General features: G+C 40.3%; 3 protein-coding genes across 4 annotated transcripts; 2 read left to right on the forward strand and 1 right to left on the reverse strand.

The window, feature by feature from the left end:
* Positions 1 to 36,063: 36,063 nt before the first annotated feature.
* On the reverse strand, positions 36,064 to 55,578 carry LOC108698376 (ras-like protein family member 11A-like). Of its 2 annotated transcripts, XM_018229807.2 has the most exons (4): positions 55,204 to 55,575; positions 52,998 to 53,054; positions 49,490 to 49,572; positions 36,064 to 37,477 (listed from the first exon to the last, which is right to left on the reverse strand). In XM_018229807.2, exons 1-4 carry the CDS (start codon positions 55,322 to 55,324, stop codon positions 37,010 to 37,012), a joined length of 729 nt encoding a protein of 242 aa, XP_018085296.1. In that variant the 5' UTR covers positions 55,325 to 55,575; the 3' UTR covers positions 36,064 to 37,009. The 2 variants fall into 2 exon arrangements, with proteins under 2 accessions (XP_018085296.1, XP_018085297.1); XM_018229808.2 differs by lacking the exon at positions 52,998 to 53,054 and having other exon boundaries at positions 55,204 to 55,578.
* Positions 55,579 to 59,811: 4,233 nt separating this feature from the next.
* Positions 59,812 to 94,729, forward strand: usp12b.L (ubiquitin specific peptidase 12b L homeolog). The gene is made up of 9 exons (XM_041572719.1): positions 59,812 to 60,047; positions 80,274 to 80,354; positions 85,840 to 86,053; positions 87,405 to 87,631; positions 88,433 to 88,509; positions 89,052 to 89,135; positions 90,016 to 90,213; positions 91,467 to 91,545; positions 91,624 to 94,729. Exons 1-9 carry the CDS (start codon positions 60,000 to 60,002, stop codon positions 91,723 to 91,725), a joined length of 1,110 nt encoding a protein of 369 aa, XP_041428653.1. The 5' UTR covers positions 59,812 to 59,999; the 3' UTR covers positions 91,726 to 94,729.
* Positions 94,730 to 120,797: 26,068 nt separating this feature from the next.
* gpr12.L (G protein-coupled receptor 12 L homeolog) lies at positions 120,798 to 124,177 on the forward strand (the record flags this gene model as incomplete). The annotated part of the gene is given in 2 exon segments (NM_001110720.1): positions 120,798 to 121,104; positions 123,083 to 124,177. A coding segment is annotated over 1 exon segment (1,023 nt). The 3' UTR covers positions 124,115 to 124,177.
* Between the last annotated feature and the right edge of the window lie 20,002 nt (positions 124,178 to 144,179).

Below are 144,179 nucleotides of genomic sequence, written 5' to 3' on the forward strand. Positions count from 1 at the left end.
ACCATGTTCAGCATAGCTTTGCAGTTTGGTAGTTTGCAGTAGAAAGGCGTATTTACCCATTTTGAAAATATGTTTTTTTAGGGTCTCTGTACTAGTTTGGTAAATCTATTCAGTAGAACCCAGGTGCTTATATTGCCACAGCCTAGAGTGTCAGCCATGAAAATTTCTAGACGCTGTTTTCATTTGGGGGTCGGTCTCTATAATATATGCATATTGGGCAAAGTGTTCAGTGGACCCCTGGCATTCCTATTTAGGATATTTTCTCTTGGTGCCTAATGCTATGTGGGAGAAAAAATACTAGAAAGTGTAAACTCTGAGGCGATTTTCATCAATCTCATTGAAAGCGACAATTTTGGGAAGGCATTGTGACAGTAGTTTGCAGCTGAAAAACATGGTTACCTATTTTGAATTCATCTGTGTACTATCCAAAAATATATGGTTTTTGGGGGGTCAACATATTTTTTTTGAGTTTTTACGATGCAAAAAAATGCAGTAAATGTGATGATTATTTAGTAGCTGAAGTGACTTCTGGGGCAAGTTGAATGCGGTAACTTCATTTTGGGGTCTCTAAACACCAGATACTTTGGTAATCCTAAGCACAATCGGCATTAAACTGTTCAGTAGACCTTTGGGATTCATATTTAAGATGTTTTTTTTTCTTGGTACGAAGTGAAAGTTTTGAGGTGATTTTTCAGAATTTTCATACATTTTTATAGAAACCACTAAGTTCAGAAAAGCTTTGATGTTTGATAATTAGGAGTAGAATGATACGGTTACTCATTTTGAATTTGACAGAATTCAAAAATATATGGTTTCCTGGGGTAAACCTACTGTTTTATTGGCTTTGGAACACAAAGTACGCCATAGTCTACAGTAGTGTTTTGAAATTTGGTAATTTGCTGCTGGGAGTTTTTGATCTATAGAAGTCAGAAATCCTCATAAAACTATACATATCTGGCATTCGAACGTTCAAAATCTGTTGAATGTTTGTACACAACATAAAATATTTTTCTGGTATACATCCCAATATTGTGAAAAATAGCAATTTATATTTTGTTCCAGAAACACTCAGGCAGATTTAGAAAGCTCAGTCCCCCCCCCCCAAAAAAAACAATGTATTATTTTTCCTAAGTAAACTAAACCACTAAAATGAGAGAGCACAAAATGTTCAAAAAAGAGTGCAAATGAAATGCAAAATTCTGCTGACACTTAAAGGAGAACTAAAGCCTAATTAAAGTAGTAACTAGAAATATTGTACATTATGTTTTTGGCTTCTGTACCAGCCCAAGGCAACCACAGCTTTTTAGCAAAGAAGATCTGCGTCTCCAAAGATGCCCCAGTAGCTCCCCATCTTCTTTTCTGCTGATTCACTGCACATGATCTGTGCTGCTGTCACTTACTGAGCTTAGGGACCCACTCACAATATACACTACACATAGAATAGAAATGTCACAATGTAAGGCTCAACAGCTGCTCAGAGCCCACTGAGCATGTGAGTGTCACAGACACTTTCCAAGATGGTGACCCCCTGTGACAAGTTTGAAATCCTGGATCATTGTTGGTATTGACAAGCTGAAAACTTTAGGCTGGTGCAATAAGTTCAATATATAAAATATGGCATTTTTAGCCATATTCATTTGTAGGGTTCAGTACTCCTTTAAGGAAATTCAGCTATCAACATATAGAGTAGGACGGTTTTTCTTTGTTACCACCAAATAGCAATTAAATAGATACACATTGCATTCCTTTACTGTAAAGAATCCAAGTGCTTTATATGTGTTTCTTGAACTCAAGGTGTGCTCACATTTCTGTTTTGTAAATGAATATGGTCAGTGTGGTAACATCGCTGACTGGAAAAATCTTCATATTGTTTATGGAGTGCTATGTATTTATATGTTTTTCCCAACAATCCACTGAGCGCTCAATTAATTAAAAAAAAACAGACTTCACAAACATTGCTTATGGCTAAGGAAAAGCACAATGTGCTGTATATAAAACAGTCTGGAATTTTACCAAGCCATAAACAAATAATGAATTTGCAATTTACTTGTTTTTATTTATAGAGTATTTAGTGAAAGAGGAATAATAAAAGATTAATTTACAATAAAAATTCTATTTTGTAAAGTTGGTGAAAGTGGAATGATAAAAAATTGCTTAATTTAAAATAACATTTCTATTTTGTAATGTTGTAGTAGTACTGTACCAGATATATCTTGCTCATTTTCTCTCAACCCTTGCACTTGTAAAATAATTAAAATGTGGCTTCCAAGACAGAAAATATATTAAGGGGCAGATTTACTAAGGGTCGAATTTCGAAGTTAAAAAAACTTCGAAATTCAACCCTCAAATTGAAATTCTTCGACTTCGAATATCAAAGTCGAAGGATTTTTAGCGTATTCGAACGATCGAATAGAAATCGAACCATTAAATAGTTTTGAACGATTTTTAGCAATCGATCGAAGGATTTCTATTCGGTGTGCAATGTTAGTCCCCATAGGCTAACATTGCACTTCGGTAACTTTATTTTGGCGAAGTATGAAGTTGAAGTTTTTTTTAAAGAGACAGTACTTCGATTACCGAATGGTCAAATATTCTAGCGATTTTTTACTTCGAATCGAAGTCGAAGTAAATTCGAAGTCGTAGTATCCTATTCGATGGTCGAAGTATCCAAAAAATTACTTCGAAATTCGAACTTTTTTTACTTTGAAAATTCATTTGAGCTTAGAAAATCTGCCCCTAAATATAGCCAATTGTAATGTTTATGCACAGCCAAAAACTGACATGTCAATGAAAATCTTTCACAAAGACAGTAAAATAAGTTAACTACTCAACAAGTTTATGGTATTTGAAAGAAATTGAACACAACTCCATGCTAAGGGTTAGTAAGTTCTCGTTTCTGCGGTTTTCCTTAGGGCACTATGGTTTCCTCCAACACCCTAAAATCATACAAACAGGTTAAAGGGTTTTTCACCTTTTAACTGTTAGTATGATATGGAGAGTGATATTTTGAGACAATTTGCAATTGGTTTTCATTTTTTCTTATTTGTGTTTTTTGAGTTATTTCGATTTTTATTTAGCAGCTCTTCATGTTGCAAATTTGACGATCTGGTTGCTAGGGTTCAGATTATCCTAGCAGCCATGCATTCATTAAAATAAGAGACTGGAATATGAACAGTGGAGGACCTGAATAGAAAAATGAGTAGCAAAAAGTAGCTATAACAATAAATTAGTAGTTTTACAGAGAATTTGTTTTTTAGATGGGGTCAATGACACCCATTGAAAAGCTGGAAAGAGTCAGAAGAAAAAAAAAACTATACCAAATAAATAATAAAAGACCAATTGAAAAGTTGCTTATAATTAGCTATTCTATAACATACTAAACCACCCCTTTAAATGGTCTCTGATAACACTGAGGGGCACATGTATCAAGGGTCGAATTTCGAAGTTAAAAATCTTTCAAATTCGATCATCGAATTAGCCAAATTCGATAGTCGAACTTTTCTTTTTTTGGCTGTTTTCGGTCGAATTAAAATCGTTTGGTCGATCGTAGAAATTGTTCGAATCGAACGAATTTCAAAAAAAATACTTAAACTTTTTAAAACTTAGCCAAATTTTGGCTATAGGTTCTAGGAGGTCCCCAAAGGCTAACAGCAATTCGGCAGGTTGAAGGTGGCGAAGTGTCGAAGTCAAAGTTTTTTAAAGAGACAGTACTTTGATTTGCAAATGGTCGAATATTCGAAGTATTTTCAGTTCGAATAGAAGTCAGATTTTGGCCTATTCGATGCTCGAAGTAGCCAAAAATACTTCTAAATTCGAAGTGTTTTAATTCGCAAATTCACTTCAACTCTTAGTAAATGTGCCCCTGACCGTAGTGTGTGTGAATGTGATACGGACCTTAGATTGTAAGCTCCACTGGAGCAGGGGTTGATGTGAATGATGTATAATGGTCTGTAAAATGCTGCAAAGGTGGATTGGCACTATAGAAATAACAGAAAATAATCCTAATTGTGAGCATGCTGCATGCATATCAGGGGGTGGCTTTTCATATATACGCAACAACCCACACAAATTTGCTCTGAAGTATATAAAACTTGTGTTGGACTTTGTACAAAAATAGGTGGTTTTGGGCTGTTTGTGTAACTGGGTTCCCCGTAGCAACCAACCTGCCACTACACGTTATGGTTATATAAAAAAATTAAAAACTCAAATTGTATACTCATAGCAACTACACTAACAGAAATGAGGGTCCATTTAGCAAAGTAACCCTATAGGCTGCTATATCAGTGAGGAACTGCAGTTGACATTACTGCAACTGAGTGCCAATAGCTTTTATACTAGGTAAGCTAGTATACCATCCCTTAAAGATCATGTACTAACAAAGGCTGAGGCTGGAAAAGCTGCCATTTTGTGTAAAGTTTTGCTAATGCTCCAGAAGACAGTTCCAACACTTCAATAAAACGTGTGAACACCCTACGTTATTTCTTTTATTACTATCACAAATATATGTTTCCAATAACACGCTCGGCAATCTTAACCAGCCCCCCTTAAACGCATTGCTCAGCCATCGAAAAGCATTTGGGGAGCAAAAAAACATATGAGGCGAGAAAGGAGCCATAACTATACGGCAGAGACCAGTCAGGGCGGAATGAAGAGTACGCGTCAGCGTCCTTCACTTTATAAAGCAGCAACGCCCATCCGTAAAGGGGCGTCTACGTATCCAATCAGGTGCGTCGCCTGTCACGGACTTCCCGCCTACTGTAATGGCAGGAGTTTTCTTTCTTTTCGTGAGGCGCGTAGCATTGACTGTGCGGCTGCGCCGGATTAGTAAACTGTGGCGCACTTCTTATTCAGTTGTCCCGCCTAAATCAAAACCCGCCCTAATTATAGCCCGCCCTTGCATTGTTCACCAAGGGGAATGTGAAATCTAGTATGCGTATTGTGCGCAGAGAAGAACATTAGCGGGACTGAACGATAGGAATATTCAAAAAGCATTAAAAGGACTTTAGGTAGGGAGAGCGTGGTGACGAAGGGTAGACAAAATGGCAGGGGAAATTGTAGGGAGAGAGGGAGAGCAGAACTATGTAGTGAGGGAGATAATGACTTTATGACGGATCCTACTATTTCGTGGGGTTTGCTTTGCAGCAAGCAATCTATCATCTTGCAATATTTGCACCATGGATTTAAACCAGCAATCACCACTCAGTCATATTATTAATTCTCAACTCATAAAATGGCTACACAGATTATTTTGAATCCGCATCATATGTAGACCCATGACTGGGCATGGGAAAAAGGGTGAAAGACAAATCTTTACATTAATAAATTATATATAAGGGTTTGTGCTCCTTACAGGCTTCGCATGAACCTTGGGTAAAAAGTGGTTTCTCAACAGCAACCCTGTCATAAATGTCTATATTTTACACCTGTTCTTAAACGGGTGGTTCACCTTTAAGTTAACTAAGTATGTTAAAGAATAGTCAATTCTAAGCAACCTTTCAATTGGTCTCCATTATTTATCGTTTCATAATTATATGCCATCCTCTTCTAAATTTTTTCAGTGGGGGTCACTCATCCCATTTAAAAAACAGCCTCTGTAAGGCTACAAATGTATAGTTATTGCTACTTTTTATTACTCCTTTTTCTATTTGTCCCTCTGCTATTTATATTCCAGTCTTTTCTTTCAAATCAATGCATGGATTAGTCAGAATGGGTACTTTCCAAAAATATATGGTTTTTAGGGGGTCACTATAACTTTTTGTAGCTTTTATCCCACATAAAACTGGCAATGTTTATAAATTAGTGTAAATGTAAACCATTAAATAAGTATGCACAAGGTAGATTTTGGGGTCTTTACATGCCATGTACTTCCATAATCCTATGTACATTGGGCATAAAACTGTTTAGTGGACCATAGACTTTCATATTTGGGGTGTTTTATCTTGATACCTAATGTGGAAAATAAGATATTGCAAGGTGGAAATTTGAGATGATTTTTGGAAATGTCCCCAAAATCACCACATTTATGAAAGGTATGCGGCTTGGTGCTTTGGAGTAGAAAGACATGCATACCCAATTTGGATTTGAGAGAATGTGTACTTTCCAAAAATATATGGTTTTCTAGGGTGAATGTACTTTTTTCTACCTTTGCCCCCCCCCCCCCAAAACTATTTAAATGTGTTGATTTTGCAGTACATGAAATGACAGACCATATGGGGGTCTTGTCTGGGGGAATCATTAATGACCCTGAGAGCCATTTATTAAACCTCAAACTTTTCTGGTCAAGGTTTTAAAGGGGGAAAACTTGAATTTTTAGAGGGGAAAATCTAAACTTTTTAGCTTATTATACCCCAAATCTGCTAAAAATCAGAATCCGAAAATACTCCATCAAACCTGTTGGATGATGTGAAAGTCAATGGCTGATGTCCCTGAAGATGTTTCTTGACATCGTTATCCACTCTGGGCTGACAGAACACCAGGAAACAACTTGGTGGGCCTTGGCCCCAGCTGGCCCAGACCTGCTCCTCGCCCCCTGAGACTATTGGCACTGGATTCCTCTGATCACAGGCGCAAAGGAAAAATTAATAATATGTGTGTGGGGTGAGGGGGTTGCGGCGTTCTCGTGTGAAGGATCTCATAGAATGTTGGGGGCCCTGAGATAGCAGCCCCAGAGGGCCCCAGATCCCCCAGTCCAACACTGGTAATATATATCCAGTCTTAATACAGTAGACCCCCACTTTAGCTTTCTTGATTCAAGAAATAAAAATCTACATTAGATTTTAAATTCTTCAGCACTGGGACTTCTTATATTGTGTTATAACTTAATAATAATATTAATTGTTGTTTCCCTTAATGTATTATATTCATTTTTTAGGGTTTAGCTCTCTTTTAACAGCCTGCTTGATGTTCAAGTTTTTTTCTGAGGGTTTTGCCCCAAAATTCGAATGATTCAAGTTTTTCTTTTTTTGCCAAAAACTTGATCAATTCGAGTTTTCGTGTTGTGGGACTTGAACTGGCAGGTAAAAAAAAAAAAAAGCTCCAACACTCAACCTTTGATGAATAACCCCCTATGTATGTTATAGTATGGCTTATTCTAAGCAACTTTTCAATTGGTCGTCATTTTGTTTTTATCGATTTTTAATTATTTGCCATCCTCTGTCTCTTTCCATCTTCCAAATGGGGGTCACTGACCCCCTCTAAAAAACAAATGCTCTGTAAGGCTTCATATTTATTGTTATTGCTATTTTTTATTACTCATCCTTCTATACCGACCCTTTCCTATTCATATTCCAGTCTCTTATCCATATCAATGCATGGTTGCTGGGGTTATTTAGACCCTAGCAATCAGATCACTGAAATTGCAAACTGCAGAGCTGCTGAATAAAAAATCCAAATAACGCAAAAACCACAAAGCAAATACCACTATCAATATCATACTAAAAGTTAAGTCAAAGGTGAACAAACCCTTAAAAAAATCAGTTTTGTACCAATATTCTACTTTTGGCCCTAAACTATAAGCCATTTAGACTGGGCTCAGCCTGGAACATTTGAGTACATAAGGTGGTTTGGAAATGTGAATGCTTGTCCAATTGTACAGCAGTCTGTGAGCGCCCCCTCCTGGCATCTTTCTGTGAGACCAGTCAATTTGGTTATAAAACAAAACCAGGTTCTTACTGCACATGTATGTGAACATGTTATAGTGGCAGTGCCGGGCCATGCTGGGCAGGCGCCCTAGGCAGGCCCGGCACTCGCGGCGCCTGTATTGTGTGCGCGCATTTGCACTGGCATGCGAATGCGCGACAAGAGAAGGGAACCGGACAATGGAGTAGGCGACAGAGGAGGTACGTGCCTGGCGCGCTCCCAGCTTTGCGCCCTAGGCACGTGCCTACTCTGCCTACCCCTAGTTCCGGCCCTGTATAGTGGTGACGTGTCCTCAGATGTGCGAACTAGGGCATAATTAATCCTTATAGGAGGCAAAACAAACCTATTGGGTTTAATTCATGCTTAATTTTTATTAGTAAACTTAAGGTATGAAAACCCAAATCATGGAAAGACCCCTTATCCAAAAAAAAAATCTACCATGCTTTTAAAGATAATATTTCGCCATAATATTTCATCCATTTTACAGAGGATGTATATAAATAATGCATTCAAATCCAGCTGCTTACAGAATGCATTACATTAATGTAGAAAAGGTGATTAAACAGTATATGAACATATATATATATATATATATCGGTCTGGAGTGGAATTAGACCAAAGTAATTTTTCTTACCTGAGACTGACAACATCTTGGTACAGGTATGGGATCCAATATCCGGAAACCCATTATCCAGAAAGCTCCAGATTATGGAAAGGATGTGTCCAATAGACTCAATTTTACTTAAATAATCCAAATTTTTATAAATGATTTCCTTTTTTTCTGTAATAATAAAACAGTAGCTTGTACTTGATCCAAATGAAGATCTAATTAATCCTTATTGGAAGCACAACCAGCCTATTGGGTTTATTTAATGTGTATATAATTTTCCAGCAGATTAAAGGTATGAAAATCTAAATTATGGAAAGATCCGTTATTCGGAAAACCCCAGGTCATGAGCATTCTGCATAACAGGTCCCATACCTGTATATCATTATCTACTAGCAGGGTCATACTGGTCTGGCAGGATATTGAGAAAAACCCCTGTGGGTTGGACTGATCCCCCATTTATAAGTATACATATTTAATTTTTATATATAGGCTTAAAATTATGTATAGTAATTTTACTAATATGCAACCACAAAAGCTTTGCTGTCTCCCTGAATTTTCACTGTGGGAGTCAGCAAGGGATGGCTATGGCCACTGTATTAGATAATTAATGTGTAATAACTGTATTCTCGCTGAGACTTACAAGACAAATATATATTTGTATTTAGGAAGAGGTTTTACACCCCAACAGGACCACCATCAAGGGCAGACAGGGTGGATAGTTGTCCCGTGCCTGATGCATTTTAGGTCTTGAGGGGGCTTTGCTGTGCTGTACTCACTCTGGGCCCCCCCCCCACTGCATAATTAGGTAGGGAGCCTATCTAACCCCTGTGCAGCTTTAGCAGGATTTAAACTTCAAGAGAAAAGGAGCATCACGGAAAGTTGTGTAATCAAAAAAAGTACTTTGTACTTGATGGTAACTAACCTTTAGGAATCCATGTTGGTGACAAAACTCCTGTTTTCCAGATTATTTAACATTTAAATTATTTTTAGCAGACTTAGAGGGTTGTTTATCCAAATTTTAGAGTTTTTTTGCATACCTTGAATGAACTCACAACTCAAATGGTTTCTTATTTGAAGGATAACTACACCCTAAAAATGATTATGGCTAAATATGCCATATATTAAAAATAATGAACTTATTGCACCAGCCTAAAGCTTCAGCTTCTCATTAGCAGCAATGATCCAGGACTTCAAACTTGTCACAGGAGGTCACCATTTTGGAAAGTGTCTGCGATACTCACATGCTCAGTGCGCTCTGAGCAGCTGTTGAGAAGCTAAGTTTATTATTAATTATCAAGCAGAAAATTAGGTTTATATGTAATATAAGCTGATGCTACAGGGCTGTTTATTACATTTTGATGCTAATTGCACTGGTTTCTGTGCTGCCATGTAGTAATTACAGTATCTGTATTAATTACTAAACAGCCTTATATTGTGACATTTATATTCTATGTGTACCGTATATTGTGAGTAGGTCCCTAAGCTCAGTGACACAGAGCATGTGCAGTAAATCAGCAGAAAAGAAGACGGGGAGCTACTGGGGCATATTTGAAAACACAGATTTTCCCCGCTTAAAGAGATACTGACACCTGAAATTAAACTTTTTTTTACATCTATTATAATATTGGCTTTGCAAGCTACTTCTAACTTTGCCATAAAGTATTTGCATGATGCTTTTACATTACATGTCTGATCCCCCATGTTCCTGTATGAGGGGGCTGCCATATTTGTGCAGCAGGAGTCCGTTAGCATTAGAAACTGTAACTAACAGGCTGAGATGGGACAGTCAGGTTGGCAAAGTCAGAGTGTCAGAGAGTCAGGCTTAGGAACTTCAACTAACAATTATATACAAAAAAAACCTCTCAGCAAAAAATTATCAACATGACCTATAGGTAACGTTTAATGTACATTCATATGCTAAAATTAATTTTTTAGTGTCAGTATCACTTTAAGGGCTGTGGTTGCCTTGGGCTTGTACAGAAGCCCAAAACATAATGTACAACATTTCTAGCCTACTTCTTTAGTTAGGCTTTAGTTCTCCTTTAAGAAAAAACTCAAATTTTGTGGAAAACACAATTCAATCCTTAATAAATCTGGCAATAAGGTGCGGTGAACCAAATTACAGACAAAATTGTTGCACATTATCTAGTAAAAACTCAGGTTCCTAGCATTCTGGGTAATAGGCAGTATTATACAGCTAACAGGCTTTCAGCCCAGATTATTAACGACCCTAACTGTCTTTGTATTTTCTATGCACTTCATGGATTCAGTTGATTCAGCCTTGTGTTTCTGAGCCATTAGCAGTATCACACAGCACAGACAGTCCTTGCCTTACAGTGCAATATGAAGTGCTGTTAATTATTGTTGAGACATTCTTTTGTACAGTACAGTTGTTGGTTTGGCTTTGACTCATTAACATACTGCATTAGTGCATAACAATATGGATTCTCTGTGTCATTATATGCATCTCAGTACTTAATTATTTGCATAATATTTGTTCACACACCTGTTTCATTGTTGCATTATGACATCATCAAGCCAAGTGGCCCCTCCCCCTAGATACGTCTGTGATGTCACAATGCAGCAAACATGTACTACAGCAGGTATTCACAAGGAAAGAAAAACAGTGCCAGTTGGTAAAACAACAAGAGCATAACAGTCATGGATCTAAATATTTTTATTTTGATCTTATTATCTTTTATTACCAATTCATATGGATTTAGCATTTTTACAGATCAGCAAGTGGCAAGTAAGTCCTACTGAATTTAATATGAACTCAGTGCATCCGTGATGTTCAGGGTCGGACTGGGGGGCCCGGGGCCCACCGGGACTGCTGTCCAGGGGCCCCCCGCCGGCCTACTAAAACGCGTCGGCCCAGCAACAGTGGCGTTCGGCGCGCATGCGCAACATCGACACCGCTCGGCACGCATGCGCAGCAGCGCCGTTTGGCGCGCATGCGCAGGCGGCGCTGCGCATCGCGAGAAAAAAAAGGTTTTTTTTTCCGATTGGAAATTTCTACTGAAGGGTTCTGGCCCGGCGGGGGCCCACGAGGGTCGGGGCCCACCGGGTTTTTTCCCGGTATCCCGCCGGGCCAGTCCGACACTGGTGATGTTTTATTCCTATTAACATGGATTATATATATATATATATATGTGTGTGTGTGTGTGTGTGTGTGTATTGATATTATGCTATTTAATTAACTGATGTCTTTCCTTCTATCTGCAGTTATTAAGAACAGCAATTTGCTAACAGCAGCATTTTTCGGGACTTCGTTCACAATCATTTTTATCTTGGGATATGCGATTATACTTAGCCTTTACCACTGGTGAGTTCTGTTGCTTTATATATTGATGCTTGGATAACATTGGAATCCTTATCCTAATTTTAAAGGCCAATTAAAAATAAATTGCAACTTAAAGTGAATGCCTTTTTCTCCATTATCAATGGTTTTTTTTTTCTTTTTAAAAAATGTGGACAATCATAAATAAAAAAACATTTTTTTCAAGGCTTGATTTTAAAAATAATTGCTTTTTTAAAAAATTGTATTTTCTATTTGTTAAAAAGATGATTTTGAAAACTATAGCTGAGGCTAGAATTTTTTATTATGTGATTTTTTAGTCACAGCATATTGCAATTTGGAACATTAATAAATATGCCTCTACCCTTCTTTATTACTAAGATGTGAAATTTAGATATTCCATAAATTTGTTGACATTTGTTTTTTTTTCTCTTTCCCCTTTTTGGCAGCATATACTCATTTGAGTGTTACAAAGTTTTCTGCCCGTGTTGTCGAAAAAAGCCTGATGAATTAGAAGTCGTTGTTATAGGAGAAAGGAAGGTGATAGTGAAGTGCGAGTGCTACAAATACGCGAAGACAATGGCGGAAGTGATAGACGAAGTTGAGGCAAAATATGAAATTTCAGCAGCTAAATTGGCAGCGGCTCCAAAACCACTATTACGGTATTGTGTGATTCTGTCTGGATTCAGTGGACCTTTGGGTTGCTAACTTACAGTTACTTACAGTTGAGCTAAAGCAATGGCTGCCTCTTACTGCAGGCATATTGCTACTGATGTTATTGGGAAGAGATTGTGAATCGGATGCACTGAAATGCAGTATTTCTTATAGTATACACTTTATTTAGCTATCCAGGGTGTGCTTAAATTCAAGGTAAAAACATTAAAAAGGGTTCAAAGTTAGTTAGCCAAAAATGTAATGTATAAAAGCTGGAGAGAACGTATGACTAACATAATAGCCAGAACACTACTTGCTCCTATACATCTCTCTAACCTCTAATCTGTATCTCTCTTACCTGTTAGTACAATGGCACACGGAAAGATTTGTCACCTGCCATTTTTTAGATGCTGTGGGTGACAAATCACCTGAAAATGCCTCTCCATTGTGGGTAATAGAAATCGCTGGCAATATGTCCAACTCATCGACTGGGGGGGGGTCACATAGGATAATTGTTCCATTTAGTTTGCTTTTGAATGTAACTTGCGTGTAAACTAACTGAAATGCTATGTCCCGTGTGCCCCCCTTCAAGTCACCCATTAAGAGTTGCAAAGGAGGAAGTACTATTACATTCACTCCAGCATTATTTTTATTACATTTTAACTATATTAAAAAAAAATTTTCATTTTGCACAGCCTATTTACCTAGTTTTATGTTTACACTGAACTGTTCCTTTAAGCATTGGTGAGATATTCCTTTCCAGTTTACAGTAGAGTTGTTTGCTAGGAATGTTAAATTAACTGATGTCTTTCCGTCTGTCTGCAGTTATTGAAGACATGGCCGCCATCAGGGGTACAGCTGTACCGGGGCTAAAGTGGGGCCCTGCTGTGCCGGAAAGTTCATGCGGCACAGATGACTCAAAGCCGTTCCGAAGACCCGAAGCTACAAAAGGAGCAGAAGAAGCTCAAGAAGAAGGTAAGTTCCACTGAACGCCAATGTTTTTTCATTTTTTTTTACCCCTATTTTATTGAACCCCTATTGAACACAATAATTTTTTAAAATATTCTATGGGGCCCCTGACCACCAATGTTTTTGTAAAAACTTTTATGGGGGGGCCCTGGCGTAATTGTTTATTTATAGGAGGGGAGCCCTAACCACCAATGATTTTTTTAGAGTTGTATTTCTACCATCATGCTAAAGAAAAACCTCAAAACCCCAAAAACAGGGGAAGGGGTTGTCTGTATGCTGCGTCTAACATGTGAAGGACTCAATCTGTATTTGACTAGAAGCTCATCAATTAAAGGATGAGTCCTTCACATGCAGCATACAGACAACAACCCCCTCCCCAGTTTTTGGGGTTTCGAGGTTTTTCTTAGCATGATGATAGAATTACAACTCTTAGGGGCAGATACTAAAGGTCGAGTTGTTTTTTCCACAAAAAATGTAGTTTTCAATGGTATTTTTGAGCCAAAAATAGATTTTTCAGGTTAAAAAAGAAATCGAATTTTTTGAGATTTATTATACCCCAACCCTGGAAATAGCTCGAATCCAAAAATACACCATCTAAAACCTGTCGAGGTCATGTAGAATACAATGGCAGAGGTCCCTTGAACCATGTGAATATGTTATTAGCCTTCATGATGATCAAGTTTTTTATAGTGTGTTTTGCTCGAAAACTTGATCAATTCCAACGATTTGAGCTTTTTTTTCGCAGAAAACTTGATCAATTCAAGTTTTCGGGTTGTTAACCCCAAATTCACTGATCCAAGCTTTTTCTTAAATTAGAAACCATCCAAGTTATGAGTTCATTTGAGATCTAAAAAAGCTCACATAGCTCTAAAATTCAACCTTTGACAAATCACCCCTTAAGCACAAGGTTTTTTTGTTCATGGTCATTCATCTGCAATTGACATCCACTCTTTTTTTTTTTTCAGAGCACACTTACCTTGGAAATGGAACCTTCTAAATGTACAATATAAACATAAATTATACATTTTACAATGTAATAAAGTTGTAAAAAAAAAAACACGAGTAACTTGTTATATATCGGCATAAACAGTAGAAAGCCTATTGGCAGTTGAGAGCAGTAACATTAAATGCATGACAGTATTTGCTACAAAATAGTCAGGGTACTGGATTTGCTGGGGAGAGCCAAGGCCTAGCTCTACTAATACGGAAGTAGTAGATGTCCTCCTGCAAGTTTGTATGTACAGCCATCAACTGTTCAGTATAAGTATAGTTGCTTCCTCTCTGACTTCTCTGACTAAAATCTATTTTGAGATCTATTCTTTAAGGGCACAGACATACAAATATTGCTGTATCAGCCATAGTTACGGGCAATGTGTTTGCCCAAAACCTGGCTCCGACACAGCAGCTGGGCTTCCAGACATATCTAGAAGAGCCAATAGGCAAAACCTCTCACCCATACAGGTATGGAATCCCTTATACAGAAACAAAACAGGGCCCAAGCATTCTGATAATACAGCTACACACACGAGTCAGATTTTAAATGTAAGAATCGAGGTATATCTTTTTCTATATTCATACCCTGAACTGTTCCTTTAAGCATTGGTGAGATATTCCTTTCCAGTTTACAGTAGAGTTGTTTGCTAGGAATGTTAAATTAACTGATGTCTTTCCGTCTGTCTGCAGTTATTGAAGACATGGCCGCCATCAGGGGTACAGCTGTACCGGGGCTAAAGTGGGGCCCTGCTGTGCCGGAAAGTTCATGCGGCACAGATGACTCAAAGCCGTTCCGAAGACCCGAAGCTACAAAAGGAGCAGAAGAAGCTCAAGAAGAAGGTAAGTTCCACTGAACGCCAATGTTTTTTCATTTTTTTTTAACCCCTATTTTATTGAACCCCTATTGAACACAATAATTTTTTAAAATATTCTATGGGGCCCCTGACCACCAATGTTTTTGTAAAAACTTTTATGGGGGGGCCCTGGCGTAATTGTTTATTTATAGGAGGGGAGCCCTAACCACCAATGATTTTTTTAGAGTTGTATTTCTACCATCATGCTAAAGAAAAACCTCAAAACCCCAAAAACAGGGGAAGGGGTTGTCTGTATGCTGCGTCTAGCATGTGAAGGACTCAATCTGTATTTGACTAGAAGCTCATCAATTAAAGGATGAGTCCTTCACATGCAGCATACAGACAACAACCCCCTCCCCAGTTTTTGGGGTTTCGAGGTTTTTCTTAGCATGATGATAGAATTACAACTCTTAGGGGCAGATACTAAAGGTCGAGTTGTTTTTTCCACAAAAAATGTAGTTTTCAATGGTATTTTTGAGCCAAAAATAGATTTTTCAGGTTAAAAAAGAAATCGAATTTTTTGAGATTTATTATACCCCAACCCTGGAAATAGCTCGAATCCAAAAATACACCATCTAAAACCTGTCGAGGTCATGTAGAATACAATGGCAGAGGTCCCTTGAACCATGTGAATATGTTATTAGCCTTCATGATGATCAAGTTTTTTATAGTGTGTTTTGCTCGAAAACTTGATCAATTCCAACGATTTGAGCTTTTTTTTCGCAGAAAACTTGATCAATTCAAGTTTTCGGGTTGTTAACCCCAAATTCACTGATCCAAGCTTTTTCTTAAATTAGAAACCATCCAAGTTATGAGTTCATTTGAGATCTAAAAAAGCTCACATAGCTCTAAAATTCAACCTTTGACAAATCACCCCTTAAGCACAAGGTTTTTTTGTTCATGGTCATTCATCTGCAATTGATATCCACTCTTTTTTTTTTTCAGAGCACACTTACCTTGGAAATGGAACCTTCTAAATGTACAATATAAACATAAATTATACATTTTACAATGTAATAAAGTTGTAAAAAAAAAAACACGAGTAACATGTTATATATCGGCATAAACAGTAGAAAGCCTATTGGCAGTTGAGAGCAGTAACATTAAATGCATGACAGTATTTGCTACAAAATAGTCAGGGTACTGGATTTGCTGGGGAGAGCCAAGGCCTAGCTCTACTAATACGGAAGTAGTAGATGTCCTCCTGCAAGTTTGTATGTACAGCCATCAACTGTTCAGTATAAGTATAGTTGCTTCCTCTCTGACTTCTCTGACTAAAATCTATTTTGAGATCTATTCTTTTAGGGCACAGACATACAAATATTGCTGTATCAGCCATAGTTACGGGCAATGTGTTTGCCCAAAACCTGGCTCCGACACAGCAGCTGGGCTTCCAGACATATCTAGAAGAGCCAATAGGCAAAACCTCTCACCCATACAGGTATGGAATCCATATACAGAAACAAAACAGGGCCCAAGCATTCTGATAATACAGCTACACACACGATTTTAAATGTAAGAATCGAGGTATATCTTTTTCTATATTCATACCCTGATTTAAAATTTTCACTCATTTTACACCATTTTTTGTGGCCTCAGCACCAGTATACAGATGCATTTCCATGATTTTACATTGTCCTGGACTTGACACCGTTTTTTTGGTACCCTTAAAAACAAAATTGAGGTTCTACTGTATACATATAGAAATAGGTATGGCATCCCTTATCTAGAAACCCTTTATTGAAACAGCTGAGAATTACGGAAAGGCCATATGCCAGCAGCATTGCCCTTCTCATTAAATACATCCTTTACCCCCTTAAAGGAACAGTAAACCAAAAAATTAAAGAGTTTTAAGGTGCTTAACATATAATACACTGTTTACATGCATTGGTAAATACTGTGTGTTTGCTTCAGAAAGACTACTATAGTTTATATAAATAAGCTGCTGTGTAGCCATGGGGGCGGCCATTTAAGCTAGAATAAAGGAGAAAAGGCACAGGTTACATTGCACATAACATAACAACAGATAGGCCCTGTCCAAAACAAAGGTGTTTTGTTTGTTATCTGCTATGTAACTTGGGCATGGCTGCCCCCATGGCTACACAGCAGCTTGTTTATAAAAACTATAGTAGTCTTTCTGAAGCAAACATGCAACAGTACATTGTATTTTAATTGCAAAAGAATAGCAGCCTTAATACAGCAGCTCCTGAGAGGTACATTGGGTTCTTACATCTCTCTGCTCTGGAATAGGGTTTCTGGATTCCATTCCTTAGTGAGGCAGACTGAGAAAGATGGTTTTTGATGTCTTGCAAATAAAAAAAGAAGGTATTTCAATTTTGCACTAAAAATACACACACCAAATCTAAACCCTATAACTGATGGGATGTGGACTCCATTGGCCAGCTCATAAATCCATCTGGCCAATGATTCAGATGACGTGTCATAAATCAACTGCACTTTGTGATGCAGATTTTACACATTTTACAATGTGTGTGTCTTTATCTAGTTTATATTGTCTGATGAGATCTTAAGGAATCCAACAGTAGTTGAGCTTCTACTTTTGGGGGATCCAAAAGGCAGTTAAGACTTGAAAGCATCATTTAATCTTTGGCCATACCTTGCCTTGACAACAGTACACACAACAATATTTCTATGTCTCCAGTCCACCCATAGCAGTATGATGATTTATTCCTAGGCCCCATCCTCAAGAGGATAGTAAAACTTTTACTTTCTCCTAGCCATTGTAATGTTATAAAACAATATGAACATTCCATTATTCTTAAGTTGCTTTGCAGTCCCTTCTAAGTCAATATGAGTAATATCCAAAACTTACAAGGATTTTAAACTAGGGATGCACTGAACCGTTTGTTTTGCCTGAATCCTTCTCACTGGATCTGGCCAAATCCTGAACCGAATGAGAACCCTCAGGTCGAGTAAAAAATATCGATGTCTAGTAGAGAACAGTTAAAAAATGAAAAAGATAACATTTATAGAGTTTATAGGTGGGGACATTACTTAGTGATCTTTTGTGCACTATAAAGGAGAGGAGACATGCAAGTCAGACATCACTGCACTCACATGCAAAGTCTACAAGCAACCACTGTAAGAATGACATTAAAGGACTAGTAACAGCAAAAAAAAATTTGTTAGTAAGCTACGAAAAAAAGACACCAACACATATTAAACTGTAAAATTGTTTTTAAAGTTTTTATTAAGAAATAACTTACCAAAACTCCGATTGCGCTCCTCTTCAGAAAAGGCGATCGGCGAACCATTGTGCGGCGCTCAATGTCTCCTCCATGCCTTCCTTATAGGAGATAGCCAGGGAGGAGAAATTGAGCGCCGCACAATGGATCGACGTCCTGTCATAGTTTCTAAAGAGGAGCGCAATCGGTTATTTCTTAATAAAGACTTAGTTTAATAGTTCATATTAAAAGTTCATATTATTTAGCTTTTTATTCAGCAGCTCTCCAATTTGCACTTCCAGCAATTTGGTTGCTATGGTCCATATTACCATAAAAACCAAGCATTGATTTGAATAAGAGATTGGAATATGAATAGGAGAGGCCTGAATAGAAAGATGAGAAGTAAAAAGTAGCAATAACAATACATTTGTAGCCTTAAAGAGCATTTGTTTTTTTATATGCGGTCAGTGACAGTAAGCAATATTAAGTAATAAAAGCACCATTGGTAAATAAATGAATATGCACACATTAAACTTTCTGAATAATCGTCACAGAGATCAGTGCTAGAAAAAGGGGGGGTAGAGCTTCTGAATCTGGGTCTTGACATGGCTGGGACTTGCAGAATCATTGCCTCAGCGCTGCAATACTTCTAATCAGCCCCTTCCCATCAGTATTCAGCTCACGCAAAGAACAGTCTGTACCTGCGCAACTCAAGAAGAGAGAGGTGCCCCCTCAGTTCACCACCACATGTAGCCAAAAGAGTCCAGCAGCATGCTGGGAGGAGTTTTTGCAGAAACTTGCTAAAAATTACTTTTCTTAGCAATAATTTCTAGTTTTTTTGTGAGGATATCTTACTATAAGGGGCTTTTGTGAAGCACAATTATGCAGACACTTCCATATTGCAGGGCCCAAATCGTCATCCATGAAAATTGTACTGTTGAGATATTAAGAACTTTACATGACATATCGCAGGAGTAACCACAAACTTATGTGACATCCGGCTATTTTTTCTTTTTGATTGAGCAATAAATAAACGGAGGGGGGCCATTTTAGAATTTATCATATCCTTCAGCCTAATGTCCACATGTCAGGCCTCAAAAGGTGGCTTGAACCAATGCCACTGCTTCAGGGTAAGTTTTAATTTAGCCCTTAAATTAAAATATATATATATATATATATATATATATATTGTTTTTTTCAGATAAACATATCTATATATATGTTTAATTTTACTTTTGTAATAGGATATATAGCTGTTAATACATACAAAAAAAACATTTATACTAACATAGATGTCTCCTTTTTTTTATACCCTACCCATTTAGAAGCGGGCTTATGTTCTTCTACCACTTGGGGTCACTATGACATTTCTTCAAAACAGTTTAACCAAAACTGGAGAATCTTGGGCCAGGCAGGGATATGTATATTTTGCAATATTCCAGACCCCACCACATCCTCTGTAATTTCCATCTTGTTGTTATTTGCTTTTTGTATAAAATATTACTTACATTGGAATGTTTTTTTATGTACTGTGACCCCATAAAGTCTTCTGATCTAAATGCAGTAGGTTTGATTAAATTACATTTCATAGTTCACATTTTTGCATAATTGCTCAATGATGCTATCAAAATTATGCCTAATCTCTGCTGCTGATTTATAGAAATATGTCACGGACAGGAAATTATATGTTCTGTTCAATTCTGCCTTCTAGCTAATGTAAGAAAGTGGCTGTAGATGGGACTTTATGGCTGCTCTTTGTAGTGGCAAACAGAAAGCCTGATGAATTCAATTCATTTTCAATATTCTTTATACATGCAAAGCTTTGTCTTAAACTGTTAGGGATGCTGAATGTTTTGGTTCAACAAAAACCAAAGGCTTGGGCTGATCTGCGTTATAGTAGCCTTTAAGGGGTTGTTCACCTTTAAATGAACTTTTAGTTCAATGTAGAAAATGATATTCTAAGACAATTTGCAATTGGTTTTCATTTTTTATTATTTGTGGTTTTTGAGTTATTTAACTTTTTATTCAGCAGCTCTCCAGTTTGCAATTTCGGTTATCTGTTCTAAATTCCCCTAGCAACCAGGCATTTACTTGACTGGAATACAAGTGAATATGAATAGGAGAGGCTCTGAATAAAACGATTAATAATAAAAAGTAGCAATAACTATAAATGTGTAACCTTACAGAGCATTTTTTTAGATGGGGTCAGTGACCCTCATTTGAAAGCTGGAAACAGAAGAAGAAAAAAATCATTCCAAAACTATAAGAAAAAAAATGAAGGCCAATTGAAAAGTTGCTTATTAGAGTTATTCTATAACATACTAAAAGTTAACTTAAAGGTGAATCACCCCTTCAAACCTATGGTCAGACCTGTGTTTCTCGGCCTGCATTTAACCACCCAGTCACCTCTGCTCCATGATGTCATTGCATCTACAGGCACAGTCTGCACTCAAGCTGATGCCATGTTTGTAGGGGCTTTAACAACAACAAATGCGACAGTGAGCAGACTGGCTGTTACTTGGCCTGCATTTATATGTAGTCAAGCAGCCACGTCTCCTTTCTCTGCATCCATGAGGCACTACATCATCCACATGGAGTGCATTGGCATACCTAGATGTTACTAGGACCCATAGCAGATTCAATTTAGGGTCCCAAGACATTAAAACTGCTGATTAGGCCTTACTGTGCCCCATACCCACATGCAGGGTCTGCTTCCTGCTTCCTTTGTAGTTACACTCATGATGGAGAGAATTTGAGCACAGTATGAATTTTAGTATCAAAATCCACTCTGGGTATCTGCACCTAAGCCAGTACAGTGCCTTTCTGTGTATTCACATGAGCCAGCATAGGGCAGCTGACCTGCTGCCTTTACTTGCAGGCTGAGAATTAGCCTCGTGTGACTGTAGCCTAAGCTCAACCTGGTAGCTGCAGATAGGGTTGCCATCTCTTCTGGAAAAAATATTGGCTTTCCTGCATATTTTGTTTCTTTTTTCCCTATTTATAACATTGGCATCCAGAATCATTATCACTGGCCCGGGTAGCAACCCTAGCTGCAGAGCACAGGAAGACTCAGTCTTCAGTTAATTATTGTGCGGGTGTGTATGTATTAAGGAACAAGGAACAAAAACAAAGCATGATGGAAACAGATGGAAATAGCTTTGCTCTTTATAAGTAGGAAAGGAATACAGACAGTTTCTATATATACTCGCTTCCTTTGGTGCTTCTCAGAAGGTTATGGTGTGTATGAAGCAGGTCCAAATATGCTATTAAACAGATGGATGTGCATTAACGTCTGTATATATAATTTAGGAGTCCTGGCATGTTTTCAAACCAGACAAGAATCTGCAGGCAAGCAACTCTGGTAAGGTTTGCAAAATATCCTTGTTATTTATTAATCTTGGTAATGCATGAAAACTATGAACAGGCAGTGCAGTCTTTCAGCTCTCAGACTGAACATTCCAAACAATAAGAAATGTGGAAATTATGCAGCTGCAATGGAGGCAAACACATTGCATTGTATTAAATATTCAGTGTGGTTTATGGATATAATAACACTGTGCCTTCTGAACTCTGCTAGGGCTCATCTGTACACCACATAAAGTAAAGCTAAAACTATAGGCCACTGTCATTTATAGTAGCACATAGGCCTTTTGTGCTGACCAGTAGCCACTGCTGTTGGGAATGACTTGAATAGCTACAAGCTGGCTCATATACATGAATTGCTCTCTGTCTATATTGGCCATTTCAGATGACAGGTGTGGAGACATGCCATTAGTTGTCTCAATCAAATGTAGACAAGTAGAATTGGTTAGAATAATACATGACTAATATTTATAACCAGGACCAGAACTAGGGTTAGGCAGAAGAGGTATGTGTTTAAGGCACAAAGTTGGGGGGGACACTAGGACCTTAGATAATTGCCCCTTCTGCCTCTAACCTGGCATTGACCCTATCTGTAAGAGGCAAAAGCCAAGGGCCAAGTGAAAGGTTGTAATCAGGTGGGGTGAGAGTTGTAGAGCCGAGGGGCTAGAGGGGTGACACCGGGGGGGCTCCCTTGGGCACCCTAATGCATTGGCTGGGCTCTGCCTCTAACTAATATCACCTTCTTTATTCCTAGCCAGTACTGAATGATGTGGTCATATGAAAAAGTTTGGGGACCCCTCTCAGCCTGCATAATAATTTACTCCACTTTCAACAAAAAAGATAACAGTGGTATGTCTTTCATTTCCCAGGAACACCTAAATACTGGGGTGTTTTCTGAACAAAGATTTATAGTGAAGCAGTATTCAGCTGTATGAGATTAAATCAATTAAATCGATTAAACGTGAAAAACTGGCTGTGCAAAAATTTGTGTAAAAATCTGTAATTTTGCTAATTTGAATGCATGTAACTGCTCAATACTGATTACTGGCAACACCAAATTGGTTGGATTAGCATAGGCAGGTGTGTCCAATCATGAGAAAAGGTATTTAAGGTGGCCAATTGCAAGTTGTGCTTGTGTTTGACTCTCCTCTGAAGAGTGACAGCATGGGATCCTCAAAGCAACTCTCAAAAGATCTGAAAATAAAGATTGTTCAGTATCATGGTTTAGGGAAAGGCTACAAAAAGCTATCTCAGAGATTTAAACTGTCAGTTTCAATTGTGAGAATGGTTACAGACAACCCAAAGATCACCTCCAAAGACCTGCAAGAACATCTTACTGCAGATGATGTATCTGTACATCGTTCTACAATTCAGCACAATTTGCACAAAGAACATCTGTATGGCACTCACGCCACAAACAGAGTCGCTTGTTGTATGCAAAAGCTCATTTAGACAAGCCACAGTCATTTTGGAACAAGGTGCTTTGGACTGATGAGACAAAATTTTAGTTATTTGGTCATAACAAAAAGCGCTTTGCATGGTGGAAGAAGAACACTGCATTCCAAGAAAAATCCAATAGACTCAAAACAGGCAGACGGCACTTCTGGAATAGGTTTATTGGGGTTGCTGCTGTAAAACCTAATGCGTTTCGGGAGTAAATCCCTTAATCATTAACCACCAATGATTAAGGGATTTACTCCCGAAACGTTAGGTTTTACAGCAGCAACCCCAATAAACCTATTCCAGAAGTGCCGTCTGCCTGTTTTGAGTCTATTGGATGTTTGTAGTGGGGACACTGTTTGACAGAGCACCTGGTTAGGAATATGCGGTGAGCAGTAGCGGTCCCTTCCTTTTGTTCTCTATTCCAAGAAAAACACCTGCTACATACTGTCAAATTTGGTGGAGATTCCATCATTCTGTGGGGCTGTGTGACTAGTTCAGGGACTGGGGCCCTTGTTTAAGTCGAGGATCGGATTAATTCAACCCAATATCAACAAATTCTTCAGAATAATGTTCAAGCATCAGTCACACAGTTGAAGTTACGCAGGGGTTGGATATTCCAAAAAGACAATGACCCTAAACACACTTCAAAATCTACAGAGGCATTCATGCAGAGGGAGAAGTACAATATTCTGGAATGGCCGTCACAGTCCCCTGACTTGAATATCATTGAAAATCTATGGGATGATCGAAGCAGGCTGTCCATGCTCGGCAGCCATCAAATTTAACTGAACTGGAGAGATTTTGTACGGACGAATGGTCAAAAATTCACCATACAGAATCCAGACACTCATCTAAGGCTATAGGAGGCGTCTAGAGGCTCTTACATTTGCAAAAGGAGGCTCAACTAAGTATTGATGTAATATCTCTGTTGGGGTGCCCACATTTATGCACCTGTCTAATTTTGTTATGATGCATATTGCATATTTTTGCAGTCTGGAAGAATTGTCAGCAGTCACGTATAAATAAAGTCTACCAGAAATGTATAAACCACCGAATGTACCCACATTATTACACCTTGGTATAATCCTGTAACCCGTTATCCAATCATACAGCATCCATCCCCATAATTGGTGTAAAATGATCTAGAAGTACTTGTTAAAGACTTTATGGCTAATGTTCATGTTCTGACTGCTGCTGCTGTCCAGTGGAAAATATTGTTGTTCAAAACACCCCTGTCCATCGGTCACTGCTCATAATGTTATTGAATGTGACACTCGCTTGAGCACAGGGTTGGACTGGGACAGACGAACACCAGGGAGAAATCCAGTGGGCCCTGAGATTGTGTGTCACCATAAGAAGGGGCATTTTAACTGCTGTTCCTTCTAACGCATGGCAGCACAGGTCAAAATGCCCTGTTTACCATTAACCTAATAATTTTAAGCAACATCAGTCTACAGCAGTCAAAGCAGGGTGAGATTAATATTCCTCAAGTAAGGAATTCTGTCTTACTATAAAAAGCTAATAACCTCCTGTCTTATATATGCATTATGCAAATAATTATGACAATATGGAGTTAGAGAGAGTACACTGAAGGCAAATTAAATCAATGAGATGAAAGATTTTGGTTATGCAAACCAGCTGTCCGGTTTGGGCTTGTTTGTGCCTAAGGGGGTATAGGGATGGGCGATTTTTTTCGCCTTGTTTCGCTGAAAAAATGACGCCCATAGACTTTAATGGGCGTCTGCGACATTTCGCCAGCGGCGAATCTCTGGCGAAACGAAACGGGTCAAATTCGCCCATCCCTCATGTAAATCTAAAAATGACCCTTAAAAAAACTCTCATAGGATTTTAGATTTTCAAAGGGATAGCAATAAAGTTGTGGAATTCGAACGATTTGAAATTTTTATTTAATCCAGAGATTGTTTTTTATCAGGAAGACTCATTCCTTTTAGTCTGAGATATTTTGAAGCTGTTTCTAATATGTTACAATATGTCTCTTACTATTTTTTTTTTTTTTGCCTTCCTCCATAAGCTTATGAAAACCAAATGCAATGGCGCTGCAGATGCTCAGATTTCTTTGTCTCCATTTTGTATTGCTGGCCATAATGCTGAAACAGAGTGACAGGATAAACATGATGGGTAAATGTAAGCTGGATCTCTCATTGTGTTGAAGCCAGTCCCATTTTAGGGGCAGATTTACTAACCGGTGAAAATTCGCCAGTGTCCGTTTCGCACCTATCGCTACACTTCGTCAGACGAAAATTCACTCAGACAACGCTAATTTACTAAAATGCAGAGTTTTGTCCTCGGCTACGGCTGCTGGCGAATTTTCGCTAGCGTTACTTCGGCAATGCAAGCAATTCAAAGCGAGGATGCACAAACGTTCATTTCTGCCTAGCGCAAATTCACTTGAGGTCTTGTGCTCAGGTTAACTTGCATATGGCAGGAAAATTTAAAGTTGAATGGATGTTTTTATGTTATACGTTGCAGCAAATACATTACATTTCCACTGTTAATTACACATATCCTTAATAAAGAAAATAGAGTTGTTATAATGCCCTACACATGAGCTCACTGTATAGTTAATGTTCTATATGTTAGAAAATATATGGGGGAAACCGGTTACCCCAAAAAAAATTATTTAAGGAGTTTTGCAGGCTATCACTCTAAAAGAAGGAAAAGACACCAGCGTATTTGAACCTTGATGCTTTTTCCACTCACATAAAATGATGTAAGTAACAGAAGATTATGCACTCCATTACACTTCACCTGGTCTGAGTTGTCAATTGCAAGTCTGGTGAAACAGGTAACGTTCAGTAAAATCCACATTTTTGGAGTAAGGTCCATTCGCCAGAGCAAAAAGTCTGCGAATGACTGCTAAAGTCTATCTCTTTCGCTAGTGAATTGGTCGCCTGTGCCTGTTAGTAAATTAGCCATGTTCCTGCGGGCGGTACCACTAGCAAATTGACGCTATCGTTAGACACTTTAGTAAATCTGCCCCCTAGTGCGGTGAAAGGGAAGCTAAAGATGGGCATACATGGATATATCTACTTGGTTGATGAGGTAGCAACAGAAGCCAATATTTGTTTGATATAACTATCCATGCATTGGGCCAAATTGGGCTGATCTGATCATATGGCCCTGGCCCTAAAATTAGATCACACTGCATGCATTACATGCCAATGTAGTCCTGGTCTGAAGGAATTATGTAACCTGTCCAATAGATATCTAGCAGTCAGAGATTGGTCAAGCAAGCCAATGGAAAAGCCCCACATACAACACAATAAATTGGCAACTCATTCTGGAACTTTTTATTGGTTCTTGCATGGTCATCATGGTTGCATTAAATGTTACCATTTTCACTGGTATTTTGTGGCCCCCCAGGGTGCATAATTTGCTGCTGGTGACAAAGCACCCCCTGTGCCATCACCCTCAGACTTGCAACAATTACTCTCTTTGCTTGCGAGGGAAAGGAATGGACCACCCCGTGAGTAGTCTCAGAGTGACAGTTCGGTGCTGAAAGCAGCACGTTTGTTTTGTAGGTCTCTGATACACTAAAAGCACACACAAAACACTGCAGGTATTGCAAAAGAATACAGAGTAAATACACTGTTACTATACGACCATAGTATCCATCTTCTGTCAAACAACTTCCGACTTGTTATGTAAATACAATGAATTAGAAATCCCAATGAACACCTGCTATTTATTAGTCACTCTAATCAAATCCAGGGTTAGACAAGAAACCAGGGAGGTTTAGTCCAGAAGAGGGACTGGGAAGTCAGTTGGAGTGTTGCAAGAAATACAACTTGCTAGTTTCCGTTTATATTTGCATTCCACAGATAAACCCCAAGCATAATGAACTCCTCTAAACTGTAATCCTGAGACACCTTCTATAGCTGGGCAGTGGTGGATGGAGCGGCTGCTTTATAGAGATTTTCATTTAAACAAATTCTCCCAATACAGGGGAAGGGTGGGGAGCAATAGTATGGGTAACAACACAATGGGGGTTATTTACTAAACCTCTAATTTATCCAGGTGGGCTTTTTGGGGCAAAAAACTGGAATTTTTGGTGGAAAAAAAAAATCGAATTTTTCGAGATTTATTATAGCCCGATAGCCCGAATCAGAAAATCCACCATCTCAAACCTGTTGAGGTTTTGTATAAGTCAATGGGAGAGGCACCAATCTTAATTTGAAGTTATCATGGTTTGCGCTGGGTTTAGCCAGGAAATCTGAAAAAGTATGGGTTTTTGTGCAATCTTATTGGGTTATTTTCCCGATCCAATTAATTCAAGTTTTTTCATAATAAGGTCAAATCTGGCATGGGAGTTTGGTCGTGGTTTTTTAAATAACATAATGAGATAAATTTTGAGTTTAGTAAATAACTGTCAGGATCAGCCCGGGACTTGAACTCTGGTGGTGCTGTTCTGCTCATTGCAGCACTTACCTGATGAGCCACTGGGGGCTCTCAGGGCTGATTCTGAACTTTGGTGTGTATTGTTTTCTGTTATATGCCTGTTCACAGTGTTTTCCACCCACCTCGTTTACCCTCATGTGTTTCCCATTTCCTAATCACCTTCCCTTTATAAACCCCGCCCTGAGCTTTGCTCAGTGCTGAGTCATTGATTGTATCCTGTTTGTTCCTGACCTGCTATTTTGAATCTGAATCTGAATCTGAATCTGAATCTGAATCTGAATCTGAATCTGAATCTGAATCTGAACCTGAACCTGAATCTGAACCTGAACCTTGAAAACCTTGTTTGTCTTGTTCCTGAAAACCTTGTTACCTTGTTTCCTGAGTGAGTACTTTTGTTCCTGTGTTCCCCTTTTTTCCCTCACCATGTGGATTCCTCGATCAGCCATTCTGCTTGTTCCTGCCTTTTGTGTTTCTGTGTTCCGTCTGCAATAAACCTGCTATAACTTCATCACCATCATGTTTTTGCCTACTATTACCTATGGCTACACCCCTGGGCGTCCACCATATCCACTCCCCTTGGAGTGGCTATCCTCGGTCACAACAGTTCCTAGTTGTGAACGTTACAGAATGACTCAGCCCAACTACAGGAAGCCTTTGGGAAAGCCCTCCATGCCTTCTGACTCTGTTGTTAAACTGCAACTCCCTTGGGATGGAGAGGGTAAGGCAGAAGACGCCATCCATTTCACTGATGATGTCTGGCAGGATTTTGTCTCCGATGATGAGTGGGAGGATTCAGCCTTCGATGAGGACTGGGAGGATCTAGACTCGGATGAAGATGAACTACAAACCGCTATCTGGCCTGTGTCAGATCGGCCACTTCCAGTTTTTGGGCCCTTGTCTCCTCCACAACCTTCTGCTCCTGTGGCAGCTGCCAAACCCAGGTCACCCTCTTTTTCTCTCAGACCTGAACCCCAGTTTATTAGTTTTTCTACAGTTTCCCAGCACCCTCTCCAGTCTCCAGCTCGTGTGCCGGCTCTTCAGTCACCTTGCTCCTGTGCCGGCTCGCCAGCCTCCAGCTTTGGTGCCGGCTCTCCAGTCTCCAGCTTTGGTGCCGGCTCTCCAGTCTCCAGCTTTGGTGCCGGCTCTCCAGTCTCCAGCTTTGGTGCCGGCTCTTCAGTCTCCAGCTTTGGTGCCGGCTCTCCAGTCTCCAGCTTTGGTGCCGGCTCTCCAGTCTCCAGCTTTGGTGCCGGCTCTCCAGTCTCCAGCTTTGGTGCCGGCTCTCCAGTCTCCAGCTTTGGTGCCGGCTCTCCAGTCTCCAGCTTTGGTGCCGGCTCTCCAGTCTCCAGCTTTGGTGCCGGCTCTCCAGTCTCCAGCTTTGGTGCCGGCTCTCCAGTCTCCAGCTTTGGTGCCGGCTCTCCAGTCAGTCCTCTCTCCTGTGCCGGCTTCCCAGCCAGTCCTTGCTCCTGTGCCGGCTTCCCAGCCAGTCCTTGCTCCTGTGCCGGCTTCCCAGCCAGTCCTTGCTCCTGTGCCGGCTTCCCAGCCAGTCCTTGCTCCTGTGCCGGCTTCCCAGCCAGTCCTTGCTCCTGTGCCGGCTTCCCAGCCAGTCCTTGCTCCCCCTTCCAGCCAGTCCTTGCTCCTGTGCCGGCTTCCCAGCCAGTCCTTGCTCCTGTGCCGGCTTCCCAGCCAGTCCTTGCTCCTGTGCCGGCTTCCCAGCCAGTCCTTGCTCCTGTGCCGGCTTCCCAGCCAGTCCTTGCTCCTGTGCCGGCTTCCCAGCCAGTCCTTGCTCCTGTGCCGGCTTCCCAGCCAGTCCTTGCTCCTGTGCCGGCTTCCCAGCCAGTCCTTGCTCCTGTGCCGGCTTCCCCAGCCAGTCCTTGCTCCCTGTGCCGGCTTTCCCAGCCAGTCCCTTGCTCCTGTGCCGGCTTCCCAGCCCAGACCTGTTCCTGGTGGCCGGCTTCCCAGCCAGACCTGTTCCCTGTGCCGGCTTCCCCAGCAAGCCCTTGTTCCTGTGCCGGCTCCCCGAAAGCTGCCTGGGCTCCCGGGTGCCCTCGGCTCCCCCGAAAGCTGCCTGCTGCCGGCTCCCGCGAAAGGCTGCCACTGTGCCGGCTCCCCGAAAGCTGGCCTGTGCCGGCCCCGAAAGCTGCCTGTGCCGGCGTCCCCGAAAGCTGCCTGTGCCGGCTCCCGAAAGCTAGCCTGTGCCCAGCCGGTCACCTCCGGCTGCCTGCAGCCAGCCGGTTTCCAGCCTCCGTGCCTGGCAGGCCCCAGCCGGTTTCCAGCCTCCCGTGCCTGCAGCCGCAGCCGGTTCCAGCCTCCGTGCCTGCAGCCCAGCCGGTTCCAGCCTCCGTGCCTGCAGCCCAGCCGGTTCCAGCCTCCGTGCTGCAGCCCAGCCGGTTCCAGCCTCCGTGCCTGCAGCCCAGCCGGTTCCAGCCTCCGTGCCTGCAGCCCAGACGGTTCCAGCCTCCGTGCCTGCAGCCCAGACGGTTCCAGTCTCCGTGCCTGCAGCCCAGACGGTTCCAGTCTCCGTGCCTGCAGCCCAGACGGTTCCAGTCTCCGTGCCTGCAGCCCAGACGGTTCCAGTCTCCGTGCCTGCAGCCCAGACGGTTCCAGTCTCCGTGCCAGCAGCCCAGCCAGACTCCGTTCCCGTGTCAGCTCGCAGAAGACTGCTTCTTCCCGAGCCAGTTTCTGTACGGTTTGCCCTGGCCTCCGGGCCTGAGGACCTGTTTGCCCTGGCCTCCGGGCCTGAGGACCTGTTTGCCCTGGCCTCCGGGCCTGAGGACCTGTTGCCCTGGCCCCGGCCTGAGGACCTGTTTGCCCTGGCCTCCGGCCTGAGGACCTGTTTGCCCTGGCCTCCGGGCCTGAGGACCTGTTTGCCCTGGCCTCCGGGCCTGAGGACCTGTTTGCCCTGGCCTCCGGGCCTGAGGACCTGTTTGCCCTGGCCTCCGGGCCTGAGGACCTGTTTGCCCTGGCCTCCGGGCCTGAGGACCTGTTTGCCCTGGCCTCCGGGCCTGAGGACCTGTTTGCCCTGGCCTCCGGGCCTGAGGACCTGTTTGCCCTGGCCTCCGGGCCTGAGGACCTGTTTGCCCCTGGCCTCCGGGCCTGAGGACCTGTTTGCCCTGGCCTCCGGGCCTGAGGACCTGCCTGCCCTGGATAGTGCCACTTTCCCTGCTACTGGACCTGGTAGGGCGGTTAATCCTGTCTCTATCAGGTCTATTGCTGTAGGTGTTGGTATTGCTGTCCTGGCTTGCCTCTTCCTATTTCTAACGGGTGCCTGTGCTCCTGGTCCGCCACCTGTGATGGGTGCCTGTGCTCCTGGTCCGCCACCTGTGATGGGTGCCTGTGCTCCTGGTCCGCCACCTGTGATGGGTGCCTGTGCTCCTGGTCCGCCACCTGTGATGGGTGCCTGTGCTCCTGGTCCGCCACCTGTGATGGGTGCCTGTGCTCCTGGTCCGCCACCTGTGATGGGTGCCTGTGCTCTTGGTCCGCCACCCGTGATGGGTGCCCGTGCTCCTGGTCCGCCACCCGTGATGGGTGTCCAAACTCCTGATCCGCCACCCGTGATCGGTGCCTGTATTCTTGGTCTGCCACCTGTGATGGGTGCCCGTGCTCTTGGTCCGCCACCTGTGATGGGTGCCCGTGCTCTTGGTCCGCCACCTGTGATGGGTGCCCGTGCTCCTGGTCGCCACCCGTGATGGGTGTCCAAACTCCTGATCCGCCACCCGTGATCGGTGCCTGTATTCTTGGTCTGCCACCTGTGATGGGTGCCCGTGCTCTTGGTCCGCCACCTGTGATGGGTGCCCGTGCTCCTGGTCCGCCACCCGTGATGGGTGTCCAAACTCCTGGTCCGCCACCCGTGATGGGTGTCCAAACTCCTGATCCGCCACCCGTGATGGGTGTCCGAACTCCTGATCCGCCACCCGTGATGGGTGCCTGTATTCCTGATCCGCCACCCGTGATGGGTGTCCAAACTCCTGGTCTGCCACCCGTGATGGGTGTCCAAGCTCCTGGTCCGCCACCTGTAATGGGTGCCTGTATTGATTTTGTCTGTCTTCATGTCCTGGTTTCCGACTCTGGCTGTGATATCTTGGCTCCTAATTCTGCCAATGTTCCTGTTCTGGCTCCTGACCCCAGCAATTTCTTTGTTTTGTTTTCCAATCCTCAAGAAGCTCCTGTTCTCGTTTCTGGCGAGGCTTCGGCCCATTTCCCCAGGGTTTGGACTAAAATGGATGGGGGACCATTTGATCCTGGGATCGCCCGGAGGTCGATCCTCAAGGGGGGGGTAATGTCAGGATCAGCCCGGGACTTGAACTCTGGTGGTGCTGTTCTGCTCATTGCAGCACTTACCTGATGAGCCACTGGGGGCTCTCAGGGCTGATTCTGAACTTTGGTGTGTATTGTTTTCTGTTATATGCCTGTTCACAGTGTTTTCCACCCACCTCGTTTACCCTCATGTGTTTCCCATTTCCTAATCACCTTCCCTTTATAAACCCCGCCCTGAGCTTTGCTCAGTGCTGAGTCATTGATTGTATCCTGTTTGTTCCTGACCTGCTATTTTGAATCTGAATCTGAATCTGAATCTGAATCTGAATCTGAACCTGAACCTGAATCTGAACCTGAACCTTGAAAACCTTGTTTGTCTTGTTCCTGAAAACCTTGTTACCTTGTTTCCTGAGTGAGTACTTTTGTTCCTGTGTTCCCCTTTTTTCCCTCACCATGTGGATTCCTCGATCAGCCATTCTGCTTGTTCCTGCCTTTTGTGTTTCTGTGTTCCGTCTGCAATAAACCTGCTATAACTTCATCACCATCATGTTTTTGCCTACTATTACCTATGGCTACACCCCTGGGCGTCCACCATATCCACTCCCCTTGGAGTGGCTATCCTCGGTCACAACAGTTCCTAGTTGTGAACGTTACAATAACGCTCAAACAATATTCCACTATGCTTTAACTTAAAGGATATACAGAATACATTATCATGAGCTGTGCTCTTGTTGTATAAAGGTCAATGTAACTGTATAATACATCATTAAATCACAAGGAAAACCTTCTTGGCTAAACTTAGAGAACTGGAGAACTGGTAGAGGAGTGTTGGCCAAATAAAAAAGATGATTAAATATAAGCAACATTAAGAGGTTTCTTCTAATGAATTCAGGAAGCTAGGACTACAGTAAATAAAATATATTAACATAAAATAATTGCAGTGCTGTTCTTGCTATGTTGTTGTTGGGAAACCTTTTACATTTGGGTTCCAGTTGTGCATACTGCAATGAATAAACTGAGGTTTGTTGTACAAACAAATATGGAAAAACCAAATCCAAGCAGCTTTTCAATTTAGCTGACTATATAAACAGGAAAAAATATGCATATGTAAATCAGATCCACAGATGCGGAGGAAACATTGCCAACATTATTGGTGGACTGGTAAAAACTCCTTGCACGTAAGTCATACTACAGCAGTTGGAATAATGCAAGTAAATGTCTAACTCTTGGGGGCACATTTACTTAGGGTCGAATATCGAGGGTTGATTAACTCTCGATATTTGACTGTCGAAGTTAAATCCTTCGAATATCGAAGTCGAAAGATTTAGTGCTATTTGTTCGGTTGAACGATCGAAGGAATAATCGTTCGATCGAACGATTAAATCCTTCACATGGAACGATTTTCCTTCGATCAGAAATTGGCTAGAAAGCCTATGGGGACCTTCCCCATAGGCTAACATTGAGGTTCGGTAGGTTTTAGGTGGCGAAATAGGGGGGTCGAAGTTTTTTTTAAAGAGACAGTAATAGTCAAACGATTTTTAGTTTGAATCGTTCGATTCGAAGTCGTAGTCGAAGGAGCCAAAAAAATACTTAGAAATTCGAAGTATTTTTTATTCTATTCCTTCACTTGAGCTAAGCAAATGTGCCCCTTGGAATTACCTCTCTGGTGCCAGTTTTCACTCTTGTTATCTTTGTGCCCAAATTGGAGGAATTGTCTTGGCCTGGGAGGGGAGGAGGCAGTATGAGCTATGCCGGTGATGAAACAAACAAACAAACATGGAACAAACATCATTTTATTGCCACACCAAATGCCTCCCTGTTTGGAAGATATTTTATAAACTAGCATATGAACTGGTGTTTCTATTTATTGCAATGCTTTATTAATAGAAATAGCCTATGATTAAGGGGTCTGTTCCCGAAACGCGTAAGGCGATTGTTATCCGCAGGACCCTGCAATAAAGCCGCCTCATTCCTGGAGTGCCGTCCTTTTTCTGGTTGTGGACTTTGTGTGGACAGTGGCGACGCAGTGGACAGAGCACCCGGACTTTTGTGGGGGAGCAGCTACGGGAACGTGAGTTATAGAGCGGTGCCCTTTGTTTTCTTTGTATTAATAGAAATAAGGACTAGAGTTACAATTTGAGGGCCAGGCAATATAGGAATGCAGTGGCCCAATCTGAGGGAAGTGGCTAAATTACTTGATAAGGGATGTCCAAAGCACGATCCTCCAGCTGTTTTGTACTCTCAGAGTCCCTTAACAGCATATGCCTGAATATCTATGATATACAGGTATGAGACCTGTTATCCAGAATGCTTGGACCTTGGGGTCTTCCAGATAACAGATCTTTCCTTAATGTGGACTTCATACCTTAAGTCTACTAAAAAATTATTTAAACATTGATTAAACCCAATAGGCTGGTTTTGCCTCCAATAAGGATTCATGATATCTTAGTTGGGATGAAGTACAAAGTATTGTTCTATTATTACAGAGAAAAAGGAAATACTTTTTAAAAATTTTAATTATTTGGATAGAATGGAGTCTGTGGGAGAGGGCCTTCCCATAATTCGGAGTTTTCTGCATAACAGGTTTCCAGATAACTGACTTTTATAATTTGAGTACTCCAAAAGGGGTTGCCCAAATATGGGAGGTAAATGAATGGATCAGGGTCAGTATATGGGCATAATGACTGTGGCCTAAACATTTTGATAATCCATTTGGGGATCTTAAAGGTATAATATACTTCCAACAGTTAGCAATTGTAACATTATGTTTTTTGTATATATTTAACAACTTTTTTTCTTTGTAGGGTCTACCCTGCTGCTGGCCACCGGTGGACCCAAGTGTCAGTGGGCCTTCCCGCTAACCATTTGCCCTATTTCATGGTCATACCCTACAACAAAGAGCCTATTGATGGGAGGATAGAGAAAAGTATGTAAAGAAATGATACTATCAGAATAAAGAGGTTGAGTGAGGAGAGAAGGAAATTTAATTGGAGAGTGGGCCCATGATCTGTGGTTTTCTGGTGGGCCCCTGGCATCCCAGTCCTACACTGAGTGAACTTAATGCTATTAAATCTGCTTTTATATCAAAATTCAAAAACGAAATAAGCACAAATATAGTTATAAAACATATTCTCTATAACACATGCTCTATTGTTTATTTGTAAGTTAAAAAAACACCTTTTTTGGAATCTGAGACATGGTTAAAGGCATAGAAAAGTATTTAGGCATAAAAATGGCATTCTAATACAGTCTTCTCTATTTTAAAATATTTGGCTTTTTCCTCCAGCTTAAAACATTTCAGTGTTATTATTACAGTGATAATAATATACAGTAAGGTGCTGGAGAATTCATGATATGTCTGAGTTTAACATAGTTTTTCAGTTATGTTACAAAACTGTAAAGCTTTTTCCTTTAATTAAAAATAGACTGGATAGATAGGGATTTATATGTTAACAGCATGGGGTAAGGGTTTATCTTCTTTAAACAGTTTAGGGTTGTTATGCTCCTGAGAGCTCATTGGCTAACGCATGTAAAAATTCCAAAAAAAACAGATGCAAATGAACATGATTTTTACCTGCAATGCAGTGTTTCTCCCCACAATCTTTGCATTATTGGAGGTGTCGTATATGTAGGGGCCGATTCACAAAGGGTCGAATATCGAGGGTTAATTAACCCTCGATATTCGACTGGGAATTAAAATCCTTCGACTTCGAATATCGAAGTCGAAGGATTTTAGCACAAATAGTGCGATCGAACGATCGAAGGAATATCCTTCGATCAAAAAACTTAGGAAAGCCTATGGGGACCTTCCCCATAGGCTAACATTGAGTTCGGTAGCTTTTAGATGGCGAACTAGGGGGTCGAAGTTTTTTCTTAAAGAGAAAGTACTTCGACTATCGAATAGTCGAACGATTTTTAGTTCGAATCCTTCGATTCGTAGTAGTAGTCGAAGGTCGTAGTAGCCCATTCGATGGTCGAAGTAGCCCAAAAAACACTTTGAAATTCGAAGTTTTTTTACTTCGAATCCATCACTCGAAGTTAGTGAATAAGCCCCCCAGTGTCCGTCGCAACTTCCACATGATTTATGAATACGATTTACAAATTAGTAAATCACAGTCAGGTTACGCTTAAGATTTGCTGGCATCAGTGGGATTGTTTGTTAGTGTGCATTTCGATGCAAGTGAGTTGCGTGTGTAGGTGCAACATGCAAAGGGAGCCGTGGAGGTATAGGTAAGGGACCTGTTATCCAGAATGCTCAGGACCTGGAGTTTTCCAGATAATGGATCTTTCTGTAATTTGGATCTTCATATGTTAAGTGTACTAGAAAATCATGTAAACATTAAATAAACCCAATAGGCTGGCTTTGCTTCTAATAAGGATTAATGATGTCTTAGTTTGGATCAAGTACATGGTACTGTTTCATTATTACAGAGAAAAAGTACATCAATTTTAAAAATTTGGTTTATTTGGATAAAATGCAGTCTAAGGGAGACACCGTTTCCATAATTCAGAGATTTCTGGATAACGGATATCAGGATAATCCCATACCTGTATTACCTTCTCAAGGCTAGTGTTAATTCCACAGCTCCCCTGTGTTGATGTGCCCTGCACTTTAAACCTTGCACCTTATTCAGCAAGTGCAAGCAACCAGAGCTTTGGCAGATGTTTTAAGTATTGATCAGTGTGAATAGACACAGGTAACTTTGTGAATTGTGTTTAAATGAACACAATTCTGAGTTTTACTCCTGCCCTTGGTTTAGTGAACGGCTCCTCTGAAACCTCAAGCATTTAAATGATAAAAACTTCCACCAATCCGCAGCTGCAGCTGAAAACCGTTGTTGGAAACTGTAGTTCTCAATCCAAGCAGATGAGTTGGAATCCGATGACCATCTTTGGTAGCAGTGGAGACTGGAGCAAAACCAATTTTGTAGGGGTTCATTATTTATATACAGTAAACTAAGACTGTCCAACTACAAAGTCTGATCATTAAAAACTGCTGCCATTTTCTTTTCTTTAAAAATAAAACATCTATCTAGCTATTTTATAAAGGATCATCACAAGTAGTGCAATTAAGTAAAACAAAAACACTCTGCTGGTTTTACACATTGTTGGGATAGTTCATTCTGGGCCAAAATAATTGCTTTGAAATCCTTTACAAAAATAGCATAAAACTAATAATAATAATAAAAAAGTAACATTTGTATAAATATAGCTGCACTGTACTGCACAGATGTACAAAATGTCGGGATGATTTGTTTCCAGAACAACCCATGCCAAAATAAAAGCCATTTGCTCTTAACTGTTGAGAATGCAGCCTTTCCAACAAGGGTCAAAGGGTTGTTGTTGCCTTTACTTTAGATGACAAAACCTGTTTGAACCTTCTTTTCAATTCCTGCATGTTTGGTGACCTTGGGCGCCCAAGATGAAGGCCTTTTCTCTTTTCCCCATTGCAGCTAAAGATCACCTTTCCCACGTCTTGGCACAGCTGATAGAAAGCACTGTATACACCTTCATAGTGTTCTCTGGCAGATACCTCTGCATAGAATCCTCCCAATTCATTGGCCAGTAGAAGACCCTCATCAGGAGCCACCTGCCTAGCTCTCAGGAGGTCAGCTTTATTCCCAACCAGAAGAAGTGGTATCTTGGTATTGGGGTGGATTTTGCGCAGATGCTGATACAAAGGTCTGATTACATGGAAGCTATTATAGTCTGTAATGGAGAAGACAAACACATATCCATCTGCCCAGTAGATAGATCTGTTGATTTGCTCCTGGCATGAAATACTGTCTGTATCATCCTGTGGTAGAAAGAAAGACATTAAAAAACTTAAGTACAACATCCAGTAATTTCCCTAGCATCAGGCCTGCACGTATATGCCCAAATTTAGTTGGGAAGTCTGGCTTATTTGTACCATACTGTTTGACAGTAAATCAGGGGACTGTTTTGAAAGATAATCCTGTTATATCCTTGTTGGTCATCTGCCTATTATGTTGGATAGGTGGGCCATTGGTAAGCGAGGAAATGAGCAGGAGCTGGCTTCCACAGATCCATTTAATGGCAAAAATAAGCAAAATAATGCAATTTGTCAATTTCTATGGTGAGGTCTACCTGTCACTTCAGTGTCTGCCACAGGCACTGCATTTCCCATTATTTACTATTTAAAAATAGTCACAGATTAGGGACGCTAAAAAGGAAAGCTACCACTGCAGTTTATTGCCAATAGATTAGCCACAATAGTGCAAGCTATAACATACCTGTATTTATTCTGCAGAATTCTTTACCATACCTGAATTAACAGCTCTAGAAGCTCTCTCTGTTTAGGAAAGCAGCTGACATATTAGCTTGGTGTGACATCACTTCCTGCCTGAGTCTTTCCCTGCTCACTCATAGTTCTAGGCTCAGATTACAGCAGGGAGGAGAAGAGATGGGGGGAAATGGAGACGAAGAGAGGAGCAACTGCGCATGCTCAAGCCTTGGCCCAGGAGGTTTATGCTAAAAACCGTCTGATACAGAAGCTCATGAGGATTCAGAGCAGCATTAATTTGAGGGTTTACTGGTGTATGTATATAGACCTTTCTGATAAAGCTTACATCATTTTCCGTCTCCTTTAATGTAAAATAGCCAATGTGGTTATTTAGCTATTTAATTGTGGTGAAAAAAAAGTGGAGGGATGCTATGTGTGTTGAGCGCTCATGCTAAAATAAGTCCCTCCCACAATGATAAGCCACACCACTGTTATAATAAGCCTCACCCACCAACACTTTTTGGTTTCACCCACTTTAAAGCAAAGCCATTTTGCTATTTCCATTTTTACATTCGGTTTTGATATTTTATTATAGTGAACAGTGTGATGCCCTGTATGCATATTCTTTGGCCTGTAGCGACTCCAAAATGAAAATTGTGCATATGACTTTCCAACCCAACCCTAGTGTTGTCTAATGTCCATGACTTCTACAATTACGTATATGATTCTAACAAATTATCACATATGTATGAACATATTAAGTGATCCCAGAGAAAGTATTTTTAACCAATCCACTCATTTTTCTGCCAAGACTTTGCGTGTGACCTGTATGTTTGGAAGTGCATTATAAACCTTGGGGTGCAACCCCTTGAGAAAAGAAGTCTTGACAGACAGAAGGAATCTTAGTCCTGGCAAAGGAGTTTCTTTCTCTTCAATATCAAATTTACTCTTTTGATCTTTTTGCTGTCTGCAGAACATTGCTGTCGAGGGAACAAATCAGAAGGGGTTATACAACTATGTTTTTAGAAATCCCCCAGAGGTTTAAATAAAAAAAACAGATGCTGTGCATGGACATGAACCAGTGTGATAAACAGTAACATATGTTAATATGTGTTACAAGCAATAAGCACACACCCAACGTTTGTTTTGGAGACCATACTGACCAAGCACATGGTGCTGGAGGCCTTGAGTAATAATATGAGAGAATATGGCCAAAGAGGGGCTTGGGAGTATAGTTATCACTTTATCGTTACACAAACATTGTTTTTACTTTGAAGGTTTTAACTCATCTGGGACAAAGCTGCAAGCCCTGCAAATTCCTAATAATTGAATACCTTCAATGTTAAATGAGAACTAAAGCCTAACTAAAGAAGTGGTTAGAAATATTGTACATTATGTTTTGGGTTTCTGCACCAGGCCAAGGCAACCACAACCTTTTAGCATGGAAGATCTGTGTCTCCAAAGATGCCCTAGTAGCTCCCCATCTTCTTTTCTGCTGATTCACTGCACTCACAATATACAGTACACATAGAATAGAAATGTCACAATATAAGACTGGCAACAAAGAAGACTAGCGCAACTAGCATCAGAATTTAAAGGCATACTGTTTTGGTTTTTTTTCAAAATGCATCAGTTAATAGTGCTGCTCCAGCAGAATTCTGCACTGAAATCCATTTCTCAAAAGAGCAAACAGATTTTTTTATATTTTAAAATCTGAAGCCAGTCTAGACATATTGTCAGTTTCCCAGCTGCCCCCAGTCATGTGACTTGTGCTCTGATAAACTTAAGTCACTCTTTACTGCTGTACTGCAAGTTGGAGTGATATCACCCCTCCCTTTCCCCCCAGCATCCTAACAACAGAATAATGGGAAGGTAACCAGATAGCAGCTCCCTAACACAAGATAATAGCTGCCTGGTAGATAAAGGTACAGCACTCAATAGTAAAATCCAGGTCCCACTGCAACACATTCAGTCACATTGAGTAGGAGAAACAATTGCCTGCCAGAAAGCAGTTCCATCCTAAAGTGCTGGCTCTTTCAGAAAGCACATGACATGACCAGGCAAAATGACCTGAGATGGCTGCTTCACACCAATATTACAACTTGAAAAAATAGACTCGCTGTTTCAAAAATGACATTTTATATTGTAGAGTGAATAATTTGCAGTGTAAACACTGTAATTTAGAAATAAAAACGACATCATAAAAATCATGACAGAATCCCTTTAATAATCAGCCTTGCAGCATCAGCTTGTATTACAGATAAACCTAATTTTCTGCTTGATAATTTGCAACGACCCCTAAGCTTAGCTTCTCAACAGCTGCTCAGAGCCCACTGAGCATGTGAGTGTCGCAGACAAGTTCGAAATCCTGGATCATTGTTGCTATTCAGAAGCTGAAACTATAGGGTGGTGTAATAAGTTTAGCATATACAAACTAGCATTTTTAGCCATATTCATTTTAGGGGTTAGTTGTCCCTTAAACACGACAGAGCTGGGAACCAAAGCACAGAGCTTCATGATCCTGCCGGACCAGACCCCCTCTCCAGATATTTTGAATTGCAATTTATTTGCGGCGTTGCGCATGCGCGCTGAACGGCTCCCTCACTGGGCCGACGCGTCTTAGTAGGGGGGTGGGGGGCCGGAGGGGGGGTCTTGGACAGCAGTCCCGGTATGCCCCGGGCCCCCCAGTCCGACCCTGAAGGCCAATAATTCTTAAAAAATATTACAGTATGTGGGCCCTACTTCGTACCGGAACTTCTAAACTTAGCAAATGATGCAGCCCTGTCTGGGGTACATAGCTCTAGACATCAGAATTCGCATAGGGCCCCAGTTTAGCGATTAAGAGTCACTAGGGGTGCCTTACAAATTGGGTTGCATTTCCTTAAACCTTTCAAATTCCAAACCATGTCTGCCATACTTCTGATTTTAGCTTTAACAGCAACAAAGTCTGGAATTTTGATAAGACATGTGGACTTTTAATATCCACTGCCAAAAATAAAAAAAAGCATATCAAATTATATTTTTGCCTTCTTTTATAATAAAAAAATGGCATAGATGGCATAGCTCCCATTGCAGTGACATTGAGGGGGACTATAGCAGTGGGGCTGAGCTTTTCCCAGAATAAGAGAGAGAAATCCATGTATTCCATTGGGGCTGAAGTAGAAAAACAGAGAAAATTAATTTTACAGCAGGAGCAAAGAATCAGGGCAAGGGTTTAGAATGTGACCAAAATAAATGTGGTGCTTACTATACATAGTTTATTTTTGTAGAATATATTTCACAAAAGAAAATAAGAAGTGACAGCTGAAGGCTTCAGGGGGGCAGGCTTAACAGGTGACGGGAGTTGTGCTGTTGGTGACCTCTGTGAAGAGACCATGAAGGCAGGCATTACATTAGTAACAGTTCATGGGATGTGCATGGCTGCAGGTCACAGTATGACAGGGAGTGGGAATTACAGCCTGTCCAAGTCTGAAGATTATCCTAATTTGGCCATTTCCTCTCCAGTATAAACTCTGCCCAGGATTCATTCCTAATATCTCCAGACTGTCAGCAGCTGCTTGTGTCAGGCCTGGGATAGTCCTTGGAGTTAAGTCGTGAGAACATAACGTTTTCAGCCTCAGAAGGGTGACGTAAGGGAAAACTCTCTCCCTGTCAAAGGTTATTGCCTGCAGTGTCAGATACACTTCTCATTAGTGGGAGCTCAGCTCTGCCAAAGCACTTTAACTCACAACTCAATGCCTGACTTCCCACAGTGACCTCTAGTTTAAATACCAATAGATTTGGGGGGTTAAAAGTTAAATAAAAGCTGAGGGCTCCCACATATTTACATTATTCAGTTACAAATGTCAAGTTTCCAAGCCATCTACACTATGGAAGGCTCATCCTAGTTATTCCCTCTTCTCAAACTGCACACAGGAAGCTGACTATAAGGAATGGTTTAGCTGTAGTTTTGTTGTTTTTTAGGCCAGGGGTCCCCAACCTTTTTCACCCGTGTGCCACATTCAAATGTAAAAAAGTCCCTGGATGTGCCAAATAAGGGCTGTGATTTACTATTGGTAGCCCCTATGTGGACTTTTAGCCTACAGGAGGCTCTGTTTTGCAGTACACCTGGTTTTATGCAACTAAACTTGCCTCCAAACCTGGAATTCAAAAATAAGCACCTGCTTTGAGGCCACTGGGAGCAACATGCAAGGGGTTGGTGAACAATATGTTGCTCACAGGCCACTGGTTCGGATTGTGTTTTAGACCATACATCCCCACCACACAGAACTGGGTTTCAGGAAAATGTAAGGGCTCATTCATACTACAGCCTCGAATACAGTTTGTATGTTCTCCCAAGTTCTCTGTAAGTTTCCCCTGGGTACTCCCACACACCAGGTATTCTGCTTCTTCCCAATGGTACACCCACAGTTCTCTGCTGTAGCGATTTTGGGGAAGCAGTAGTCTCCTGCGGTGGAGCACATTTGAGACAGCCTAGTGCCAAGGAATTAGGTCTAAAATAGACCAGTTTAAAATAGAATTTTATCTTTTAGAGTTATGCATACCTCCCAACATTTTGGAAGTAAAAAGAGGGGCACGTAGCGCAGCAATTTTGACCACACCCCTTTCTGTGGCCACACCCCCTAATTACCATGTTTGTTTTAAAAAATTTGGCAGGTTATGAAAGTTTGAAAATATTTCTCCTTATCTAAACTGTGTTTTTGTGTCTCAGAATTGTTACAAAGTATCTTATTTGCGCACCTCTTAGGTGTTCTGGGCTCTCTGCTAAAAGCCAATTAAGTGAGAAACTTTGTTTCTTTTTCTGGCTGTTCAGTGCAGAGAAAAGAGGGACTTTCCAGTACAAATGAGGGACTGCGGGTTGAGCTGTCAAAAGAGGGACTGTCCCTCCGAAAAAGGGACAGTTGGGAGGTATGGTTATGCACCCTGTGTGTTTGCTGTTGGTGTGGCTAACCGCCATAACTTTATGAAGTGTCGGACTGGGCTGGCTGTACACCGGGATAAAACTCAGTGGGCCCAGACCTGCCCTCCTGCCGAAAACTGCCCCTTGCCAATTGCAGCAAGAATTAACAGCCTCGGGTATCAGCCTCATGACTGGGGTAGGGGCTTTTGAGGTGCCAGCCACTGTGGGCTTGATGCACCCCAGGCTGACACTGACTTTGTGGTTAGAATGGCAGTGGCTTGCTGTTTTCTGGGTTCTTCTGGGAATCCAGGTTCTAATGGATATCACTCCATTGGAGAGAATTTCTTGTTTTTGCTGTATATACAGTACCTAGAGACATCGACCAGCCCCATGTCATGAGGGAGATCCAGCCCCGTTTTTTTAGGCCTGTATTCCTTATCCCACTAAATGATAACATGAAATAGGGTCTCAAAAAGGCCAGGAGTGGATCATTATCTCCCTCATAACATGGGACTGGTTGACGTCTCTGCATACCAAAAATTTATGTTGCATAATTGACTTCATCTGAAAAGCAGGTTACTTGTGCATAATCCTCCCTTTAACTATGCATCATTTCAAGGGTACTTTAATAAGGGGTTAATATTCCTTCTCTTATCCTGCTGGCTTCACTGTAGGTCTGCAAAGAGTATGGGGGGGGTAGACCTTAGCCAAATACAACAAATAATCTAAATAATTTAAGTATAAAGCAGTAAAACAGCACACGTTTTTTTTCACTACCCTCGAGTAAACAAATTGGATCATGTTATAAACTATAGCTGAAGTGGTGAGCGGAATGGCTGGAGTGAAAGAAATACGTCAGAAACTGGAGGAATAGTTACGCACTTGAGGGTATTAACTCGCTCAGGGGATTCTCTATGATGAATCTCTTTTCTTGTGGTTCTTAGATTTTTTCAGCTAATATTGCTGTACCAGCAACGAATCCCCACACTGCAGTATTACAGAGCTTCTGGTCCTATGTAAGGTTCCTAATGGCACATTTAATTTTCACTACACATATTCAAAAAAAAATATTTAAGGGGGTTATTTACTACACCTCTTTTTTTCTGTTCAAGGTTTATTTGTTCAAAAACTACAATTTTTAAAGAACAAAAAACTCACATTTTTGACCCCGAAGCTGCTAAAAGTCCAAATCCAAAAATCTGCCATCTCAAATCTGCCAAGTTCATGTAGAAGTCAATTGGAGATGTCCCTTTTACAATTTGAAGATATTGTGATCTGCACTGGGGTTTGTCTGAAAAATTCAGGTTTTTTTGGCAATAACCTGAAAAAATCTAGTGATTCAGGCATCAAACCCAAAAGATTGTGATTCGAGTTTTTATCAAGTCTTTTCCCGACCTGACTTTTTTGAGTTATTTTTTGATAAAATCATGGATAGAAGTTTGGTTGAGCTTGATTTAATAAAAAAGTGAGATAAATTTGAGTTCTAGTAAATAACCCCCTTAAGGTCAGCAGCTTATTGGGCAGTGTATGGGCCCTCCGACGGGCTTCCCTGATCAATATCTGTCCAAAAGTTGGGCAGATGTCGATCGGCCAGGCTTTAATATCCTGGATGATCGTTGGGCCCTAGGGGCCTTAGGGAGCGATTTGTTTGTTTGGTTACCCCGCCAAATGAGCGGATCACTATATGTATACCCAACCAGGACCGCTATCAGAAATCGCAGGGCCCCGTACGACAAAATTTCCTGGGCTGCGCCCACCTGCAGGTCCGCCCTCCCCACCACACATTAAAAAAACAAAAAAAATATTGGTGGCTAGGACCCCACATGAGAAAAAAAAATTGGTGGCCAGCCCCCCCCTCATTATAAGAAAATTGGTGGCCAGGGCCCCTTAAACGTCCATGTCTTCCCGAAGTCAGCAGCTCTCAGAAAGATGGGGGGTCCGGCTAATCAAGTAAGTGTGGCCCCCTACAACTCTCCCCCCTGTCCCCCCCTGATGGCTGCCCTGTACCCAACTGTAGCGTTTTAGGAATTAATTTGTTACAGGCAGCATTTGCCATAGGCAGACGTTCCCTTTAAACTAATCGGCCCAAATGTTGGCCCTGCTTTGCTGCATGTGCTTCTTAAGGTGGCCATACACTGTGAGATCCGCTCATTTGGCGATGTCGTCAAATGAGCGGATCTCTCCCCGATATGCCCCCCTTGAGGTGGGCAATATCGGGCTGATCCGATCGTGGGCCCTAGGGCCCAACGATCGGATCCTAACAAATAGCAATGGGCGGTCGGATTGCGGGACCGCATCAACGAATAGATGCGGCCCCGATCCGACGGGATTATTTGTCCCATCCGATCGAGATCTGGCCGACTTTCGGCCAGATCTCGATCGGTGAAGCCCGTCGGGGGGCCCCATGCACGGGCCTATAAACTGCCGACACAGTCTGTCGGCAGCTTTTATCGGCCCGTGTATGGCCACCTTTAGTCGTATGATTTAATAGACAGGTCAATAGGAAGCACTCCAGTTAAATTTGTTTGGTTAAAGTCAACCCTTTTCCCTAATTCCTTGGCACTAGGCTGTCTCAGTATAAATAGATTATATAAGAAGCACCATTTTCACATTCCTTTCTGTAAACTCTTCAAAGTGGGATCCTTAGCTCATTGTTTGTATTATGCCTGTTTGATGTCTGCTGTGCGTGTTGGTTCTATGGCTGCTGAGGAACTACATCTCCCAGCATTCCCTTTTAACTCATCTAGAAGAGGTGAAGACAGCTGCACTTGTGTGAAAGTCCTAGTTCTAATGTCCACACACAGGAAAATCTATTTTTAAGCCTATCTCTTGGGTGCCAGCCCCTATAACACCAGTGACCAGCCAGCAGTCCTTAGCTATTGTTTATTTATAACTCAAATAATCTCCCTATAGCCAGGCTGGAAATTCTTGGATTTTAGATTATTGGACCTATTAATCTATTGGAATATACCCTGTATGTCTTTCCATATACAGATATGGGACCTGTAATCCAGAATGCTCGGGACCTGGGGTTTTCCGGGTAACGGATCATTCTGTAATTTATATCTTCATATCTTATGTCTACTAGAAAATCATGCAAACCCAGTAGGCTGGTTTTGCTTCTAATAAGGATTAATTATTAAATATCTTAGTTTGGATCAAATACAATGGGGTATATTCATCAAAGAGTGAAGTTAATAGTGAAGTTCCGCCACTACAGTGAAATTCCACCACTTTCCATTCATTTCTATGGGATTTTTTAAAGGTGTATTTATCACTTTCACCCATTGATAAATATGCCTTTCAAAATCCCATAGAAATGAATTGTGAGCTGCGGAATTTCACTCTAGTGGCGGAACTTCACTCTTTGATAAATTTACCCCAATGTCCTGTTTTATTATTACAGAGAAAAAGGAAATCATTTTTTAAAATCTGGATTATTTGTATAAAATTGAGTCTATGGGAGACAAACTTTGGAGCTTTCTGCTTAACGGGTTACCCATACCTTTTCCTGAAAAATGGTGTGACTCGGGTGAGATAGCACAGTCCCAGTGCCTGTGAAATAATACTGTTAGCAAGGTCAAGTAAGCTTCCTAGATGTGCCTTTCAATTAGGAGAATCCCATGCACCCAACTTGTTCTGAGCAATTCCCTAATGATAAATTGAGTCTTGTTGTCTGTATAGCAGCTCTTAAAGCTCATTTATGATTACGAACACAGTGCCATGTGTAAAGTCTAAAATTCAGATGCAAATTGCACAATGCAGTGTTTTCCCCAACATCCAAGCATTATTGTGTTGCCCTAAGTAGTGTCCACTGCAGACGCAGGATTTACCAGTACAGGCACAAATTTTTGCACCTGTTTTAGCAAATTGCATGCAATTATTATAGGGGGGTGGTGTCATTTCCAGCATTCCAATATGTGCAGCGGGAATAAAGGCTTGCCAAAAACTGCCAAGGTCATTCTGGGATAACCATTGTGTTATAGCTGCCAGTAATTCCAGGGATCCCTTAAATCAATGCATGTGATTGTTATCAAATTCACAATTCATCAGTGTGGGCACATGCTAAGGAACACATGCTAAAGAACACAAGTACTTTTATGAATAGCATCTTTGCTCACTTAATTTTGGTCCATGTTTGCTTCTTTAAATGCGCCCTCTTGAGCGATTAAGTACCTGCTTGCACCTAGTACCGAGTCTATTTGCCATCAGGTTTTAGATATTAACTTATTGTCTCTGCATAGGCAATTTCTAGTATTCGACCTGCAGCTATCATTGTGGTTATCGGTTGACTAATTCTCGGAGGCTGCAATCACTGTTCTCTACTCTTTTCCTGCAAGAGAATCTGCGCAGTCGTTTCTAGCTGGAAATAAAATCTCAAAAGTAAATTGTGTGGCACTGACTGAACCAAGTCTGCAGAGTCCTGCTATATAAGAGCATGGCAGCACCATATATGCTTTCCATGCCAATAGGATGTAAAATATGTATCATTTACTTTTAATCATCTTCTACATCCCAGTGTATTTATGTAGCATGCAATGCACCGAATTCCCTGACACAGTTGTAAACCTGTCCAAACCAGGCATTTGAAAAGAATATTTCCCTTAACTTGTGTTAATTTATTGTCCCTATCCTTTGAAAAGGATCCATAAACCCACATCATGCCTTTGGATACCGTCTGACATACTTGAATTACATATCTGCAGCTCTGCAGACTCAAAAACACACTGACCAACTTATACACATACAAATCTTCATGGTGAGTTTATACAAAAAGATCCAGTTAAACTGAGTTACTGAATGATGTCACTGTCTGTGATTTTGGCTTAGATGAAACATAGCCAGCAAAGTGGTGCCTGGCAAGATGTTGGACCAAAGAGGGGTCATCAACTCAAAATGTATAATATAACAACAGGTGCAAAGTTTGATCCAGATCTAGCAACCCATAGCAACCAATGAGATGTTTAAATTAGAAGCCAAATAAATGATTGCTTTCCAAAAGTTTCTAAAACTGGGCAAGATTTTGCACCTAATATTGCATTAGCCCAAAGTCTCCAGCACAAAGCGTAGAACACAATTCACATGGGTGCAGGGGAGCCCTGTAAATAATGGCAGCTATAGGCAGTTTTTAAATACAGGAACTTACAAGTACATCTCCTGGGACTCTCCAGTTTACATTTTCTGGATGAGGGGCAAACTAGGGTCATTTCAGGGGACATCAATGTGCATCCCACCACCAAAGGCAGTGTTACATATGCAACTCTTTTCGCTCCATTGTAAAAACAAATTTCACGTTTCTTTTGCATGTTGTTTCTATTGGCTCTAATATTTGTGCCAGTGGAATCATGTTGAAACTGTGTTACTAACAACACACACTCAGGATAGGAATGCTCACATTGACACTATCAACCCTTGCATGCAAATCATGAAGCAGGCAGATATCTGCCTCCTATATTAGACAGATGCATGAGGAATATGTTGATGCTTTATAAATAAACAATACTGTTTAAGAATATTGCATTTAGTAACTTAGTCCTTCTGTGTGTTACTGTAAATATGTATAGCAAACCTTCCAACAGCAAGCCTCTGAATTACCTTGACTGACCTTCAGCAGCCCTCAGTACTTAAATGGCACTTAGAAGAGATCACATTACCAAGGATGCAAATGTTCCCTTAATGTTCTGCTAAAGAGGCCAGTTAGATAAAAAGCCAAGCACTTCACATTGATCCCTCCTTTTAGAAACATCTTGAATAAACTTAAACGTATAGTATTATAGTACTATATTTTGTGTGTCATCTTGACTGTGCCGACAGTGTCTGTAGTAGCCAGGCCCAGATTTGCAGCGAGGCCAGAAAGGCCAGGGCCTAGGGTGGCATAAAGTAAGGGGCGGCATAAAGTAAGGAGCGGCATGCCGCATGGGTCGTTTGCCTGGTTCTGGAGCGATAAGCACTCGGCACTTAGCGCTCCAGTAAAAAAAAGAATTGCACATGAGCGCGATCCTAAAGGAGGGAGGGTGCCAGAGGACGTGGCCTCTGGGTGCCCTTGGGGGAAAAACGGTTCTGATAGTAGCAGTGAATAGTAGCAGTGAAGATACTATCCCCTGAAAAGGGAATGTAGCAATGAAGTAACTTCGGGGGCCTTGCCTCCCACCAAACTTTTTTTTTCACCCCCTCAACCCCAGACATGCTAGGGAGGAACTATGGGTGTGGGATAGCAGATGTAGTAGGGAGAGATGGTGCCTATAGAAGCAGTGGGGATAATAGTCTCTGGAGAGGGAGTGTGACTGTGGGATAGCAGGTATAGTAGGGAGAGATGGTGCCTATAGTAACAGTGGGATAATAGTCTCTGGGAAGGGAGTGTGACTATGGGATAGCAGGTATAGTAGGGAGAGATGGTGCCTATAGTAACAGGGGGATAATAGTCTCTGGGAAGGGAGTGTGACTGTGGGATATCAGGTATAGTAGGGAGAGATGGTGCCTATAGTAACAGTGGGATAATAGTCTCTGGGAAGGGAGTGTGACTGTGGGATAACAGGTATAGTAGGGAGAGATGGTGCCTATAGTAACAGGGGGATAATAATCTCTGGGAAAGGACTGTAACTGTGGGGTAGCATATAAATATGTATTTATACTCTACATTACCAAATCTATGACTAACAGCTTACCTCCATTGATACATATGGTGTGTCTTGCACTTGAAGAGAGATTTGTTCTCCATCAATTGTAACCTTTCTGGAATATAAGGCTCCTAAATATTAATCAAAATAAATACATTATTTATAAATTAGCTTTACACAGATCACTGAATACAACATTAAACAAAAGTATTTTTTAATATGAAAATCCTAATGCAAGTGGAGTTACATCATTTTTATATGTATATAATACACAAGAGCAAATTTCATCCTTATAAACGGTGATTAGTGATGTCATCAGCTATAATCGGTGCTTAGTGATGTAATTTGTGCCACATGACTCACTGAAACTCATGTATTATAATAAATACAATAGCCCCTGTTGTACAATATAAGGGTATTAGAAGTCACCTTCAGTCTTGTCTAGGGATGCACCGAATTCACTATTTTGGATTCGGCCGAACCCCCGAATCCTTCACAAAAGATTTGGCCGAATACCAAACCGAATCCGAATTTGCATATGTAAATTAGGGGTGGGAAGTGGAAAACATTTTTTACTTCCTTGTTTTGTGACAAAAATTCATGCAATTTCCCTGCCCGTCCCTGATTTACATATGCAAATTCGGATTTGGTTCGGTATTCGGCCAAATCTTTTGTAAAGGATTCCGGGGTTCGGCCAAATCCAAAATAGTGGATTAGGTGCATCCCTAGACAAGACTGAAGGTGACTTCTAATACCCTTATATTGTACAACAGGGGACAGCCTGGCAGAAGCATTCGGCCGAATCTGAATCCTGTTGAAAAAGGCCGAATTCTAGCTGAATCCAGATTCAGTGCATGCCTAGTCTCTTTATGAGGTCATGGAACTCCTTGGTGACTTACTGTATAATATTCTTGTATTTTATAATAGGAGGTACATTATACACTATACACACGCATATATATATATAGATATATAGATATACGGTATATATATTCAATAGGATTCCAGAGATATATATATCTCTGGAATCCTATTGAATGAACACGTTGTTGTATAGAATAAAGGACAGTCCATGTCAAGAAATAATGTTTATAGATAGATATATTGATGGCGTGCAGCAGTGAGATTGATTGAGGCGATCTCTAAATGTGTAGAATATTATTTACATTTGTCTTCTTAAAGTGGTTGCCCACCTTTAAATTAACTTTTAATATGATGTAGAGAGTGATACTCTGAGACAATTTGCAATTGGTTATCATTTATTATTGTTTGTGGTTTTTGAGTTATTTATCTTTTTATTCAGCAGCTCTCCAGTTTGCAAGTTCAGAAATCTGGTTGCTCAGGCCCAAATTACCCCTACCCATTTATCGAATATGAGACTGGAAAATGAATAGTGAGGTCCTGAATAGAAAAATAAGTAAAAAAAAATAGCAATAACAATACACTTGTCTTACATTTGATCTTTCGATGGGGTCGGTGACCCCCAGTTGAAATCTGGAAAGAGTCAAATAATTTGAAAGCTACAAAAAAGAAAAAATGAAGGCCAATTGAAAAATTGCTTCGAATCAGCCATTCTATAACATACTGAACGTTAACTTAAAGGTGACCCATCCCTTTAATGTGACAGGGTAATGTGATAGTGTTTGCTTTCTTTCTGGAGTCACTCCCCATTCACAGCACTTTATTGTTCTACTGTAGTGCATGGAAGCAATTCAACCAAGACAAGCAGGATGGCTAGATAATGTATAATTTTCCTTTCTTCTAGTTCACCCTTGCATCACGAGACGGCTGTGGAATATAGCTGGGGATTTTTGGTTTACAATATATGATGCATGAAAGGTATAATCAGGGGTGGTCTTGTCAATGTGGTGAGGCACTTGGCCTAAGGCAGTGGGATTTGGAGGAAACATACAAGCCAGTATGTATTTTGGCAGATCTTTCTCTGGGGCTCTTAAACAAATCTAAAAATCCAGTTTGTCTGTACTTATGTCATCACAACAGGAGCACTGACATGTCTACACAGACTTTTCCTTGTCATTAGACGTCTGCTGAGACAGGAAAATTCCTTTTGTCATATGTATTCACTGTCATATTTAGATGAACTCAGTGACCTTCATGCTAAATTGTAAATGCTATACTGGTATGGGATCTCTGCTTCAGAAACTCATTATACAGAAAGCTCCAAATACTGCAAAGTCAGTTCCCATATAGAGTCCTGTTGATTCAACAATTCTTCATTTGTGACTGATTTGCTTTTTCTCTGTAATAATAAGAGAGCAAATTGTACTTAATGGTAGCTAAGCTGCACAAATCCACGTTTGTGGCAAAACAATTCCTAATGTATAAATATCTTTCAGTAGCCTTAACTCATGGTGCTCCACATTTCAGAAAGACCCCTCATTTTGCAAGATAATGTCAGTCAGAGCTCAAGCATAAGAAGACCGGGTGTAACCTATGACTGTGAGGTCATGCATAGATTATTTAGGTAACTATTTTTTTAACCTGTGGCCCTATTCTTCTCAGTTGACTGCTCCCACCACCTTTCTGGTGGGCAGTGGGCCAGTTTTTTTGCACTTTGCACACTGCCATCCTACTTTAGAGAACAGGAGCCAATGCTGGACTCGGCCAGTGTGAAAACCTGGTGGGCCCAGACAACCTCCCAATTGTGGCTGCATGAGAGATTAAAAGGTACATGTGGTGGAAGGGGGGCTAGCGGCATCACATATTCCTTGGAGGAACTAAAGGTGACCTCACAACTGGGGTGGGGGGCCCTGGGGTGTTGGGGCCCCTAAGGTGACAGCCCCAGTGGGCCCGGACCCCCCAGTCTGACACTAATTATTGTAGGTGTTTCAGTGCACAAGGACCTGCGACTGCCCCTATCATATGAATGCAGTGCTGCCTAAATTTGGCATAGCTGTATTCAAGATGGGTGACCAGTGGAAACGGATAGACGTCCCCATCTCCTGACCCCTAAACATCACCTAACTGGCACTTCATTCAAATGTATAAATTACAGAGTGGCAACAGAAGCAGGCCACAATGGGATCTTTGTAAATGATCCCTAATTTCTGAAACAGAAATGGCATCAGATCTTAACATAAACAATAAACTACTTGAGACCCATTAAGTTGCACAAACCAGACTTTATAGCAGTACTTTATACTACAGTTCTGGGAAATGTGGGTTATTTACATGAGCACATTATTAATATATATATATATAGTGAATAAAGTACCCCCACTTGTAAAATATAAGGATATTATAAGTTACCAAGGAGTTCCATGACCAAATAAAAACACGAGGCCGAAGGCCGAGTGTTTTTATACAGGTCATGGAACTCCGAGGTAACTTCTAATATCCTCATATTTTGCAACTGGGGGTACTTTATTTGTTATAATACACAAGTTTCAGTGAGTCATGTGACAGAAATGACATCAGAACTCACCGAACTCACAAGATATTCATGGCTTTAGTGTATTTTATATATATATATATATATGTATATATATATATATACTGTCGGGTAAACAGCCTTTGCATTCCCAGCCAAACTCACCAGCATTTGCCTCATAGTCTCCAATAAACCTCTTGGTGAGAAACCTGACGACCAGCGCTGTGTCAAGAAAAAATAAAAAAAAGTACTGTAACCGGATCAATATAGAAGACACTAGAGTAGCATCGTTTTTTTAGCCTGAACCTTGAATGGGGTTTTTCACCTTTAAGTTGACTAAGTTAACTTTTAGTATGAAGTAGAAGTGATATTCTGAGACAATTTGTAATTGTTTTTCATTTTGTAGGATTTGTGGTTTTTGAGTTATTTACCAATTTATTCAGCAGCTGCCCAGTTTCTAATTTCTGCAATCTGGTTGCTAGGGTCTAAATTACTCTAGCAACCATGTATTGATTTGAGACTGGAATAAGACTGGGTCTGACTGGAAAGATGATTAAAAAGTAGCAATAACACTACATGTATAGCCTTACAGAGCATTTGTCCATCCTGTCATAGTTTCCCTTCATGCAGAGTAAGTTTGGGTTGTCATTAGTCCATGGTCGGTAGAGTTTGCAGCAACCCCCAGTCCTGGCCTCTGACTGTTTATAAATCATATCTGTAATTTCCCAAATGAGACTCTGTTACTCAGACATTGCAAGTCCCTGGTTTTGATAATTCTGTGGGATATTACTTTCTAAAACTACAGAGACTGGCTGTCAATGAGCTACAATTTGCCCGACCTCTATCTTGCTTTCCTGCTGTGATCTTTCAATGCAAAAGAAGTACAGGTATGGGATCTGTTATCCAGAATGCTTGGGCCTGGCCGGTTTTCCAGATAAAAGATATTTTCATAATTTGGGTCTACTAAAAAATCATTTAAATAATAATCAAAGCCAATAGGATTGTTTTTCCTCTAGCAAGGCAGGCTTAATAATATCTTAGCTGAGATTAAGCCCCAGGTACTGTTTTATTATTAAAGAGAAAAAGGATATAATTTTTCAAAAATTATATATTTGATTATAATGGAGATGGCCCTCCCGTAATTCAAAGCTTTCTGGTTTCCGGATAACGGATCCTGTGATCAGGATTTTGCATGCACATTCACACAGCCAGCATCCTTGCCGCCACAAGGGTTTCTTTCTTTTTCATATGTACTTATAAAAAAAAAAAGAATGAGGATTCTCATTGCCATAACACTTAAATATAAAGTTTTTATTATAAACCAATCTATGCAAACAAGAGTTATGGCTGAGGATACATTGATTGTAAATGTTAATCCCGGCATCAGTTAATCAAATATCCTTGCAACAGAATTTAATATGTACATTTGTGTATGTGTGTGTGTGTTTATTCTGGACTATGCAGAACTGTCTAGAATTTGAAAATTGGAACAGTCCAAATGCTGCAAACAAGTGTGAAGTACCTTACTATAAGAATGACCTATATCAGTACAGGTATGGGACCTGTTATCCAGAATGCTCGGGACCTGGGGTTTTCCGGATAATGGATCTTTCCGTAATTTGGGTCTTCATGCTACTAGAAATTCATTTAAATATTAAATAAACCGAATAGGCTGGTTTTGCTTCCAATAAGGATTAATTATATGTTAGTTGGGATCAAGTACAAGGTACTGTTTTATTATTACAGAGAAAAAGGAAATCTTTTCTAAAAATTTTGATTATTTGGATAAAATGGAGTCTATGGGAGACAGCCATTCTGTAATTCGGAGCTTTCTGGCTATCGGGTTTCCGGATAAGGGATCCTATACCTGTATACTTTTTTCTTGGCTGATTGACAAGCAATTAGGTATTACAGGTATGGAAGTTATTATTGGGAAACACATTATCCAGAAAGCTTTGAAGTTACGCATTGCAATTTACTAGTGTTCTTCTTTTTCCCTATCATAATAAGACACTACCCCATACTTGTTAGTAACTATGCATGCAAAAGTATCCTAATGGGTTGACGTGATAGGTTTTTTTAAAGACTTAACATTTTCCAGAATAAACGGATGAGGCATAACGAGGAATGAGCTTCAATGATCCGAGGTAAAAGAGAAAAGGGGGAGTGAGGATACAGAGTGAAGTGACCAGGCAATGATTTGAGTTTATATGTGTGTGTAAACAAATGCACAGGGTTATACTGTTACATGTGACTAAAACTATTCAGCAGATCCCAGGCATTCTGGATAATAGATCCCATACCTATACATTCTTACAATGATACTAAGAGAAAATGTAACTATTTACAAAAAAAAAAACAATATTCTTACCTGTTTTGCCAACCCCACTGCCCCCCAGCACTACAATCTTGATGTTCTTATTAGGGGCACAGTCCAAGATGGGATACTCAGGGATAGGAACAAGGAGATAGTTGTTGGAATACTGGGACATAGTCTGTTGCACTGAGGCAAGTGCGTTATCCAAAAGGAGCGTTGACTTAGGGTCTCTTTGCCTTTCAGGTTCCTGAACTGAAACTTCTTGAAGCTTGAAACATTGTTAAGAAGTAGGTCAGACTCTTCTCCTGCGGCTCAGGGACCTAATCAGAGGCAGAGGGGAACATTCTTCCTCCACTCAGAGTGAAAACTGATTCCTCCACTCGCCAGCCAATCACAAGAAGAGACTTGACATTCCACAGGGAGGGCTGCTAGGAAATGTTGCTTTTAACTGTATCTTTCTCAGAGCCTTCCATAGAACTCATTCATAGAATTCACATAATTTTAGTTGACAATCGGATTAAAATATGTTAAAATATTACAAATTTCAGGAAATTAAATTCAGGCTCAGGAATTTTAATTAAAGTGCAAAAAGCCAGAAGTGGCCTTTTTTTGTGCAGAACTATCTGTAGAGCACATGCAGTTTAGTCAAAATATTCCACAGTGCTTACAATCTAAGGTCCCTAGACAATTAACTTGCCAGTGTGTTGTAGGAGTGTGGAAGGAATCCGCATTCCCCTGAGAAAACCCACACAAACACAGGGAGTATATGCCAACTCTTCATATAAAGAGCCCTGGTTAAAATTGAGGACCTCGGTGCTGCAATGCTACCCCATGTTAATTCAATGTTCTGTAGCCTGTGCTTGGATTTAAGCATAGGACACCCCTGCATTGACACGCCTGCTTCTCTACAAAAGTGTGAAAAACACTAAAATATTTAGTTTAATTGCATGAATGACACCTTACTTACTACTGCCAAGCATTTATTCATACAAAAAATGGCCTTTTTAGCTGCTGCACTCTCATATATATATATATATATATTTATATATATATATATATATATGTCTATATACTGTATATATATTCCCAGAACAGTTAGCAACCCTAGTCCTGTTATAATTACTATTTACATATACAGGTATAGGATCCATTATCCAGAAACCTGTTATCCAGAATGTTCTGAGTTACAGGAAGACCATCTCCCATGGATTCCATTATAAACTAATAATTTCAAAAATTATAAAAAAAAGAATCTTTCCCTTTTCTCTGTAGTAATTAAACAGTTTCTTGTACTTGATCCCAACTTAGATATAATTAAGTCTTATTGGAGGCAAAACAATCCTATTGGGTTTATTTAATGTTTACATGATTTTTTAGTGGACATTAAGTATGGGGATCCAATTTACGGTGCCAGGTCCTGAGCATTCTGGATAAGAGGTCCCATAACAGTATTTAGAAATCTCTAACATTTTCAATACAATAAATGGGTGTATTCACTGAATACACAGATTACATTTAAAAAACTACAGAGAAATGATAGAGGAGGTAAAGAAGGCCCTGGTCAAAGGAGCTTTCAATCTAAAACAAATGCAGCTATATGGTTATTTGGCCACTGAACAGATTTTTGCACTATTTGACCTCCAAAGCAGTGGACTAAATTGGGTTTATCTGAACATTTGTCCCCTGGGCCAACAACCATGAAATACAGGGGTTCATGGTGACCATGGTCTGATGGTATATTCCACATGATTTAAAATATATCAGAAAAAATACCTGTCTGGTATCAGAAAGTTGATTGCTTAGACTTAAACAGTATCTCATGGTATATTCAGCCACCAGTCATGTCAAGAAGCAGCTAATGTCACACTGTGTATGAATTCCACTGGCATGCAGCTATTAAAGGGGTGGTTCACCTTTAAATTCATTTTAGTATGATGTAGAGAGTAATATTCCAAGACAATTTGCAATTGGTTTTAATTGTTTGAAATCTCAGCAATCTGATTGTTAGGGTCCAAATTACCCTAGCAACCATGCATTGTTTTGAATAAGAGACCGGAATATGAATAGGGGAGGGCTTGAGTAGAAAGCGATAACAATAAATGTGTATCCTTACTAACGTTTGTTTAGATGGGGTCAGTGACCCCCATTTGAAAGCTGGAAAGAGCCAGAAGAAAAAGGTAAATAATTAAAACAAAAACTATAAAAAATAAATAATGAAAACCAATTGAAATGTTTCTTAGAATTGGCTATTCTATAACATACTAAAAGTTAACTTGAAGTTAAACTACCTGTGTAAAAGAGACTTTGCTGATACAGCAAAACAGCAGTCATGTTTGTTTATGAGAGATTCAGAAACCCATTCAAATACCCAGCTCTCCAATAGTTTTTATATCTTAGCATTTTCACATCTCACATATCCAGGAATAGGATACTTAAGAGCTCACAGACATGGCATGGGAAAAGGCAAATGGGTTAAATGAAACTTCTTTCCTTTTCAGTTTGGGAAATTGTTCAAGCTTCAGTGGTTTAATCCCAGTCCTTCTGAGACGCCCTGCTAGAGGGAGACAGAGAACAATAGGAACAAACCAAAGAGCAGCCTGCTCTGAAACATTTGTCTTTTCACACATCTCCCTGAGATTCTCAAGTCATTTTTCTTTAATTCCCACTTTCAAGGAATGCCATCACTGGCATACTAATGTGCACTTGTACGAGTGCTGATCTGGTTTCACATGCAGAATACAGGAGAAATGTAAATGTGTTTGTATGAGATCTGGTGATACACAGAACCACTCCTCTGTCGTGCTGCACAGTGATTAATGTCAGGCAGGCCTCACTACGCAGCAGGAGGGCTGCAGGCTTGGCATCGCCATTCTATATGTTTTCAAAATAAAGTCTAAATGTCTTGTTCACTGTATCATGAAAACAACACGTAGAACATTTGCCATGTCATTTTTTTTTGTTCTTACAGTGGATCAACCCCTACAAAGAGCTGCTGACATTTTTAAAAATAGGTTTCGCAAAACATCCACATCCAATCTGGGTGAAATTTGGGGTTTTTGGGATATTTGTACACAGAAAAGGGGAAAAAAATTCAAATCTCTCCTTATACATATTTTACAAAAATGAAGGTGTTAGTACAGGTATGGCCTGTTATCCAGAATGTTCTGGACCTGGGGTTTGCTTTCCTTAATTTGGATTGCCATACCTTAAGTCTGCTAAAAATCATTTAAATATTAAATAAACCCAATAGGATTGTTCTGCCTTCAACAATGTTGAATTGTATCTTAGTTGGAATCAAGTACAAGGTACTGTTTTATTGTTTATTACAGAGTTGTTTGATCATAATGGACTCTATGGCCTTCTGGTACTTTGGAGCTTTCTGGATAATTGATTCCATACCTGTACCACATTTTGGTCAAAATATGTCAGTTTAAGTGCCACATCAATACTAGGTCATGTGCCCAGGACAACAGGCTTCTGCAGTTAACAACCAGAGTATAACACAGGTGTCTCACTTGTCAGATATAAGTAATTATAACTTTATTCAAAAGCTATAAGGGCTCATTTACGAACACAATGCAAAGTGATGTTTTCTGACTTCGTTTTTCTACCAGAATTGGCTATTTGATCTGGTTAATATGGAAGCTTGGCCTCATTCTCTCCTAGACTGGTAACTGATCCCATGTGTGTAGGGAATGATACTTTGATTTCCATTTCATAGAAAAAGGGCTGCCCACAGATCAGTGGTGGTACAGTTTCCTTCTTAACATCTAGTAACGTCTAGTTATGCCACTGGACCTTCCCATATTTATATTGTTCTTTCCTATAAATAACATCGCCATCAAGTATCATGCTAGGCTGTAAAATACTGGCCAGGTGGCAATCCTACCTGCAGGTGCCACAACTCTAGGGTCCAAATTACCCTAGCAACCATGCATTGATTTGAATAAGAAACTGCAATATGAACATGGGAGGGTCTTAAAAGAAAGATCAGTAATAAACAGTAGCGCTAACAATAGCACCTGTACCTAGGGAGCAAACATGGTGATTTGCCCTGTTTGGCATCTTGCACCCTGTCCTGGTCTTTATAGTTAGCTGTAGTGTGTATGTAATCCAGGATTGCATCTCAGTAATGGGGGGATGGAGTTAAAGTAGGGCAAAAGGGAGTCAGTAACCATGGGACACAGTGTCAGACTGGCCTATAGGGATACCAGGAAAACTCCCGGTGGGCCCAAGTGTCAGTGGGCCTCTTGCTTCTAACCATTTAGCCTATTTCATGTTATTCCATATTTCTTTATGGGAACAAAGAGGTTTAATAAAGGAATAATAAGAGTATAGTATGTAGAGAAAAAAAGACTATGAGTATAAAGAGGTTGAGTGAGAAGAGGAGGTATAAAAGTTTAGAAAAGTGGACCCTCAGCCTAAAGTTTTCTGGTGTGCCTTGGTACTATCCCAGCCAGTCCCTGTACTGTCAAGAGATATGAAGGACTAAAGAACTGTGCTCGGTCTGTTTTTATTAAAGCAGGAGGGTATCAGTAACAATGGGATAGTGGGTAATTGTGTTTGGTTTTGTGTCTTCAGCAAGGTGTCAGTAACCGTTGGTAGTGTTATATCATTGCCATTATTCGGGATAAATAATACCGCTAACAACACTGCTGTAACACCCACACAGCCCTCTTCTCATTTATGTGCCCGGAACCATAATAGCGCAGCCCTTTCCCTTCCATGTTTCCAGCCGGGGCGTTCTCAGTGCTGCACACAAACGGGCGGATCGCTTTCCCGGTGACACCGCTGCGGCTGTCACAGGCCGAGCTCCGCTTCATCATGGCTGCAGCGGCGGAGGAGGGCGGATGGACGTACTGATGACCGTCCGGAAGATCGCCTCGATCTGTACGATGGTGAGCGGGCCTTGGGGTGTGCATCCTCGGGGGACCCAGGCAATGTATCGGAACCCCCGGGGACCAATGAGGGGAGAAGGCGGTGGCTTTTAGGTGTTTGGGCTGGAGTGGAGGGTCTGGGCGTGGCATAGACTGGCATGTGGGGCAGAAACTGGCACAGGTTATACATGGGGGAATTGGGCTTCTGAACTGGGAAATAAGTCAGCGGCCAGTGTTTGTGGTGAGACCCCCAGGGGCAGGAGAGTACTGCTAGAGGATGAGACTCTGGGGTGGGCACTTACTCTCAGAGCGGAGACTGAACAGAGAACAGGGCTTGAGAGAGGGGAGACTCAGCCAGGGGTGAGGCAGGATAAACTCAGCAGGATGGAGAGGGCACACTAGGATGAGGCGTAATAGGGCAGACAGAGGGGAGACTCGGGGGTGAGGGAGGATGGAGAGGGGAGACTGGGATGAGGCACTATAGGGCGGACAGTTTAAATGCTGCAAATAGGATAGTGAGGGGAGATTGGGATGAGGCAGGATAGCAGGGCCGGGCCAAGGTATTTTGGCACCCTAGGCAAAGGCTTCAATCAGTGCCCCTCCTCCCAGTCCTGCATTACCATCTGCCACCTTACCATTCATATTGCCCCCTGTACCTGTGCCAGCACCTATAATATTGCCCCCAATCTGTGCCTGCGCCAGCATAAGACATAACTTTCATCATATTGTTACCCCCAATCTGCACCTATGGCAGCGGCAGCCAAAAAAGTCCATCTTATTGCCCCTTTTTTTGTACTTGTGCCAATAATCCATCATATTGCCCCAAACATCAGTGTACCTGTGCCAGCAGCCACCATATTGCCCAATATACCTGAGTCAGCAGCAGCCAATCCCTCATATTGCCCCATCTGTACCTGTGCCAACAGAAGCTGAAAAACCCATCATATTGCCCCCAAATATGCATCTGTGCCAGCAAATGCCAAGAGGCAGTTGGGGAGTGTTTCTGCCTGCAGTACGAATCACAGGCAAGAGGGGGCTGGAACAGGTGGTTTATAATATTGAAAAACTATTAAAAATCAGGGTTCAAAAAAAATGTGTTGCATGCTTAGTTGAGATCTCTGACTGTGTGAAGGTGTCAGCAATAGATTGTGCTCAGGGACCTTGGCTACATGTTAGCTAGTAGTTTGTGCTTGTGTAAGTCTTTTTAGGAACTTTATTTTTTTTAATGTAGTCAAACCGGTGTAAGCCAAAGAACAGTTATCGGGTCTTGTAGTTGCGTATATAGTTCATTCCTTTATTTGAGGCACTTTGTGTTTGTTTTATTACATGGAAATGCATGAGCATACCTGATGTCTGTTTTGAGGTTGTATAGAATTTTATTTAGGAAATACTTTACCTCCTACTGCAAAAGTAAGGCTGTTATAATTCAATAAAGGGTCCCCAGCCACACACAGGACGGAATCACCATGCAAATGGATGTACACTCCAAGGACTCTCTGTTGCTTTAATATGAAGTTTTTTAAAAAATATAAATCTTGGTTTTTTTAATGGGGTTTACGTACACATAAAATGTCTCTACAAGCAAGCTAGAGATTTTTTGAAAAAGTAAATAAAGAAGGAACATTTGTTTGTGTATAATTTCTTCATTATGATGGGGGAGCAGATTATCTAGACTAGAGAATAGCAAATAAAAGACAGAAAATGGGAAATGATGAACAGATGTAGGATAAATTTTTATATATATTCCCCAATTTGCTACGGGTTCGGGATGTAGTAAGCGGACCACTAACATAGTTTGATGAGTTTCCACGATTTTAATTGTTTGATGTGCTATACACAAGCAGTGGGTCCGGAGCTTAAGTGGTGAGCGTGAGGATTATGATAGTACTGATACTTTGTTGTTAGTAATTATGTGCTGCTAAAACCTTTTATATCACAGAAGTACATCAAATAAGGGACGGGTTATAGAACTCCTCAGTGCCTTCTTTCTAATATCCCGTAAATGTAGATAAGGTGTGCTTCAAAAGCGGATTAAGCTCTTTGCAGCCCCGGGTGCACGCCGTACCCCCTGCCAGGGCAAAGTATACATGTAGTAAATAAAGCAGCAGCACTCCGGTATTTTTGAAAATTTGTAAACCTTTACTTAAATGCCATAGGCAACGTTTCGGGCTACGCAGGCCCTTTGTCAAGCCTTCTTTCTAATATCCCCTTATTTTACAGGAGATTGTATATTATTTTATATAATACACTAGTTTCAGTCATGACTCAAATGACATCACTAATCTCTGATTATAGCTGATGACATCACTAAGCGCTGTTTATGAGGATATATATTTTACAAGATATTCATGCTTCTCGTGTATGGATGTTTTTCAGAAAGTGATGACCAGAAGGATGGATATTGTTAACTGTTGTTGACTCTTTGTAGATTAATAAAATAGTGCAAAGTTTGCCTAGGTCCTGTAACACAGTAACCAAACAGTTAATGGCATTGAAACAGTGCTGATTGGTTACTATCTATATATTTTAGTCTGGATCAACCCTGTGTGATTGGTTCTCTTAGCACTTGGGCTAGGAATATGAGTTTATAATACTCTCCTTACAAGGGGAAAATAAGAGATTTCAGATGGTTTCATTTACTTGGTAAATCAACAAAGAAACTTGCAAATAGCGATTTCCCACCTGACAACTTTTTTTTTTCATAAATCAACCCCTAAAGGTGGCCATAGACTAATGTTTTTTGACCTGTTTTTGTGCTATCCGACAAACCTGTGAAACTGTTGTGAGGTTAGTGGACACCGAATGATCATGCATCTAACGATTTTTGTCTGATATTGTTCAGAAAATCGATTAGTCAGGTTAGAAAATATCCATTGGTCACAGTGAAGTTTATCCATTGTCCAATTGTTTGCAGGGCCAAGCAGACAGCTACCCACTGTTTCCTAGCTTCTGCTTGATGATATCACTTGAAATGGTCGTTTTTGTTGATGGAAAAATGTAAACTATTGTTTCAGGTCCTACAATAACAAAAAAGTTATTTCAAAAATCTTAACATCTGTAGCCACCTTAAAGAGGTTGTTCACCTTCCAAACACTTTTTCAGTTGAGCTGTTCCCCAGTAATAAACACTTTTTATCCAATTGGTTTCCATTTTTTATTTTTTACCATTTTCCCAAAATCTAAGTTTAAAGGTGAACGCCACAAAAACATAACTTAAGCTTTTTGAAATGTAAACAAGCAATTTTGCAATATACATCAATTAAAAAATATGCAGACTTTTCATGATTTTTAATGGTTTGGAACAGTTCCCTAAGCCTAGCCCCCTGCTCTCCTGCTGATCTTTCTGACTACTTTGCTGAGCTGGCTGACTACTGTTACTTAGTATGAGCAGCCATCTGTCCTCAGCCTGCATCCTCCAAATCCCACAATTCCCTTCACACGTGATTTCAATAAGGAACGGGACATCACAGTGCAATGCATTTTGGGTTATGTAAGTTCCTGAATGCTGTGGAGAAGTTGTTACTATTTGTAACATCAGTGTTTTTTAGTCCCTCCTTCCCTGCCAGGATTTCAAATGATGCAGAAAGAGAAGAACTTTTAACCAGTTGGATTGCAGCATAGAAAATGGCATTTAGTCATACATTTTGAAGAAGCAACTGTGATGGGTATATTATGGGTTTCTGTGTTATGTGGCCTCTTTATCAAATTTTGTTTCGGAGGCCGGTGTTCCCCTTTAATGTTCCTGTCTCTGGTGCGAGTCTGGCAGCTCAGTAATTCAGGCGCAGTCTGAACAGCTACAATTTTGCAACATTTAGTTGATACATTTCTCTGCAGCATTGCTGGAGTATTAGCAGCTATTGTATCAATTCTAACAGCTGCCTTTAATGAAACTCAGGGAATCTGCTCAGCAGGGACAAAGATAAGAAATGTATCCACTAAATGTATCAATTTCGAACAGTTTAGAGAGTCAGCGACCCCCCCCCCCTTCCCAGAGCTTCTTTAGAAAGGTGAAAAATGATGCTTACACTTTAATATTAGAAAAACTGACACACAAAAAATAGAAAGCAATTGGAAAAAGTCTTTATTTCTGGTGAACTGTCTGCAACCAACTGAACTGGAAAAAGTTTTGGAAGGTGAACAACCCCTTTAAGGGTCTCCATAATACTAGTGTTTCTCCTTTGCTGGCTGCAGGTAGGAATGTTGTATAGTAGGAAAGACCAAAGTTTTTGTTAATAAGGGCAGTGCTTTTTTTCCTGTTGTTCATATGCTTGGGTACCTGTTCTACACTGCTAAATGGGCACTTTGCTTAAAGGGTAAGTTTTGCTGCTGCCCTGCACAGATTTGTCACAGGAAGCTACCACTTACCAAAAATGTACCAGCTTCCTTTCAGTTCTTTCCTGTTGGTAGGGCCTATGTTAATACTTGTTCTGTCTTGCAAACCTTCTTAAAAGGGTTATAAACCCCCCAAAAAGAAAATGTTGCCAACGAAAGGAAATTGTTTTTCTAAGCATTTTATCAACATCTACAGGCATTCTAAATCATTAATGGTTTCTAAGTTGTTGGAAATCTAATTGCTGTTGAAATCAATATTTTTCTGTCCCATACTATTCTCTTCATCTGAAGAAGAGAGTCTTAGCAGATATTCTGAGACCGTTTGTCATTGGTTTTCATTTTTTATTATTTGTGGTTTTTGAGTTATTTAGCTTTATATTCAGCAGCTCTCCCGTTTGCAATTTTAGCAACCTGGTTGCTAAGGTCCAAATTACCCTAGCGACCATGCACTGATTTGAATAAGACTGGACAATGAATAGAGGAGGATCTGAATAGAAACATGGTTAATAAAAAGTAGCAATAAAAATACATTTGTAGACTTGCAGAGCATTTGCTTTTTAGATGAGGTCAGTGACCCCTATTTGAAAGCTGGAAAAAGTCAAAAGAAGAAGGCAAATAATTTAAAACAATTAAAAATAAATGACCACCAATTGAAAGTTGCTTCGAATTGGCCATTCTATAACATACCAAAAATTAACTAAAATGTGAAGCACCGCTTTTAAGGCATTTTCTTGTATCCTGCACAGGATTAGCACAGAAAAAAAGGTATTAACTGATCCCTAGAAAGTACAGTATGGCAAGAGGACTACTGTAACTTTAGAACTGCCCAACCGGCAGCCCTTGCTGTCATGGAGCTGCTAAAAATTGGGTTGTCATCATTATCTGGTTTCCTAGTCCCTGCTACCACCTAGATGTCCTAGAGAGTATGGTGCAAAATAAAGTGCTGAAGAGATAGATAGGAAACGATAGGGTCTGTACCCAAACTGCTACCCTTCGTTTATCTTACTAGTAACTGAGGTGGGAGGAAGGCTGTGGCAGGACAATGACCTATGGGTATGCATATGCCTAACTACTTGTGGCTATAAAAGCCATATAGAAGATATAGGGGTATATTTATGAAAGAGTTAAGTTAGAGATCACTAGTGTGAAATTCCGCCACTTTCCATTCATTTCTATGGGATTTTTGAAAGAATATTTATCAATGGGTGAAAGTGATAGATCATCCTTTGATAAATATGCCTGGAAAAATCCCATAGAAATAAAGTAGAGTGGCGGAATATATACAGTTAGGCCCATAAATCTTTGGACAGAGACAACTTTTTTCTAATTTTGGTTCTGTACATTACCACAATGAATTTTAAATGAAACAACTCCGATGCAGTTGAACTGCAGACTTTCAGCTTTAATTCAGTGGGTTGAACAAAAAGATTGCTTATAAATGTGAGGAACTAAAGCCTTTTTTAACACAATCACTTCATTTCAGAGGCTCAAAAGTAATTGGACCACTGACTCAAAGGCTATATTATGGGCAGGTGTGGGCCATTCCCTTGTTATGTCATTATCAATGAAGCAGATAAAATCCCTGGAATAGATATGGGGGGGGTGCTTGTATTTGGAAGACTGCACGAAAGTAAATACAGAGGGTGCACTGCAAGGTGCAAGCCATAAGCATACTCATAGAATAGAAAGGCTAGATTGGATTTTGCTAAAAAAAAATTAAAAAAAAAATTAAAAAAACCAGCACAGTTCTGGAAAAACATTCTTTGGACAGATGAAACCAAGATCAACCTCTACCAGAATGATGGCAAGAAACAAGTATGGCGAAGGCGTGGAGCAGCTCATGATCCAAAGCATACCACATCATCTATAAAACATGGAGGAGGCAGTGTGATGGCTTGGGTGTGCATGGCTGCCAGTGGCACTGGGACACTAGTGTTTATCCATGATGTGACACAGGACAGAAGCAGCCGAATTCTGAGGTGTTCAGAGACACTGTCTGCTCAAATCCAGCTAAATGCAGTCAAATTGATTGAGAGGGGTTTCATAATGACCCAAAACATACAGCCAGGAGTTTATTAAAGCAAAGAAGTGGAATATTCTTGAATGGCCAAGTCAGTCACCTGATCTGAACCCAATTGAGCTGCATTTCACTTGTTTTTCTGTTCAAGCCACTGAATTAAAGCTGAAAGTCTGCAGTTCAACTGCATCTCAGTTGTTTCATTTAAAATTCATTGTGGTAATGTACTTAACGAAAATTAGAAAAAAGTTGGCCTGTTTTTAATTATTCTATTAAAATATGTTTAGATTTTAAAAGTTGTTTAAACGTTCCTGGTGTGCACCCACTTATTTTGAATATTTATTTTGAATATATATTAATTAAATCAACACAATTTCACCAAAACTACAGTGAGTGCTGATCTTCTTTCCATATATGAATTACATTTGGATCGTGCACCTCTGGCTTCATCCTTTGGTTTGAGTGCAGGCACTGTGGGACTATATATATATATATATATATATATATATATATATATATATATATATATATATATATATATATATATATATATATATATATATATATATATATATATATATATATATATACATATACATATACATATACATATATATATATATATATATATATATATATATACATATACATATATACACAAACGCACGCACTCTGATCCAGTCTTGAGGTTACTGTGGGTGCAGGGTCAAAGCTTTAGCATACAGTAATTGGATAGGGACCCGCACTCCAATGTTTCGTGAAAAAAAGGATTTTTATTTCAACTTGTGCATCCAACGTTTCGGCCCATGCCTCGGCCTTTATCAAGGCCGATGCATGGATGCACAAGTTGAAATAAAAATCCTTTTTTTCACGAAACATTGGAGTGCGGGTCCCTATCCAATTACTATATATATATATATAGTTATATTATAGTTATTATAGATAGATAGATAGATAGATATCTGTCTGTCTGAACAGCCCAGGGAATGGACATACACACAGTGATGCTTGCACATATAATACTATGCATTCATAATTAATGGTGTTCCAATAATCTGCTATTTAATTTAGGGGATTTTAGTACTGTTATCCAGAATGCTCAATACCGGGGGGTTTCTGGATAGCGGATCTTTCTGTAATTCGGATCTTCATACCTTAAGTCTACTAAAAAAATCTTTCAAAGATTAATTATATCTTCGTTAGGATAACGTACAAGGTACAGGCAATGTACAGGTATGGGACCCATTGTCGAGAATGCTCGGGACCTGGGTTTTTCCGGATAGCAGATCTTTCCGTAATTTTGATCTTCATACCTACTAGAAAATCATTTAAACATTAAATAAACCTAATACGATCCAATAGGGATTAATTATATCTTAGGTGTGATCAAGTACTATTTTATTACAGAGAAAAATATCATCATTTTTAAAAATTTGTATTATTTGGATAAAATGGAGTGTATGGGAGATGGCTTTTCTGTAATTCGGAGCTTTCTAGATAATAGGTTTCCGGATAATGAATCCCATGCTGCCTATATTGTTTTTTTATTACAGAGAAAAAGGAAATAATTTTTTAAAAATGTGAATTATTTGGATAGAATGGAGTCTGTGGGAGATGGCCTTCTATAATTCTGCACTTTCTAGATTACGGGTTTCTGGATAAGGGATCCCATACCTGTATCAGAGCTGTAAGCCATACAACTCTCCGAATCCTAGCATAGCCAGAACCAGTGAGAACATTTTAGGGGTGCCAGGTACGCGATATTTAAATACTGGCAGATTTTGAGGGCTCACATCGAAATCCCTTTAGTGTGATGGTAAAGTCAAGCAGCTCATTTGAATGCTCTGTATACAGTACCACAATGTATATGATGCTGTAAGTTGCCAAACCCACCTTATAAGGTATATGTATGTGTTTGCCATACAGCTTAAACATGTCTACCATGCACAGCTGCTTTCAGCTTTATTGTCCGTAATACATTTGAATTATTGTTATACAGTGCAGTGCTGGAAAAATACTCCAGGCCCTACGTAAGATATGACCTGTATGCTGGATTTCATTCTTACATTTACAGTGCCAGCTATAAAAGAAACATGACACAAAACATAACCCTCTATATCCTAGCAAAGCCGCAATCTCTTAAAGGGACCATTCGTTAAATACCCCAGCCATGCTTCTACTTCTGTACAAGCAATTGCAATATTGAGTAAAGTAGACACACATCCAGCCCGGCCACAAGTTAAGCGTTTGGACTAATTAGGGGAGTTTATATTGGCACAGCCAGCGGTATAACATTTATTTGCACTTGAAAGGATTGAGCTAGTGTAGTTCTGCAGAGCTCTGAATACATTTAGTCCTGCCACAAAGTCACGAGTTTTTTTCCTTAGGAATAATATCAAAGACATTTATTCAGGATTCAGTTTGGGATTCGGCCGAATCCTTGTGCTTGGCCGAACCGAACCCGAATCCTAATTTGCATATGTAAATTAGGGGCAGGAAGGGAACTCGTGACTTTTCACCAGAAAACAAGAAAGTAAAAAAATGTTTCCCCAATTTTTCCTTTACAGCCTCTAATTTGCATATGCAAATTAGGATTCGGTTCGGTATTCAGCCAAATCTTTCACAAAGGCACAAAATAGTGGATTCGGTGCATCCCTACATTTATTTGTATACTCTGCACTGTTTTCTCTTTCAAATACATTGTGGTAATCTGTGTCCATTCAAATCTAGTTTTTATTCCTTGTTATGTTATTGTAACAGTTAAGAATCTGGCAAAAATTTCAGAGTGTGATTTGGTAGTTAGGTTATTGGTTTTGGTTTAATTTACTCGTTTGTAATCTAGTAAATTGTTTAGTTTTATTTAAAACAGCTAAATTGTTTTGTTTATTAAAACTAGATTTTATTTTCCTTTCTGTGCATTTAGCCACAACAAGTTGTATAGGTGTGGCTCGATGTATAGCTTTGATTTTTGGTTTGAAATCCTGTTTGTTTAATATGAAAAATAATAAAAACATTTAAACAGCGAGCCATTCAGTCACGGACGTCAGCACTGATACCCATGGGATGATTTCCTTGCCACTGCTTGGCAATTACCAAGATATTTGTATCAAGTTATTCTTATTAAATGATGACAAACAGGTTCCTGGCATTGCTATGTGAGTATAGGACATATATATATATACAGGTGAACCAGATGTACCTTGTTGTCTAGAGGTGGGCATTTATATCCATGTATTCTGGTGTTGCCCCTTTATCCAATGCTTCTAGGGTGAGGTTGTTTATTTCGGGTGCTCTGTACTTCCCACACATCAAGTCTCCACTGAAACTCTACAGCTCCTCCATCCCTCCTCTTCTAGTGGACATTGGTGAACGATATCCTCCCTTGTCAAAAACTGACATTTTTGGCTGAAGATGCCCAAAATTTTTTTTCAGGCAGTCTGGGTCCTTTTCATGATGTTCAGCCTCTTAAAAAGTAACACAGCATTTCAGAAAAAGAACATCATACCAACAGTAAAATATGGTGGTGGTAGTGTGATGGTCTGGGGTTGTTTTGCTGCTTCAGGACCTGGAAGACTTGCTGTGATAGATGGAACCATGAATTCTACTGTCTACCAAAAAATCCTGAAGGAGAATGTCCGGCCATCTGTTCGTCAACTCAAGCTGAAGCGATCTTGGGTGCTGCAGCAGGACAATGACCCAAAACACACCAGCAAATCCACCTCTGAATGGCTGAAGAAAAACAAAATGAAGACTTTGGAGTGGCCTAGTCAAAGTCCTGACCTGAATCCTATTGAGATGTTGTGGCATGACCTTAAAAAGGCGGTTCATGCTAGAAAACCCTCAAATAAAGCTGAATTACAACAATTCTGCAAAGATGAGTGGGCCAAAATTCCTCCAGAGCGCTGTAAAAGACTCGTTGCAAGTTATCGCAAACGCTTGATTGCAGTTATTGCTGCTAAGGGTGGCCCAACCAGTTATTAGGTTCAGGGGGCAATTACTTTTTCACACAGGTTTGGATTTCTTTTCTCCCTAAATAATAAAAACCCATTTAAAACACTCATTTAAAAACTGCATTTTGTGTTTACTTGTGTTATCTTTGACTAATAGTTAAATGTGTTTGATGATCAGAAACATTTTGTGTGACAAACATGCAAAAGAATAAGAAATCAGGAAGGGGGCAAATAGTTTTTCACACCACTGTATATAAAAGCACGAGGTCATGGAACGCAGAGGTACAGTGAGTCATGTGACAAAAAATGACATCACTTTTCACCATTTATATGGATATAATTTACAGGATATTCATGACTTTTGTGTATTATAGATGGATAAATGTTCTACAGGCTCCAACAGCAATCTTCTCCTTTCTCGGCTTCCTTTATTTTTTATTTATATCTTTCTGTTTGTAAAAGTTCAAAATGCTAAATAAAAACCTTGAAAAAAATCATAACATAGCTCTTATTTTTCCATTATAAAAGCTTTCTTTGGCCATAAATGTTTCCCCCTGGTCTGTTCATATTATGTATGAAATTAGGAGGAGTACGTTGGTCAGTGGGAGACAGTCTGCATTAGAATGGCTTTACTTGCTAGCACTAGACTTCAGCACAGATTCACAGCAACCATAAACATTATTATAGGTATCACAGTCAAACAGGCTTATAAATCCCTCCTTACAACAGCGACATCTAGTGGATATACACAGCGGTATTTCCAGTTTGCTAGGGAGCATTGTGAGTACAGGTATGGGACCTGTTATCCAGAATTCTTGGAGTTTTTCTGTGATTTGGATCATTAAAACATTTCGGGGAATATTTATTAAAGTGATACTGACACTAAAAAACTACTTTTTAACCCTTTAAGTGCCACAGAACGTAGAATCTACGTTCTGTGGAAAAGTATCTTGAAATGCCACAGAACGTAGATTCTACGTTCTGCAGCATAAGCGTGCGGGGAGCTCAGGAGCGGCTTTAAATGCTGCTCGCTCCTTCCCCGCTCGCTCACAACCCCCTAGGCAACGAGCGGAGCGGGTGGGAAAGGGGCTCCTGAGGCGCGATCGTCCAGGGGCCTCACAAACGCAACAGACGCACGTGGCTGCGCGCTGCTGCTGCTGCCTGCACTTCCGGGTCCCTCCAGCGACGCCCACGCATCGGATCAACGGATCTGGCGACTCCCTCCTGCTTCTCCACTCCTCCTGCCATCATGGACACAGATCTGCAGCTACACACCCCAGGTTAGTGTAACACACACACAAAATACACTTACACACACTTTATACACTAATACATGCTTAGATTTACACTTACACACACTCACATACATTTTTTGGGGGATCAGGGGGGTCACACACACTTGGGGGGGGTACATACACTTGCACACACAAACACATGCACATAACATGCAATTTACCAATTGTACACATGTGCACACACATACACTGTTGTGTAGCTTTTTTTTTTTTCATATTGCATTGTTGTGTTTTTGGCTCAAAAAAATGTTTTATTGCCTTTGCGAATAGCGTATTCGCTAACCGTACTGTGCAATACCTTTTGTATGTTATTTCGGTGATTATTTGGAAATTTTAGGGATTTTGGTGCATTGTTAGCCATTTTATTGCATTTTCAGCGCTGCATAACTGTTGCTTGCTTTATTCTGTCCGTAAAACCTATTTTGCCAAGCTATAATATTCAAACTGTAATTCTGATGTCTGATTACACTAGTCTGAAAAAAAAAAGCATAGATTTTTGTGGTTTTATTGGATTTTAGTAATTTTATTTGAATTTCACACTTTCTGTATTATTTTGTTATGTCTTGTAAATTTTATCTACTATATATCCAATTGGGCGTCTCTGTGCGCCACATAGTTTGGTAAATCTGTGAATATTGGGCATGAAAGTGTTCAGTAGACACCTGTCGTTCATATTTAGGATGGTTTATGCGGATACTTTACGAAATGTGGGACATATAATGGGGTAAAATTCAAGCTTCGTGACGATTTTCAGAAATTTGATAAAAACCGTTACGTTCAGCAGTACTTTGCAGTTTGGCAGTTTGCAGTAGAAACACATATTTACCCATATTGGATTCGTCAGAATGTGTACTTTCTGAAAATATATGGTTTTCTGGGGTCTCTGTACTGTTAGGGGGGTCTAATGTCGCATAATACACACACCAGGTGCTTATATTGCAGCAGCCAGCACGTCAGCTGTGAAAATGTATATACACTATTGTCATTTGGGGGTCTCTGTGCGCCGCATAGTTTGGTATATCTATGCATATTGGGCATCAAAGTGTTCAGTAGACCCCTGGCGTTCATATTTCGGATGTTTTATGCTGATACACTACGAAATGTGGGGCATATAATGGGGTAAAATTCAAGCTTCGTGACGATTTTCAGAAATTTGATAAAAACCGTTATGTTCAGCATTGCTTTGCAGTTTGGCAGTTTGCATTAGAAACACTTATTTACCCATATTGGATTCGTCAGAATATGTACTTTCTAAAAATATATGGTTTTCTGGGGTCTCTGTACTGTTAGGGGGGTCTAATGTCGCATATTACACACACCGGGTGCTTATATTGCAGCAGCCAGCGCGTCAGCCGTGAAAATGTATATACACTATTGTCATTTGGGGGTCTCTGTGCGCCACATAGTTTGGTATATCTATGCATATTGGGCATCAAAGTGTTCAGTAGACCCCTGGCGTTCATATTTAGGATGTTTTATGCTGATACGTTACGAAATGTGGGGCATATAATGGGGTAAAATTCAAGCTTTGTGACGATTTTCAGAAATTTGATAAAAACCGTTACTTTCAGCATTGCTTTGCAGTTTGGCAGTTTGCATTAGAAACACTTATTTACCCATATTGGATTCGTCAGAATATGTACTTTCTAAAAATATATGGTTTTCTGGGGTCTCTGTACTGTTAGGGGGGTCTAATGTCGCATAATACACACACCAGGTGCTCATATTGCAGCAGCCAGCGCGTCAGCCGTGAAAATGTATATACACTATTGTCATTTGGGGGTCTCTGTGCGCCACATAGTTTGGTATATCTATGCATATTGGGCATCAAAGTGTTCAGTAGACCCCTGGCGTTCATATTTAGGATGTTTTATGCTGATACATTACGAAATGTGGGGCATATAATGGGGTAAAATTCAAGCTTTGTGACGATTTTCAGAAATTTGATAAAAACCGTTACTTTCAGCATTGCTTTGCAGTTTGGCAGTTTGCAGTAGGAACACATATTTACCCATATTGGATTCGTCAGAATGTGTACTTTCTGAAAATATATGGTTTTCTGGGGTCTCTGTACTGTTAGGGGGGTCTAATGTCGCATAATACACACACCAGGTGCTCATATTGCAGCAGCCAGCGCGTCAGCCGTGAAAATGTATATACACTATTGTCATTTGGGGGTCTCTGTGCGCCACATAGTTTGGTATATCTATACATATTGGGAATCAAAGTGTTCAGTAGACCCCTGGCGTTCATATTTAGGATGTTTTATGCTGATACGTTACGAAATGTGGGGCATATAATGGGGTAAAATTCAAGCTTTGTGACGATTTTCAGAAATTTGATAAAAACCGCTACTTTCAGCATTGCTTTGCAGTTTGACAGTTTGCAGTAGGAACACATATTTACCCATATTGGATTCGTCAGAATGTGTACTTTCCGAAAATATATGGTTTTCTGGGGTCTCTGTACTGTTAGGGGGGTCTAATGTCGCATATTACACACACCGGGTGCTTATATTGCAGCAGCCAGCGCGCGTCAGCCGTGAAAATGTATACACTATTGTCATTTGGGGGTCTCTGTGCGCCACATAGTTTGGTATATCTATGCATATTGGGCATCAAAGTGTTTAGTAGACCCCTGGCGTTCATATTCAGGATGTTTTAGGCTGATAAGTTACGAAATGTGGGGCATATAATGGGGTAAAATTCAAGCTTTGTGACGATTTTCAGAAATTTGATAAAAACCGTTACGTTCAGCAGTACTTTGCAGTTTGGCAGTTTGCAGTAGAAACGCTTATTTACCCATATTGGATTCGTCAGAATGTGTACTTTCTGAAAATATATGGTTTTCTGGGGTCTCTGTACTGTTAGGTGGTCTAATGTCGCATAATACACACACCGGGTGGTTATATTGCAGCAGCCAGCGCGTCAGCCGTGAAAATGTCTATACATATTGTCATTTGGGGGTCTCTGTGCCCCACATAGTTTGGTATATCTATGCACATTGGGCATCAAACTGTTTAGTAGACCCCTATGTTTATATTTAGGATGCTTTATGCTGGTAATGATACATGGACAATACGATGCTGGAAAGTTGAAGCTTTGAGGCAATTTTCAGAATATTTTACCAAAACCGCCAAATTTGGCAAAGCCTTGCGACTCAGTAGTTTGGGGCAGAAAGGCATGGGTACCCATTTTAGATTCTGTATAATGTGTACTTTCCAAAAATATATGGGTTTGGAGGGTAAACATATATTTCTGTGTTTTTACCCCACAAAAATGCAGTCAATGTGTTGATTTTTCATTAGCTGAAGTTACCCACGGGACTGTTTGTATGCGCTAACTTCATTTTGGGGCCTCTAAATGCCAGATACTTTGGTAAACCTATGAACAATGGCCACCAAACTGTTCGGAGGAACCCTGGCAATCATATTTAGGGTGCTTTTTCTTGGTGCATCATGATACATGGGTGATATGGTGCTGAGAAGTTGAAGCTTTGAGGCAATTTTCAGATATTTCACCAAAACCGACAATTGTGGGAAAGCCTTGCGACTCAGTAGTTTGGAGCAGAAAGGCATGGGTACCCATTTTAGATTCTGTAGAATGTGTACTTTCCAAAAATATATGGGTTTTGGGGGGTAAACATATATTTCTGTGTTTTTACCCCACAAAAATGCAGTCAATGTGTTGATTTTTCATTAGCTGAAGTTACCCACGGGACTGTTTGTATGCGCTAACTTCATTTTGGGGCCTCTAAATGCCAGATACTTTGGTAAACTTATGAACAATGGCCACCAAAATGTTCAGAGGAACCCTGGCAATCATATTTAGGGGGCTTTTTCTTAGTACGTAATGACAAATGGGTGATATGGTGCTGGGAAGTTGAAGCTTTGAGGCAATTTTCAGATATTTCACCAAAACCGACAACTTTGGGAAAGCCTTGCGACTCAGTAGTTTGGAGCAATAAGGCATGGGTACCCATTTTAGATTCTGTAGAATGTGTCCTTTCCAAAAACGTATGGGTTTGGGGGGTAACCATATATTTCTGTGTTTTTACCCCACAAAAATGCAGTCAATGTGTTGATCTTTCATTAGCTGAAGTTACCCACAGGACTATTTGTATGCACTAACTTCATTTTGGGGCCTCTAAATGCCAGATACTTTGGTAAACCTATAAACAATGGCCACCAAACTGTTCGGAGGAACCCTGGCAATCATATTTAGGGTGCTTTTTCTTGGTGCATAACGATACATGGGTGATATGGTGCTGAGAAGTTGAAGGTTTGAGGCAATTTTCAGATATTTCACCAAAACCGACAATTGTGGGAAAGCCTTGCGACTCAGTAGTTTGGAGCAGAAAGGCATGGGTACCCATTTTAGATTCTGTAGAATGTGTACTTTCCAAAAATATATGGGTTTGGGGGGTAAACATATATTTTTGTGTTTTTACCCCACAAAAAATGCAGTCAATGTGTTGATTTCTCAGTAGCTGAAGTAAAGTCCTGAACAATTTGGATGTGCTAACTTCATATTGGTGTCTCTAAATGCCAGATACTTTGGTAAACCTATGCATAATGGGTATCAAACTGTTCAGTGGACCCCTGGCAATCATATTTCAGGTGCTTTTTCTTGGTACCTAATATAGTTTGGGATATGCGGAGCAGCAAAATAAAACCTTTGAAATGATTTTTCAGAATTTTGAATTTTTTGTTGAAAAACCGCTATATTCAGACAAGGTTTTATGTTTGGTAGTTGGGAGTAGAGAGACATAGTTACCCATTTTGTAATCGGCAGAATGTGTACTTTTCAAAAATGTATGGTTTTCTGGGGTAAACCTACAGTTTCAGGATTTTTTGCCTTAGAATCTAAAGCATGCCGTTTTCTGCCTTAGTGCTTTCAAAATTCGGTAATATACTGCCGGGAGTTTTTGCTGTACAGAAATCCTAAATCTCCCTAAAACTATACATATCTGGTATTGGCACGTTCGAGAGACATAAGGCTTTCCAAATCAGTTGGATTTTCATCCGTAAAATGAAATATTTTTCTGGTATAAATTGATATACGATGAAAAATGGTAATTTTTCATTTTTTTTTGGTATTTAGCACTATAAATTTTTTTGCACAGGTGGAAATACATGAAAACTCAGGCAGATTTAGAAAGCTCAGTTTCTACCGAAAAAAACAATGTATAGTTTTCCTAGGTAAACTATAGGTTTCCCCTCAGAAAATGCCCCTAAAGTGAGAGAGCACAAAATGTTTCAAAAACGGCTGGCATTTCGCGTAACCAAAATGTGAAATTCTGCTGGCACTTAAAGGGTTAAAATATGAATGTGCATTAAAACTTACCTATAGGTCATGCTGATTTTTGCTGAGAGGTTTGTTTTTGTAATTAATTGTTAGTTGAAGTTTCTAAACCTGACTGTTTTGCCAACATGACTGTCCCATCTCAGACTGTCAGTTAAAGTTTCTAATGTTAACGGACTCCTGCTGCACAAATATGGCAGCCTCCTCAAAAGCGATCACAGGGAATCAGATAGGTAATGTAAAAGCATTGGCCAAAATTTATGGTAGATGTAAAAAAAAAAAAGGTTAATTTTCTGGTGTCAGTATCTCTTTAAAGTTTGAGTTGTGTTTTTCACAAAAAATTCCATATTTAAGGGTATTTAATCGAATTTTCTGGTTCAAAAGAAAACGCAAATTTATTAAATCCCAACCCTGAAAATAGCTTGAATATGAAAATACACAATGTAAAACCTGTCGAGGTCATGTAGAAGTCAGTGGCAGAGATCCCTTGAACCATTTGAAGATGATAATAGCCTTCATGATGCACGAGTTTTTTCGGTGGGTTTCCCTCAAAAACGCCATCAATTCCAGTCTTTTTCCGTCTAAAACACATTCAATTTGAGTTTTTGGGTTGTTAACACCAACTTCACATGAGTTTTTTACATTCAAGTTTTTTTCTTAAATTAGAAACCATTCTATAAAGCAGTGATCCCCAACCAGTAGCTCGTGAGCAACATGTTGCTCTCCAACCCCTTGGATGTTGCTCTCAGTGGCCTCAAAGCAGGAGCTTATTTTTGAATTCCAGGCTTGGAGGCAAGTTTTGGTTGTATAAAAACCAGGTGCACTGCCAATCAGAGCCTCAATGTAGGTTTACAATCCACATAAGGGCTACTAAATGGCCAATCACAGAACTTATTTGGCACCCTAAGAACAAATTTCATGCTAGTGTTGCTCCCCAACTCCTTTTACTTCTGAATGTTGCTCACTGGTGAAAAAGGTTGGGGACCCCTGCTATAAAGGATGGGGCATATTCCTTGGGGGGGGGGCAGTTAGCATGGGGGGAGGAGGGAGGGAGGTCTACCTGGGGTGGGGGGTACTCATTTTTTTTACAAATGGGTTGAAGTCTCCTTTAAGGCCCCTTGACCAATCCGTTTCTTTATCCATTATGATTATTCTTCAGGGTCACTGGAGTTCTTGTCCATTGAAATATCTGGGTAATGTTTTTTTTTTCCAACAGGAGCCTATCATGTATATTTTCCTTTGCTGTTAAACAATATCCATGCAGAGCTTTTTCAAAGCAGCAGCTGGCTAGAATGTACAATTGCATATACGGTTCTGTAGCATGATTTCACGGCTTGGTTTGTAGTGTGAGTCCCTATTCCAATGTTTATGTTATCCGTGGTATAGATTATTCCATTGTTTGCACATAACTCTCTGTCTACATTTGTTCCTGTCTATGGGCATTGTCTGTACTAGCCCTGTGTCAGCTGAGTTTCCATCCTGTTCAAGATCACAATGGTAATTTAGCAAAATGTGTCTGCAGGGCTGCCATGTATAAATATCTTACCTATATAAGTCTAAGGGCAGTTTGTTTTCCATATTTAAAATATGGATAATGGCCACTGAATCATGAGAATCATTAGATAGATAGATAGATAGATAGATAGATAGATAGATAGATAGATAGATAGATAGATAGATAGATAGATAGACTGACAGATGATTTGTAGATATATAATAGATAGATTGATGGATGGATAAACTGACAGATGATTGGTAGATATATAATAGATAGATAGATTGCACTATGCTGTTAAAGAGTAAAATAAATGTCAATTAGAAGAGCATAGTTTTGCTCTTTAAAACATTGTTATTTATTTTAAATTGTGGTTTAACATCAATTGCCAGTATCCCAGGCATCAGGGAAGCGGAATATTGGTGCCATAATTAACAAAAACACATTTTGCCTTTTGAATATGAAAATGTGAAGTGGCTGAAAATGAATAAATTGCACTGCTTATGCTGCAAATCATTCACTCTAAAATATATAATTTCATTCCTGAACCAGCAAGTGTATTTTTTTTTTAGTTGTAATATTGGTGTGTAGACAGCCATCTCAGATTGTTTTGCCTGGTCATGTGCTTTCAGAAAGAGCCAGCACTTTAGGATGGGACTGCTTTCTGGCAGGCTGTCGTTTCTCCTACTCAATGTAACTGAACTTGTTGCAGTGGGACCTGAATTTTACTATTGAGTGCTGTTCTTATATCTACCAGGCAGCTGTTATCTTATGTCAGGGAGCTGTTATCTAGTTACCTTCCCATTGTTCTGTTGTTAGCAGGGCCGAAACTAGGGGTAGGCAGAGTAGGCACGTGCCTAGGGCGCAAAGCTGGGAGGGCGCCAGGCACCTACCTCCTCTGTCGCCTACCCCAAGTCCGGTTCCCTTCTCTTGCCGACTTTTCGCGCTTCTGCGCATGCGCAGGGGAGCGCAAATGCGCGCACGCTATACAGGCGCCGTGAGTGCCGGGCCTGCCCAGCGTGGCCCGGCACTGGTTGTTAGGCTGCTGGAGGGTGATATCACTCCAAGTTGCAGTACAGCAGTAAAGAGTGACTGAAGTTTATCAGAGCACAAGTCACATGACTGGGGGCAGCTGGGAAACTGACAATATGTCTAGCCCCATGTCAGATTTCAAAATTAAATATAAGAAAAATCTGTTTGCTCTTTTGATAAACAGATTTCAGTGCAGAATTATGCTGGAGCAGCACTATTAACTGATGCATTTTGAAAAAAAAAAATTTTTCCATGATAGTATCCCTTTAAAGGAGAATTCAACCCTGTTTAAACAAACTCTGTACCTCGCACCCCAGGTAGACCCCGCGGCCCGACCCGCACCTGGAACTTCTACCCGCAGTGTACCGCAGGTTTTTGCGGGTAACCTGCAGGTACCCGACCTGCTGCAGGACTCTACTGTACCCCTCGGCGCAATTTCTGCCAGCGGAGTTCCACGCATCCATCTTCCGGGTCCTTGGTAAGCTGACTGGGTATCGGTATTTCAGGGCATACACAGTTGGAGCAATTTGCCGGTTTTCGACAACTGTGCATGCACCGAAATTGATGGTGATTACTGATCTCCTAGTCACCTTACCGAGGACCCGGAAGATGGATGCTGTGAAGTCCGCTGCCAGAATCTGCGCCAATGCGTAAATATAAAGTATGGGGCATTTCCCCCGGGGGGCAGTTAGCCTGGGGGGAGGAGGGAGGGGGGTCTACCTGGGGTGGGGGGGTAAAGGTTTTTTTTTTAAACAGGGTTGAATTCTCCTTTTAAGGTTTGTACAGAAACCAAAGCTTAACATCTGTCTTTCCTCTCTCCCCAGGGCACCAATGCCTCAACATTGGAAAAAGAAATAGGCCCAGAGCAATTTCCTGTAAATGAACATTACTTTGGTTTGGTCAATGTGAGTATGGGCTGTATCTTTTCTGTACAATACAATGTCCAATATTAAGTTTGAAACTATGGCGTGTAATGTGTTCTCTGAGTATAGGACAAACCGTAAGCATGATGTAAATCACCTGGGAACTAATGGGGTGGGGGTGTATCCGTGCCAATAGTTTTTTATTTTGTAATTCTGACCACAGTGTACCGTTATCTCTTAAATTAAAACTGCTAAATAAGGAATAAATTAACTCTCAGAAAACTGGTGAATAGTATTTGTTCTTAATCTACTGGTATGTGGCAAGTGGGTACACCAAACCCTTAGCGTTTACAGTGCAGGTAATTAATTTGTTCCATGGGTCAACACCAGTTTTTTCAGGATTATACTCTTCGCCACTTCCACCTGCCTGCTCTAAGTGCCATTCTTTTTCCCCATCATTTTTCAGTTTATGCTTTACCCCCATCAGCTGGGCCCTTTTTTGTCTTACTCCAGTTCCAACGCATGTTTGTGTGGACAAGTGTTTATCATCTGAATGAGGACTTAAAAAATTCTTAAAGCAGGTGTTCACCTTTGAGTTTACTTTTAGTATGATGCAGAGAGCGATATTCTGACACTATTTGCAATTGGTTATCATTTTTTATTGTTTGTGTTTTTTGCATTATTTTGCTTTTTATTCCCAACTAGCCTAGCAACCATACATTTATTTGAATAAGGAACCAGAATATGAATAGGAGAGTTCCTGACTAGAAACATTAGTTATAAAAAGTAGCAATAACAGAAAATTTGAAGCTTTACAGAGCATTTGTTTTTAGATGGGTCAGTGACCCCTATTTGATGAAAAAAGTTAGCCGAAAAAGGCAAATAATGAAACTATAAAAAATAAACCATGAAATTGCTTAGAATTAGCCACTCTATAACATACTAAAAGTTAACGTAAAGGTGAGCCACCCCTTTAATACCAGGGTTTGCATAATCAACAGAAGTGTGACTGGTAATATTGGGTACACCTTTGTGTTAATCTAGTATATATTGACTGTGCTGACCACTAAATTCGGTGTTTGTTAAGGCATACCCTCTGGTAGATAACTGCAGGGTTAGTTCCTGGTTACAGCAACATGTATGCATACAGCAAGATAGCTTGTCTTTGTCTGGCACAGATACAGTGCTTGTAATGTGGCATTTTTGTGTTCGCCATTATAAGAATAGGTCTAAGAACCTGTACTAAAGGGATACTGTCATGGGAAAAAAAATTTTTTTCAAAATGAATCAGTTAATAGTGCTGCTCCAGCAGAATTCTGCACTGAAATCCATTTCTCAAAAGAGCAAACAGATTTTTTTATACTCAATTTTGAAATCTTACATGGGGCTAGACATATTGTCAATTTCCCAGCTGCCCCAAGTCATGTGACTTGTGCTCTGATAAACTTCAATCACTCTTTACTGCTGTACTGCAAGTTGGAGTGATATCACCCCCTCCCTTTTTCCCCCCAGCAGCCAAACAAAAGAAGAATGGGAAGGTAACCAGATAACAGCTCCCTAACACAAGATAACAGCTGCCTGGTAGATCTAAGAACAACACTCAATAGTAAAAACCCATGTCCCACTGAGACACATTCAGTTACATTGAGAAGGAAAAACAGGAGCCTGCCAGAAAGCATTTCTCTCCTAATGTGCAGGCACAAGTCACATGACTTGGGGCAGCTGGGAAATTGACAAAATGTCTAGCCCCATGTCAGATTTCAAAATTGAATATAAAAAAATCTGTTTGCTCTTTTGAGAAATGGATTTCAATGCAGAATTCTGCTGGCGCAGTACTATTAACTGATTCATTTTGAAAAAAAATTTTTTTCCCATGACAGTATCCCTTTAAGGTGCTGGCAGTGGTCTGGTAAAAAGAACTAGCCTAAAAGTAGGCAAAATTATTTCTACTCCAGTCGTCATGCTGCAAATCAGCAACTTCTTTGGAATATGAGTGCATTTTTTTGTGGGTACTCTGTTATTCAGTAACCACTTTCTCCATTCTAACTAAATCCTTGACAGGTTAGAAAATGATTGAAGCATTGTTTGTTCCAGATGAATAGGAATAGAATGCAAGGCTGAAAATGGAGAGTTCCTTCAGTTTTATTGCCCTGTGGATCCTATAGAGATATTGGAAGGCCGGCTGTATGCCAAGGAATCTGCACAAGGAGTGACTAGTTTATAAGAACTCTATAGAGATGTCTGTTTTGCAGATCCACTCTCTGTCATTATTCAAGCTGACTACACTTTCCATGATTGTTATGCCAGCAGGCGAAACCTTTAAACAGCCAATTAAGGATCTCCCATTCCATCGCCACACCAAGTCCTCTAAGTGGCCTTTTCCCTTTATTAGCTGAAACCTTGTGAATGATAAACAAATCTCACTCTGATATAAATGGAGACACTAAATATAAAATCCATGACACATCATGCCTGCTTACATATTGTGGCCAGCCATTATATGAAATTTCCTGCAATAACATTGAACGCTACACTGTCTGAACTGGGTTGCTGGGAGTTGTAGGGCGAGTGTTCAGGCTATCAGGACACTTGACTCTCACTTCAGTTGTTTTGGTGACTGTCTAATAGATACAAAGTATACATAACTAACTATATAGTAACATAGTAAGTTAGGTTGAAAAAAGACACACGTCCATCAAGTTCAACCTTTTACTGCTATATATAACCTGCTTAACTGCTAGTTGATCCAGAGGAAGGCAAAACACCCATTTCGAAGCCTTTCCAATTTGTCTCAGTGGGGGAAAAATGTCTTCCTGACTCCAGTATGGCAATTGGACCAGTCCCTCAATCAACGAGCTATCTTCTATAACCAGTTCCTCGATCAACAAACTATCTCCCATAACCCTGTATTCCCTCCCTTGCTAAATAGCCATCCAACCCCTTCTTAAACCTATCTAATGTATCAGCCAGTACAACTGATTCAGGGAGAGAATTCCACATCTTCACAGCACTCACTGTAAAAAACACCTTCCTAATATTTAGACAGAACCTCCTTTCTTCTAATCGGAATGGATGCCCTCTTGTCACCTTGTCAGAGTTTATTGTACGATCCCCTTATATATTTATACATAGTTATCAAATCCCCCCCTTAAGCACCTCTTTCCCTACAGCGCCGATCGGCGCCTTTATGCCGCCTGAGGCGACCTTCCATTGCCGCCCCGACCCCTCCTCACGGCGCTCACATTTTCTGCGCAGGAGGGGGTCGGGGCGCTGCACGACGCTAGTGCAGAGAGCGCAATTGCGCTCTCTGCACTAGAAGAGCCGAATTTCCGGGTTGAAAACCGGAAATTCGGGTCTTAGTTACCAGGAGCGGCATTTTTGCCGCCCCTGGTAACCAGGGGGGCGCTGCCGCCTGAGGCGAGTGTCTCAACTCGCCTCATTGGTGGAGCGCCCCTGTTTCCCTAACTTGGCCAGTCTTTCCTCATAGCTAAGATTCTCCATACCTTTTACCAGCTTAGTTGCCCTTCTCTGCACCCTCTTTAATTCAATAATGTCCCGTTTGAGCACTGGAGACCAAAACTGTATGGTATATCTTAGATGGGACCATACCATTACTATGTACAGTGGAAGAATAACCCCATCCTGCCGTGAATCAAAGCCCTTTTAATACAGCTCAAGTCCTTGTTTGCCCTTGAAGCTGCTGACTGACATTGCTCGTTACTTTTCCCTTTTCTTTTTTTACTTTTCCTCACCCTGTAATAAGGAAAAAATTTTTTTACAGGTAAAAAACAAAACTAAAAAATACAGGTGCCCTCTCATACCCCCAGCTGCAGCATGTCCTTAGGTTTACAGACAAGGAGGAGTCAAGTATATATGTGTTTGAAGTATAAAATGTCTCAGGAGCTAGAAGCCTCGGGCCCTTTATTGTTAAAGACCATTTGACCATCCAATAGAGAGTAAAATTGGTTAATCTTGCTTTGCCTTAAGATGGGGGTCAGGGTTCACGTGTCTCAAACCTGCAACAAGTGGAATCATTTTTGTGAAGGTTGCTAACGAGATTCTGGTTCTTTTTAACTCATGACAGGGGTTAAAGTCAAAAGCAGGATTATGTGTTGGCAACCAGCCCTTTCCCAGTACACCTCCAGGTCATTTCTTGGTTCTGCAGCAAAATGTCAGCACAGCTCGTCCTTAAATGTTCTTTGCCGATTGCTGATGTGTGAATCGACAAACCTGTCTTCAACTGCGAGAGGGCCGGAAAGTAAGGCCAATTGCCTGCGCTCTTTCTACACTGAGGCAACCATTTTATGTGCTTTACAAATAATTGTTTTATCTATATACAGAAGTATATTATAATATGATAGGACTTTTCCTCTAATCACCCTCCTCCTATTCAGACCCCCACCCAGGGGTTATTCACACAGTTTGGAAAATGCCGCTCTAAATAAAGCTTTAACACGCAACTACATGTGGTGCTGCCCAAACATTTGGATTAAGGAGCATAGAGTGATCCCTGCTGCAGTACAACGTTTCTTTAGAAACCACATCAATATGTGAGCTCTTGATTTGAGTTAAGCTGCCTCCAAGTACATGTTTCTACCCTCTATATTCAGTGAATGTGTATTATGTGCGGCACAGGTTTGCTAAATGATGGCGGCTGCTAAATGGCTGCGCTGTTTCACTGACCCCATGACAGTCGTGCCCATGCACGGGACAATTAGCTGACATACTGCAGGCTTGTAGGCCCAATTATATAAATAAAAATAATGTGATACACAGAAGTAGAGCGTATTAGTAGGGAAGGGGCTGTTAAAATGAAAGGGATTTTGTCTTGACCTTTATGGTATAGTTTTTATTTCTAAATTATACTATTTACACTGCAAATAATTCATTCTACAATATAAAATGTAATTCCTGAACCAGCAAGTGTATGTTTTTTAATTTATAATATTGGTGTTTAGGGGCCATCTCGGGTCTTTATGCCTGGTCATGTGCTTTCAGAAAGAGCCAGCACTTTATAATGGAACTGCTTTCTGGCAGGCTGATGTTTCATCCTACTCAATGTAACTGAATGTGTCGCAGTGGGAGCAGGATTTTACTATTGAGTTGCTGTTATCTTGTGTTAAGGAGCTGTTATCTGGTTACCTTTCCATTGTTCTGTTGCTAGACTGCTGCAGGGGTGATACCCAACTTGCAGTACAGCAGTAAAGAGTGACTGAAGTTTATCAGAGCACAAGTCACATGACTGGGGGCAGCTGGGAAACTGACATTAAGTCTAGCCCCATGTCAGATTTCAAAAATTGAAGGAGGATGTTAAAATGATGGAGGTCTAGATTTACCTTGTAGCCCCCCTGTTGCACAGCCTTGATTTAAATAATGGATTTCTTGTGTCATGTAAAGCCCTTACTGATAAATCTGCACAGAGCAAGTATTTGGCACGTATAAGGACATCAATAGTAAATTTTGGTGCATTCATCCTTTGCAATACATGCTTACTCACCTATTATGTCTGTCCCATCTCTCCTTCTAGTTTGGTAACACCTGTTACTGTAACTCTGTTCTACAAGCACTTTATTTTTGTCGTCCGTTTCGGGAGAAAGTTTTGGCATACAAGGTCCAGCCACGGAAGAAGGAAAGCTTGCTCACTTGCCTGGCAGACCTCTTCAACAGTATCGCCACGCAAAAGAAGAAAGTGGGGGTCATTCCTCCCAAAAAATTCATCTCCAGGCTAAGAAAAGAAAATGGTATGCAGATACATTTAATTTGCCTGAGCAATCGTGTACTGATAGAAAGAATTCTTGTTATTGAGGTCATTTGAACATTCCTTTCCTACATAATAGTTAAGGAACAGCTATATCACTTTCCCCTTTCATACACAGCTAGAACAGCAATTCAGATATGTGGCCGCTAATGGTGGTGTTGTTAAGCATTTTGGCAAACACGTATGATATATACAATATACACACTATGCTGCTTTTTGATCCACAAATAGCATGCTTGCATTTATCACAGTTGACTGCAAAAGTGGTTAGCTGTTTTATTTCCTGCCTGCACTCACTGTGGAGTGGCTGAACTACTTTTCCCCCTCAAGAAAAAAAGCTATATACAAGATGTAGGGGGGAATGTAATTAAAGTCGCGAAGAGAACAACAATTCGCACCAATAAGAATAAAAATCCACATCTCACAATGTAATATTGTTCCTTTAACTGTTATTGCATTGCAAATTTTAACTGCTCAATCTTAAGAAGTACTTGAAGGTGTCGTAATCTTTTGGAGCAAACATAACGACTTTTCAAGTAAAAGTTTTATTACATTTACTGCGCATTGTCGCAAACTAGAAAATTCGCAAACGGTCTTCCTCTGTCGGAAGTGGTCGCTAAACAGTTTCCGGGTTCGCAAAAGCTATATTAAATTCGTGCAAAGCAAAATTTGTTCTAGCAAAGGCATAACTTTTCCGTTACCGACTTTTATTACATTCCCCCGGTATTGTTTTTGGAAGCTGCTTTGTGTCAGTAGATTGTACATTGAAATATGTAATTCTTATGTATGGAACAATAACATTGTTATTTAAGCAATGAATCGAATGTATATGACTGTGATATGATTTCATGAAGTAATGTTGCCCCCTTGTGGAGATTGTAATGTGAAGGTTTCATTCTGTAACTGGTTAATCTTGTACAGGTATAGGATCCGATATCCAGTAAGCTCCGAATGATGGAATGGCCATCTCCCATAGACTCCATTTTATACAAATATATATAATATATATAAATATAAAATGATTTATTTTTTCTCTGTAATAATAAAACAGTCTTTTGTACTTGATCCAAACTAAGATATAATTAATCCTTATTGGAAGCAAAACCATCCTATTGGGTTTATTTAATGCTTAAATGATTTTCTAATATGCAGATACAAATTACGGAAAGATACGTTAACCAGAAAACCCCAGGTGCCGAGCATTCTGCATAACAGGTCCCATACCTGTATAATAAATGTTCTCAGAGTGTGTAATTCAGATCGAGAAAACATACATTTTCCTTTTCTGGAATGCTTCAATGCTAACCGCTGCCCTGTTGTTGTACCCCTTGCAGAACTTTTTGATAACTACATGCAACAGGATGCCCACGAATTTCTGAACTACCTTCTGAACACTATAGCTGATTTGCTGCTGGAGGAGAGGAAGCAGGAAAAGCAAAATGGCAAGCTACAGAACGGGACCCTGGAGGCCCCAGAGCCAGAAACGTCTGACCTCACTTGGGTACACGAGATCTTCCAAGGGACACTAACCAATGAAACCCGATGTCTTAACTGTGAAGCTGTGAGTGTCACTATAGCTGGTGGGGTGATCAGTGCTTTGAGTGTAAAATTATTTCATTTTTTTAGTTATATTTTAGACACCTACCCCTTGGATGAAGTGGTATGGGCCAAATGACTGCAGGGAATGTTGTTCATTGTTTGCCCCATTAAACAGTATGTTTATATTACAAACAGTATGTTTCTATAACACTGTCTGATGGCGATAAGGCCGAAAAGACCAGGGATTTAGGGGGACAGGTAGTTAAGGGTCAGTCCACATGAGCAGATTCGGGGAGATTTAGTTGCCATGGCGACTAATTGCCTCTTGTTTTCGGGGCGACAATCTCCCCGAACTGCCTTCGCGTGTCTTCCCATCCGTTATAATGAAAAGTCGCCTGCGCTAAAGCACACGCGGCGCTTTGTTTTCCGAAGTCGCCCGAAGTAGACTTGTCGCCCAGAAGAAGAGGCGATTAGTCGCCAGGCGACTAAATCTCCCCGAATCTGCTCGTGTGGACTGACCCTAAATGTCATGGCATCAGATTAGCCTAGATTGTCACCAGCCTTAGTAGCTAAAATGTAAGAGAACTTTTTGTATCCCAATACCTGCACCATTAGAGCCTTGATTTTTTTTTTTTTTTTTTGAATTTAGGAAAAATGGTATCTTTCTGTTCAATATGTTATTTGTGTGTTAGCAGCCAAGGCATCTACCATTGTATGGTATTCTAAAGAAAGATTCAGATTAGCTAAACCACTGCAGGTTTTATCTACTTAATGTAAATCATAATGAAAAGCTGACATTTGTCGTTCTTGTTCTCGTCTCAAGGTTAGTAGCAAAGATGAAGACTTCCTGGATCTTTCTGTTGATGTGGAACAGAACACTTCTATTACACATTGTTTAAGGTATGTCGCATGTTGCTCTCTACAGAGTTCCTGTATTTTGTAATATTCTCCACAAAGGGGGAAGCAGGGCCTATTATAAAGGAAATTGTGAATATTACCAAATATAAACAATAATTGCACATATGGTAAATCATAAAACACAAATAGACATGTGCATAGAGACCCACATTATAATGATTAATTAAAGCTGCATAAAGGTATCATAGAATACCAACTGTAGCATGTAAATACATATGAAGTTCCTCATTTAATTGGGCTCTATGACATCTAGGAGAAACCAGTGCAGTAACCCGTAGCAACTATTGGCTCTCATTATTCTGAATGCACCAGACTGATAAGCTAATTAGATGCTATAGGCTATAGCAGCAGGGCCAGTTTTCTGTATTTTTTTCTTTCTTTTTTGATTCTCTGGTAATTTAAGGGACATGTTTCAGAAGACCAGGTTAAAGGTGAACATCGCCTTAATATTACCTAGACTAATATAGACTAGTACTTATAGACTGTAGATGTTTTAATTTTAATTGCTTGTTCTGTTCCTGCAGGGGGTTCAGCAATACAGAAACGCTATGCAGTGAATGTAAATATTATTGTGAGCAGTGTCGTAGCAAACAGGAAGCACAGAAAAGGTGAGTCTGAAGCATGTTCTCATGTAGTAAGTAAGCTTATATGTGCTTTCTGCCACAAATTAAATTGTGCTTGTATAAAATGCTGAAAGGAAAACATGAAACATCAAGCTTCTCAAAGGGAGGCAAGGATTTATTGTTAAAGAACAAGGAAACTTGGTATTAACCCCCCCCCCCCACAAGGAAACTTGGTATTAACCCAAGGAGCGAAGTAAAATATGTGACGTCAGCAAGTCTCAGTAAGTACTTATGCCCACTTTTTTATATGACCAAGCATATGACAAAGACTCATGTTGACGGTTTCCTTGTCCTTTAAAACTAGCCCCACTAAAAAGTTCTGTGGTGGAGAAGGTTTTTAATGGTCTTCCCTGCTATAAAAGTAATTTGGAACTTGGGTATATGGTCACACTGAGGTTTTGCTTGTTAACATGTACCCAGATTCCTTTACTGCTCTGTAATTACATTGATTGATATAGAGGGTATTACGTATACCTCTGTGTGCATATCCACTTATTATATGTCTGTTTTTGCAATAGCTTTTCATGATGTTCAGCCTCTTAAATTATGCTTTAAAACTGGCTATACACTATCTGCTCGGATCCTTTACCCTAGGTAGGCGTAGACAGGACCCAGACACAGATCAATATGCTAACGACTGGGCCACCATTACTGTATGTAATGTAGATTGGGCCTTACTGTGTTTTGTTAGTGGCTGCCGAGCAAAAGACAATCAAAGCAGTCTCAGTTGCACAGAAATAATGTGATAATCAGTAGAGCAACTTTGTTGTTCCCACTGTTTTCAGTGTGACTTTCACAATGTTCAGGCTCAGTGTCATTTTGTTTAGGAGGAAATGGGTAACTTTTTATTTTGATTTCTTTTTAGAATGAGAGTAAAGAAGTTGCCTATGATTCTTGCTCTGCACTTAAAAAGGTTTAAATACATGGACCAGCTGCATCGATACACCAAACTGTCCTACCGAGTGGTGTTTCCATTGGAGCTACGACTCTTCAACACCTCCGGAGACGCTACCAATCCAGAGAGAATGTATGATCTTGTGGCAGTGGTCGTTCACTGCGGAAGGTATGTGTGCTGTCACCTCTAACAGGAGAACACCCGAACAAATGGGGCTAGTGCATGCCTTCTGTAATTCAACTGCACAGTATTGATGCTGCTAAGGCTGTTAGAAGAGATCCTCTTCTGTTCTGCATTGGAGTTTTCTTTCTGTAAGTAATGCAAATGCAGGCAGTGTATTCTAATGCCAGAGGAAGTCTCTTAATCAGATATTATTTATAATTAATACATACTTCTTCATTATAATATTTTATAGTTATTTATATAACCCCATACATGGTTGTATACATGAAGCATACAGGAAAACCATTGCTTGAAGTAAAGAGGGCCCTTCCCAAAAGAGCTTACACTCTAACAATCTCAAAAGAGAAAAGGATATATTGAGAAGACTGGATATATTGTTCCTCTTACCAACTGGCTCAGTAGAAGGTATGAGAAGACAGAATCTGTATCTAATTGCTAGTAGTGTAGCCTGAACCAATTTCATGTGCATGGAAGCTAATGGGATTGTCATGTTTTATTCCAAAGCCAGGTGAGTGGCTGATGAGAGAAACATTTTCTAGTTAGTTTTTGTATTTTGCTAAGCACCTCTGATTCTTTTCAGATCTGAGTTTTGTCATGCTGCAGGTTTATGGCACATGAGTGGAAAATGGAAACCACTTGCAATAAACAGATTCCAGGAAGAAAACACATATTTCCATTTAAACTTACTGGTGCTTCTTTGTCAGCTGATAAATGTCAGAAAAGAAAACATCTCTTGTGCTGTCAGCCTTATACTATATTATCTGCTGTTCTGACAGAGCATTCAGACACAGTGCTCAGAGATCCTATCAGAAACCCATAATATACATGACTAAACATTTCTGAGCCCTTAGTGTGATTTATTATTAAGAAAACTTTGCAAATGAAAGGAAACAACTCCACTATGGCTTTAAATATGAAACTATCAGCATTTATTCGATGTTTAAGAATGGAAATAATAATGGAAATTCGTAGCAGATCTTTAGCAGAATATAAGCAATTTTCAACTCTTTTTTTTTCTTTTAGATTGTAAGCTCTTTTGGACAGGACCCTCTCATATCTTGTATCGGTTATTGGCTGCTTTGTATGTAATTCTGTATAATCAGTGTATAAACCAAATGATACTATAGCATTATGGGATATGTTGGTGCTTTATAAATAATAATAATTCTTAAGCATTTCTTTTGCTGTGTTTGTGTGAATAAAATGTGCTTTTTTTCTCCCCCTCACCCCCCCAACAGTGGACCAAATCGTGGGCACTACATTACCATTGTAAAAAGCCATGGATTCTGGTTGCTGTTTGACGATGATATTGTAGAGGTTGGTTTCCCTCATGCTACTTTTCATACATCCACAGTAACATGAAAACCACAGTAATACTTCTCTCTTACTTTTCAGAAAATCGATGCGCAAGCCATTGAGGAATTCTACGGTTTAACATCTGACATTTCCAAAAACTCTGAGTCTGGCTATATCCTGTTTTATCAATCTAGAGACTGAAGGCCCGGCTGATAATATAGAAAGTATATAGTCTTGAAAGAGGGAATGTAAAGCATGGGTTAGACATCTCGGGAGCAAAATCATGAGAAGAACATGAAGATTCCAGTAACTACTCATGGCTGCAGGGTGATCCTAAATAGTCCACGGATTCAGGCTGCTAAGAGAAGCTTGGAAATGCTCCTCTGATTTGAGCAGTATTCTCAGAAAATAAAGGAATTAAAAACCTTCCTTTATCCCAACATTAGATCAACTTGGCATCAAGAGATCAGATGTGGAAATTTGATTGGACGCCAGATGGATGCTGGGATATTGATCTGTGCAGACTCAGGCAAATAAAACAGCACTTTGGAGTATTTGAAATATTGGTGCTTAAAGGAATCTACAATCAAAGAGTTTTTTGGTTTTTTTATGCGACATTCACACATTTTCATTTGTTTGTATCATCTTCAGTCATTTCCATCTTACTCTGCTTTGCTGTAGCACCCGTCACAGAGGGGGTTGAGGCTTGGATACCTTTTATGACTTTATTTTTCAAATTTCTAGCACCTTTAAATGTTATTTGAAGAGTCCCCATTGGGTTAATGATTCTACTTAGAAATCTTTGGTCATACGTGAATGAGAATGGTGGGTTAAACCAGGCACCTAGGTGTGTTGTCCTTTAGCTCATTAAAGTGATATTGACACCAAAGGACATGTGTGAACCCGTGGTTCTTTACTGTAAGATGTGGTGGTGTTTACTCATACATAACTGTCATTTCTACCAGACTCCAGTGCTGTGTTAGCTAACTGTTTCCTTCTGTGGGTTGTACCTGACAGACAGGAGACATTTCAGGTTTTATAAACTACAACCTCCTGTCTGATTTATGTTCCACCTACTGGCAGACCACAGCAGCCCTGGGCTATAGAAACAATTGGCTGTGCTGGCAGGCAGGAGGATTATTCAAAATAAAGAAGAATTAATGGCTTCAGACACTGTAAATAATATATTTAACAGAGCAATTACCCACACTTAAATTACAAGAATCTGGATATATCCCACAGAAAGTTTTTTCCTTTTTTTGCAGGAGTTTAATCTCAAATATCTTTTCCTATGATCTAGAATAGGGCTTTCCACCAGTGGGCCAGATGTTGCCCTTGAGATGTTTCTTGATAATCTGGCCCTTATCATTAGGTATGTGACAGACATTTAGCACTTGATCTTAATTGTTTTTTGTTTTGTTTTTTAATTATTCAGCTTTTTTTTGTTCTGCAGCTCTCCACGATGATCCTAGTTCCGAATGAAGTATGACAAGCAGTGGCCCAAACAGGAAGTTTGTTAATATTATATGCAAATCAACTTGACAGTCAGGTATGTTAGAGTTCAGTTTGGAGTGAGGCAACATAGACAGTGATATAGAAAAAAAAAAAGTGAATAATGAAGATTAATTGCTTAGATGTCTTATGCTGGAAACATACTGTCATTAGCCTGGCACAAACAAGATTCATAAGGTTCCCCTTGGCACAGTGGGAATCTCACTGAACCATCCCACAAAACTGTAAAAATCACTTTAGGATAAAGAGACTGTATAATAAATTGAACTTAATGTAAAAGTGCTCTTCTGAGCACTTTTGCAACTTACATTTTTTTAAATTTTATATTTCAGAATAGCCTCAATTTTTACACTGCTGAAATGAATGTGTAATCTGAGCCATAGAAATAAGCAGAGAAGCATCAGGAGACACTTTCTCATCATGTTTTTTGTCTTTAAGCACTTACGCAGTCCAGTGCAAAACTGCTAATATGAAATCTAAAAAAACAAATGTAAATGTAAAAGTGCTGAGAAAAGCACTCTGAGTCGTTTTAGGTAGAATTATACATAGGGTATATGTTCTCTTAAATAGGGGATACGCTCCTCACACTCAAATTCCCATTTACCAGCATTTCATTCTTGAGTTTTGTTTGTGAGTGTCACTTGGAGCTGTTCAACTGTTGCTGAACTACAACCCTAGCAGCTTTTTGTCACAGTCAAACAGACCTTTTGTTTTTTTGACCCTGATTACCTGTTACCAGTTATTCTATCTGCCCTATGTCTGAGGCAACACATATGTGTAGCTGTACTCGCCACAGTTTATTTTGCCCAATGCAACAAAATAACCACTCAGCACTGCCTCACAGGAAGCAGTACAGCAAATTGTACAGAACTCTATCACTTTAACAAAATTAATGTCATTGGAGGTACTGAAATAACATCTCAATTTTGCCCCAGTTCTACAGAAAGGGCATTCTGGGAGGTGCAGTACAAGTGTTGTGAGGCTTTAATCTACTTCTGCCTCCCTAACTCATCTCACTCACAAGTACTATATTACCTGGCTGTGGATAACTTGTTCTATGCATGCAGGGGCTGCTTTACTAGTTTTCATGTTGAGTAAATGCTAATGATTCTTAGGTAACCCTTTGCTATATTTCTGTCCTGTAGTATCACAGCCAGAGAGACCTCAAGCATTTTGCTCTGTTATGCATTGCATTCTCTTTGGTGGCAAAGGAGTTAACAGGAAAGCCGACCCCACCAGGCATAGGAAAGAGATCATACCTCTATACATTATTATACAAAGTGGGACCATTACTGCCAAGATTGATTTTCTTTGCACATATATATAATGTTGTTCATTTTGGCCCTTAAAAGTCTCCTTCACAAGATTCTTTATTTGGGGGAGTTCCCACTCTATGAGCTCTTTATTGGCCATTCCTATCCGTTCCAGTAATCGGAGCAGCAGCTTTGTGCCACAGCTTTGATAAATAGTTCTTATACTAATGGCCCTGCCTGGCCCCTAGAAATTCTGTTCCGCCGTCTGGCCTGGTTAGTCCTTCATTTACCAAAATCATGTATTCCATAGCACGTCCAAAAGAAAAACTGTCTTTTAATTGCAAACTGTGCTTTACAAAGTTGTGTATATATTGAATTTATATATTTGAGTCTAATTAGGAAAAGAAATTTATTAAAACATGCAATTTTTTTTTTCGTCATACCCAGCGTGTTCTTTGTATACTTACCAGCTATGTGGTTTTAAGGCTAGAAATGATCATATAATACATAAATGTAATGTATGTATAAAAGTGAATGTAAAACTGCTCAAAGCCCAGAAAGACTACTTCTAGTCATTGTAAAGCAGAGCAGCATCGGAAGAGTTCCCTCCTCCTCCTCTTCTGAATATTTCCCCCAGCTATAGCCATGCAGGCACAACTGACCAGCAGGAGGTGCTGTATTTGCATTATACTTGCAGCGTAGAAATTGCTATTACCTTGATATCTAGAGGAAAAAATCATGAATTTGAATGGCAAAAGTTCTTAGAGTGCTCTAAACAGTTTTGCAATTTCATTTTGAGAGTTTACATTATATTACTGGTGTATTCTAAGTAGGAATGCACTGAATCCTCTATTTTGGATTCTGCTAAACCCCCAAATCCTTCGCGAAAGATTCAGCCAAATACCGAACCAAATCCTAATTTGCATATGCAAATTTGGGGTGTGAAGGGGAAAACATTTTTACTTTCTTGTTTTGGTGACAGTCACACGATTTCCCTCCACCTCCCTAATTTGCATATGCAAATTAGGCTTTAGATATACTTTGGCCGGGCAGAATGATTCGACCGAATCCTGCTGAAAAAGGCCGAATCCTTTACTGGATCCTGGAGAAAACATTCTTCTCCTCCAAAAACAACTCCTTTCATAATGCTGTGCCTCCGAAAACATTGCCTTCCCAGACAATCGCCTCTCTGAAGAACCTAAAAAGTTATTGAAAATTTTTTTAAATCAGCTAGGGGCGCCATGGGGCAGTTTGATATTTGGTAACTTGTGCTTAAAATCGCAGGTAAGACCTGAGCACAAATGCTGAACTGCAGAAGAATTGTGTCATGGTGACTGTCTAGGGAAAATTTACTCTAATGCTGACATACCAGGGTAGATTTAAAGTCAATTTGTCCCCTTAAGATATGGAGAAATTATCTTGGCAATAGAAAATATAAGCTGTTAGAGCTGTGCTGTCCAACTTCTGTGGTGCATAAGGGCCGGAATATTTCACAAGGAAATAGAGTATGGCACACACAGGGAGCATAGGGCTGGCAGAGTATGGCACACACAGGGAGCATGGGGCAGACAGAGTATGGCACACACAGGGAGCATGGGGCAGACAGATTATGGCACACACAGGGAGAATAGGACAGGCAGGGTATGGCACACACACAGGCAGGGTATGGCACACACACAGGCAGGGTATGGCACACACACAGGCAGGGTATGGCACACACACACAGGCAGGGTATGGCACACACACACAGGCAGGGTATGGCACACACACACAGGCACGGTATGGCACACAGGCACGGTATGGCACACACACAGGCAGGGTATGGCACACACACAGGCAGGGTATGGCACACACACAGGGAGCATGAGGAAGGCAGGAGACAGGAAGACCTATCAGGACCACTCTAAGATGAACAGTTCATACTGTACTACATACAGTGACACAGTGCTGGTGCGCCTCCAGCAGACTTATATGGGGGTTCACACAAGGGGGGTTGCAGGCCACCAGTTGGACAGCACTGTTTAATAGCATCACATGCCTCCATGTACCCTCCCCATTTGCCACCTACTAATGGTTAAACCTCTCCTTTTTACACTTTTAAATCTGGACTCTCTTACCTCAATCCTATTCAGTACATCTATAGGTAGTGATAGTTAGATATTAGACAACTCCCAGGAATGTCCACAAGAGCAGGGCATCTACATCTTTCAGTCCTTCTGGGATTGTTCAAGGACAGATGTACATTGCACCCATCTCCCTCCAAAGATCTTGTATTAACGAATGTGACGAACTGAACTTGTTCTTTCCGTTCCATTTAATAATCTTCCCTGTCACAAATCCATTTAATATAGAAGGATTACCTGGGTCACTGCCTCAGCAAATATGTGCAAATGGCAGTTGGCGTACACATTGTGATCTGACGGGTACACAAAGGCTTTGTATTGCAGCAGGGCACAGACCAATTATGTTTTAAAGAATTTAAATACATTAGTAACATTAGTCTTTAAATATGCACCTATAATATGCATCTCCCATGTTGCCTCCCTAGTCTATTTAAAGGGGATATAAACCCAAAAATACAATCTTGCTTAATGAAAATAAAAATGCCAATATTCCAGCTTAATGAAAATAAAAATGCCAATATTCCAATATACATTCTATAAACATTTTGAGTGGTTTTAAAGTTATTTGAAGATGTAACTGCTAATTGACAGCTGTCTGCCTCTTGCTATTCTCTGCACTGTTTGATCTGACTGTTGCAGAAATCCGCTGATTTTTACATACCTGTTAAAAAAAAAAAAAAAGCTTGCAAAGCACTGAAGGTACTGGAGTCTTCGCTGGAAGAGAGTTGATTCCTGCTACTTTCAAGAGTCAGAACCAGCAGTGCAAAAACGGACTGATACTGATTTAACTTGCAGTTAGAGTGAACCCATTGAAAATGTAAAATTAATGCATAGTACCATGAGGCAAGTTGAGAATCTTGCCTTAGGCAGCAGCACCCTGTGGGTTACCAGGGGAGGCAAAAAAGAGTCCAAATTCTGGGTTTTAAATTGGAAGTAAGCTGTGGCAAGGATGGGCAGCATACGGGCCACAATTACCCCTGTGGAACCCCATTAGGATTGGATATATGACACCTTAGACTGGGACACTGACTAGGGTCGGTAATGCTTAGTCTTTGTAGTCTGCATCATATTGAAACTACTGGGTGGTAGCAGTGGGGCACTGATTGATAGTCTGTTTAAAAAAAAATCACAATCCTTTTGGGGAGTGGGGTGGGGAGTCTAGTTCTGTTTCTAGCACTGGTTCTGTCTAGCACTGGGGTATGACATCGGTGCTGCCTCTGGTTCTCATGAAGGTGCATTTGTTGCTCCACCTCAAGCAAAAATAAGAATATAACTTCACAGCTGATTCTGAAAGAGCCATTGATAATAATAATAATAAGCCATTCGTGCCAATAGATTTTTTAACTCACTACTGGTTTTTCTTCCCCAAGATTCATATGTTAATCGTGTTAACACAAATCTATAATTTTATGGCTATTTTATGATGGAATAAAGGAAGAGAGGGCTAGATGTTTTCCAGCAAAAAAAAAAAACTTGGTATTTGGATCTGAAAAGGTTAAAACAAAGGTTTTTCACTGTCCATTGGCACAACGCTAAAAACTTATTGAGAAGTCGTCATAGCAACAGGCGCGCTGGTTATTATGAGTCACAGGGGAGCAGTATATTAAGGGGAGAAGATTATCAATGACAAACATCTCTATAAAGAGAAAGCCTCTTGCCTAGCATCTGCCTTAGGATGCATATTTATTAAGGGAGGAAGATAGACATGGCCTGACACCATTCTGTGCAAAGCCCCAGTCTGTGCTGCAGGGGCAGGGAAGGGGCTAGCTAGTTTGGAGAGAAAGGTCCTTAAGTGGAATTTACAATCCGCCAGTCATTTGCAGCCTTCACTGTAATTGGCATGACATAATACATGCACGGCTCTGTGGGGGTGGGAGCAAGCACAGCAATGCTTACATGGAGCTAGTCATCATATTCACAGTAGGTTTATTGATTTCTTACAGTACTGTGTTTATCTGTAAGGTGTACTGTATATGACATCTCCCAGACCCACTCCCACCCTCTACTGTGGGGGGGTATATACATGCCTTTACATAGCTCCTGCGTATGCCATCACTCACTGGCCATTTATTGTCTTTTTATAGGGTTACAGACAAAGGAGACTGCAAATTGATTATGATAGAAATACAAAGATCTATAGAGAATAGATGAGACAGAGTTGATAGATCAATAGACAGACGACAGAAAAGAAAATCTGAAAGACATACATAGGTGGACAGAGAGACAGACAGAATGGTAAACTGAGAATTGGAAAGACAAATTTACAGTGAGAGTAAGATATAGACAGACAAGATGCTGGATAGGTAGATGACAGATAGAACGATAGATAGATCGATGATAGAAAGATAGATAGATAGATAGATAGATAGAAAGCTAGATAATCCCCATACTCGGTTAAACCCTTAATATTATGATTGATAGATAGATAGATAAAATATAGATAGATTGATGATAGATAAAATGTCAGGGAGGGTAATTAAATACGTTTTCTGGCCAATTTCATGTATAATACCCCAGAACACATGGCAGCATAAATACAGAGTCAATTTCACATAAGAGAAAGATAGAGATAGATGATACTTGGACAGATATTAATGGCCAGAAAGGCATATAGATCTTTATATGTAGATAGATAAGCATATGAATGATAACTAGACCAGTGGAAAATCTGCAGTGGTTCATTACTGTGCTATCACTGCTGATCTTTCATCCATAGCTGCCCTATTATAGGTTACAATACCATGCCATTCCTGATCACACAATTCTGATTTCTCTCGCCGTCTCTAGCAGTGTTCTGTCCTGGACCAGATGCAGTTGTACACAGTAGGCAGTGCCCGCTGGCGCCTCTATAAATATACACTGCAGAACAGTTCTCCAGCAAACAGAAGCCACAGGAATCCTTACAGTATCACACACATTTCTATTTGTCAGTACAGAGCCAGGGGCTTAGGGGAGGAAGCCCAGTCTCACACAGTGACATAACTACATACACAGCACAGCAGCTAAATACCAACTAGATTTCACTAATGATTTACAAGCAGAAACAGTGTACAATTCCCATGTTATAAAGGAAGAGAGGGCAAGATGTTTTCCAGCAAAAAAAAACTTGGTATTTGGATCTGAAAAGGTTAAAACAAAGGTTTTATATATATATATATATATATATATATATATATATATATATATATATATATATATATATATATATATATATAGTCAAATACAAGAGTCCTCTGCACTCAACCCATTATCAATATATTTAAGACAGCGACATTTTGTGCATACTGCTACTAAAAAATGCCTTACCCTTTAAACAAAACAGGGATTGTTTGTCCATATATTGCAATATATTTAAGCTGGCCAACTACGTCAAAGTCATCCCATATCTGGCCAGTCCTATGCTCAATTTTATCTGATTCATTAAGAATTCTATTGCTTCATTATACATTTTACAAAGGGACTAGGTATTACCTGCAACTTAACTTGCTGCTTTCAAAGTAAACCTCCATACTTGGCTGCCCTTTTATTAGACACCAGTGGGATCACCTGACTATAGCTGGGAAGGGTGGGAGCTACAACATGGAGCTGGTCACTGCTCCTGTATAACTATAACAAACAAGGGATAGTTGTGCTCACCACTATTTTTTAAAACCATTAGGCGGGGGTGCAATGAGGCTGTGACCACAAAATACATATAGTCAAATACAAGAGTCCTCTGCACTCAACCCATTATCAATATATTTAAGACAGCGACATTTTGTGCATACTGCTACTAAAAAATGCCTTACCCTTTAAACAAAACAGGGATTGTTTGTCCATATATTGCAATATATTTAAGCTGGCCAACTACGTCAAAGTCATCCCATATCTGGCCAGTCCTATGCTCAATTTTATCTGATTCATTAAGAATTCTATTGTATAATGAAGCAATAGAATTCTTAATGAATCAGATAAAATTGAGCATAGGACTGGCCAGATATGGGATGACTTTGACGTAGTTGGCCAGCTTAAATATATTGCAATATATGGACAAACAATCCATGTTTTGTTTAAAGGGTAAGGCATTTTTTAGTAGCAGTATGCACAAAATGTCGCTGTCTTAAATATATTGATAATGGGTTGAGTGCAGAGGACTCTTGTATTTGACTATATGTATTTTGTGGTCACAGCCTCATTGCACCCCCGCCTAATGGTTTTAAAAAATAGTGGTGAGCACAACTATCCCTTGTTTGTTATAGTATATATATATATATATATATATATATATATATATATATATATATATATATATATATATATATATAAACTGAAATATGAATAAGAGAGTCCTGAATAGAAAGATGAGTAATAAAAAGTAGTAACAATACGATACATTTGTAGCTGTACAGAGCACTTGTTTTTAGATGGGGTCTGTGGCTCCCATTTAAAAAGCTGTAAAGAGTCAGAAGAAAAAGGTAAATAATTATAAAACTATAAAAAAAAAAAGAAAAAAAAAAGAAATGAAGGCGATTGGAAAAATTGCTTAGTATTAGCCACTCTATAACATACTAAAGCTTAACTTAAAAATGAACTACCTCCCTTAACAAAATAACAGTGCCAGTATTGTTTCATGTTCTAAAAAAACTCTAAAGATACAGAAGGAAAGGGGATTATTTCCCAGTTGGTGACAGAGTCTGGTCCTGAGGCAATGATGTCACTTCACTGATATTAGATTGAATGAAGTCTTGGTCCCTGGAGAGGCCACTAATTGCTCATAACTGCTTAATTCATTTATATTTCCAAGGGGCCTCCATAAAGCACTGAGCTATTTAGAGCAATGCTATAGCCTGTGTATAGCCTTATTGCTAGTCCAACTAAACACGGTTGTTGTCCAGAATTCTCCAAATCTGTTTTGACGGTACTGCCATTTGTGGTCTGCCTCTGTTATTAGAACCCCCCGTCTGCCACATTCAGAGCACCCCATAGCCGTGAGAGTTATCTCCTGATTCCACTTAAAGAACAATTACTATAATTACATGTTATTTTTATCCTTGCAGCCTACACTTTATTATGACAGGCATCTCATTACCTGAAGGAAAAGCACCAAAGTAATTTATAAACCTCTTATGTGCTGGAAATAATAACAGATTTATCAAGGGTCGAACTTTGAAGTACAAAAAACTTCGAAATTCGGTTTTTTCACCTAATTTGGCAATCCTACGAACGAGTAAAAAACATTTGATCGAACGATTTTAGCGTACGTTCGAAAGATTTTTATTTGATGTGTAAAGAGTTAGAAAAAGTTTGTAGAAGGTCCCCAAAGGCTAACATAGCAATTTGGCAGGTTTCATTTGGCGTATTGAAGTATTGAAGTCAAAGTTTTTTAAAGAGACAGTACTTCGATTATCGAATATTCGAACGATTTTTACTTTGAATCAAAGTAAATTCGAAGTTGTAGTACCCTATTCGATGATCAAAGTATCCAAAAAATTACTTTGAAATTCGAACTTTTTGTACTTTGAAAATTCACTCGAACCTTAGTAAATCTGCCCCTTAATGCTACAAACCTACAAGCTCTGAGGATAATAAGCCAACTGAGTCGGTTATGCTGCTTGTTGGGCCACTGCTTTTCATGTGGCTTGAACATTATGGGGCAGATTTATTAAGAGTTGAAGTGGAAATTCGAATTAGAATTTTCATATTTTTTTTTTTTGAGTCAAAACTCTCTTGTGAGTTATCCAAACTTGATTTGAGTTTTAATTCATATTAGAATTTCGAGATTTATCATAATCGGGCACTTTAAGAACTCAAATTCGACTATTCGCCACCTTAAACCTGACGAATTGCTTTATAAGTCAATAGGAGAGGTCCAGGGATCATTTTGGAGATGTTTGCAGCTTTCCTGACATTTACGTTTTTTTCAGAGAAAAAAAACTCGAATCGAGTTAATTTAATTCAATTCGAGTTTTTCTTATTCAAATCAAATTCGATTTGAGTTTTTCTAATTCAAATCAAATTCGATTTGAGTTTTTCTATTTCGTCTGAGCTGAGAAAATTCGATTCAATTAATAAAGTTTGTTCGAATTTCGAGTTTATGGGAGTTTTAAAAAAAAATGAATGAATTCAAAATTCGACCCTTGCTAAATGTGCCTCCCACACTGTATCTATTCTATTTCCAACCAGCTTTCAGACACGGAGTGGTAAGTTTTTTTGCTCATTAACCGCATGCTAAATAAAACATTAAGATAGTAATGACATAAGCCTATCACATTCAGCCTTTAGAAAACCCTCTGCCATCAGCTGCTAGTTTATCCCTGTGGGGTAGGGAGAATGGCATATTTAAATTCATAAGCTCTAATTGAATTGCTTCCAGGTTTAGTTACTACTGATTAATTATTATAACTTTTTTTGCTTGAAAAAAGTACCAATCCATTTTTAACCAAAGCACAATCCATGAATCGCCTCTCGTAGGATATGAAGGTTGCAGACTGACAATGAAAGATCCTTTGATTAAGTAGACGGTCTCTTGTCACCCACAGCCCAAAGGCACCTGTGAAGTTCATATCTGTACACTGTGATTATATCACCCATATCGTTCCCAAGGTACCTCGGTTTCAAGCATTTTCCTTGTATGATAGACCTCCCATCCTGTTAATTAGCTTGCTCTTTTCTGAACGTTTTCCAGTCCTTCCAACTAATGAGCCATACAATTATGCAATTATGTTTGCATCCCTTGAGAATAATAATTAGTGCTTTGCCGATGCTGTCCAGAACTGAGAGTTACAACCTAGCTCATCTACTTGTACAGGTATGGGATCTGTTATCCGGAAACTCGTTATCCAGAAAGGCCGTCTCCCTCAGATTCCATTTTATCCAAATAATCCACACTTTTAAAATGATTTCCTTTTTCTCTGTAATAATATAGTACCTTGTATTTAATCCAATTGGAAGCAGAATCAGACTATTGGATTTATTTAATGTTTACATGGTTTTCTAGTAGACTTAAGGTATGAAGATCCAAATTATGGATAGATCCCTTATCCAGAAACCCTCAGGTCCTGAACATTCTGGATATCAGGTCCATACATGTATTCCTAAATGGCCCCATACCTGTATTCTTAAATAACTTTCCATGGCTGCTTGGACAAAAGCAAAAACTCCCAAAACATAGGTCCATCTGTAGGGGTGAAGCAGCAGATGCAGGAAGCTTCAAATCATTCAGGGTAAAGTTTAGGGTGAATATTTAGTAAAGGGAGATTACTATAAACCACAGCCACAATATTTGCACCTGGTAAATGCTGCTTGCTGATTGGTTGCAATGGGATACTAGACCTTGTGCTAACTTTGTTACTACTTTGCCCAGTAGGATTATGATAGTGATGTAACTAAAAGGTTTGGTTACCTTTAAAGGAGTTGTTTATCTTTAAATCAACTTTTAGGGGGTTATTTACTAAACTCCGAATGCAAAAATCACAAAAAAATTGTGATTTTTTTTTTGTTTTTATAAAATATGACTTTTAAAAATCATACATTTTTCGGAATTTATTAAACTCTGAGGATGGAAAAGTCCGAATCAGAAAATCCTTCATCTCAGACCTGTCGAGGTTGCATATAAGTCAATGAGACAAGTGCCAAAGATTTTTTGATGTGCGTTGGGTTTCATGCAATACCCCAAAGATTTCTGAGTTTTCGGGTGAAAATTCCGAAAAAATCAGAAAATCTGATTTTTTTTCCCGCAAAGTAAATTTTCAGGAAAATGTAATAATAAATAAGCGTAAAAAACCCAAGCGGAATTGATTGAAGTGTGTAGCAGAAAATATTGAGATCAATTCGGACTTTGATAAATAACCCCCTTAGATATTCTGAGACAATTTGCAATTGGTTTTTATTTTTTATTGTGGTTTTTGAGTTATTTAGCTCTTTATTCAGCAGCTCTCCCATTTGCAGTTTCAGCAGTTTAGTTGCTAGGATCCAAATTAACTGTAATATGAGTTGGAGAGGCCTGCATAGAAAGATGAGTAATAAAAAGTAGCCTTAACAATACATTTGTAGCCTTACAGTGCACTTGTCAGTGACCCCCATTTTAAAGCTGGAAAGAGTCAGAATAAAAAGGCAATTCGTTTAAAAAAAAATTGAAAACATAAATAACGAAGACCAATTGAAAAAAAAAAAATTGCTTAAAACTTGCCATTCTATAACATACTAAAAGTTAACTGAAAAGTGAACAAGCCCTTTGAAATAAATTTTAGTTAGTTTTATAAAATATCCTATTCTTAGCAAATTTTCAATTGGTTTATTTTTTATTTTTTTAATAGTTTTTGAATATATTTGTATATATGGAAGCTTTCCTCAGTCGAACCTGTTTATATGTCTCCCTTTGCTAATATTGCTGCCTGGGACTTCCTGTCGTCCCAGTTGCACAAAGCACAGAGAAGTAGTTCTGCTAAATCAGACAAAGGCTGCCGACAGAATATGGCAAGAAACGTCTCTGTGACATTTCCCTGAGCTCTCCATATGTTCCGGGGGTGTTCCAACAGCAACACGCAAACATAACAGGCAAAGTTTTAAGTGTGAAAAAGGCATGCAGACCAACTTTTTCAAGTTTCAACTTTGCAAGCCAAAATCAGATTATTTTTGGTGAAAGGTTTAGTGATTCTGAATCATGTGTCAGGGGGGCACAGATAAAAAAAAGTACTTTGTTTTGCAGAACAGAAAAAAGAACTAGTGTTGCCAACTGAAGTGAAGCAACTGTGTTCTAACTTGTTTACGCCAGCTAACCGCACAGGGCTGCCAAGTAGTTTTACATATATCAATCCCATATCCAGGGTTGGACTGGGCCGGCGGGACACCGGGAAAAACCCTGGTGGGCCCCAGCCCTCATGGGTCGGCCCAGACCCCCTTTCCCGATCTGCCGGCCTCACAAAAAAAACTATTTGCGGAACCTCGACATCTTAACTCGACGAAAACTCGACATCTTAAACCTGTCGAGATCATTTATAAGTCAATGGCAGATGTCCCTATCCCAATTTGAAGATATTATGATCGGCACTGGGTTTAGCCCAAAAAATTTGTTGTTTTAGGGCGATAACCCGAAAGAATCATGTTTTTGCTCAATTTTATTGAGTTTTTTCCTGACCAGCCTCAAGTTATTTTATTGATAAATAAGTGGAAGGGAGTTTGGTTGTGCTTTCTTTAATAAAAATATGAGTTAAATTAGAATTTTAGTCAATTCCAGTTTCCAAACTATTACCAGACTGACAAGGGAGTAAGGCAGAGGGAGCTGTCCTTTGTCCTGGCAAACATGGGAGCTGTCCAGCTTTACTCAGTACTGAAAGTGTTCATGTTACCCAGCTGATTGCAGAAACAACATCTTTGGGGCAGGTTATACCTAGAAATCAGCTTTGTTGTCACCTACAGAATCAGATGGATGGACTCCTTACCCATTTTGTTGCTTCCCTTTCTTTTATTTGATCATTATCCAATCTGCAAATACCTGCAAAATAGCCTGGCCACCCATTGTTTGCCTTGGATTACAACAGCATTATGTGTAGTCATATTGCATTTCATTTCACTGATGAATAGGTGTAAATAGCCAGACTTTTGCATTTAAATAGTTAAACAGGTGCGACGTTTGCCCATTTCTTATCACCCATAACAGTTAGCATTTACTGGCCTGAAAGTGATTGGTTGCTGTGGATTTTAGACCTGGACTGGAAACATGGTGCCTATTATGTTTGAAGCTGTCTGGTTAGATGAGAGTAAGGGGAGAAAGGTAAACTTTTTCGTTAGTAAGTGTTGCAGGTACATGACCCATCCCTAGCATTACAGCATCGAGCGTCAGCTGATTTCCCACCTCCTGTCTGCAACCTCTTGCTCATGCCTAAGCAATAATCACAGATTATTTCAGAAACCTGAAATATAGCTAAACCCCCAAATCCATGTTCTATACTAGTCTGAAGGTCTGTCAATCACTGCAGTTTATTTGGAGAAGTGTAATGAAGTGCATAATCTTGCAAATGGAAATTAAGTGTCTGGAAACTGTGCATAGAAAACTGCCATAATGAAACAACTGCTATAGGAAAGGCAAGGAGAAAAAAAAATATGAACTACGGGAGTGCTTTCAAGATCATTAAAGTATCTGGCTAGAGCAGAATGGAATTCCTCCTTAATTTCTACAGTAGATGAAGTGTTGTTGCTCCCTTTCAGTGTAAGAGGGGGTGAAAAAAAAAATTGTTTCTTTGATAGGGAAAAGCAAGGGATATTCCCACGGTTATAATTGGGCAAGATCTGATGCTCGGTGGCAAAGAGCAGGGGTGCCTCCTACCCTACTAGTTATTATATTGTGGGACTTAGCTCCAGTGAGCACTCGATGCATGATAAAAAGAACTTCCCTTCCTTCTGGCACCCTGCCAAGGCTTCCAATAAGAAGCCTCTCCGGGAGGGAAGATAAGAAAGAAGCAGCCGCAGTTATGTGATGGGGTTTCACTGACATCTCCCACAAGCAATCAAACCATTCAGACTGAAGCCATTTATATTGCTCATTGTTTAACCTCTCCTTGTCTGTACTTAGCAGTGGAGAGGCCTGAGCACACAATATTACGAGAAGAAAGGTTCTTCCATCCTGCAGCTGTTTTTGTACAATAAATAAGGGTGTGTGTTAAGTACTGTCACGGATTTGCTGCGGTGATCCAAAGGGACCCCTATCTATGGCCAGGGCAAAGCAGGACTGAATACACCTGACACATTTGTGCTGTTAAAAGGGTTGTTCACTTTTTAATTAACCTTTACTATAATGTAGAGAATGGTATTCTGAGACAGTTTCCAATTGGTCTTCATGTTTTATTATTTGCTGTTTTTGAATTATTTTAATTTTTTTGCAGCAGCTCTCCAGTTTGCAATTTCAGCATCTAAAATAGCTAGGGTCCTATTTAACCTAACAACCAGGTACTGGTTTGAAAAAGATACAGGAATATGAATTGAGGTGGGCCTAAATAGAAAGATAAGTAATAAAAAAGTAACAATAGAATTGTAGCTTCGCAGAGCAATAGTTTTTTTTGGCTGACCCCCATTTGAAAGATGGAAAGAGTAGGAAGAAAAAAAATGAAGACCAATTGAAAAGTTGGTAAAAATAGGCCATTCTATAATATACTGAAACAGTATACAACCCGTTTTATTGTACCAATCCACTTTGCAGGGCCCCAGGCTTGTGCCTACCTGTGACTCATCCATTTCCACATTCAGTGTCATCGTTTAATCATTATGGACATAACGAGCAAATTCAACCTGCATGACATTTCCCTAGGCCTGTCCACTCACAGCACGGATGCCTTTGGCTTTTTATATTATTTCTCCGCAAACAGATTCACACACACACATACTGCAGATAATTACACTCCGTGTCCTATTCTTAGTAGCTGCGAATGATTACAGAGAGATGTGGAAAAGTACTAATGAGCTTTCACACTATATTCACAGAGGGCAGTTTTGGCTTTGGATCATTTATGCATATGTAATAATTTGCCTTCGAATATGGCTCTAGCCTGCCAAGGAACAGAAATAGAGACCAGTTATTGGCAGGCAGGCCGTGGCACCTCGTGATCATGTGACAGGAGCAGCCTATTTCAGGGTGTTGATGTTCTGCTTCCGACTGAAGACCCCCTGCATACTCCAGCATTTTAATTCTAAGCAACTTCATTTTTTCTTTTTTAAAATTTTTGAGTTATTTGCCTTGCTCTTTTGTCTCTTTCCTGCTTTCACATGGGGGTCACTGACCCCATCTGAAAAACAAAAATGCTTTTTTTTATTACTCATCTTTCTACTCAGCCCCTCTCCTATTTATATTCCAGTCTCTTATTCAAATCAGATTGGTGAGATTGCAAACCCGGAAAGCTGTTGAATAAAAAGCTAAACAACTAAATACAAATAATAATTAATGAAAACCAATTGCAAATTGCCTCCGAATATCATGCGACGTATTAAAAGTAAATTTAAAGGTAAACAACCCCTTGCATTCATGCATAGCTGCAGAAGACTATACACTGTGCACATTAATGAAATCACATGCCCATAGATACAGTTTGTAATATGCCTACAGGGGCACTTAGTGACAGATACATCTAATATGTTGCTGTGTTGTGCCTATGGGCAGGTTAGTGATAGATACACCTAATAAGTCTGAGTTGTCATTACAAGGGCAGTAAGTAGTAGATACAATAAATATATTGCTGGTATTGTGCCTAAAGGGACTATTTGTGATAGATAATCCAAAGAAGGTTTGTTAATAAAAGGAGTGCAAAAAATTAGCACAATTTGCCATTTTGCTCTCTAATGCTAATTAGATTTTTCCCAGAATTGAACTAGTGCAAGATTAAATACCTATAAGCACAACACACAATGTACTTAACCCCTGTCAATGGAGATGTTGGTTAAAGGGGTCCCATAACTCTGCACCACCCTGTGCCTTATACACCAAAGCAGTAACAACAGGGACATTGGCACAGGTAGATGCAAGCTTTAATATGTTGCAGATTGGTGTATACAGGGTAATTTAACAACAGATAAGGATACACACCTTGGGAGCCTTTCTCTTGATATAGTGCAGACCACAGTATTAGAAGGGGAACAGCACCCCTTTAATTTGCTGTTGGATGAAGGGCTATCAGATGCCCTCCAAAAGTTGTGTTTGTGTATGCAGTTGACACGATAAATTATAAAGCTTTTCCCCATGTTGAACTGGTTCCATGTGCCCAATAGTTTCATGAAATTGCACCAAACATACTGCAGTGTTATACATACAATAGAGTAGCAATTGATGCACCTAATAAGTTGCAGTGTCCTTTCAATGGCATTTAACAAAACTAGTTGTGTGCTGCCTAGAAAAATGATTGGGAATTCATGCATCTAAGTATTTTGCCTATAAACGCAGTTATTAGTAGAGGTGGGAGGTGGCCCTGTGTTTGATTCTACCCAGGGTATTATCTGCAAGGAGTTTGTATGATCTCTTTTTGTCTGTCTGGATTTGCAGCCAAACATACAGGTAGGTTGTCTCCTAAGGGAATTGACCTAAGTGTGTATAAATTGAATTGGGACCTTAGATTGTAAGCTCCAGGCCCACGACTGGCAATCTGTGGATTCTGGCAAATATCAAAGGTGCTGCTGTAAGATGTCATAAACAGTCATTATATATTGGGCTGGTGGAGGAGGGGCTCTGTATACTAGAAATGCAAAGGCCCATTTTGAGTCCCGGTCCAGACCTGGTAAACTCCACTGGGTCAAGGAAAGCAACCAATCTCTGTAAAGCACTGCATAACGTGGTTGCTATTCATTTAAAGCATAATAAAAAGAACCAATAAACCTAACATGATGCTGTGTTTTGCCTACAGGGTCATCTGGGAAAGATACACAGAGGATATTTATTATAAAATGTGCTGGCTGTTTCACAACAGCCAATAGGCATCCTTCAAGGTAGGGTGCAAAGTAGTGATGTGTGGGCCAGGACCCGTGGGTTTACCTGCGACCCTGCGACCTCACTGAGCTCTTCTACCTGCTCTCTCTGTCCCCTTGACCTTAGACTGACGACTTCCGGCTTCCTGTTTTATAGGCTCGCGCCTGCCCATCCCTTTTGTGACATCATCGGCGAGGGTCTATAAATGGATGGGGACAGCTGGGTGCAGGTCGGGTGGCTGCAGGTAAAGGTTTTCTCGACTCGCACATCACTAGTGTATTTGTAAAGTGCATAAATAAAGGATGTAATCCGCCATGTTTTTGGCAACTCATATACCTGTCCAGGTTTCTTTGCTTCGTCTTGGAGTAAAGAGATCTACTTTCTCTTCATGAATACAGTGCTTCCTGCATTTGGCAACTCTGTATTCATGAGGGGATGCACATATACGTTCTCCCCTCCCACCCCTTTGCACATCCCCTAAATTGCAGGTCATTCAGATGTGCAAGTTAGGGAGCACCAGTAATGTAATGTGTTCTTGTCAGATGATCTGGTAACCCTTAGGGATCTGTTTGGCACACATATAAGAACATGAAGCATCACTCGGTTCAGCTGTTTATAGACCTAAACAATCCTGCAGATGCAAAGTATCGCTTCAACATCTTCAAAATAAGACAGACTTTAAAAAGAAGGGGGTATCAGACACAGCAACGTGTGCAGATTAATCACAGGAACAAACCCCATGAATAGAGATCCTCCTGGAACAGGAAACAGAGCAACAATTGGCAGATTATTACAGAAAATCACTGCTGTATTACATGCAAATTGCTCTGACATTTCTCTAGCTGTTAGATGATTCATTAATAATAATGATGATAAAAAGACCTGGTAAATAAGTGGCTATGAATTACCTGCTACAGCCGCTTATGCTGATGTTTTTTCATTATTTTGGTTGGGTGCCCCCTCCCAAGAATAATCTGATCCTCTTTTGCCAACTGTGACGGCAGAACAATAAGAACTGAACACAGACTGGTGTCCTTGGTAACAGTCTGACTCTTACAGTTGTCAGTCCTTCTTCTTTGGTGGAAACAGCAGCTACTCATGTCAGCTAGTACCACTATAGAATGCTTTAGGAAATACAACCTACACAAGATCCATATCTAACAGATTCTTTCTGGTTAATTTTGGTTTAAAGGGGTGGTTCACCTTTACACACTTTTAATATGTTCTAGAAAGCTAACTCTGAGCAACTTTTCAATTGGCCTTCATTTTTGTAATAGTTTTTGAATGATTGAATCCCATTCCACCTCTAGCGGCCGCTCTTCGTTTTTTTTTTTTTGTTCAAATTGATGAGATCCATCAATGATGGAAATGATCCACAAGCAGGCATTATGATTAATTATTGGCAATGTTTTTAACGGTAACAAGCATGAGCAGTCTCTCCACTTGTACCATAGATTCACTGCAATTGCCCTTCCTTTAATACAGCAAAACCAGTGGGGAAGTGGAATTAGATGACTCATTCCGGCACAGCGAGGGTAAGACTGAAAGTGCAGAGAGAAGCGAATGTTATCTAAACACTGTCAGCTTCTAGAGACATTGCTTTGTTCACTTCTCCATCCCGGTCAGAACGTTTTATATATATATATATATATATATATATATATATATATATATATATATATATATATATATATATATATATATATATATATATAGCTATATATAGCGCCTTCAAAGTGGACCAGCACTCCAGAGATTTTTTTAAAGTCAAACGATTTTATTTTTATGGACAAAAGTATCAGGAAGCAGCAGACAGCAGAACACTTACTGCTGACTTCTGAAGTGTCAGCACAATAACTATTTGTAGAGGCATGGGGGTTCCATGAGTGCTTAGAGGAAAACAAAAATTACAATAACAACACCATGTGCAACGCCATTGACTGGGATGGGAGTGGAAGAAATTGACTGACCTTCACAGACCCCTGACCTCAACTCAACTGAACCCCTGTGGGATGTACTGGAATGCCAATTTCAAGCCAAGCCTGATCCTCAACATTAATGACCAACCTCACTAACGCTCCCACCAGCAATGTTCCAACATCTAGTGGAAAGTCTTCCCAGAAGAGATGAGGCCGTAATAGCAGCAAAGAGAGCACAAGCCGCCTATTAAAACCCTGGGTTTAGGGCTGAGAGGATACATCCCAGATGTCCAGCAAAAGTTTGTTGGACTGAGTTATAAATATAAACTGTCTGACCTGTAGTCCTTTAGGTATTGTTTAACTACTGTAGCAGTTGTGATAGAGAAATGCACATTCAATGAGGGGCCCATTTACTTAGTTCGAGTGAAGGAACAGAGGAAAAAAAAGTTTGAATTTCGAATGGTCGAATATGGCTACTTTGACCATCGAATGGGCTACTTCGACAACGACCTTCGACTTCGAATCGAACGATTCCAACTAAAAATCGATTGACTATTCGACCATTCGATAGTCGAAGTACTGTCTCTTTATAAAATTCTTAGTAGTTCGCCACCTAAAACCTACCGAGGCCAATGTTAGCCTATGGGGAAGGTCCCCATAGGCTTCCTAACAATTTCCTGATCGAAGGAATATCCTTCGATCGATGGATTAAAATCCTTCGATTCAAAGGATTCAATCGTTCCAATTATTCCATTGATCGTTCGAACGTAGAAATAGCGCAAAATCCTTCGACTTCGATATTCGAAGTCGAAGGATTTTACTTCGACGGTTGAATATAGAGGGTTAATTAACCCTTTGATATTCGACCCTAGGTAAATGTGCCCCTTCATGTCATTCAATATGTGCCTGTATGTTAGCCTCCCATCCACTTAGACGGTAAGCTCTACGGGGCAGGGACCTCCTTCCCACTATGTCTCTTACCACATAGCACTTAAGCTCTTTGTCCTGATATGATTCTGTATATATTTATTATGTGATTTGTCTTCAGTGTGTATACTTTATATATATATTTTATATATAATATATGCACTACGGAACTGCAGCTCCTTAACAGCACTTTACAAATAAAGCTATACATACATACATGTTCAGAAATAAGAATAAACTTCTATTACAAACTCAAGACCACACATATTAATAAAGACACCACTGGGCCTGATTCATAAAGCACAAATTAGACCCAAACCATGGTGCATACACTCATAATGGAATGCTGGGTAAATATGTTGCATTTTGGGTTAAAATTTAGTAAACTTTACACATAGCAGCAGTGTAGTACAGTGTACGTGAATCTTATAAAGGCAGTGTAGAAATGAATAGCAAAATGACATAAGTGCTGGAAGACTAAGACAGTGTCGAGTGATCATTTTGTTTTGAGCTGAATGTATGGGGAAGAAAGCATTGTGTTTGTGTTGGTGATTCAGAGATGTTTGGGGTACATGCTGTGCCTGCAGCACATACGTCTTTGGGCTCTGACAGGCACATCAATGGCTCAGCAAGACAAGCACCATGCCACTTTGCTTTATGAGTCAGCCGTAGCATGATGGGCAGCCTTATCTGCTCCCCTGCACACCTCTCACCTTGACATTTCCAAGGGCTCCAACCATTATAATCATTTGCTAACAGCCTCTGTCCTCCTCCTCCCACACATTCAGACACACAGCTGCCAGGGAGTCTCCTGCAAGCACCAGCCATTTTCTACCCTATGGCTTAAGTTTTAGTGAGTAACTGCGACACAGGTTCCTTCCACCTGCAGGGAGATTTATGTGTGGCCATAACTGTTCTGTACCCAGAATACCCCCTTGTACAGAAAGATAAAGGGAATCGATTCAGACTTGCTTAATGAAAGAAGCACTCCCTGGTTCCCTATTCATTGCAGTCTCTGTCCTGAAGTAGTTAAGGGATTAATAAGTGAAATATCTCCTCCTTGGGGAACCAGCCACCTACACAAGCAGCACGTCGAACCCCCATCTCCCACACACACCCCTGTAAGTCACTAAGTAAGGGCAGATTCATAGACTTCTGTGCATGAAAACAGGTAGATGATACGGAGTGTCACGCTCCAATTAAAGAACAAATTCAATACTGCCAATAAACCTACTACTGTTGAAGCATCCTGTGAGGAATGTATTAAAGATACAATAACACCAAACTCAATTTGCTCAGTGGAAAAGAGCTCACTGTATTAGTCACAACAGATAAACACTTTATATGCAGCATCAAATGCAACATTTTTATACACTGTGTAAAGGCACCCGATGGATCACGTATGCACAAAAATAATGTACACAAACCCTGCATGCTCTGTAACGGCAACCACCATATCAAGAATGCATAGTAAAACTAATGGCAACATGTTCATGTTCTGTACATTGAACAAACATATCATGTATGCACAGAAAGCACTTACAGTGAAAACCTGTCTGCTCTGTAAATGCAGTCACCATATAACATAAAACAGACAAACGCAAGGCCTGTTGAGGGTGGCAAATTGAAAAGTTATAGTGGATCATCTGCTGTTTGATGCTGGTACTGCAACACATGTGATCTTTTGCACTTTAAGGTGGCCGTACACCAGCCGAGAAAAGATGCCCAAAATCGTCAGCTTATAGGCCAGTATTTGGGGTCCTCCGGTATCGGACTCTCAATCAGCTAGGGAGCTTACATTTCCCATCGGATCGAGGACCGCATTAATGTTTCCCTCGATCCCATCGCCTGCATTCTTGGCCTTGTGATCCAGTTGTTGGGCCTTAGGGCTCATGATCGGATCAACCTGATATTGCCAACCTCTCCAAGCAAGTGGATCTGCCCATGTATGGCCACCTTTAGTCTATAACGCCTCTGCCCACTAAGGAAAAAAGAGCAGCCACCATAAAATCAGGCCTGCCTAGGGATTTTGAAGCTTTCCACTAAAAAACATCCCTCTAACTTGGGGACAGACAAGAAACCCTCCACCCAGAGAGATAGCTGACTAATGTAGAGGATTCAGGGATCTGAATGACCCCTGTGGGGCACAATACCATCAAATGTTTTCTGCAGTATGGTGCTTAGTGCAGGGGATTCTCTATTCTGAATACATATTGCTTTCCCCATCTTTACCTATCATCTTCTTCAGACCAGGAAGGGTTGCTTGTGTGAAGAGTGCTACTGATGGGCCAAGCTGATGGATAATCCAAAAACAGTTGTTTACCTGTGCCTGTGAGTAGATTTTTGCACCCCTGTAGCAGAACTGTCCCCAGGTATTTCTCATTAAAGGCTATGAAAAAATTATCTTTTTGTGTTGTGCCTGCTGGGAAGGTTCCATTGATCTGAAGACTAAGCAGTGATTTCAGATCATTTACCCTTGCAGGGTCAGACTAGTCTCATGTGGCTGGGCAAAGTATAGTGTGGCATTGAGTGGTGGGCTCTTGACTTGATCTTCCAGTGGGCTCCTGGGTTCCCCAAACACTGTACTCTTGTTACAAGGCCATGACCACTTTTGGATTATAACAGAATAGGAGGGATATAGGCAGGACAGCCTTTAGGGTTACAGATAGTATAAATGTTATTACTGCAGCTTTTGAAACCAATATTGAATACTGCCCTGTATGGCACAGGCCCCGGTTAAATGATGCCTGAATGAAAAATTTGGGTTTTTATTAAAGGACCTAACTTTTGAAGATTGTGGCCAGCAACTCTCCCATATGTTATTAAGAGGTGCTGTGTGGCATACCCTTGCCCATGCCACAATGATTGCCACCTACCATAATGATTAACCTCTAAATCTTTATCCTTCTGGTTCCACAAATTATAAGTGTTCTGCCTTTTGCTCAATAAATGTAATATGTCCAAAAATAAGAAATCTGTGCTTTCTATTAATTTCCTGAGAAGAGGGAACGCACACACACAATACCTCTGTGTCTTCTTTCAGGCCATTTCATAAAGATCCTCCTATTAGAAAGATTCAGCAAGAGGTATAAATACTGTAGCAGCCAGACTTCCACAACCCTATACAACCTTTAGAAATCAATGTATATAATAATAATACATGGATATAATGGATAATAGGAATTTATGCTATAGGCTCCTGATGTGAAGAGGAGAGTACACATTATTGCTAGCCTTCCTAATTTCCATTGACAATCCCTGGTGTTGACTCACTGTCCTTACTCATTTTGTCGTTGTTTTTTACCAGCTGACTTCCCCTTAAAATGTCCCTGGGAATATGTGATTTGTAAGGCCTTGGTGGTTATTTTGGTGGATAAGGGACCACTGATGGTGTAGCCATAGTAACCGTCATGATCAGTCAGCCCCACAATGGGTAATGTGATCATTATATTGGTCCTACTTCTATGACTATGCATGCCAGATAAGTTATCCCTGTATATGAGGTCAGTATCAGCCTCCAGCTTTGGCCTGCTTGTACCCCCGATGTACCCAGCATGGATACATATATAACTCAGAACTGATGGCTATGGAGAGTGCATTGGCAATGGTGCTGGGAAATCCCTAGTTTGTGTAGGTGGTGATAGAGAATTAATTGCTTGATGGAGGTGGGATGCAGGGCTGCAGGGATAAGTGGGTGGAAGCGATTGTCAAGGTTGAGAATGCAGTGGTGCACTAAGTAATTAAAAGTAGATTTGTGCTCCTCTGTTGCCATGGAGGTCCTGCTCCCAAGGCTATTATATAAAGAATAAAGAATGGGGATTCCTTTCTGCTAGATTCTCAGCTGCTATATCAGTTAAAAGAGACAGAAAAGAAGTCACCATAAAGGCCAACAATCCTGAATATTCACAGTAATGCTCGCAGTATATTTCTTTCAGGGCTGCCAGCTAATGGAGCACTAGAATTTGTAGAAAAGTAGTTTTTCTGTTATTGACTTCTACAGACTCTCAATGGGGCATGTAGATTATTTCCTTTAAAGTAATTGAACATATGAACCCAATAAACCTGATTGCATCTCCTTTTCATCTCTTTTATTTTTTTAAATCAGAATTTACAGCAAATTAGTCCAAGTATCTGTATTTGTTCTGTTCTTAGTGTATACCCGGGCTGTTTAAATAAATGGGCGAAATCGGATTTTTTAGAAGGAGAATTTGCCCAGGACCCAGATATTTGAGGTTTTAGACAGGTGGTAAATGCTGCCTGCTGATTGGTTGCTATGTGTCGTTACGTTTTATGACTTGTAATGCATTAACCACATAAGGTAAATTATGTAATAAAATTTAAAGCTACTTTAGAAATACCAATTATTGGTCAGTTTGATGATTGATTAGATGAGTGTTGTTGGAAAGATACACATCTAAAGCTGGCCATACATGGGTAGATTTAAGATGCCAATTTGACCCCTTTAGACCGAGTTGTCAGCTTATCTGCCTTTGTATGGGCCCTATCCAACGGCCTATACAACATAAATCTGGCTGAAATCATATATTTATCAGGCAGGTGTAAAAATACTGTTTCTGCAGGAACCGAGGCCCTGCATAGATGCCTTTTATGATCCAATCATTTGGCCCAATATTGGCCACCACATGATGGTCATACTGAATAAAGATCCACTTGTTTGCCAACTTACCAAATGAGTGGATCCTATGGTGTATAGCAGCTCCCTAAACATTACAGGCCTTGTTCGTTCATACAGTTGTCACTTCTGTATTAAAACACTGGACTCTGAAATACCTTATGAACCAATAATTGAAGCAGGTGCTTTTACATAACAAGGATTAGGAAGTGGGATATTAAATTAAATTTGCACATTTACATTTGTGAAAAATCCATAAGGAAATGGCATCATCCATAAAGAATAGAAGTCTTCCGTTGTCCAGCACATAGACGTCACATGACATGGATGGTGAGCTGAATCAAATTCTGAATTTGGTCTGAAGCCACCGTCCTCCATCATGACCTGGGGGCTGCGCAGACTATAAATACACCTCTGATCAGTGTGGCAGGTTCTAAAAGGCATGTTGGGAACATGAAGACATGGCATGGCAGGCAAAGACAAGGTGCTAAGAAATCTGCTGCTGAGTTAGCTGGGGCAGAGTCTGGAGCCAGAAGGCAGGCAAGAAGGATGATAGCAAAAACTATGGCAAAAATATTAATGATCAATGCACATTTTATTTTTAACTGAATACTTTGGAAGTGCACACACATTTAAAAAAAAATGTTTTAGTATCAAATGAATTATCATAAGAATATTACTAAACCACCACACCCACATCAAGGTACATCCTTATATGGAGGGTCTCACTGTTACTTCAGTTATCTCCCTGTTCATCTCAGGGAGAGATCCGCTTGTTTGGCGAGATCACCAATTGAGCGGACCTCTACTTCTATGGCCACCTTAAGACCACCAGTGAGTTTGTCCAAAGCTCAACAAAGCACCTTGTGATGGCAATGTGCACCTTGTGCACCATAACTCTGCTTATTCATATATTTCATGCTTATTCACCATCGCTCATGGCTCCGAGCTGCATGAAAGTTGCAAACCAGGTACAACAACCAAATGCGACTAGAGTTGATTATCCAGTATACCTTCTTCAGGAGAGTATGGAGAAGATAGCATTTCTTGCTTTGCTGAAGAAAGAATTCTTGCAGACAATTCTTCCAGGTGCATCTTTGAAGGCCTTTCCAAGCTTTTGTTCTTACCATAGTTTTCCAGAAAGCAGAAAGTCAACAGCAGAGAAGTCTTATTATAGCAAGCATTGCTTTGTTAAAGGCATCCAGTGCTGCAATCAAATTTAAATTCAAATTGAAATCCTTCTGGCTTTGGAGGCTGTAGGGGTCATGTACCAGACAGTACGCAATATGCACAGTGCAAACAACGACCAAAATCAGCCATTTCTTGCAGAGAGCCATATTCTTCAGGGTGCAAGTGCTTGTTAAGTGAGCACTAACAGAGGGGTGCTCTTGCTTCCTATAGGTCATTTATTATTTTCCAGGGTGCAAGTGCTTGTTAAGTGAGAAGGTCACTCTTGCTTCCTAGAAGGTCATTTATTTTCCAGGGTGCAAATGCTTGATCACTAAGGGGTACCCCCAGTGTTTTTTTAAATTTCCTTCTCCCATAAGAGCTACCCAATTCTGTTTAGTGCATGCAATGGCTTCCCTTTGAACACAGGTGCTAAATTGCATGTGTGCAGCAACCATTCCAGTCATTGCTTTCATTTTCAGTTTGCAGCAGACTGTTTAAAGATGGCTACTAGCTACTTCACTTGTGTAGGATTTATGTTTATAAAATGATCCCTACGTTAAATGCAATAGTACATGGCTTCAATGAGACTTCAGGTTCCCCAAGAGGCCCAGTCCAGCAGCACTGTCCCTAATCTCACCCCCTTTGGCAAGAAATGATAATACAGTATGTGCAAGAAAGGATAATGGGGGTTATGAAGGACGTGGGGGCAGTGATACTGGGAAGTTCCCCAGGATGTGTAGGTGGTGATAAGAAATCAATGATAATATGGAAGTAGGATGCAGAGCTGCAGGGATAAGTGGGTGGCGGTGATTGCTGAGGTTGAGAAGGCAGAGGTAGAAGTAATTAGAAAGTACATGTTCTGTGATCTCCCCTTTGCAGCGGAAGGAAAAGAAAGATAAAGATCACAAACCCCTACCATCCTCTATTAGTTTGCAATGCTAGACTATCCCCCCTACTGCTTTGTAAGTCAAAAATGAAGCTGCAAGCATGAAGCTGATCACCAAATCTGGTGCATTGCGTCAAGAAGCAAATTCCCTTACTTTGACACATGGAGCTCATTAGCTCCTATGGAATGGGGGGACTTGTCTTCAGTTCCTTCCACCCCTGCTATTGACAAGATTAAATAAGGCATGCGAGCCACTGAACCGCTGCTGTTGCCTTGATATTAACATCCATATTGGGAGATTGGGTTTTTAGTAGGAATAAGACATGTGAGGGTTAAATGTATAGCATGCTGCACAAGATTCATCATTATTACCTGATTATTATGTTATTATGTACATATATACTGACCAGACTTCTTACTGTATATTGAAGAAGCCTTTCTGCATTTCATTTTATTATAAGTGCCCCCCTTGTTAAGGACCTGATCAGGCTATGGAATAATTGCTTATATTCCTGGGTGCCTCCTTTTTATTTGTCACTTATCCTTGATGTTCAAAGTATTCCATTCACAGAGCAGTCTCTATGGGTCAGGGATCCCGTGGTCCTTTAATTCTATGAAAACCTTTCTTGTCAAAAGTAAATATATTGAATACAAGAAGTAGTGGGGGGATCGCAACTCTGCATCAAAAGAAACAATAGATTATTTAATGACGCAGAAGAGGTTATTGTTTAACTCATTGCTGACATGCTGCCAAATAATACACGGCTGGCGATTTAGGAAGGAGAAAAGGCAGTGAAGGGTTAAGAGACAGACTTCCTTAAAAGTACATCCTCTGCATTGATGACATTGCCAACATCTGGATCCAACGTCATCAGGGGAGGGACGGGGTCTCGGAAATGGGCACGCAAGAATTAATGATTGAGAGCAGCTTCCATTTTCTACCTCTGTATCACAACACACAGCAATTGATGTGGTGCATTTGTGTAGCCATAAAAAAGCTTATTGCATATGGGTAACTATCTGTCTTTTCCTGAAAATACATAGGGTTCTGCGGGAGCAGCAGTGGCATTGCTAACAGGGCTAATTAAAAGAAATCGTGAAAAAGAACAGGGATATGAAATACTGTATATATATATATATGAAATACTGTATATATATATATATATATATATCGTATATATGCCAGCTGCAAGGTCAGAGCTTTGTAGAAAAATGTTTTTATTAAGGACAGATGGATGGAGCTGTAGGTAAATCTGCAGAATGAGATGTCAATTTCAAAAAAGGAATATGGGCTAAATAATTGTGTCTAATTAGATGCACGCAGCCTGAATTTTCCTGCTGATAGAAAACAAATGGGAGTAATTTGTAAGAGCTGACCTTAAGGAGGTGTGCCCTATACATAGGGAAAAAATCTTATGAATGAAATTCCAGAGGTGTGGTGTATGTGTGTTGGCGCTGCTGTAAGTGGCCCTGTGTGTGTGTGTATAGTCATTAGTATTCTGGTCACAGCCCCTTCTGATTCACAGACTTGGGAGCTGATCAGGAATATAAGCGAACACTTTGACGTCAGAGCTGAGATTTTTCAGCAGACCCAATGGGGCAAGAATATTAAGTGCAAGTCAAAGGCAGCTATCTGCCAGCATTATTAGTAATGTTAACCAAGGAATGAGACTTAACAAGGACTGCAAGGACTAGCACAAAGGGACCGAGCTGGAGACAGAGGATCTGAGAAAGGTAAGGATGCTTGAGGCTGTGGAACTGCTCGTAACAATGGGGAAGAGAGGTCGGAGCGTTTGGGTATAGATTAGATAGATAGTCTCTGTGTGCTAAGAACTGCATGTGTGCATGTGTCCACCATCTAGAGACAGACAGACAGACATAGAGATAGACTCTCATATATATATATATATATATATATATATATATATATATATATATATATATATATATATATATATATATATATATATGTATATATGTATAATATATATGTATATATGTATGTATATATATAGAGAGAGAGACATATACAAATGTTGAGTATATACTGCATGCTGTTAGAGTGCAGATCAGCCAGTAAGTGACATTTAAAGTAAGTCAAATTTAAATATACATGTAAAAATGTACGCTGCTGTAAGAAGTGAATTTTGATGAATGGCTGTCTATAAGCGGATGCATAAATGTGCAAGTGTGCATGCGCTACAATGGGTGTGCATTGCTATTTATATCTCCTGCTATATATATATCCGGGCATGGGTCCTAGAATTAGACCTCTCCAGTCTTCCTTAAGATGATTAAGATAAATAAAGGTGTAGGATTCAGTCTAATGCTATCCTTTGGAATGTACAAAATGCTGTGTATATAAATGAGTATAGATATGTAGTCAGACAGTACTAGAGAGAGAGAGAGAGAGTTAGATGGTGATTGATTGAATCGTTGATAGAAAGCTCTGTGCAGAATGCCTGGTGCCTAAGCTTCCAATCCTATTTCTAAGGAGGATGCACTCGCTAATTGTTATAAATGAAAGGAGCCTTTGCATTGTGAGCTGTGCGGGTTGTCAATCCCCCCTGGTATATATAACCACTCTTTTTTACTTGCAGTGAGATCAGGGTTCCATGTGCTGGAGACAGGGGGGGGGGGGTTATGAAGCAATAAATGCAATTGTTTATGGTGGAGAAAATGAGTTAGATTTTTTTTATGATGTGGTCACAGAGCTGAGGTCACTGTGTGCTTCTCTTTAGGGGATATTACAGAGAGGCTTCAGCTATTTCTAGCAACCTTCTCCAGCTGCCAGGGGGAATCCTACAATAGCCTAATGTAGGTGCATTATCCAAAAAAAAAAAAAAAAACATGGTATGATCCATCTCACGGATTGTGCTACGGAAGGGCTGAATGTTAAAGCCTTACCTTAGAGAGAGAGCTTGATTGATGTGGGTAATCCTGCAGGCAAATAGACGGTATCCTTCCAGGTGCTGAGTAAACACATGTATATATCTAGGGATGTGATATTTGAAGAGGGAGGTTTATTCAGAGGCTTATGGCAGGATCCTTTGTGATTGAAACACACATCCTATAATTTACATCTTCCTTTGTGTCCTAGGCATATGCTGATCAGGTATGTCTGTAGGCAGAGGCTGGCATATTGTGTGGGTGCACCAAGTGCTGTTATTGCTCACCTTGAGATAGAGGAAGGGGAATGCAGGCACAAGGGCACGCAGAATCTCCTAGAGCCCAGATCTAGAAAGCTAGGAAGCCAAAGAACCTTCTCCCGCAGATTGTTCCGTAATGAGGTGCCTGGCATATGACGGATGTCTGCAAAAAGAGAAGACAGCAGTTTCAAGGGCCTCTGTAGAATGGGTATCTCTAATTACTTACCTGCCAGATAGGAGAGAAGCAAATTGTATCCCAGTCACCTCAGGCCATAAGGGAGATCACCGCTTATAATATATATTAATGCCCTGGTGTCACAGGGAGATTGTAAAGCTGACATTTATATCACAGCCTCAATGTCATTCCTCAGGGATAGACACACAAAGGGGGGTTGGAAAAGCACATGAATTGCCGTTGTCTGTTTTTGATGTGGGATGATTATCACTCCAAAGCATGTAGCGGAATGTATTAGCCAGCACCCTGATGCTGAGGGCTCTGTCTCTGCTGTATCTGTGTATCATAATGTCCTTTTTCTTTGTCTTTACATTGTGATCCCCTTCAGCATATAGCAATGCTTCACCAGCCTGCAGTCTCCATTATGGATCACCTGCTGCATCTCCACAATGATTCTTCTGGCAGGATTTTCCACCACCAACACGACCCTTGGGACACAAACTCTTCCACTGTCACCACATCTGACCTTTCCCCTGATGAGTCCGTCAATCCTTGGGACATCATACTCTGTGTGACAGGCACAGTCATGGCTTGCGAGAATGCCATAGTCATTGCTATTCTCTTCTATACACCCTCTCTGCGTGCCCCTATGTTCATACTTATTGGCAGCCTGGCACTGGCTGATCTTCTGGCTGGCCTGGGGCTCATTGTGAATTTTATAGTGATTTATGTGTTTAACAGTGAACTGGCCACCCTAAGCTCTGCTGGACTACTGCTAGCTGCTTTCTCGGCCTCTGTGTGCAGCCTGTTGGCCATTACCTTGGATAGATATCTGTCTCTCTACAATGCCCTCACCTACCACACAGATAGGACTTTGACCTTCACGTATACAATGTTGATCTTACTCTGGGCCTTATGTATCTGCATTGGTCTGTTACCCATCATGGGGTGGAACTGTTTCAGGGAACAATCATCCTGCAGCGTCCTGAGGCCAGTCACCAAGAACAATGCAGCGGTGCTGGCGGTCTCATTCCTCTTGCTTTTTGCATTGATGATGCAGCTGTACCTGCAGATCTGCAGGATCGCTTTCCGACATGCCCAACAGATTGCCGTGCAACACCAATTCATGGCCACGTCCCAAGCTTCCAGTACCAGGAAGGGGGTTTCAACGTTGTCCCTTATACTGGGCACCTTTGCACTTTGTTGGATTCCATTTGCTGTTTATTCGCTGGTAGCAGATTCAAGTTATCCCATGATATACACCTACTGTATGGTGCTGCCGGCGGCTTGTAATTCTGTTATCAACCCCATCATATATGCCTTCAGGAACCCTGATATTCAGAAGTCACTGTGGCTGGCTTGTTGCGGCTGTTTACCACCCAGATTCTTGTCTGGGCCCAGAACTTCCAGTGACGTATAAGATTCCGGGACTGTATGTTTGGAGAGGGACTTGTGACTTGCCAAGTTGGGAGGGGTGGGAATAGAAAAGAAAAAAGATGTCAAACTATTGTTTTATTTTTACAATTGATAAATTATTTATTGCTTTAAGATGTGATAAGGATATTTTCAAGAAGCACTTAACTGTTTGGTCTGTTTTCTCCCAATAATTGGTTGGGCTGGGATAGAACCGCTTTTTTGTAGCAACTGTAGGAGGACATTTACCCTTCCATTTCATTTTGGCAGCGAATAGAAGTCTAGGCAGGGACACTAAAGAGGTAACTGCTGTTGTTATTGGTAATTACCCTATTCAGTTATGTTCATCTAACACAACAGAATTTGCATTAATACTGTCTGCCTTGTACAACTGTAGACCTATTACAAAATTTTAGAAAAGGTCTACCTCTAGCTGAGGTCAACTATAACTCCCAGTATTCTCTGATAGCCGGCCACTGGGATTTGCTGAAAGTGAAGGCAAAGCAGTAGGAGATCTGTTGTCGCAGAAGCACGCCACTGCGCTGCCTACACACTCAAACACTCATTTTCCGTGACAGATACAGTAATAGCAACATCTAAAATCATTTCCAGGTCAGCGACCTCTGCAAATTTCACTAGTGATTAGGAAGCCCAACTTGAGGTGGGGGGAGAATCCCTGGGAATTAGGAGCGGATGCAGTATAAAGGAGTCCCTTGGAAGCCTGAGAAGGCCATTCTGTGCCAAACGCAAGGATCGGAGCTGCTATATTAATACATGCCTGTCTTTATTAATCAGACGGTTTGTAAAATGAAATACCGATCCTGTCAACAAAAAGCAGAGGACATGTAGTTTATTGCCTTTACAAACATAAGCTCCTGTTTTCTGGGTCCACTAAGTAATGGGCCCGCTGCAACAGCACCCCAGTTCTCATGATGTTGGTAGATCAGACTCATAACTAGAAGCAGAGATATGCAAAGATGTCATGTTCACCGCAGAAAGCCATGTCCTCTCTATGCTATGGTACATTCTGCTCACCAACAGTAGAGCTTTTGATAAGACCATTTAAAATGATTAGAAATAATTTTGTGTTCTGCTAAGACAGTGAACACTATGCTGCTTGTTTTGGGGCTTGTCATGTAAATGTTCCCTCTATAAACATTCATCCAACTCATCTTCGGTTGACTTAAGTAAGTTTGGTAAATTAAAACATAAGTTATTAGTGATTATTATTCTAGTCTTGCAAGAACAGGTGGCCATAGTGTCTGATATCTGAATAGTCACTGCATGAAGAAGGTCTTATACAATTAATAACAAGATCTGCATAGAAACCCACATTTTGGCACCAAAGTGCTATATAAACATACATTTAAAAAAGATCACAGAAAGTAGAGCAGGACCTAAAACTATCACCTCCTGGAGTCTAAATTGAATCCCACGGTCAAAAAAGTTCCATTGGTTCAGTACTCAGTCCAATCAGTGAGACGCAACAGAAGGACAGAGCAGATTAAGTAGTTGTAATGAACTGTCCAGAATCAGAAAGAGCTAAATCTCAGCACTAGGGTATAAGCACATCTTTTAGGGGGTTTTTGGGCATTTTTTTCTTGCTTATTTGTTAATGTGTCATGTCAGCCGAATTTATATAAGGGATGTATGCTGTACCTATAAGTTAAAGATGTGTACAAGGAATGAGTGAGAATATTACAACACAAAATGCAAAAGTGTAAATATTAGCAGATATTATTGCCCCCCCTAGAAAGTAATTGTAGGGGCCAAAACCTGACCTGCTTTACCAATATATAATGAAAATATTCATTAATCGGGGCCCTACTAACACTGCTCTACACCCCTGCAGTCCTGGTCGTCTCTAGTCCCTGGTTCTATTTTATATATCTATATATATATATATATATATATATATATATATATATATATATATATATATATACCAGTGTTTAAAGAACAAAGCAGAATTCAGGAATATTGGGCAATTTTGCACCAGAGTAGTAACCCATAGCAACATTCAGACATATTTTTCGTATTCTCTAAGTTGCCTGTTTAAAGAGATCTGATGATTGGTTGCTCTGGGTGACAATAATAATGAACATTTGCCCAATGCTAGTCATTAGGCCTCGCTGTGTGCAGAGTTCATTCCTATTTTTGGACACTTGCATTAATACAGATGAGTGGAAGCCACTGCATTGCTTACTTCAGCTAAGCACGCTCCATCATGAACAGCAGCAATCTTATTCATGCCATTAATTGAGTTGAGGTCTGTGGGGAATGGCTCAGCAAAACCAGCCACGTCTCCCAGTCTGATGTGTGAACGCTGATATGCAGGGAAGGAATTATTGAGGACACAAGAAGTTGTGCTCCAGACAGTTTAAAGTAAAATACAACAAATATGTAATATTTAATTACTGAATCTGCCTTTAATACGTTTTTATATTTTACCATTCTGCCCAGAATGGCATGGCATCGGTTCTATGGATATCTGCAGATTGTCGATACTGTACATGACACTGGGTACCTATAATCTGATTATGTCTTCCCCTATAGGTGTAGGTCTGGTGATTTAATAGGGGCTATATCAGAGTGCTCCTTTTGGATGTCATTCCCTTAGTAGCACCTATTGGCTTCTCAAGATAGCTCCCACCAACCCACGATAATGGCTCCATGAAGAACAAAAACCTTTACTGGGATGATAGATCCTATTTATGTCATTGGCAGCTTATTTATTATACCCTGCGCCCGCCACATCATTCATAAACATGTTTTGCCTAACTCAAAGTGAAACAAACCTCACGGGGCAGATATGTGAAATCTGAATATCAAGAAAAATGCTTATTGCTCTTATGTTTCTCTTATGAACTGCTACATGTAACTGCTGTGGGGGAAACTGAGCAGTCGACAAAATGAAAATATATTGGTTAATGGGCTTAAACTACTGTCATCTATAAAAATGTTAAATATGTTTATGTGGGGTCTGTATGTGGCCACCTGTACAGTTGCTTTATGGATAAGATATAGGGTATCTTGCTCTTCATGCTCATAGAGCACAGACAGGACAGGAATATTATGAAGTGGGTAGAGTAGTAGTTGCTGGAATGCACCATTATTAGTAACTATTCATGGTGTTATGGTGGCAGACTGCCCTAGTGATGTATGTATATGAAAGCACTTTTCCCCCCTTTGATACCTTCCCTAAAGGCTATGGCAGATGGAGTCTCTCTGCTGTGTTTTTTCTTTGCTAAAAATGTAGCGTAAAAAACCCCCCAGAAATTGCCACCAATTTTCATGATTTTTGCCCAAAAAAAGGAAAAATATGTGCCATTGCCCTACAAGTTAATGATGAGAGGAAAGATCAAATTGTATGGAAAAGCCCTGTGGTTTATCCATGGATACTGTTAAGCTGGTTTAGCCACAAAGTGCCACCAAATTACCTTTAAAAGGTTGTACGTTCGCTTATTTTTTTTAATTTTTTTTTAAATGTAGCACCTCTCTTGAATCAGAACAAATAATTTTGCCTTTCTGGGAAATGCTGTTCTACTAAAACAAAGATTTCTTTCCCGGCCATCCCCAAATTTTCTATGTTCGATGCAAAATCCTAGTCCCTCTCCGCTCCCAAACAGATCAGGCCGGTGTTACTTTGCATGATCAGGATGTTTACTTGCTTCTCGGCAAAACCATTTATTACATGGATGTGATAATTCAAAGCATGGAAGAATTCTTGTCTATATTTTTTTTAAACTCATTTTCAGATTTATTTATTTATGTACTTGTCCTGTGTTTTCAAGGAACAAACAGAGTCTACGCCAGAGTTTTAAATCATTATTTTTTTATATATACGACAGTGTTCAATGCAGATATGTGATACTTTTTGACTGCTCATTTTGTACCTTCAATAAAATGCAGCTTTCAAAATCAGGCTTTTTTTGTTGTGGGTTTTGTATTTTGTTACGTGATAGACACCGTCGTCGCTTCTGTTGTTCTTTGCTTGCCAATGTTTCACGAATGTTTACCTCCCAAAAGGATTCTGAGTTTATTAGGATTTTTAGAAGTCAACACAATTTCCATTATATCTGCATTTCTTCTAATGGTCTGTAAAATATCGCACTTGTGGGCATGGGCGTCCACAGACAATTTTCCAGGGGGGGGGGGGAAGGAAGAAAACATATTACACAATTACTTGTACCGACATTTTGGTTTCCACACAAACCTAACAACAGCTTTTCTATAAATATATAGAGTAGTAACTGTTACACATGTATAGCATTGCCATTCTGTTAGTGACACAAACTCATTGTTTGCCAGGACAACATTTGGTATTTTCTGCTTTCTTAACAAAATGACTAGCCAGAGGTTTGTAGATTGTTATTCCCTTTAGATACATACAGTGAATCCTCCATTTTACTTACTCTCATTTTAAGTATTTCCATATGTTATATAACTTTTTGTGGTCCCACCAATATTTAATGCATAATACATTTCACTGACTTTACACCATTTTTCGGGTCCATTTTTTACATATGGCAAGAGAATATCCTCTATTATGAAGTGTGTGTGTGTGTGAGGGAGTGAGTGTGTGAGAGAGTGTATTTGTGTGTGTGAGGGAGTGTGTGTGTGTGTGTGTGAGGGAGTGTGTGTGAGAGGGTGTGTGAGAGAGTGTGTAAGAGAGAGAGAGGGAGTAAGTGTCTGTGTGAGAGTGAGTGTGTGTGTGAGGGAGTGAGTGTGTGTGAGAGAGTGTGTGTGTGAGAGAGTGTGTGTGTGAGAGAGTGTGTGTGAGGGAGTGAGTGTGTGTGAGAGAGTGTGTGTGTGAGAGAGTGTGTGTGTGAGAGAGTGTGTGTGAGGGAGTGAGTGTGTGTGAGAGAGTGTGTGTGTGAGAGAGTGTGTGTGAGAGAGTGTGTGTGAGGGAGTGAGTGAGTGTGTGTGGGAGTGAGTGTGTGTGTGTGAGAGAGAGTGTATGTGAGGGAGTGAGTGTGAGTGAGTTTGTGTGTGAGGGAGTGTGTGTAAGAGAGAGAGAGGGAGTGAGTGTGTGTGTGTGAGAGAGTGTGTGTGTGTGTGAGAGTGTGAGGGAGTGTGCGTGTGTGAGAGGGAGTGTGTGTGGAAATATTATGTAACAATGTGTTTTTCTCTCAGTCCTCATTAAAGGAAGCACTGAATGCAAACACTGTCCTTGTCAGATTTAATTAGAAGGTGGATTCCTTCCTCAGCACCTGCTACAGTATTGTACATACAAAATATCTGCGCTTTCCAGAAACTGCTTCTGATGTAGGAGCCCTGTTATCTCTTGGAGAGGACAGGGGCGTATTTATATTAAGGCACCCGAGGGCCTGTGCCTAAGGCGGTAGGTTTTGGGGGGTGGCGCCTATAAATTTATTTTTTAAATTCCCCAGCCTCTGCCCACCTTTTCCATTGGAAATCCGGTGACAGAGCTGGGGGGGGGGGTGAGGGTGCACTGCATAGGGGGGGTACCCTTGCTGGGTCTGCTGCACCCTACTAAAGTATATTTGTTGGGTGCAGCTCTAGTCTCAGTCTCTATAGACAAGTGACAATAGGCTGTGGCAATAGGCTGCAAGCATCAAGGGATACTATGCCTTTCTATGTCTATTTAAGCCTCTGCCTGGTTGCTAGGGAGGTAGAACATTTAAAACAAGGAACTATTCCAATTCAAACATAAAGAGCTGCAAAAGAGTAAAGTGAAAAAACATATTCCCAACAGAATACTACTGTCTGCCTCAGTGATCCCATAACTGTATCTCTCTAGCCACTGCTAAACTACAATTCCCAGCATTCAAAGAAAGCCAGAACCAGTAGCAGAGTTGTATCTGATGGGCTAAGAGAGGAGATCTCAGCAGGACCTTCATTCATTGGGCATGGGAGAGTCCATTTAGGGACCAATGAGTTCTGATGGTGGCCCTGGGTCTATGACTGCTTATGTTTGATGTCTTTTTGTTGTATTTTCATAAATGCACATGTGTGTGGCTGATGTGATTGGCTGCTAATTACTGGTATATCATGCCTTACTTGAGGATGACATCACTCCCAGCTCAGCACTGATTGGCTGAAAGCTGCAAGGGAAGGTGACTTAAAGGACATGTCAAGCCTTTTTTCAGTTTTGGAATGCCTGTATAGCTTGCCTTATTCCAACCGAAACCGCATTAGTTATGCTTAGAAAATCGCCTCCTGCTCCCTGCACCGCTGCATTCTTTCTCTCACTATTCAAACATTTACCCGGCGGCCATTTTGTTCAGGTTGCGATCTTCCTGGTTGCATTGCGCATGAGCCGATAGTCCCCCACACCGAGAAAAAAATCTTGGTTGGATAAGGCAGTTGAATAGTTAGTCTCCATCTCTCTTCCTCACTCCCAGCAGTCAGTAGAAAGAATAAGTGCTAGGAGGAGGGGGGGAGAGCGGAGAGTTAATAATTAGGATCTACATGTCCCTATAGCAACCGCCAATGCCATCTCCTGATTGGCGGAACGGCTGAGGAGGCGTGTTTAGAGAGTTCACAATGATGCAGCTGAGTTTAGCCGAAGCCCAAATCCTCTCTAGTGCGCATGTTCATATCGCCAAGTTCCAAGGCTCTTTCCGAAGGGAGGGGGGAGAGAGGCTGATCGTGCAGAGAAGAAGCAAGAAGCTGCAATCAACTTAGCAGTTTAGCTCTTTGCTTTTCATGGATGGGAGTAATAGGTATGTGAAGAATGTAGTGAGGCATGTTAATGATTAAATTCTTGTTGTGGGGGTTGACATGTCCTTTAACGGCTCAGGCACAAGTGACCGGTATTTCATTTCTGGATTCAGAGGTAAGTGGAGCAGACTTTATGGGGGGGGCATAAAGTCAATGATACAAGGGGATAGTTTGGGCAGTGTTGCTACCATGATTTATAGTAGTTGGTAGGACTGGCAATCTGTGGGTTCTGGCAAATGCCAAAGGGGGTGCTATAATAGACAGACACTATTTTATTGGGCTGCTGGAGGGACCGTGAGGGCCTCTGTGTGTCTCAAATGCCGGGCCAATTTTTAAATCCCAGTCCGGACTTTAGTCTAGAGCCAAAGCTCCCAAAATTGCCCCACCGTTGCCTGCTATTGTAATTGGCTGGGAAGGTGCTTGTCATGAAATTGTCCATTGGAGATATCAGTTTGTCTTTCCAGTTCCATCTTTTCCAATTTCATTGGAAAAGGGGGGGGTCATATTTGGTGATAAGCCATCAGGGGGTACAAAGGGGTACAACTACAAGGGAGGGGACAATCAATGATGGGGCCTTGAAAATTGTTTCTGGTGGCAGCCCTGCCCCTTCCCAAACTACTAAAACTTGTGTGAGCCATAGTACCCAAAATCTGCCTGTGTGCCCTGTAAATTTTGTTGTACGGGGCCCCGTGATTTCTAATGGCAGCCCTGTTCCCATCTGTAATATGTATTACACAGTAGATGAGGCTGAAAAAAGACACACGTCCATCAAGGTCTACCTTTTTGTGTAACTGCTGATCCAGAGGAAAGTAGGGCCCTGACAGAAATAATGGGCTGATTTGTGGACCAAATAAAATGGGATGGTATTCTCTTAAAATGGGGAGCTGGTGGGGAGGGGCATTCTATATACATAAGGAAGCATTTGTTTCTAATTGGAACGATATTAAAACCATAGTTTCTGAATGAAAAGGGTTCTTATTAAATAAGGTGTTAATATGCTGCTGTTTTTACCCCTTTATTGTGTTTATTTGGGAGTCTTACATCTTTATGTTAACTCTAACCTTCCCAAATCTCTATTTTATATTACAGGAACATCAAAGATGGGCATGAGTGCAAGTAGCCGGCTTTACCACCAGTGGCGCTATGAAAAGGTAAAGGTGCTCACAGCTTCCTCATTTTATTTTCTGACTGCTGAGAAAGGTATCCAAGGGGTTAAAGGAGGGGCTAACCCAATGCTAAACATGGCATATCTTCTGTGTAAATATAAAGAAACAGAAATTTGTCAGGGTTTAGCATAGTATGGGCCCTGACCTCAATGTTTTCTTGCTTCTTACATTTTTGTAGCACTCACGGTGGATCTCGTCTGATCTGGACATCTTTGAGATCAGGGATTTTGCGGATCCACTGGCAGGCCCTTATCTTGAGTGCATCAGGGACAAGATCACCTATGACATCAGGACTGCACTCTACGATCTGTGGATGGACTGTGTGAAAATTACAAAATGGTGGAGATTACACCTTAAGAACGAGTTCTGGCAGGACTACAGATATATCAAGGCCCACCTGAAACACCTCTACAAAGACCTAGAGAAGATCAAAAAGGCCATACTGATTAAGAACAATGAGAGATATTCAGGTGCAGTATATAATCCATCCTTTTCTTTCCCACACTTGGTCAATCATTTAATTTTGCTTAATCACATGATTTGTGCTTAATGTGCCCCTAAATATTACAGGTGTGGGATCCGTTATCCGGAAACCCATTATTTTTTAAAAATGATTTCCCTTTTTCTCTATTATAATAACACAGTTTCATGTACTTGATTCAAACTAAGATATAGTTATTGGAAGCAAAACCATCCTATTGGGTTTATTTAATGTTTACATGATTTTCTAGTAGACTTGAGGTATGAAGATCCAAATTACAGAAAGATCCGTTATCCAGAAAACCTCAGGTCCCAAACATTCTGGATAACAGGTCCCATACCCGTATAATGATTTTACAGGGATATCACTTGCTAAGGTAAAAAAATACATAGTCTGAGTTATCTTGTTTGGTTTTACAGATGGTCCTCGGAACAACTCACAAACAGCACATGATACCAGCACCACCAGCAGTTTCCTAGGTACCAAATACAAATGCACCTCAGTCTAGGCACCACATCCTCAGGAAACAGCAGTAAGTATGGGGCATCTCAATTCCACCAGTGATGCCCCCCTTTCATCCACTGCACTTTCACCAGCAGTGCTTTCAGCCACCGCAGTTCCACCAGTGGTTCCTCCCCTTTATCTAAAATATGGTATTATACACAGGAACTCCTTTAAGCCACTTGGTAGACCCTGCATTCCTTTTCATTCCATCCCTCAGACTTCAAATGCTGGGGTCTGCAGGCTGCCCGGGGCCCAATGGAATGGAAAGAAATGCAGCATTCATCGTGTGGCTTAAATGTGCCCATGTTTATGCTGCCATATTCCCTTCTCTTTCTCATCCTTTCACCGCAGTCCCTTAACTTACTATATTCCCCCCCCCTCCGCTTCCCTTGATTCAATGTGGCGCATTGATCGTGGGAGCAAATCCGATCGCCTTTAAGGGGTCAGGAAGGAATTTTTCCCTCTAGTGAAGGAAATTCGCTTTTCAGAGGTTTTTTGCCTTCCTTGCGATCAAAAAGCACAGTTTATCTAATTATTAATAAAGTTGTGGATTACACAGATTAACCACAAAGTCATTGTGTGTATTGGCAGAAATAACATATAGTGGGGGAGGGAGAGAAGTTAGAATAAGGCTCTTATAGAGCAGGAAATGGTCGCATTGGTTATGTTTCTCCTTGGTTCCTAACAATGAAACTGAAACAACATATAACTGCTGTGTCAGTTCTACTATCCTCCATAGGATTTATAGGAACCTATGTAATATTGAGAGCCAACAAACATCCTTCCCAAATCTCACCCTAACTGGCCTTTGGACAACTCTTCCCTTTGGGCTTTTGGAAAAGGGCTGGCCCCACAGTTTAGAAGGGCCCTGATGGTCTGTGTTGGTTTAAGGAAGCCATGGAAATTGAATATTTAGAGAATATCAAGTTACATGCAGATCTGCAACCAAATTACGTTTTTCGATCATCATCTCATGCTCTTTTACCTCAGTTGTCTAAAATTCCCTGGAATTAGGAAGGAATCTAATTACTTAGCCTCTTCAGTAGATGATAACAAAGGCAAGTTATACTGGCTTGCAGCTGGATTAGGTGTGATATTTATATAAACTTGACACTGTCCAACCTTTATCATGCCCATTTATTAGTGTAAGAAGGTATAATCTATAGAGGTTTTATGAAACAGATGTTGAGAATCAGACTCCTGGAATGAACACAAGGTTGAACACAGCTAGCTGTTCTGTATGGAGGAAGGTTATACAAGCTAAAAGTGCATTACACAATTCCCTCTGTAAAAAGCTGATAAAGCAACAGGGTAATACTGAGACTGTGGGTGATTAAATGACAGCAAGACCAGCAGTTTAGACATACAATATGAATGAGGGGATTATAGATAAAGGGATCATGCAGGCAATTGGTTGGCGGAAGTGATGTCATGCAGGGGGCGTGTTTAGGTCAGGTGCTTAGGGTGGCATCGGACTTAAATACAGCCCTAGGAGAGAAACAAATTATCTGAAATTAAATGTTAGTACCTTTAAATATTCAATATCATGAAATCTTTACGAGTAGTAAAGGGAACCAACAGCACTGCTTGTGGTATTTATTTCAGAACATGGAATAGTACATTAGCTCTGATCTCTGTTTGCAAGTGATATCTGTTGTTTAATGTGGCTACACTTTCGAACAAGTTAAGCCTATTGTGTGTATGTCAGAGCTCTGGAATGAGATACCTGTACTTGGATTCTTTCTGGTACATCTAGATGAGTACACCGAAAGGGATTCTATACACTTACATATTACAGCAGAGTTCTGGTAAGCCCAGAGGAATGCCCAAGATGACAGTTTTATGGTATTTCTCTTCACCAAAATGCACCATTTCAGGGGCCCCTAACTACTCAAAAGTGCTGCACATTATACTTCATGTTTGTAACTCAACACAATACCGTTTAAAAAAAAAAGAAATATACAAATTTTTGAGATGCTATCTAGGTGGTTTTTATTGTGCAGCATAGTGGGATGTCTAAACAGTTACTGAATGAAGCAACATTGCAGTGAGTTGGGACAAAGTGTATCATTACGTTATATAAATACTTGAAGTCATATGGTGTCTGGGCAGCAGACAACACAAAGACAAAGGAGGTATGATAATAAAAATGTTTTCACCAGGTGTAATTACCTAGAGTCAGTGTCGACTGGCCCACAGGGATACCAAGAGAACTCACGGTGGGCCCAGGTGTCAGTGGCCCCTCATGCTGCTAAACATTTGGCCTATTTCATGGTCATTCTTTATTTCTATGAGAACAAAAAGACTAAATAGATGGAATAATAGATGATAGTATTATTATATTATGTAAAGAAAAGAGACTAGGAGAATAGCGGTTGAGCGAGGAAGACTGATAGTACTGAGAGTGGGCCCCTGTTTTAAGGTTTTTGGGTGGGCCCCTGGTGTCCCAGTCTGACACTAATGATCGTTTGGTGGGGTAAGTGCCTTCTCCCTCAGGGTCCCGGGCTGTGCCATTACAGATGCACATGGGCATGAAGTACAAGTCCGGGGGGGGGGGTAGTGCCTCCCCTTGCCCCTATATGTGGACACCCATGCTTGTGGGTTGCTTCTCTTGTTTATTAGAAAGTCATCTGCACTGATAGACCAGTTAACACCTCACTATTGTTAAACTGAGGGAGAATAAATAGGAATAAAGACCATCTTACCAGAGGCTAAATAGAACGGTGGCTAAAACGATTTTGCTCTGGGCCTAATAAATTCCACTTATGCCACAGTATAAAATATTCAATATTAAAGGGGTGGCTCACCTTTATATTTACTTTTAGTTTGTTGAAGAGAGCATTTTTATTTTTTTTATAATTTGTAGGCTTTTTTTTTTAGCTATTTAGCTTTTTATTCAGCAGCTCTCCAGTTTGCAATTTCAGCAATCTGGTTGCTAGGGTCTAAATTACCCTAGTAACCATGCATTGATTTGTATGATTGTCTGGAATATGAATAGGAGAGGGACTGAATAGAAAGATGAGTAACAGTAGTGATAGCAATCCATTTGTAGCCATACAGAGCATTTGTGTTTTTTAGATGGGGGTCCAAGAGTCAGAAGAAGAAGGCAACTAATTATATAAACTATAAGTATCCCATCTTGGTGTGTTAGACACTCGGGTTGGACTAAATGAGCTACTCAGCTTTTGCCAAGATTTTTCATATAAAGACACATAAACGTTCTACGTTGACAGAGAAGGACTGTGCAGGTGGTTGTCAGTGGTTCATCCTCTAATTCACAGGTCTTCAGATATTTAGGGTTAAATGGATTCTTCACCTTTAAATTAATTAATCAACCTTTTAGTATGATGTAGAGAGCGTAATTCTGAGACAATTTGCAATTGGTTATCATTTTTGGGATTTTGAGCTGTTTGGCTTTTTATTCAGCAGCTCTCCAGTTTGCATTTTTAGCTGAAAGCTGGAAATATTCAGAAGAAGAAGAAGGCAAATAATTCAAAATAAATAAATAAATAATGAAGGCCAATTAAAAAGTTGTTTAGAATTAGCCAACATACTAAAAGTTAACTTAAAGGTGAACCACCCCTTTTGCAGTAAAACATTTGGTTGAGGCCCCTGGCTGACAGCAAGGTCAGAGACGTATGCAAACAGGCACTATCCTAACTACAACTCTAAATTATTATTCAAAGATGATTTGAATAATAATTTGTTTTCTAAATTTGTTTCCTGCCTACCATCACTTTGGGCCTCCCTAGCGGACCTGCCCCAAAGTATGGGAACCGCTGCTCTAACTGGACTAGCGGACTAGTGATGTGTGGCAGAATTCACTTTCTATTGGGCTCCACATTTATTTTTTATGTTCATTAATAGAGATAGGTGTTGAAAACAATGTGTCTTTGTTTGGTAGGGCCCCAAAATTATACAGAACAAATGGACTCACTCCATCCTGGATACATCTTTCCTAATATCTCCAATGTTTCAGTAGTATGAGCAGTTGAAACAGGCAGTGGAGAAAACAGTATTGAAGCATAGTAAAAGTTAATTAGAACGTCCTTTCCTTTCATTTTGTAGGGTATAGAGCAGTGTTTCTTAACTATTTTTAAATGGACCCAGATTAAATGGGGGATTCTGCCTTGGGACTCACAATTGAGGATAGAATTGATGACCTACCTCCTTTTATGGCTGGATATTTTAGAAGGAAATTTCAATTTTGCAATGTTGGGTACCAACCCCTCAGGTTCAGAATCACTTGTATAGAGTATACTAATATGCTAGAGCCAAGGTTATCTGAATGTTTGGTTTCAGGCTCCTCTTTTAAGGTTTAACTTTTGTTCTGGAGCAACAGATTCTGCTCTAGACAGATGTTAGGAGCCACCTGATTCGGTATTGCTCATCCGTTTCACCTTCCATATTAAGCCAAGGCATTAACGTCATGGCTGAAGAGTATGTGTTTTTGTCATCAGTTTCCCCTAGGTAATGATGTCTTCTCTCATGCTGCCATGCCAACCCCCCCCCCCCCAAGCAACTGTTCCTATTAAAACATCAGCAAACTGAACAGCCTTTATCACAGTAGCTCGTGCCAAATGTACCCTTGGCAATCAGCCCTCTCTCATTGTCGTGATAATCTCTTCTGCAAGCCAAGGTAGCCTAAATGTTAGGCAACTGCACCTGCCCACCAGTTTTATAAACGACCCATTTCGTGAAGTTAGAAACCTTCCTGATAGGGAATACATATCAAAATAGCAAATAATGGAGCATTCATGGCACCAACAAAAAGTGCAATAATATATTGGTGAGAATCAATGTTTCTGTTATCAGGAGGACTAGTCTTGAGCAAGTCCTCTTGATAGGACCAAAACACTGATTACCAGCAATAAATGCTTGCAGTAGTACATAGACTGTACGTGCTAAATATGCTGGATTATTGGTCACTATTTCCTCTCTACTGAGACTGTATTTTCAGGGGACAGTGTGCTTTCCATATTCTGAGCATCAGTTTGTAAATTACAGCTCTCTGTTCAATAGTTATAGCAAAAAGGCATTCACTGCAAGACTTTTGCACAGAATTTGACATATACTGCTCTGTCATTAATGTGGGAATGGCAGCTCACGTGGGACAGTTGAGCAAGTGAGAACTGTAGGTAGAACACACAATAAGGGGGTTATTTACTAAACTCCGAATGCAAAAATCCAGAAAAATGTGTGATCTTTTTTTTAAATAAAATCAGACTTTTAAAAAATCACAAATCTTTCGGAATTTATTCAACCTCGAGGATGGAAAAGTCCGGATCAGAAAATCCAGGATTTCAGACCTGTTGAGGTTGCATATAAGTCAATTTGGAGAAGTCCCACTGATTTTTTGATGTGTGCTGGGTTTCGTGCAATACCCCGAATTTTCTGGCAAAACAGCATAAGAGTTTTCAGGTGAAAAATCTAAAAAAAAAAATAGTGAAATTTTGATTTTTTTTTTCTCGCAAAGCAAATTTTCCAGAAAATTTAATAATAAATAAGTGTAAAAAACCAGAGCGGATTTGATCGGAGTTTGTAGCAGAAAATGTTGAGATAAAATCTGGCTGTGATAAATAACCCCCTAAGAGTTGTGCCCCTGTAGCACAATGAATATACCTGCAACTGTCAGATCAACCCTGGACTCAAGTTTAAATACCGGTACGTGCATATAGGTGCAAACACTTTTGAATGGCATTTTCGGGTGCCTTTTTGCTCTGATTTTTTTGTATCCAGTGCTTGTATCCAGTGCTATGTTTGTAAGCTGGAAAAAGTCAGAAAAAGGAGCTAAATTATTCAAAAACTATAAGAAAGAAAAAAAATTAAGACCGGTTGAAAAGTTGCTTAGCTGGTTATACAAAGATAAGCAGCTAACCCCGCTGTACTGCGTAATGTAAAACTTCTCGGAATGCAAAAAGCATCTCATTTAAGTCATTACTGTAACTGAACTAACGCTAATACTTTTGCTTAAGTCAATCTTTAAACCACAGCAGAAGCGCCGAGGTGAGTGACCTGTTTCCAGCTGACACGGCTCAATGCCGAAGCTTCCTAGAAAATGGAGAGGGATTCTGGGATTGAGTTGTCCTTATTAAATGTTAATGAGCAATCCCTTGCATGCTGCAATGGCAATTAACTGTTGCATCACCACCACACTAAAAGATGCAACATGGCTCACTTTTGTATTATCGCTTCAATGCATACTTCTTTTTTTTTAAATTAATTCTGCAGACGAGGAAAGAACTTAGGGACATGCTTATTCATAGTCAGAGCTAGAGGGAAGCCTAAATATCATTTTTTTCCTGTGAGTACAGCTATGAAAGCCTATTAGTTGTCATAGTCAGAGGTGGATATACACAAATGTCTGCTCAATTTGCTTCCTATATTTCCGTCTTTATGTATGTGGGTCCCTCTGGAGTGAGATATGAAACCATCTTGCAGTCCTATAGGGTCTCAGTTCATCTTTTTGGACAGAAAATCCAGTCTACCAGTTGTCTTCCTCTGCATATCCAGACACTGGGGCCATTTTGCAGAACTTGGTTGTTTTGGTTGCCCGTGTGATTAGCCGTATTGTGCAATTTCCTACTATTTGGTTTGTGTCCTTATAGGTAGGTTGCTCTTAAAAACTCTCTATACATGTTTCTTCCTCATGAAACTTTGCTGCAAAATTGGCAGTTGCTCTAGATGTCATCCCTTGCTCAAAGAAAGAACTATACCACTGATGAACAATAATCAACACTATTAAAAAGTGTTACTGTTACTTAATATACCAGGTGTCTACCTACAATTGCTGTTCTTCAAGGGTACAGGGCCCAGGAAATTCACTCCCTATATGTTGTGTATATATATATATATTTTTTTACTCCTGAAGACGGCTCGAGCCACAGAGCCGAAACGTTGAAAATAAACTTTGGAATTTTTCCTTATACTAAGTCCTGGTTGGTGCGGTTTGTTTTTCTAACTATATATATATATATATATATATATATATATATATATATATATATATATATATATATATATATATATATATAGTGAGATTATAGCTTGTCTTTTTATTTATGACAATACAAGGTTAAAGCTGGAACAGGCGATTGTGTAAGTGGATTCTTGTTTGTTGATATGACATGAATAAGCAGCTGCTGTTGCTGAGAAGTCCCAGTACCTGCTGTGAGCTGTCAGGAGCTGGAAAACAATATGATCCCCAAAGGCAGGAGCAGGACCATTGGAAGAGACAGCTGACTTCCCTGCAAGCACACCCACCTAAAAGCCTGTATTCTGCATGGAGAGTTATGCTGCAATCCCATATGTAGGTGTCACTTAATAAAGATTTTTCGTGTTGTTTTGACTGTACGTTTGGAACACAAGTAGCCCTGCTCTGCTTGGAATCTCCCATAACGTTGATTCAATAATGATCTTCCAGCAACTCACCTAAAGTGGGTAAGGGATGACTATCTAAGGTGAATGCTAAGGCTAGTCTAATTATCAGTGGAGGTTGACTGATTTCTAAACCTTCCAGTTAAAAGGTTCATCTTGGTTCAGTGGCCCACTAAGAGGCATTCCTCAGACATAAATGGATTCCTTATTCCTAACCTGTGTGGCCAATGATTAATGCATGATAGTTGTTCCAATTGCTCTTGCATTGCCACTTAAGGTGGCCATACACGGGCCGATAAAAGCTGCCGACAGACCGAGTCGGCAGCTTATTGGCCCGTGTATGGGGGCCCCCGACGGGCTTCCCCGATCGAGATCTGGCCGATCGGATGGGACAAAAAAACCCGTCGGATCGCGGGCGCATCTGTTCGTTGATGCGGTCCCGCGATCCGACCGCCAGTTCGCGTTCACTAGGATCCAATCGTTGGGCCCTAGGGTCCACGATCGGATCAGCCCAATATTGCCCACCTCAAGGTGGGCATATCGGAGGGAGATCCGTTCGTTTGGTGACATCTCTCCATGTATGGCCACCTTTACTCTTGGCCTTCTGAGGTATCTTTACAGAGGGCCTTGGGACTCTATGGAATGTGCTCACTGATTGAGTAAATGGAAAGGAGATGGAGCTGTTAAAGTTGGCAGTAGTTTGTACAGCTACAGGATTGATTTTTTTGGTGCGAGCGTCTTGGATCTGCAAATACCAACCCATGGCAATTGTACCACTGTCTGGGCAAATTGTCGTAGTTGGGATGTGACTAAAGCTGGCCATAGATGTTGAGATTTTTAAAAGATCCGATCCTCATCGTGAGACCATGATTTTCTCGGAACGATCGTACGAATTGACCATCAACTAAAAAGACCAGTTTGCCAGGAAAACAAAGGGGAGCTGCCTGCTTGGCCCTGCAAACATAGATAGATTGCACTGGGACCGACAAAGATTTTTTGACCTGGCCGATCAATTTCCTGACAGATGTCAGCTGAAAAATCGTAAGATGTACGATCGTTCGAATCCCACTAACCGCACGATAATTTCGAAGGATTGGTCGGACTTCCCTAAAATCGGTCGTTCGGCAAGAAGAATAGTCGCGTCGGGGAGCTTTAGGTACAGTTAAGAGAAACTATTTTGCACCCAACTTTTTGCCACTGTTTGTAACTTTTGCAAGTAAAAGACAGAGGAATAGAAGGAGGGAGCGGCTGAAGTAAAAAGACTTCCTTCCAGTTGACCAGTAGCTACTAGCACCCATACAGTCACTTACACTAACACCAACGGTACCTCCTGCTTCATATCCAGCAGAAGCCTCACCCTGGAAAGAAATTGCCTGAAACTTTGGAAGATAAACCCATTAAGCAAGGGGGACCCAACAGGGCCTAGTACTTCCTAGGCTTAGGGTGGCCATACACGGAGAGATCTGCTCGTTTGGTGATGTCGCCAAACGAGCAGATCTCTCCCCAATATGCCCACCGTGAGGTGGGCAATATCGGGCTGATCCGATCGTGGGCCCTAGGGCCCAACGATCGGATTTACAGGTAGTTGGATCGTGGGACCGCATCAACGAACAGATGCGGCCACGATCCGACGGGATTTTTAGTCCCATCCTATCTCGATCTGGCCAACTTTTGGCCAGATCTCGATCGGGGAAGCCCGTCGGGGGGCCCCATACACGGGCCAATAACCTGCCGACACGGTCTGTCGGCAGCTTTTATCGGCCCGTGTATGGCCACCTTTAGTCGCTGCTACACGGAGTTGCCTAGAAATGCTTCTTTCTTTGGGGCATCGTAGACCAACTGGTTTTCAGAAAGCATTATAAATAATAATAATATTCGCCATTTCTCGCCAGTTGCAAGTACCAGGTATCAAGTCCCCTTGAAGCTTAACCCTTATTTATGCATACTCTACTGTTATTCATCATATGTATTGCACTCTAAGTTATTTTCATATATATTTATATATATAGCATTCTATTCAATGAAGATGCTAATAAAGGCCATCTGGTTACCTGCAAATTTACCTTGAAAGCAGAGCTCTGTGTCATCCGGTGCCTATAAATAGCCCCATCATTGTCAAGCAACAACTTGGCCTGCAGCCTCCGAAACCATTCATTGAACGTCACAGGAGTTCTATATCAGACTGTGCGCACACCGGCTTTAGCTGTCATTAAACCCACAATGAGACATAATTGCATGGAAACACATTTTGCCAGCATTATTACAAAATTTCTTAATGGAGAACTTAAATTGAAAATGAAAATGGCTGCCTGTTATATACTAAACATACTGTACGAGCCCAGAGGATCAGCAGCCCTATAACAGTAATGAACCTGGCCTTCAAAGTAGCATGATACATGAGCTCACTACCTTAGACCATATTAGGCCCACCTCCTGAGTGCCAGTGACACTGCACATGCTCAGTGTGGTCTGGGGGTGAGCTAAGTTTAGGGGTTGTTGCAAATCATTAAGAAGAAAATGGGTTTCACGTGTCATAGAAGCTGATGCTGCAGGGCTGATTATTCAATTCTGATGCTAATTAGCCCTTTATGGTGCCTCTTGCATTACATAACTATATGCCATACAGTGTGAACCTTATTAAAGGTGAAGTTTACCATTACATTAGCTTTTGGAGTGTTCTATATGGATCTATTGGCTACTATTAATAGAAGTGGTGCAAATGTTGTGACTTTTTTTGTGTGTAACATTCTCCCTTCTTTATTTGGTTGGGTCTTTTTTTATGTGGTTAGTTAATATCTATACGCTCCCCACACTTTACATATGAAGCCCTGTGATTCGTGTCTTTCCTTTTAAGAAGTGGAAATAAAGAAACAAAAACGTCAAGTTAAAATAAATAACACTAAATATGGGGCATGTGCACTTAAAGACTTATGTATTATGGACAGTGGCGTAACTAGATATTAACGGCCCACAGCAAATAGTTTTTCAGGCCCCCAAAATGTTTACCGGTTGACTTGTTTTAAAAATATTTATTGAAACTGTATATGAATTAGGACCTCATGGGGCTCCCTATAACTCCTGGGCCCCCCTGCAAACGCAGGGTCTGCTAGTTACGCCCCTGCTTATGGATATATCTTCACACAGCTCACGCTCCAGAGAAACAATTAACATTAAGTCTATACAATTTTGTTCATCTGTTTTGTAAATACAGGTATAGGATCCCTTATCCGGAAACACGATATCCAGAAAGCTCCGAATTACAGAATGGCTGTCTCCCATAGACTCCATTTTATCCAAATTTTTAAAAATGATTTCCTTTTTTTCTGTAATAATAAAACAGTAGCTTGTACTCGATCCCAACTAAGATATAATTAATCCTTATTGGAAGCAAAACCAGCGTATTGGGTTTATTTAATGTTTAAATGACTTTCTAGTAGGCACGAAGACCCAAATTACAGAAAGATCCATTATCCAGAAAAGCCTAGGTCCCAATTCTGGATAACAGGTCCCATACCTGTACTGGAGTTTCCTTAATTCCACAATAAATTTGGGACAAGTCTTGTGCCCATAGCAGTTCCTAATACAATTTAGAAAGAATTCAAAATGAATCACCTTGAACTGGGTGGCATAATTCCCGAAGGGGAGGAGGACATTGATTTTAATCTCAGGTGATTTGCCATTGATTGAATGTTTTTCCATGTATAAATAGTCACTAGTGCCCAGGAAGATTTCCTAGAAGAAGCCAGCTGTTGATTTTATACCTCTCTAGTGTTTAATGGATGCTTTTCACTTTCCTTTAATCTCTCCATGAAATGTTCTTGTAATACAAGAGAACTTCTTTGTACTCAGACAGAACA

The sequence above is a fragment of the Xenopus laevis genome, chromosome 8L (genome assembly GCF_017654675.1).
Source record: "Xenopus laevis strain J_2021 chromosome 8L, Xenopus_laevis_v10.1, whole genome shotgun sequence".
NCBI classification, from domain to species: Eukaryota; Metazoa; Chordata; class Amphibia; order Anura; family Pipidae; genus Xenopus; species Xenopus laevis.

Coding starts and splice junctions, on each gene's coding strand:
- LOC108698376 (XM_018229807.2), bottom strand. CDS start 55,324: ATGTCCCAGTATTCCAACAACTATCTCCTTGTTCCTATCCCTGAGTAT. Junction 53,055..55,203: donor CAGTGGGGTTGGCAAAACAG/GTAAGAATATTG, acceptor TTCTTGACACAG/CGCTGGTCGTCAGGTTTCTC. Junction 37,478..49,489: donor CACCATATGTATCAATGGAG/GTAAGCTGTTAG, acceptor TTTCTACCACAG/GATGATACAGACAGTATTTC.
- usp12b.L (XM_041572719.1), top strand. CDS start 60,000: ATGGACGTACTGATGACCGTCCGGAAGATCGCCTCGATCTGTACGATG. Junction 60,048..80,273: donor TCGCCTCGATCTGTACGATG/GTGAGCGGGCCT, acceptor CTCTCTCCCCAG/GGCACCAATGCCTCAACATT. Junction 90,214..91,466: donor GTGGTCGTTCACTGCGGAAG/GTATGTGTGCTG, acceptor CCCCCCCAACAG/TGGACCAAATCGTGGGCACT.